We start from the raw sequence: 127008 nt of genomic DNA, 5'->3' as shown, positions 1-127008 counted from the left end.
CCCAAGAAGTGGGCTTTGTGTTACGGGCCGCTCTTCTATTGGGGGCATTTGCCAGATGTCAAAGGGGGCAGTGCAGGGGCTGGTGGGTGATTGGGACAGCCTTCCAGAAGTAGGGGTCTGGGCCTGTCAAAGAGTGGTAGACTGGGTAAATGCTTCTCGTATGGGGGTGAGGCCCTCAGTCCCCTGCACCCCAAGAATAGGGGTGAGCCAGAAGTAGGAAATAGGCTGAGGGGACTGCAGCTTGGCTTCCAACAATGTGAGGCCTTGAAATTAGATTAAGTCGATCCCAAAGTGGTAGTTTCCCAAACCCTTGGCATAAGCAAGTAAGAATGCTCTCTGGAGGAAAATACCGTCTTTAATTTCAACTTGTTTCTACAACAATTTTGCTAATACCATATTCTGAATGTGACAAAATGAAACCAGGCATATGAGACAGGATATTAAAACCAGTGAGGGCCCCCTGGGTGGCTCAGTGGCTGAGGGTTTGCCTCTGGCCAGGGCATGACCCTGGGGTCCTGGGATTGAGTCCCATGTCAGGTTCCCTGCATGGAGCCTGCTTCTCCCTCTGCCTGTGTCTCTGCCCCTCTCTGTATAAAGTCTTTAAAAAAAGAAAAGAAAAAAAAAAAAAAAAACAGTGAAACAAGAGGCCATGGAAAGAGGCCCGTAGAAGCCACAGATAGTGGAGCAATCAAACACAGACTATAAGATAACGCCTTACTCTGTTCAAGGAAATAAGCAAGTTTTGGGAATTTGAACAGATACCTGGACATGTGAAAAAAATACGAATGCTAGAGTTAAAAAAAAAATCCAATAACCAAAATTAAGAATTCAGTGGAAGTTTTTGACAGCAGATGATGCATAGCTGAAGAGAGAACTAGAGAACTGGGAGCTAGGAATGATTCTCACATATTTGCAAGACTAAAACACAAAACCTTATACATTCCTGAGAGCAATTCAAAGGAAACACATTTATAGGGCCAGAAAACTACAGCCCAGAGGCCAAATCCACTCAGGCTAGCATCTGATTTGTTGAGATTCAGGAGCCTGTGACCTAAGAATGGTTTCTACCTTTTGAAATGGTTACAGAAGTTCTTATGTAGTATCTCCCAATTTTACCTCTTAACCTGCAAAGACTAAAATATTGATTAACTGGTCCTTTAAGAAAAAAAAAGTTGCCAAATCCTAATTTTGTAAAGATGTCGACTTTTCTCCACAAACTGATGTATAAATTTAATAAAATCCTGGTGAGAAAAAACATTTCTTTTTTTTTTTTTTAATTTTTTTTTTATTTTATTTATGATAGTCACAGAGAGAGAGAGAGGCAGAGACACAGGCAGAGGGAGAAGCAGGCTCCATGCACCGGGAGCCTGACGTGGGATTCGATCCCGGGTCTCCAGGATCGCGCCCTGGGCCAAAGGCAGGCGCCAAACCGCTGCGCCACCCAGGGATCCCAGAAAAAACATTTCATGAAATTCATCAAACTGATTGTAGGAGTTCTATGGGAGTGCAGAGGACCAGGCTAGCCAGGACAGCCATGGAGGAACACAAGAGGCAGAGTTTCTCTGTTGGACAGACATTGTCACAAGAATGGACAAACAGACCCAGGCATGTCACACCTTGATTTATGACGAAAGCAGGGGTGATGATTTGGAGGGAGCACAGGAGGGTTCCTGCAATGCTGGAACTGCTGTTTTCTCATCTGGATAGTGGCTCTGTAACATTATTAAGCTGTACGTCTTTTGTGCACTTTTCTGAATATATGCTGTATTTTCATAACAAGAGTTTGAGAGAATGTAACTAATGATTCTACACAACGCCCACTTTCCTTTTTTAAGACTTTTTAGAGGCAGCCCCAGTGGTTCAGCGGTTTAGCGCTGCCTTCAGCCCAGGGTATGATCCTGGAGACCCGGGATTGAGTCCCATGTCGGGCTCCCTGCATGGAGCCTGCTTCTTCCTCTCTCTCTCTCTCTCTCTCTCTCTGTCTCTCATGAATAAATAAAATCTTAAAAAAAAAAAATACTTTTTATTTGGGGGGGGCACCTGGGTGGCTCAGTAGGTTAAGCGCCTGTCTTCAGTTCCCGTGATGATCCCAGGGTCCCTGCTCATTGAGGAGTCGACTTCTCCCTCTCCCTAGGCCCCTCACCACTCTTGTGCATTCTCCCTCTCTTGCTGTCTTGCTCTCTCTCCTTGTCTCAAATCAATTTTTTAGATCTTTTAAGATTTTATTCATGAGAGACAGGGAGAGAGGCAGAGACACAGGTGGAGGGAGAAACAGGCTCCCTGTGGGGATACCCATGTGGGACCCGATCCCAGGACCCCGGGGTCACTCCCTGAGCCAAAGGCAGATGCTCAACTGCTGAGCCACCCAGGTGTCTCTCAATCTTTTAAATCTTAAAAAAAAAAAAAAAAATTTAAGTAATCTCCACACCCAACATGGGGCTTGAACTTACAACCCCAAGATCAGGAGTTGACTCAATCAAAAAAAAAATTAAAAAAAAAAAAAAAAGGAGTTGACTCAATCAACTGAGCCAGCCAAGCGCCTCCACACCCACTTTCCTAAACATTAGTTCTTCCCTTCAGAATTGGACGGCACTTCTTTTCTATTACCTCCTACATCTATACACATTTAATAATTAAACCTTGTCTCTACTTCCCTCTAAGGAAGATCAATTCCATAAGGGTAGGGACCAAGAATATGTGTTATATGTTAATTAATCAAATTTAAATGAAATTTTCAAAAAGAAATTAGGTACTGCACTTTTTTTCCCCAATACTTCTTGATAAAGACAATGGAAGCAGATGTGGTACAAGATCGCACGGCACATCTGTGTGGTCATGACCCTGTCTAAGCCCATAGGGTAAGAAAATAAAGGTGTTAGCTTCAGTAGTGCCAACCTTTCAATTGTGACCAAGGTGTTCTTGTGTTTGAAGAATTAAATTCCCAGAATATGTCTAAATATGTCTAAATGTTAGAATTTAAGGTCAGGTGAGGGAAATGTCCACCAAATTCACTTCAAATCTATTGAAACTAAAAAAAAAAAAAAAAAAAAAATACATTGAAACTTTGAATTCATGTAACCTTGTATGGAAACAATGTTACGTATGATGTGTAATTTGTAGCCTGTGACACAAAACTGTGTGTACCCACAGCAAAGTATTACAATAATGGTTCTAATTTTGGATGTCAAGAACAAGTCCTGGGGCATCCCGGGGGCTCAGCGGGGGAGCGTCTGCCTTTGGCTCAGGGTATGACCCCGGGGTCCTGGGATCGAGTCCCGCGTCGGGCTCCCTGCATGGAGCCTGCTTCTCCCTCTGCCTGTGCCTCTGCCTCTCTCTCTGTGTCTCTCATGAATAAATAAATAAAATATTTTAAAATAAATCAGTCATTTGAAAAGCCGGTGGTCCCTCTCCAGTACTGGCACTGGCTCAAGAACGAGTAGCCCAGGCACGGCCCTGTGTCTCCCTGTCTCCCTTGACTTCACCGCTGGGTGAACAGGATATTCTTGTTCCCACGAAGTCTCCACCTTCCTTGCTCCTCCCTCCCCCAGTCGGAGTGCGGTTGTCCTATGGATTCCGGGTCATTAGGGAGAGAGTGCCCGTAGGGAAAGGATGCAGAAACCTAGAGGCGACCGTGGCCTTTGCCTCCGAACTTTGTAACGCCTTCAACTCCCGAAGAACCGCGGGAAACGGCATGTGTGCAGCGGCGCTGCGGCTGGGGTCGGTGGAGTGAGGCGGAGAAAAAGACGGGGGAGAGGAGAAAACGGATGTGGACGCCGCAGCCAGCTGGGTAGGCGGAATCCGAACACCTTGCGGCAGAACTGACACGTGTGCGCTGTGAAGAAGAAGGTTGGTGTGTGTGACTCCCACGGACGGCACTGAGGGTCACTGTCGCAAACACAGGTCTACTTGGGGAGGGCCAATAAAGCGACCGAAGGACATTCTTAGCTGCCAGACACCAGCAGCCGGTGGTGAAACGCCGGACAGGACCGGGCACGGAGGACAGGATGGTGTTGAGCGCACGGCCAGGTGGCTTCGTTTTAATCAGACTTGCCCACGTTCAGGAGGATGTAACATTCGGGACGTTCTGCTTGGGGCAGTGACAGACCGGGAACAACCAGGTCTCCGGTTGTTCTCGGTTTTCAAAGTACTTATTTGGATGTTCAAGCGCAAGCTCACCTCACCCCTTGCCTGGAGGGCACCGCTTCACCGCCGCAGCCTCCTAGAACACAAGGGTTGAGATCAAAGGACACTCTCGAGTCTGGAGTTAACCTTTGCACCCCGCATTCACACCACCAAGCCACCTAGACCATGACGCAGTCTGAAAAATATCCCAGGATTCTTTTGAACGACACGTCTAGAGTCTTGTGTAAAAGCAGGTGCAGGTGACACGAACTTTGAGTCTTCCTGGGTTGTGGCAACGGGAAGTCACTACGGCTGCAGATTTTCCTAAAGCAACGATTCAAATCTCCAGGCCAGGCTGGCATAATTAGGGTGCAGGCACCTTCCCAGCGGGAAGGGAGAGCAGGAGATGACAGATGCTTTGGGTTCCTCTGGAACGTGCTGAAGGAGTAAGGTCGTCACTGGGGTGTCCAGTCATTTGATAGAACCAAAGGCCAATTAACCCTCCCAAACCAGGAAACCGGCCCATTTGTTTCGCTTACGTATTTAGAGAAACTGTGGAGGAGGGACGGTGCGCGGCCCTTTAGCTCGGAAACGCACGAAACCACCGCCCGGAAAACCAACCAAGTAACATCTATGACCTGCCTGAAATACCGCTGATGGGTCACGCCTCTGTGGGTCACCCTCGAGGGCCCCACAGCCCGTGGGCTCCTGTGACTCTCCAGAATAACATCCATGTTCGCCCTCCAAGTCTTCTCCAGTGGGCTCCGGGCAGCCTGGGCCCGGCCTCAGCAATCACCTGATCTCACCTGACCTCACCTGTTGTCTCAGTCAAGGGAGGTCAACTCCAATTACTTGCCCAGGAGCGCCCTCCGCCACCCACACCTGCCCTCCCCCACACCCGCCCTCCCCCACACCTGCCGGCCCGCCCTCCCCCACACCCGCCCTCCCCCACACCCGCCCTCCCCCACACCTGCCGGCCCGTCCTCCCCCACACCTGCCGGCCCGCCCTCCCCCACACCCGCCCTCCCCCACACCTGCCGGCCCGCCCTCCCCCACACCCGCCCTCCCCCACACCTACCTGCCCGCTGACCCCGAGCCGAGCAGCAGCTTGTCCCGCCCAGAAGCTCCCGGTACCTGGTTCTCGCCGCGGCACCTCTTCCCCGTGCGACGGCTGCGGGGCTCCGGGCTGCGCCCCCGCCCGAGGTTTCTGCACTTTTCCAGCCACGTCCGCCACGTTACGCGGGGAAAGACCTGGGCACGGGACGCGGCGGCCTCCGCGGAGCTCCCACCCGGGCAGGAGCGCAGAGCGACCCCCGAGGACCGCAGCCCGAGCTTTTCCCTCCCTTCGGCTTTACAAACCGGCCAATCAGCGGCCGCGGCAGCGAAGCTGCCGAGCTCCCGGCCAATGGCAGGGAAGGGGGCGGGCCTCGGGGGAACGCGGCCCAATGGGGGCGCGCAGGGGGCGGGCCCCGAACGGCCGCCGCCCAATGGGAGCCCGGCTGGAGCCCGGCCGCGGCTGGGCGCGGACTTATAAGCGGCGCCCGGGGGCCGCGCGGGGCTTCGTGGTGTGGCTGGAGCCTCGGGGCGCGTCTGCGGTCGGCGACCCTCGGCGACCCTCGGCGACCCTCGGTAGACCTCGCCGGAGCCGCCATGGTGAGGGGGCGCCGGGGGCGGGCCCGGGAGTCCCCGCGGGGGCCGGCGCGGGAGATCGTCCGGGGGGCAGCGGGGGGGGAGGGGAGGGAAGGGGCGCCCGGGCGGGGGGCGCGGGGGAGCGCCCCGGGGGGCAGCGGGAGGGGGAGGGGCGGGAAGGGGGCCCCGGGGGGTAGAGGCGCGGGGAGGGGGCGGGAAGGGGGGGCTGCGGGAGCGCGCCCCGGGGGGCCGGGGACCAGGGGGCGGAAGGGGGCGCCCGGGGCGGGGGGCGGGGGGCGCGGGGCGGAGGGCGCGGGCCAGGCGGGCGGCCCCGACGGCGGCCCCGAGTAGCGCGCGGGGACCCGGCCCCGGCCCCGGCCCCGCGACGGCCCCGCCCGGGACAAAGGCGCCCGCTTAGTCCCCGCCCCCGGGAGCCCCGCTGGGCGCGGGCGGCGGGCTGGGCGGCCCCGGGTCCCCGGGTCCCCGCGTCCCCGCCCGGGCGGCCCCCGAACGCGTCTGTGCGGCCCACGGAGGACGCCCGAGCCCGGGAGAGGCGCCGCCGCCGCGCAGGTGACCCGCGACGTGCTAAGACCGCGTGGGGGGGTGACCCGGGGTCCCGGCCCCTCGCCCCTGGCCCCGCCTCCCTCTGGGTCTCCCGTGAGTGGGTCAGTAAGGGAAGGCGGCCTGCTCGGGGCGCTGCGGCCTTGGAGAGCCGCCACGTGGGCCGCGCCCACCCGGACAGCCCACCCGGGACAGCCCACCCCGGCACAGCCCACCCCGACAGCCCACCTGGGACAGTCCCCACCCAGACAGCCCACCCGGACAGCCCACCCGGGACAGCCCACCCGGGACAGTCCCCACCCGGACAGCCCACCCCGGACAGCCCACCCAGGCCATGCGGACCCGCGCCCTGACCACCGAGTGGCGCTTCCACCCTGCGCGGGGCAAGGGCGACCCCACGGGCCGGGGCCCTCCCGCCAGCGGGACCCTGTGCATGAGCCTTAGCACTGGCTCCAACTCGCAGCTGCGGCCTCCGTCTGTCCCCAGACCTGCCCCGGCCTTCTCCCCGGGGGTGTGGGGGACACAGCGCCCGCGTGGGCACCGCGCCCTGGCTGGCCTGTCCTGGGGCGCAGGGCTCGAGCCCCCCTTCCTCCCCGGCCAGCTCACAGGCACCAGGCGGCTCTGCTGCTAGACGGCGGCTTCCCCGTCCCTGCCCCTGAGCACCCAGGCTTTAGGCACCTTTGGTCCCAAGTCCTGGGTGAATGAAGACAGCGGGAACCACCCACTGGCCTAGAGCGCGGCCGGCCTGGAAGGGGAGCCCAGGCTTCTGGGTTTCAGACCCTGTAACTCACTGCTAGGCCTCAGGCCGGGGGAGGAAAGATGAAAGGATGCATCCGGGGCCTTTCCTGGCCCGAACTGGCTCCCTCCTGCATTCACACCACGTCGCGGCTCCGCTTCCCCCAACAGCGCGAGTGTATCTCCATCCACGTGGGCCAGGCGGGCGTGCAGATGGGCAACGCCTGCTGGGAGCTCTACTGCCTGGAGCACAGCATCCAGCCCAACGGCACCATGCCCAGTGACAAGGCGCTGGGCAGCGGCGACGACTCCTTCAACACCTTCTTCAGCGAGACGGGGGCCGGCAAGCACGTGCCCCGGGCCATCTTTGTGGACCTGGAGCCCGCAGTCATAGGTCGGTGGCCGGGAGGGTATTTGTTGCCACCCCAAAGTCCGCGGGGAGCCCTGCTCAGGGAGGAAGCTCTTGGGACACAGGCAAGGCCCTGCCAGGAGCAGCACTGAAGCCTGCCGCTCTGGTCTGGACTCTGACTCCCGGGGGTTCCCCGGGGCTTCCTGTGCGGAGAGGACAATCGGTCACGGAGGCCCAGACCCGCTGGACGTGGCAGTGAGGGGCCCGGCCCAGGACGAAGGCCACAGCAAAGAGTGGGCGTAAACGCAGACACTTTAAGCTGCCTCTTTCCTCCCCCAGCCCCTTGAGGATCACGCTGCCTACGGACCAGAGCGCAGAGACCTGGCTGTCGCTGGCTCCCAGGCGGTTCTCCGCTTCCTCCCTTCTGCATCTGGATCTCCTCAGTTTCCTGTTCCTGAAAACTTCACCCCTCTCTTCATCTATCTTTCTTTTCTTTCTTTTTAAGTTTTTACTCATTTGAGAGAAAGCGAACATGTGCACACAAGCAGGGGGAGCCCCAGAGGGAGACGGAGAAGCAGGCTCCCCATGGAGCAGGGAGCCCCACGAGGGGCTCAGCCCCCAGGACCCCGGGATTGTGACTTAAGCCAAAGTCAGACACTTAACCGACCGAGTCCCCCAGACGCCCCCCCGCTCCGTCCTCATCTTTCCAGAGACCGTTTTGTGGGCATTACACTGTGGGCTGGGCTTTCTGCATCAGTGTGTGTTCTTGTCCTGCTAAAAGTCAAGTGAGACTCCCCTGGACGTGCTCCAGTTCCTCCCCAGGTCCCTCCCCAGGTAGACCGGGCTGTGAGGGAAGGCACAGTTAAAGCCCCTGACCCGTCCCCTGACCCGGGTCCAGGAAGGACTAACTAGACTTTGGAAGTGGGCGTTGCAAGGCCGTCGCCCCCTGCTCCCTCCTGCAGGTGCACCAGGGCAGCTTGGCAGCGTGGGTCCTGGCGCCCGTGGCCTGTGGGGATGAGACTCCTCTGACCTTTGCCCTCTCTCTTCCCCCCAAGATGGGGTGAGAACTGGCACGTACAGGCAACTCTTCCACCCTGAGCAGCTGATCTCTGGCAAGGAAGATGCTGCCAACAACTACGCCCGAGGCCACTACACGGTGGGGAAGGAGATCATCGACCTTGTGCTGGAGCGAATCCGAAAACTGGTGAGCGGACCCAGTGCCCTTGACACCTGCAGGATCCCACGTGTGTGGTGGTCCCGCCTGGCCGGGAGGCCAGACACATGTGGAAGAAAGGGAAACCGCAGGCCTGGGCTGTGACCCACGCCCCCCGGGCCCTGGTGGCTCCACTGCTTTGCGGGGGGTGGGCGGGGGGCGCTGGGGCCTGGGTGCAGGGCCTGGCTGAGAAGCCTGAGGGACCTGTTTGCCCTGAGCGTGGACCCAGGCCCCCGCCCTGCTGGCTCCCAGCTTTGGCAGGTCCCTCTGTCCAATCCAAGCCTCCTCTGAGCCCCAGCAGGTAGGTGGGGGCAGCCTGTGCTTCGGCTCCCAGGCAGAGCCCCGGAGAGGCTCCTGCTTACTGGTTAGCGTAACCACTTCCCACTTGACCCCACCCCTCGCCGGAGGCACGGAGTGCGGGCGTGAGGCCAACTAGCAGCCAGTTCCTTGGCACTGGTCCCTAGAGAGATCGCCCGGACAGATGCTCTGCTGCTCACGCTCCAGCGGAGGCTGAGGACTTGCCATCCACTTGGGGACTGGGATTCGGTGCTTGAACAACGTACCCCCTGGCTTAGGGTTTTCTTAAAAGGTTTATCGAAGGGTTGGAGTGAGTTTGTTTGGGGGCAGGTTTTTGTTGTCACCAATTTGCGGAAAGTTTGCTTTTAAGTGATTTTTTTTTTAATTTTTATTTATTTATGATAGTCACACAGAGAGAGAGAGAGAGAGGCAGAGACACAGGCAGAGGGAGAAGCAGGCTCCATGCACCGGGAGCCCGATGTGGGATTCGATCCCGGGTCTCCAGGATCGCGCCCTGGGCCAAAGGCAGGCGCCAAACCGCTGCGCCACCCAGGGATCCCCTAAGTGATTTTTTTTTTTTAGATAGACTTGCCACAGCGCTAGTTTCAGGCGGACGGTGTAGGGATCCGATAAATGGATGTATCGCAAGTCAATGGAGAATTTTTATATCCTCCCTCCCGGGGCGTCCGGTGTAGACCGATGCCCTTGTAGCCCAAGGACCAGCTACGTCAGAAGTCAGCGAGGGCGCTTGTTAACCCCGCGGGTCCCTGTGTTCCAGTCCTGGGAATCTCTGCTCGACGAGATGCCACCCCTGACACCCCTGCCTCCCCCACCTCCCACTGTCCTGCAGCCAGGTGGCCAGGCTACCGAGTGGAGAGGGCCCAGCTCTGACGTCCAGTCATCCGCCCCGTCTGACCCTCCTCTGCCCTCCCCTCCCACAGCCCCTCATGCCCCTTCACACACCCAGCAGGGCCCCTGGAGGTCATGTGTCCCCTAGACCTCCAAACCCCTGCAGGTGTTCTCTTCTCACCTCTACCGAGGCGAAGCACAGGAGCATGAGAGAACTTCCTGGAATGGTGGGAGTTTCTGTATCTCAAGGAGTTAGGTAATATAGGTAACACCGTCCACACCGTCCGTCGTACGTGCGATAAGACGTATACTCCTAAGTACCAGTTGTGCTGCAAAGCGTTTTCCTAAGTGCAGAAGGGAATACCGTTAGCCTAGGGCCCCATAGTTTTGCAGACAGAAGAGGGCCGGGGCGGGGGTCGTCCCCTCCATCCTAACGGTGTCCCCTCCTACCCCAGACAGACCAGTGCACCGGGCTCCAGGGCTTCCTCATCTTCCACAGCTTCGGGGGTGGCACCGGTTCAGGCTTCACCTCCCTGCTGATGGAGCGGCTCTCCGTGGACTACGGCAAGAAGTCCAAGCTGGAGTTTGCCATCTACCCCGCTCCGCAAGTGTCCACCGCGGTCGTAGAGCCCTACAACTCCATCCTGACCACCCACACCACCCTGGAGCACTCGGACTGCGCCTTCATGGTGGACAACGAGGCCATCTACGACATCTGCCGCCGCAACCTGGACATCGAGCGCCCCACCTACACCAACCTCAACCGGCTCATCGGCCAGATCGTGTCCTCCATCACCGCCTCCCTGCGCTTCGACGGGGCCCTCAATGTGGACCTCACGGAGTTCCAGACCAACCTGGTGCCCTACCCCCGCATCCACTTCCCCCTGGTGACCTACTCCCCCATTGTGTCAGCCGAGAAGGCCTACCACGAGCAGCTGACGGTGGCAGAGATCACCAACGCCTGCTTTGAACCCTCCAACCAGATGGTCAAGTGCAACCCTCGCCACGGCAAATACATGGCCTGCTGCATGCTCTACCGGGGGGAGGTGGTGCCCAAGGACGTGAACGCCGCCATCGCCACTATCAAGACCAAGCGCTCCATCCAGTTTGTGGACTGGTGTCCCACGGGCTTCAAGGCAAGTTGGGAGTGAGGTGGGGGTGGGAGGCGCGGGCCTGTGTGCCCGCCCAGGGGAGCGTCCCAGGAGCTGCAGGCAGGGCAGGGGTGCTGGCGATGGGGAGAACCAGGCAGCCAGCAGCTTTGTTCTCAACCAGCTCGGCTCATACAAGGCAGAGCGGGTCTCCTTCGCCCGGCAGATAGGCGCTCCCCGGGGCGGCCGCTCCGGCGGGGGCCAGGTGGCAGCCTGTGCGGGGGGCGCAGCCGCCTAACCCGGCCCCTGCTCCCAGGGGAGGGCTTTTGGGGTCACGGAAGGGCCTACCGTTCAGTGACAGGGCAGGACACGGGTCGGAGGGTCTGTGACCGCGGCCCCTTCCTTGAAGACTCGTGGGGAAGGCTTGCTCGACGCCCCTCTCGCTTCTGTCCACATCCTCAAGGCTGCTGGGCACGTGACCTACTTGAAGTTTTATGGGTTGTTCCAGGGTGAGCTTAGAAAGATTAAAGGTGGCAGCTGTGACGTTTAGGAAAACGCGGCTTCCCTGCCCGGTGACGCTGGTGCAGCTGTGACCGCGATGGGAGGGGACACAGGGTCGAGAAGCAGCGAGCCGTCACCCGCCAAGGACTCGGGCTCAACCAGAGACAGGTGCCGGGAGGTCTGGAGGCGGATCCTCCAGCTCCGAATTAGGAAAGCGTGGCCCCTGCAGGCAGTAGGCCCCAGCCCTTGGGGTGGTGAGCGGAGGCGACCTTCTGGTTTTCAGTGCTGAGTGTGAGGGTCTCCCTGTGTCCGGGCAGGGCGGTGCTTAAGGAGACGGGGCTTGGATCCCGCCGGGGACCTTCACAAGGTTTCATAGTCCCTAGACTGTTTTCTAAACTACAGGAGAGGGGGGAGATTGAGCACGGCTGACACCCGCGTGCCTGCTGCCTGGACTCAGCACCTGGGTTTCCTTTACGTTTGCTTTGCTGACCCACTTAGACTGGCCTACGGCTTTTCATGACACACAAGTTCGTTTTTGTGCCTAACGAGATTCATAATAGTTCTCCAAATTAAAAATACCAGGGCAGCATCCAAACTTTCCCACTCTCCACAGATGCCTTTCACATCAGGTTTTCAAAGTCAGGATTTAATCCAAGCTTCGGCATTATACGTGCCTCTTAAGTCTTTTTTATTTTTTAAAGATTTTATGTATTCATGAGGGACACAGAGAGGCAGAGGCACAGGCAGAGGGAGGAGCAGGCTCCATGCAGGGAGCCTGACGTGGGACTCGATCCCAGGACCCCGGGTCACACCCTGAGCTGAAGGCAGACGCTCCACCGCTGAGCCTCCCAGGGGTCCCCATCTCTTAAATCTTTTAACATAAAACATCCGCCCTTTTTCTTGACGGTGACTCGAAGGCACTAGTCTAGTCGTCCTGAAAGTCCCACGTTCTGGACTTGTCTGTTCCTTGGGTGCTGCACCCTGTCTGTCACCCCTGCGCCTCTTACCGGCTGGCGGACGCCCCACCCGGGGCCCGGCCCCCGTGTCTGGGGTGTGGGACTCCTACAGACCCCTTCCCAGCAACGCGGAACCAGGGCCTTACGCCACCCGCTGTTTCCTCTCAGGTTGGCATCAACTACCAGCCGCCCACCGTGGTGCCCGGGGGCGACCTGGCCAAGGTGCAGCGGGCGGTCTGCATGCTGAGCAACACCACCGCCATCGCCGAGGCCTGGGCCCGCCTCGACCACAAGTTTGACCTGATGTACGCCAAGCGGGCGTTTGTGCACTGGTACGTGGGCGAGGGCATGGAGGAAGGAGAGTTCTTGGAGGCCCGGGAGGACCTGGCCGCCCTGGAGAAGGATTATGAAGAAGTGGGAACGGAGTCGGCGGACGGCGAGGACGAGAGCGAGGAGTTCTAGGGCCCCTGGCGCCTGCCCGTGATCGGGCTCCCTGTCCTGTTTCCCTAAGCCCCACAAATACAGTCGGTGTCTGGGTGACGCGGGGCTCTCGTGACGTGCGGCGCGGCCGGGCGCGGGCCTCGGAGCGGCGACTTCCGTGTCCCCCTAGTCACGGGGCAGGGCGGCTGCCGGCGGGGGTCGGCGGCGCTGTCCCCGCCATCAAGGCCCCTGACGGCCGGCAGGGGCTCGGGCCGCGTGGCGAGTCCCCCGGTCCCCCGGTCCCCAGGTCCCCAGCCGGCCGGGGAAGGCCAGGGAAGGGCCAGCCCTGGGAGGGGTCGTGCCGTTGGCTGCCCCTGGGCGGGCGGAGGTCTGTGCGCCAGGCGCATCGGGGTGGGGCCGCCCGCGGCCGCGTGGACGCCCGGCGCCCGGGACACGGGTCTTCGGCGGGGCCGCGAACGTCTGAAATAATGTTGAAAGTGCCTGTGAGCCTTTGAGGCAAAAGAAAAGTTTGTTTTTTCATTTTTAACGGGTCCCTGACGAGAAAGGCCCCGTGGCTCTGGGAGCCGCCTGCCTGTGGCCTCGGGGCAGCCGAGGAGCCCGCGGGACCCACGAGGAGAGGCAGGCGGCCCGGCGCGGGGGTGACAGGAGAAGCCCCTGGGCCCGAGGGAGGCCGCGCCTCGGGGACCCCCGACCCGGAGGGCAGCCTGTGCTCCGGGCCTCACTCCGCCTGCCTCGGTTGCTCGGTTCTACCGTAGCTCGGACGTGTGCCTGCTTCGTCCTCAGGCCCGGCGAGCCCTGGGGCCTCCTGGAGGCGTCGCCAGCGTGGCCTTGCTCTGGGTCCGGGGCCCGGGCTTCCGGGTGTTGACCTAGGAACCGGTTCCCAATCCGTGAGCCTTGCCGGTGGACCCGGGGGGCGTTTCCACCCGAGCGCCGCATCCACAGACCTCGGCCCCTTCGGGGAAGCTGCGGGCTGCGCCCCTGCACGAGTGGCCCGTCCCGGCTCCGAACGGGTGTCTCCCCGCGGGTCCTCCGGGACGTCGGGCTCGGGGCAGAGGTGGGCTGAAGGCACAGTAGGAAGGGGAAGGAGCCAGGAAAGCCCGGCGCCGTCTGGAGACCTGGGCCGCGTGCGTCCGGCCTGTGCGCTGCTTGTCTTCACGCCGACCGGAGCGACCCAGGAGTGGGCCTTCCCTTCCCTCCCCCTTCTCCCCCTGCCCTTGCCGCTGCAGCCATTCACGGGGTAGCAGGCTCTCGAGGTAGGGACCCTCCTGAGGTAGGGACCCTCCTTCCCAACCCGCGCACACCCAACTCCGAGCCTGTCCCCTGCTGGGGTACCCGAAGGCTGAGCCGGCCGGGGGGCGGGGCAGGCCAGGTGAGGCATCGGGGTGAACCTGCCGCTGCGTTCTCTCCTGGCCCCAACCGCAGCAGGGGTGAGGCACGTCCCCTTTTCTCACTTCCTGTCCCTTTTTTGTGCGCATTTTCGAAAGAATCTTTTTGTTAAGCCTGTGTCTGGACTCCGCCCCCCTCCCAACAGCCACCACCGAGCTCTAGTTGAGTTGCGTCCCTGGGTCCCCAGGGAGAGCCCGGCCTGGGTTCCTTCCAAACTGGGGTCCTCGGTGGGGAAATGATGGAGAAGCAGAGCGGTGGTTGCCTTGGGAGGTGAGGTCTGCAAGTAAAGCGTGTCCCCGAGCATGTCCCCGAGCACGGCCCCGAGCACGCTCCTGGACAGTAGACCCTAAGGAGGCATTACCTGCGGGCACCACCCCCTGCCGTTCCTAAGTGACCCGGGTGCCCGCTGGGAAGTGGGCTCTGCAGGGTCCCTGGGGAGGAGAGAGGTTATCCTGCTGGGGGCCCAGGACATTAAGGGGCAGGACCCAAGGACAGGGAGGGTTAGAGCGTCTCCGCGGCAGCGCCAGCCCATCTTAGAAATCCTCCCTGCCCCCAGGCTTTAGTGTGGAGGCCTCGCGCCCCCCCCCGCCCCCGGGCACATTTTGAGCAAGGCCTAGTTCACGCTGCTCCCTGTGTCTCCCAGAGCTGGGCTGAGCCTCCTGCTGCGGAGCCCGGGCCGTGACCTTGGTTTCCTTGGGACGCGGTTCCTGCGAGTTCAGAGGGAGAGGCAGGTCCTCTGACCCGACCCCTCCCTGCACCCGCAGCTCCCAGCCCCGCGGCATCCGGCGTACGGGTCCTTGGCCTCGGGGGACCCGCCTGCTGCCCGCCCGTCTTCCTTTTCTGAAGCTCACGGGTGACAAGTGTGCGTGGTGCCCCCGGGGGACACAGGCTCCCAGCTGCTCCGTCCCGGAGGCCTGGCGCCGGAGCCCGGGGGACGGGGGGCTGCGTGGGGAGAGGGCCAGGCTGCCCGGGCGCGACGGCGGGCCGAGGCCCCGGAGGCATGGGTGGGCCCGCCAGGTGGCCGAGGGCCCGCAGCCCAGGCCTGAGATGGAGGCGGCGGCGCCAGGAACGGCCCTGAGCTGCGAGCCCGGCTGCGCCCTCGGTTCGCGAGGAAGTCCCGCGGCCTGCCGTGTGCCACGGTCCGCGTCCACGGGAGGGAGCCCACAAGGGGGCCGCGGCCTCCCGTGTCAGGCCTTCGGTGGCCAGCAGCCGGGGAAGCCTGTGGAAGTGACGGTTCCCCACCTGGGGTCCTGTTGCAGGACGGTTCTGGGGTGTCCGCCGCGGGGGGTGCCCCGGCTGGTGGGAGCAGCCCGGACAGACCCCGTCCGCCCGCAACTGCGGCCCCAAGACGCGAGGGGCCGCTCAGATCCCAGCCGGTTCCCTAGAGGTCGCGGCAGCTGCGAGCAGGGCCCGGGCGGGGTGGGGGGGCCAGAGCCACTGCCCCCCGTGGCCCATCCACGGGCCGCGCCCGGACCGAGTGCCTGAGCCTGGAGTCGGCGGCGGGGAGGCTGGGATCCGGCTTCTGGGTTTTACTCTATTTTTTAGTTTCTTAAAAGATTATTATTTATTTGAGAGCCGCGCTGGCATTGGGAGGGAGAACCGGGGTCCCGGCCGCCAGCGCCCCTTCCTCTAAAGCAGCAGAACCCACTTCGCTCCCGCGGCCGGAGAGGGCGGGGCTTGGTGTTGGGGAGCAGCAGGTGTGCGGGGGTTCCCGGGGTCCCCCCCAAGCCCCAGGGGCCACCCAGGTCTGCGGGCAGGAGGGGGCCCCGGGGAAGGGGCGGGGGCGGGCCAAGCCGAGCACCTGTTGCCCCCGCCCCTTACTTGCCACGTTGGGGGGCTTGTTCCTGGGGTGGGGGAGACCTGGCCATGGAGCCCTGGGCCCCGCCTCCCGGGAGCAGCGGGGGGTGCGGGGACCCACTGCCGGCTGGGAAGAGGCGCCCCCCACACACCCCTCAGGTGCGACACCCCTCGTGGGTGAGCCGTCAGACCCAGCCACGTGCCTCCGTGGACAAGGCCACAGAAGGGAGGCAGAGAGGAGGGAACGTGGGGTGAGGTGTCCACAGGGTCACACACTCACACGCAGGGTGGGATGTCCGTGGGGTCACACGCGGTGTGGTGTCCACGGGTCCCCCACCCCCACACGTGCTTTCCCGTGACCTCAGTGGTCTCCCGCATGGAGTGTGAGCAGCCGCAGCCTCTGCCTCCAGGAGGCCTGAGGTGGGGACCACGGCGGAAGGTGGGCACCAGGTCCTCTCGGCCCCCGGCCCGTGGGGTGGCCTGTCCCGTGCTGGGCATCTGTCCCCTCGCCCACCAACCAGCCGGCAAAGGCTGACCTGCTCCCGGGGCCAGGCGAGGGCAGTGTCCACCGTGTGGACAGTGGGGCCATGGTCAGCGTCACCCCGTGGGTGGAGGGGGCCCCGCACCCTGCTCTGAGCGCCCCGTCGCGGTCCCCGGCTCCTCCTGCCATAACCCGCTGCGTCCTCCTCGATGCCCTCCCTTCCTCCCAACCAAGGCCTTCGGAGGACACTCCGTCCCCGCTGCTCAGTCCAGGCTTCCTGTCGCACTGGCACCGCCGCCCGGAGCACCCCTGGGCCCCGCTCCGCCCCTGCCCGCTCACAGCCGGGCTCCCAGAAGCTTCTAGGTGGGTCAGAGGGGCCGCTCCTGGGGGCCCGGCCCAGTGTGTCCTGCCTCCCAGCCGCCCAGGCAGACCCAAAACTAACGTGAGCGACAGGCGGCGGCTCTGCGAGGGCTTCTCCTGGGAGTGCAGCCCCCCCGCCCTCCCCTCCAGGCCCGGCGGGACACGGCGGTGGCTCACCCTTGCGTTGTGGGCATGGCCGGGGACCGAGCGCCCAGAGTGCACGACAGGCCCTCCAGCTGGACGGTGCCCCCCCCCCCCCGCGACCCTCCGCTGCAGTCCCGACCTTCAAATGTGGCCTTACCTGGGAGGGGCCCCCCCGCTACTCCAGTGTGACCTGCGTCCTCCTGCAAAGGAGAAACTCGGGAACACCCAGGGGCTCAGTGGTGGAACGTCTGCCTCGGGCCCAGGGCGTGACCCCGGGTCCCGGGATCGAGTCCCGCGTCGGGCTCCCCACGCCGTGGAGCCTGCTTCTCCCTCTGCCTGGGTCTCTGCCTCTCTCTCTGCATCTTTTTTTTTTTTTTAAGAAAAGGGGGGACATTTGGACACATCCACAGAGAGCCGTGTGCAGGACAGCGTGGCCAGATCCTGGAAGGAGCCCCGGAACAGCCGGCCCCAGTGCTCCCACCCGCAGGTTCGTGGCCGTGACCCCCCCATGACCGCGGCCTTCCAGCCTCCGGAGCCGGGAGACAACACGTTTCCCTGGTCTTAAGCACCCGGTCTGTGGAGCTTTGTTACAACGGCCCAGAGGCTCGCGGGAGGGACACGAAGTGCACCCCTGCCCCCCTCCCCGCCCCCCTGTGCATAGGTGCACCCCCAGGGGCCCGGGGGGCGTGCGTGGTCGCTGCTTTGCAGACTGTTGGAGCAAGACCGCTCAAGCGTGGACAGGACAACGGCCAGGCCAGGCCAGGGACGCCCAGGTTCTAGGCCTGCCTCTGCCCCCAACCTCCGGGCAGCCCTGGGAGGCCGACGGCCCTCCCGCCCTTCCCGGGTCCTGGGGTCAAGCTTGGGGAACATGGTCTCTTTGGCTGTTGCTGGCCTCCAGACCCCGGGCCGTTCTGCGCGCTCCTGACTGGACCAGGGTCCCCCGAGGGCTCAACCCCGGGGCCGGTCACCACCCCTACAACGTTCCTGCTTCAGTGGGCCCAGGTCGGGCCTGAGAACTTGCATTCCTGAGAAGCTCCCAGGGGATGCCGCTTTGAGCCGCCCTGTGAGGGGATGGGCCCAGAGCCGTGGGTCCCCGCCCGGTCTGCACCTCGGAGCACTGGGGGCCAGGGTCTGCCCTGGAGCTCCCGTCCGCCTGCCCTTAGACCCAAGCTCTGCTGTTTTTCTAAAAGTCTTCGGTGAAGCCAGTGTGTGGCCAGAGTTGAGGGCCGCCGCTCAAGGGCCCCAGACGTTGGCAGGTGCACAATAAAGCCACCGGTGCACACTCTGGAAAACTTGTTCGCCGGGCATCTGGGTGGCTCGGTCGGTTACGTGTCCGCCTTCAGCTCAGGCCGTGATCCTGGGGCCCTGGGGTCGGCTCCCAGCTCGGCGGAGAGCCTGGTTCTCCCCCTGCCCCTGCCTGTGCTCCCAATCTCTCTGTCTGTCTCTCAAATAAATCAATGAAATCTTAAAAAAAAAAAAAAAAAAAAAAGAAGAAAAATTGTTCATCAATCTGACATGCTCGGCCCAAACAAAATATAGCTGAAAACGAAAAAATAGCGTTCCCTCACTTCCTGCGGTTAAAGTTGACTTTTCAGTTCCTGTCATCCCTTGTGAGCCTGTAACTGCTCCTCGGCCCGCCAGGCCTCATTACTGACCTGGTTTAGCCCCTGGGGAGAGAGAAGGTTCTCCGCCCCTGCCTCGGACATCAGCACAGACCTTGTGCGAGTGGAGAGACTCCCCAGCGTGCACCTCAAGGTCAATGACTTGTTGAATTCGAGTCAAAATGCCCTGAGCCGGGGATCCCTGGGTGGCCCAGTGTTTTAGCTCCTGCCTTCGGCCCAGGGTGTGATCCTGGAGACCCGGGATCGAGTCCCACGTCGGGCTCCCTGCATGGAGCCTGCTTCTCCCTCTGTCTGGGTCTCTGCCTCTCTCTCTCTCTCTGCCTATCATGAATAAATGAATAAAAATCTTTAAGAAAACAAAATAAAATAAAATGCCCTAAACCTCTGGACACTCGCTGTGGCCCTGGCGTGACGGAGTGAGCATGCAGGCAAGGACAGGGCTCCCAGACCAGTGGTGGGAGCGTGCTGGCCGCTCAGCTTCTGTGCAACAGTGACCTCAGGCACGAGGGAGCGTCGCATGGCCTCGCTGCACCAGTGTGGACCCAGCGCGGTGACCCCCCACCCCCAGCCGTCTCGGGAGGTGGCCTCCCTGCTCTGTAGATGAGGAAACGTCCCGAGGCAGCTGGGACAGGGCTCGGCTGGGACTGGCCCCGCGCCCGCTCCTCGGCGGGGAGATACGGGAGCAGCCAGAAGGTTGGCTGACGGGGGAGCCTAGTGCCCCGCACAGCCCCGGACCTGGAGCCGAGGTGGCGGTGGACAGGCGAGTTCCCCTGGGGTCGGGAGGGGAGTGGGGCCGGGAGGCCCGAATCTCCAGTTCTGCAGGAAGGAGTGAGGAGGGAAAAGACAGACCCGCCTTCCCGCTGCTCCTTCCTGCCGGCCCACGGGGCTGCTGAGGGAGAGCCGGAGCGGCGCCAAGCTGCCCCCGGCCCCCGGATTCCGCCGCGTTCTCTTTCAGCAGGTAATAAAATGCCAAGTTCGTACTGTGAAGCCCTGGGAGAGAGGCCTGAACGGGCCTGCGGGGCCCTCCGGGGTGCGTCCTAGGGGCGGGACAGGGAGCAGCAGGACGCCTGGCCTCGCTCAGTGGGCACCGGAGGTCCTCGGGGACCCCTCGCTGCACGGGGGTCTGGGCAGGGAAACAGGCCTAGCGACGGCCCCGGGCCCAGCATGAGGTGGGGGAGGCTGCTGCAGGGAGGACAGTCCCGCCCCGCCCCACCCCTGCAAGGCCCAGGCCACCGGGGGCTCGCGTTACCGAGGCTAGAGGCTACCGTGTGCTTCGGAAATTAAGGCTGACGAGGGCTTCCCTCCGGGAGCTTCACGGAACTCGAGCGACTGAAAAGCAGAGGAATTGTCCAGTCGCTCAACAAACACCCCAGCATTTGGGCGCCGGATTTGGAGGGAAGCAGGAACCCACTGTGCAGACCAATCCGGGTGCATTTGCCCCGGGAGCTCTTTGAAAGGAGGGGAGCCTGCAGGGGTGGGGGGTAGCCACGTGGAAAAGGAGGGGGACTGGCTGCTGGGTGGCAGCAACACAGCGACGCGATCCTCTGTCCTGTAGTGACGCCGACCCTGAGCCGGTGCTTACTAAGCACCTGCGATGCTCTGGGGGCTCCATGTACTCGTCCCCCCACTCGGCGCTGGGCTGCGGTGACCTGACTTCCCAAGTGTGTCCTCGCTGCTGAGCTCCGCACCCCGTTGGGCCTCCCAGAGCCGCAGTGGTAACCACTCAGCGTAGACCCCCCCCCCTTTTTTTAAATTTTATTTATTCATGAGACATAGAAACACAGGCAGAGACACAGGCTCCCTGCGGGGATCCTGATGCTGGATCCCAGGGTCACGCCCTGGGCCGAAGGTGGTGCTTAACCACTGAGCCCCCCGGGTGTCCCAAGACCTCCTTTAAAGATTTTTTTTTTTAATTTATTTATGATAGACACAGAGAGAGGCAGAGACACAGGCAGAGGGAGAAGCAGGCTCCATGCAGGGAGCCCGACACAGGACTCAATCCCCAGACTCCATCCCGGGACTCCAGGATCAGGCCCTGGGCCAAAGGCAGGTGCGAAAGCACTGAGAACCCTCCCCCAGGCATCCCCAACCTCCTTAAAAAAAAAAAAGCCCTTACTTTTTCTTTTATTTATTTATGATAGTCACATAGTCACACACAGAGAGAGAGAGAGAGAGAGAGGCAGAGACACAGGCAGAGGGAGAAGCAGGCTCCATGCACCGGGAGCCCGATGTGGGATTCGATCCCGGGTCTCCAGGATCGCGCCCTGGGCCAAAGGCAGGCGCTAAACCGCTGCGCCACCCAGGGATCCCAAAAAAACCCTTACTTTTTCAACCCTCCAAAACATCCTCTTAAAGCAACATTTCCTGGGGATCCCTGGGTGGCGCAGCGGTTTGGTGCCTGCCTTTGGCCCGGGGCATAGTCCTGGGGTCCTGGGATCGGGTCCCGCGTCGGGCTCCCAGCATGGAGCCTGCTTCTCCCTCCTCCTGTGTCTCTGCCTCTCTATGTGTGTATCATAAACAAATAAATAAATAAATCTTTTTTTAAAAAAAAGCAACATTTCCTTTCCTTGAGGATGTCGCCCCTCAGGGTGCCTGGTGGCCCAGGGTAGAGCACGGGACGCCTGATCTTGCGGTTGTGAGTTCAAGCCCCACGATGAGTATAGAGATTACTTAAAATTTCTTTTTGATGTCACCCCTCATCTTCCTCTCAAGCAAAATCCGACTCCTTTAGCTTTCTTTTTTTTTTTTTTTTTTAAGATTTTATTCATTTATTCATGAGAGACACAGAAAGAGAGGCAGAGGGAGGAGAAGCAGGCTCCATGCTGGGAGCCCGATGTGGGACTCAATCCCAGGACTCCAGGATCACATCCTGAGCCAAAGGCAGGCGCTCAACCTCTGAGCCACCAGGCGTCCCATCCTTTAGCTTTTTGTAGGAGGCCTTTGGCTTGCGGGGCCCAGGGCAAGGCGGCAGGACGCCGGGGAGGACACGGATCTGCGCTGAAGCTCTGCGCTCACCGCCGCCCACCGCCGCCCACCCGGGTCCCTGTCTGCCCTCCCTGCAGTCCCAGGGCTGAGCGCGTCCCCAGGAGCCGGTGCCCTGGTAAGACCTTAGTCCCTCACTTGAACTGCTCACCTCCACCTCCGCCCGGGCCACCCTTCCCTCCACTTCCCGCCTGGGAGCTGCTCTGGGTCACTGCCCACCCCAGGCACCAGGCGCAGGCCCCGGAATTCTGTGTCACTTGTCCCCACGCTGGACCAGGCCAGAATGGACAGCCCGTCACCTCTCCCCGGTGCCCGGGACACAGCTGGCGCCTGGCTCCTGGAGGCCGCTCTGTGGGGAGCCTGCCCGGGCCGCGGTAGGTCTACCCTGAGCAGCTACGAAAAGAGAAAATCAGAGGTTGAAGCTCCATGCGTGGAGAATGGGCGAGATTCGGTAAAATAATTTTAAACCAGCAATTCCAGGGGCGTCTGGGTGGCTCAGTGAGTGACGCGCCTGCCTTCGGCTCAGGTCCTGGCCCCAGGGCCCTGGGATCGAGCCCCGCATCGGGCTCCCTGCTCCCGGGACTCAGCCTCTCTCTCCCTCTGCCCCTCCCCCTGCTCGTTCTCTCTCATAAATAAAATCTTTAAATAAAATAAACAAGCAATTGCAGGTGAATCTGATGCGGGTAGTTTGTAGACCACTTTTTGAAGACACCGTTGGGCAGCCCGGGTGGCTCAGCGGTTTAGCGCCGCCTTTGGCCCAGGGCATGACCCCAGGGTCCCGGGATCGAGTCCTGCGCCGGGCTCCCTGCGTGGAGCCTGCTGCTCCCTCTGCCTCTCTCTGTGTGTCTCTCATGAATAAATTAAATATTTTTTTTTAAAAAAGACACTGTTTTAAGATTGAGTCTCTGTATGTAAGGTAACCGTGGCCAGAAGTAGAAAGGTCTGGAAGGGCGGACTGGCTTTTGGAGCAAGCTGAAGAATTTGGTTTTAGACATGGTGACTGGAGGTGACAGTGGGAGAGCCAAGGGGAGGGCGCCTGTCATCAGCTGGAGAGAAGACACCGAGGCTCAGAGGGTGCTGTGGACTGGGAGCACCCCAGAGCTCCTTCGGGTGACTGAGCACAGTGTCACAGAAATTGAAGAAGGAAGGTATAGGTGACGAGGCGTCAAGGGCCCTGGAGCATTCCGTGTTTGGGGGGCAGAGGGAGCAGCGTCAGTGGCAGGCATCCGCAGCAAGAGGGGCGGGTGGAAATCCAGAGTGCAGGACCGCGAGCCGAGGTGGGGAGAGGGGGGTGGGAAGCGTCGTTACGAAGAGCCCATCGTGCGCCGGGGGCCGAGACAGACCCCTCCCTGTGTCCCCCGTGGACTTTTTTTTTTTTAAAGATTTTATTTATTCATGAGAGACAGGGGGAGAGAGGCGGAGACACAGGCAGAGGGAGAAGCAGGCTCTATGCAGGGAGCCCGACGGGGGACTCGATCCCGGGACTCCAGGATCAGGCCCTGGGCCGCAGGCGGCGCCAAACCGCTGAGCCACCCGGGATCCCTCCCCCGTGGACTTCTGCTGGGGTCCCGCGTCCTGACCCTCTTCAGCGCCATCTGCACAGGATATCCGTAGTGACCTTTCCGGAGCGCGGCGCGGGTCACGTTCGCTCTCCTGCTTAAAACTGTTGGGGCATTCCCGGCTGCCAGCAGGGTAGTCACAACCCCTTTATGTGCTTCTACAGGGTTTTTATTATTATTATTATTATTAAGATATATTCCTGTACCATAAAATTATTTTTTTTCTTTTTTAGAGCCATCACCAGCAGGCATTAGGACAAAGCTAAAGGGAGAGAGAGAGACTCTCAAGCAGGCTCCACGCTCAGCGTGCAGCCCGATGCAGGGCTCAAGCCCGCGACCCTGAGATCATGACTTGAGCCGAAATCAAGAGTTGGACGCTTAACCAGCTGAGCCACCCGGGGGCCCCTGGGGGTCATTCTGCGCCTCCCTTTTCCCGGGCCCTGGCCACTAACCCACTTCTATTTCTGTAGATTTGCTCAGCCTGGACATTTCCCGTAGACGGAATCCGACAGCACGTGGCCTCCAGCTCTCATGCCGCTGGCGGCTCGTCAGGCCTCCCTTCCTCTAACGGCCAACTCCTACTTCACGGTCCGGGCGTGCACTTCAGCGTGCGTACCCTTCCATCACGTGGACGTGTAGGTGGTTCTCACTTGTGGGTTATTACAATACTGCTGTGAACACGCGTGGATGCGGCTTCGTGTCCGGCATAGACTGGGGGAGGGATTGCTGGGTCACGTGGTGATCCGCTGGCCGTTCTGAGGAAGGTTCTAAACACCTTCCCAAAGTGACTGTCCCATTTTACAACCCCACCAGCAATGGATGCGGGGCCCGAGTTCTCTAAATCCTCACCAACACTTATTTTGCTTCCTTTTTAATTAGAGCGAAGTGGTATTTCACTGTGGTTTGGATTTGCGGTTCCCTAGTGACTAACGAGGAGCATCCTCTCACCTGCCCATTGGCCATTCGCGTGTCTTCTTTGGAGAAATCTCTATTCAAATCCCTTGCCCATCTTAATGGGTGACGATGAAGAAGCGAAAGACTTCTTGGTAATGCTCTGGACACCAGTCTCTCATCAGGCGTATGATTTACAAATATTTTCTTCCATTCTCTGTATCACTGCCTTGACGGCGTCCTGTGAAGCACGTAAGGTTTCGATTTTGATGAGTCCAATTCATCTATTCTTTGATCGCTGATACTTTTGGTGTCATATCTTAATATACTTATTGCCTAATCCAAGGTCACAATGATTTACACCCTATATTTTCCCCTAAGGGTGTTATAGTTTTTACCCTACATTTAGGTCTATGATCCATTTTGAGTCAATCTTTTATATGGTGTGAGGCAGGGGTCTAACCTCGTTCTTTTACATGTGGATATTCAGTTGTTTCAACACCATTTGTTGAAAAGACTATCCCTCCACCCACTGAGTTGTCCGTGGCCCTACATCAGCTGGTCTTCTCTCAGTCCTGGGCCTTCGGTTTCTGCCCCACCCTTCTCCAGTTTGCCCTCCATCTCCTGTCCCACTAAATGTGTCTTCCCAAATGAGCCATGTCCCTTCTCACCTCTGGCCTACTTCTCAGCACGCTGTTTCTTCTACTGGAAAATCTCCCTGACCTTCTCCCTACACTACCTGGGTATCTTCTCTAATTATCTATCAGGTCTAGGCTTACATAGCATAGTTTCCAAGAAGCCTTTCCTAAGCCCCCAAGAATGTTTTAGGAAGAGCGGGTCTGTGCTTCCAAAAGACCACGCACTCAACCTCAATAGCGGCGTTTTTGTGTGCCCGGCACAGAGTAGGCTCTCGACAAGTATCTGATGAATGGGTGGATCCCAGAAGCCAAGAAGGCTGTTTCAAGAAGGAACACTAGTTAGTACCGTGTATTATGCAGAGAGTTACGGGGAACGAGCTCTGAAAAAAATGCAACTGGGTTTTGACTATTTTTGTCATCACAATAGGGAAGAGTTTCAAGCACTGCAGATGTAGAAGCCAGAGTTAAGGAGGGAATGTTTTAGTTACAAACTATTTATGTCCAAGTTTGTTTGTGAGGAAAGGATGAAGCTAGACAGGGACGATGAAACAGCTTAAAAAGATAGAAAATGGAGTTAAGGGCTTAGTTTTATTGCTATCAGCCCATCTGCTACTTTCCTGAATTTCAGAGAATTTGCCTTCTAATGAGAGTCACTTTCTTGGCTCCCTATGATGTCAATTTTAGGGACATCCCATGATTTCCCCATTTACCCTCCTACTACCACTATGTACTCCCCCCGCCTCTGACTGTGGTCAACATGTAAGTGTGTGTTTGCACCCACACAAGCACCCTGACCTGATTTCAGCATCCCCCCAAATCTAAACATTCTAGAGGTGACCAAGGTCTTTCCCCCAAGTTAGGCTAAGCTGTATCTGCTCCCAGAAAAAAAAAAAAAACAACTATCCTATAAGAATCACTTGTTTGGGGAGAAAAAAGAATGAACAGGTCTACTAACATCATGGTGGCACCGAAAGAACCATAGAGGCTTCCCTCTCTGCGCTTCGTTCCCTGGCACCTCCCCTCTGTCACTCAGATAGGCTGGGATGGAACGGCTTCAAGACTTTAATTTTTTTACACCCCTACTGATTCACCTTCAGCTCTGAGCTGCTTCCGTATCGTTGGCATTTTCCTCCCAGAGGTAAATATGCCTGATTATAAGACCGCCGACCTGACTAGCCTTCACCACCAGCCTTACGCAGCTCACATTGTACCCTATACTTTTCAGAAATATCTCCTGATTCATCTGCCCTTCCAAGAGATGGCCCAGCAGGGTGAAGCTGGTACAGTACTGAGGCATCCCCTCGGGGTCATAGCCCAGTTCCACTTCGCCCTTCTCTAGGGTGTACTTTCCATCCACGATGGTGCCCGTCAACACCTGCACTCTGCTCAAGTTCGCTGGGTGGTTCAAAATGACTGTCAGGTGGTTCCCCGCACTGACATTGTGGGTCCAGAAGAATGACTCATCCAGAGTGTAGGCCTCCCAGGGGAAATGAACGTCAAAAACCTTCATATCGGTGAAAATGGCTCCGGGTGGGTTGTCAGGACCATCGAGGTTCTTTTTCTGAACGGGGGAGGCCTTCTGGGTGTCATTAGAGATGTAGGAGAACCTGTAGTAGAAAAGGAAAGGTCTGCAGATGATTGGGTTTTTCTGAGCTAGGAGGGTACGGAAGTGGGGGATCAGCCTGTCGAGGGGCTTTTCCTTGTAGAAGAGGAGGAGGAAATGGGCCAGGAGTGGGAGGTCCTTGCTGTGGAAGAGTTTGCCAAGGAAGCCCATATTAGAGAACTCCAGGAGCACCCACGGGTCGGACTTCATGGTGTCCACCTTCCAGTGGATGTGGGTGACAAAACTGGGGGCACAAAAGACATTGTCCTCCAGTAACAGGAAGTATTCGGAGAGCCTTGTGGCAAAGCTCACGAGGAAGGCGTGATCTACGTTCTGCCTGGAGTAGAATTCCCCGTGGTGGGCCTCCTTCCTCATGTCCTCCAGGGGCGGGTAGGCATCGGACGGAGCGTGGATCAGTAGCAACTGCCCTGCCAAGATCTGTGGGCTGAACAGGGTTGAAACACGGAGAACGGTTTCTCTGAGCCAGGTGAGGTCCGAGTGCGCCAGGTGGACCAGCACTGTGAGACGTTTCTGCTCAGTCTTAGAGGAGGCACGGAACAGAGAGACCAGGGTGTACAGGAGGTTTCTTTGATCTGGTCGTGTCGCTGAGGAGATGCCCACTGTGAGCCACGCTAAGGAGGGGCAAACAGGGGTAACCGTCAGTGCACCTCGGGCTGCGGGTAAAGGCAGCCAGAGGCTGGGGGCTGCGGTGCTGTTGGGACCGTCCCTGTGCCTTTCTTCCCTCTCCTAGTCCCCCTCTACGCTCTGTCGTGGTGGAGGGGACACTTCGACTCGTGCCACCCAGAACGTGGTCCTCAGTGCAGCAACATCAGTGTTGCAGTGTTGCATGTGGAAGGCGGTTGGGAGCGCAGAGTCTGAGTTCCTAGATAAGCGGAACCTGCCCTCTGACGGTATCGCCAAGTACCTCATGGGCAGAGGAGCACTGAGCTGGGTGATTCTGAGTCCCTGCGGGTCCCTTCGAGTTTTCGTGGAGCCAGGACTTTGTAGCACATGGTTTAAGCGCTCGGTCAGTATTAGCTAATGTTATAGTTATTATGGTTCTTGTTGTTTCGCCCAGTTCATCTTCCCAAAGCTCACCTTTGGGTGAAGGGAAAAGTACTTTCTGAGTCAGGAGCCCTAGGTTCTTGTCCCAGTTCTGCCACTGACTGTGTGACCTTGAGCGAGTCCCTTGACATCTGAGCTTAGATCCTGATCCACAAAACTGAGGGATTTGGACGATGCATCTAAAGCCCCTCCTATTCCAAATATTCTCTAAGCCGGTTCTGGAACAGGGACCTTTGCCCTCCTCCTTCCTCCTTCCTGATACGGGAACGTCACGGTGGGGGGGATCGTCTGCCGGGTTCAAACATTCCGGGCACAGGCCTGCTTTCCCTCCTGGCTCCCGTACTGCCCTTGACACCTCCACCCCCCAGGGTCCCCCAGGCTCCTCCTTGGAACTCACTCTTTCTTCTCCGCTGAATTGTTTGAATATATTTGAAGGTCAGGTCCTGCCAGTCTTCCAGCGACCTCGGCTCTTTCCTTTTGCCGTAAGTGTCCTCCTAGAGCATTGACAAAAGGCAAAGCGTGAACCTCCTTTCGTAGAAAGAACAGGGCTGAGCCCCTCGAGGCTTCTCATGAGCTCTTCCAGGGAAGGGGGGAGCGTGAGGCCCGCCCGGGCTCAAGGCCTTTGCTCTCCTCCGCACCCTGGCACGTCCTGGGGGCAGCAGCTTCCTTACGGACCCACGGGCCCGCGTTCATAGCTCAGCGCCCTCCGGAGCTTCCTGCTCTCGGGTGAGAAGGTGCAGGGCTCTGAGAACCGCCCTGCCCCACCAATCCCACCCCGAGAGCGGGGGCTGCTACCTGCCCTTTGATGGTCATCACGTCTTGATCCTCTTCAATTTCCTCGGGGACCCTCAAAGTGACAAAGAGCCACAGGAAGCCGATGGCCACCAGGGTTACCAGGCAGCGCCTGACGGAGCAGCGCATGGCATCGGGCGGGCCGTGGCTCCTGCAGCAGAGAGGCGACGTGCTCAGCAGCTGGGCCCGGTCTCCATCGCCCCCGCCCAGGGCTTCTCCCTCATCACCTGGAGGCCCCCTCGCTCCCCCAGATTCTATCCTTCCTCCTCTTCCTCGTTAACTTCTTTTCACCTGAGCTGGAACCCGAGGGAGCATGACGGCCTCGTTCCCTGACTAAAGAAGGGATGTCACCTGTCCTGTGACCTCCGCTGCCCTCTTACGGGTTTGCTGAGATCCCACTTTCCCAGAGGGCTCCCTTCTCGACACGGGGAGGGGCAGCTGGGGCTCCAGGGCCGAGGCCTGTCTCAGGAAGCAGATGCCACCACCTCCCCTCGCGGTTTTAAAACAAAAGTCCGTTTGCTACAGTCTCCGAACTTGAACTGCGGCCGAGTGCTCGGGGTGCGGCGCCTTCCTTGGTTTTTAACGAAGGGGCGTCCCCAGCGTGCTCGGCTCCAGTCCCGTTCACGGTCCTGATCGGAGCGCTCGTGGGGGGCAAGTCCGCCGCGATGTTGGGCTTCGGCCCTCAGGCTGATTCAGCCTCCGAGGCATCGAGGCATCGTCGCCGCTTTCCTCCTGCACTTGGCGTTTCTCTCCAGCGAGAGCGCGAGCGCGAGCCGGTTCCGATGGTTTCTGAAGGATCACGGAGGCGCCTTCGCACCGCGCCTGCTCTTGGTCCCCTCCACGCCCCAGCGGAGCCAGGCCACCGCTCCCCTCCCTCAGCCACGGAGCTTCGCTGTGACGGGCCCAAGGTACAACGTGACCACGGCAGGACGTCTCGGCAGAGCAGGCTCTTACCCGCTTCCCCGTGCCAGGGCCTCGCGCCACCAGGCGACCCGACCCAGCCACCTGACAGGGAGAGGCGGCCCGCGGGGCGGGGACAGCCGCTGGCCACCACGGCGGAGCCTCCTGGCCACTTATGGGTCCCAGCGGAGGGCCACCCCCGAGCCCCCGAGGCCTACAGACTTCTGGAAGAGGCGGGCAAGAGGGAGAAAGGGCTGAGGTGCAGAGGGGCCGGGCCCAGACGCAGTGGCGGAGGGGTGAGGCCACAGAGGGAGCCGAGGCCTCTGGCTCCCCGCCGCCCCCGCCCAGCTAAGCTCCTGTCCCCTCCCTCCCAGATGCTCTGGCGGGTCGCAGAGGGCGCCTTGGGCGCTTCAGGCCTCGCAGCTGTTGTTATTGTTCATCCAGAGAAGGCCCCGAGGCTCCCAGCGCCCTGCCCTGCCCCTCCCTGGAGCCCAGCGCCCTACTCCGGGACTCCCTCTCCCTTCCACCGCCTCAGGCACCTCACCCCTGCCACGACCCTTTCTCTCTCTTCTGCGTGGGGGACCCTCTCTCTCCCATTCCCATCATCTTGACAAGGGGCTCCCCTACATCCCGGTGGGACACAGACCAAAAAGCAAAATCCCTAAGTTCATGTCCTCTCTTGGGGCGCCCGGGTGGCTCTGGCTGAGCGCCTGCCTTCGGCTCGGGGCGTGACCCCGGGGTCCTGGGATCGAGTCCCACATCGGCTCCCTGCTCCCCGGGAAACCTGCTCCTCCCTCTGCCTGGGTCTCTGCCTCTCTCAGGAATAAAATAAGATCTTAAAAAAAAACCTTAAAAAATATAAATTCATGTTCTCTCCAAATCCTGCCCATTTCTCTGCGGCCCTAACAGCACAACTCCTTGGAAGCCTTGCCTCTAGCTGCCCCCACGTCGTGTCACATTTTCTCTCCTCTTACTCAACCTCCCCGCAGCTTTCGACACGGTTGACTACTGCCTCCTCCTCGAAACACTTTCTTCCCTGACGTCATTCTTGCTGCACTGATGGTTCTGTTTCTTTCCTGGCTCCTCCTCTTCCCAAACTGTCAATGTAGGAATGTCCTAGGGCTCTGTCCTTGGCTCGCTTCTTCCACACACTCTCCCTGGGTGATCCGACCCAGGCCCATGGCGTCCAGTTTATTTTACATGCGTGTGTGTGTAGGTAGGTACCTACATAGTGTACCTGCATGTGTATTTATACCCGTATACGTGGTTCCCCACCTATGAGCTTATACGTCGATAAGCCTGCGGGTCCGTACGTATATATACACAAGCATGCTGATGACCCAGGGCTGATCCTACCTGTAGCCCTGACCCCTGTCCCGAGCCCCAGATGATCTGACCATTGAGCATCTATCTCCATTTGGACGAGTAAGAGGGATCCGTTTGAACAGAGCCAGGACGGCACCACAGGTTCTGCACACCTCCCCCATGTCTTCCCCATCTCAGGAAACAGCACCACCATTTGCCCATGTACTCAGGGGAAGAGCCTACAAGTCATCCTTGACGCCTCTCTTCCGCTAGCCTCTGCCTTCTATTAGTCCTGTTCCCTTTTCCTTCCAAATGTATCCCCAGCCTGACCTTTTCTCACCCACCTCTACTACTACAGCAAAAGCCTGCCAGGGCTATCGCACCACCTTCTAATTGGTCTCTACCTCCACCCCTGTGCTCCTGCAATCTATTCTCCATGTGGCGGTCAGAGACACTATTTAAAATGTATTTATTTGAGGGGGTGCGGTAGGGAGCAGAAGCAGAGGGAGAGAGAATCCCAGATACCGTGCTGAGCAGGGAGCCAGATCTTCGGCTTGATCTCAGCACCCTGAGATCATGACCTGAGCCAAAATAAAAAGTTGGATACTTAACTAAGCCACCCAGGGGCCCCCAGAGAGACCTTTTAAAATTGTAAATCAAATGATATCCCTTCCGGACCTACAATTCTCCAGTGGCTTGCCGTTGAAAGGAAGACGAAATCCAAACTCCAGACCACGGCCTGCAAGATCCTGGCGGATCCAGCCCCTGCGGGCCTCTGACTCCATCCCTATACTCAAGGCCTTTTTTTTTTTTTTTTTTTTTTTGTGGGGACGGGCATCACCCCTTGGAGATCCTACGGTACTCCTCTTCTCGGAACTGTTCTCTGTGGATGTTCCAAGAGCCGTCTTCTTCCCAACATTCAGATTTGAGTCCGGATGTTCTTCTTCCTCGGGTCACTGTGCCTAAAGTGCCACTCCCCCGCCCTCCCACCCCGCTGGCCAGCCCATCCCTCGAGCCCGTATTCTGTTTTCCTTCACGTTGATTTCTACCAGAAACAGTCTTACCCGTATGTGCTGTGTCTCTATCCACTGGGCTGGAGCAGAAGCCCCTGAAGGGCAGGGACTTTGTTTTCTCCGATGCGACGTCTACAGTGCTTTGCCTAGTGGTTGGCCCAGAGGACATGCTCCACAAGTATTTATTAGCTCACTAATTATCAGGCATTATGCGATAATGGTGAAAGATCATGTATGTGTTCAACAAACACTGTGCTAGGTGCCAGGGCCACAGCAGTGCCAGGACCGGACAGCATGCCAGAGATGGGCAACGTGTGGGTGACCCTTAAAGGTGCTGATGCTGGACTCAGTCCGGACAGGATCTGGTTTTGCTAAACTTATTGGCTGTGTGATCTTGGCTAAATGACTCAGCCTCTCTGAACCCCAGTTCCTCACTTAGGAAATGGAGAGAGCGATGCCTATTCTCAAGAGTTCTTACGAGGATTTTAAGATCTCATTCACACTAAATTGCCTAGCATACAGCAGGCATCCAGTAAATGTTCGCTTGTTTATTATAAGGAACAACTGTTGTCAACCACGACAGCGTTGCTATCTATTTATAGAAGGGGGAGGGGCAGAGGGAAAGAGAGAGAGAGAGAGAGAGAGAATCCTAAGCAGGCTCCATGCCCGGTGCAGAGCCAATGCGGGGCTTGATCTCATGCCCCTGAGATCATGACCTGAGGCAAAATCAGGAGTCAGGTGCTTAATCGACTGAGCCACTCTGGTGCCCCGGCACTGTCTTCTTTTCCCTCACGTGTGTGAGGTCCGTCTCTAATTCCGAAAGCTTCACCTCAACTTTTATTTTTATTTTTATTTATTTATTTATTTATTTATTTATTTATTTATTTATTTATTTATTTTTCAACTTTTTAGATTCTTACTCTGATGCATAGCACTTTGAAGACCTTTCCATATCTTGCCATTCGGTTTCCACTTCTCAGAGAGCTTTAGAGACAGCAAAATAAAAAGAACTGGGGGATACGCATTGAAAAGCACTGACACGCCCGGGTCCCTCGTGAGCACTGCAGTGATAGGTAGGCCATCTATGGCACCGTGCCTGTTGCCACGGTATGTCCTGGGTGTGGGCTCTGGACTTTGCTGGAAGTCAGAGTTCTCCGAGGAGCGTGAGCCTGACCCACAGGGTAGGGACGGGGCAGGAGTCCACCTCCATTCCAGCATTTCTCTCTGGGTGCCTCGGCTGATGCTCCCTTGGCAACCATCGTTCTTTCTGGAGGTCTGAAGCTCATCTCATCGTCCCACTAGCCTCTCTGGGGCAGGTGGCTCCACACAGAACACGGTGATCACAAGCCCATTTGGCCCACACACTGGTTCTTAAAAATCTGTTTTAGACTGAATATTTAAAAATGAGGAGAGCTCATGTAAAAACTTAGACTTTTGGCTTCTCTTGAAAAAATGCACCTTGTTGCCACCCTGGCCTGACTGGTGATGGCCCCCCTAACTGAACATGCTCTCTCAGTTTCGGACTCCACCTGGTTGAGTTTCCTGTTACTTCTGCCCGCCGTGGGCATGGAAGTCTTTGGCCACTGCTCCAAGTCAGGTCCTGGGAGACTGGCAGGCTACGCTAGATCCCGGTCTCATCCTGGCCACCTAGTTCGGGATAAGGCACTACAAAGATGAGGCACGGAGTCACCCCTGAGGTTGAAGTGCCCTGGACAGGGGTAGGAAGAAAATGAATAGAAGACTGCAGACAAGTGAATCATGAACAATGAAAAAAAGACTGAAGAGATCAGAGATGATCAATTTTGAGTATGGTGCAGATAACGTTCTGGAGGACTTACAGAAGACGTGGAGGGGTGGGGAGGGGCCGGGGCCAAAATTCAAGATTAGATGGGCACGAGCAGAGCGAGCTCACTGCTCGATCTGTATCATCTTGCAAACCACCCAAACAGCGGGAAAAACTCACGGTGCCGGCCACGACCCATTAATGGGTCATAAGACCAGCGCACGGGCTTCAGTGAGCAGGGAGGCACTTCCCCGTGTGAGGGCAAGAGCTGTTCTGTGAAGCTTTTATCGTTCCGTGGAACTCGCGGGACATAGACAGAGGTATACGGGGGATCACAGCCAGCGTCTGGGGCCTCTGCGGCCCGGGGAGAGACTGGACGTGGCGGCCGGTGGGAGAGCGGCTCCTCCGCCTCCTCGGGGAAGAGAAGTCAGCTTGGTGTCTGGGGAAGATCAAAGGCGCTGGGATCACCGCGCCGGCCTCGCTCTGTTATCATCTGTGTGACTCTGGCTCCTCAACCTTTCTGAGCCTCAATTTCCCCATCTGAAAAGCAATGCCACCGATACCACCTACTTCCCAGCGCCGACCCCGAGACTGTGGGTTCCTGCGGGTTCCTGCGGCCACGGGTCACGCCGTCAGCACAGTATTTCTAGCTGTTCGCAGGTCCCCACTTCCTGCCGGGGGAGAGAAGCAGCGGAACCTGCATTTCGCATTCGGTGTGTCCCGCCCTGCGCTGGTCACTCAACCGCATTTGGCTGAACACCGTGAATTTCCAGTGAGCGTGGTGGATTCTGGAGTGTCCCCGAAGTTGTGACACAGTTCGCGTAGATGTCCTTTTCTTCCTGTTGGAAGACTTTCATCCCGGATACAGACAATTCCAAACATTCCAAGTCTCCAAGGCCAGACAGCGAGCCGAGAGGGCCGCCTCCACGCAGACCTCCGTCGGGCCGCGGCTCTGGGATGAGCAGGAGCGGGAGTCTCCCTCTCTGCCTCTCCGTTCCTCTCCGCTCAGGGCTGCGCCGCAGGAGCCGAGGGCCACTTGCAGGAGCCGAGGGCCTGCAAAGTGGCCCAACCAGAAAGGGAGGAACCGCCCCCCCCCAGCCCAAGCGGAAGCCAAAGCATGTGTGGGTAACTCTGCCCCTCCCCACGCCTGCGGGCAGGGCCGGCCTCACCAGCCGTGGGAACTGCCCCACCTGCCAGAGTCTGTTGGAGGCTCCCAGGGGACGGGGCCCAAGGGTGGTCCAGCCCTTTGGGCCCCACACCCCAGTCAAGCAAAGCCCCGCTCCCTGGATCCCCTCGGGCTGAGTCAGCAGAGAAGGGCGCCCAGGACCCCTGGGAGGAGGTGGGGAGGAGGAGGAAGGGGTATTTAGTTATCAGGTGTCTCCCCAGGATCCAGACCCAGCTTCCCAGAGCTGAGACCCTTTGTCATGGGGCGAGTAAATGTGAGAAGACGCCCCCGTAGCTAGGGTAGGGTGGAGTGGAGCAAAGCAGCCCCCTAGTAGAGACTAGTCCAGTAGAGGACGAGGGGCTGCTGGTTCCAGGGAAACGGGCAGCGCAGGGGATGGAGGAAGATGGGTTTACCTCAGCACTGGGCCCCCAGCCCCCACATGCTCATCCACTGTGAGGTCTTCTCGAGCTTCACCTGGGCAGCCAGGTCCTCCTTCTCTCCATCCTCAGCCAGTGGGAGCCACAGACCCTCCAGGCCACTTCCCCTTCCCTTCAGTAGAGATTCGTGGAGTCTCTACCACATGTCTGGTGCCAGGGCTGGAGACCGTCCTCCTCCCCTCCGGTGGCTTCCAGTCTGGAGGAGAGCCAGGTAGAGGCCAAGACCCAGCGGGAAAGACACATTCTACGTTAGGGGACAGCTGTCCCGGGTCGCGGTGGGGTACACGGGACACATGGCACAGGGTGGCCATAGGCCGCAGCTCCTCTCGAGGTGCCGGGTCTGTGGGGGTCCGCAGGGGACGCGCGACACCAGACATTCCGGGACACCCGGAGGGCTGGGAGAGGGAGGATGACCCTGAATTGGCAGAGGGCCTGAGGCAGACGTAGAAACGTTGAGGAAAGGCCCATCCGCCAGGGCAGTTGGGGGAAAAGAGCAAAGGAGAGGATCCGCGGGGCTGGGAAGGGAAGGGTGCTGTTGGCGGGGGCGCAGACGCCGGAGGTCGGGGCGGAGGGCGGACACCCCCGCCCCGGAAAGTGGTGGGAGGCGGCGGCCTGGAGGGTGGAGGGGTGGAGGGTTGAGGGGCAGGGGGTGGAGGGTGGAGGGTGGCGGAGGGCGGGGGAGGGGGGTGGAGGGGCGGATGGAGGGTGGAAAGTGGAGAGGCGGAGGGAGGGTGGAGGGGTGGAGGAGCGGGGAGCGGGGGGGGGGGCGGACGGGGGTGGATGGTGGAGGATGGAGCGGCGGGGGGTGGATGGTGGACGGTGAAGGGCGGGTGGAGGGGCGGAGGGGGGTGGATGGTGGACGGTGAAGGGCGGGGGCTGGAGAGGCGGAGGGGCGGGGGGTGGAGAGCTGCCCCTACACGTGCGCTACGTGCTGCGCGGGCCGCCGCCCCCTCCCGGGCTGCAGGGGAGCCGGGCGGGCCCCTCGTCGGCGGGCCGGGTCCCCAGCAGCCCGGCGGCGGGAGGCGGGGTGGGGCCGGGGCCGGCGGGAGGGGGGGCGCTCCCCGTTTGCCAGCCGGGAGCGCGGGCGTCCCACGGAGGCGACCGGAAGGGCCGCGGGAGCAGCGGGCGGCGGGCCTGGGGGGCTGGGGGGCTGGGGGCGGCCGCGCCGGAGGAGGACGGGGACCCCGATGCGGGGCTGCGCGGCGCGGGCGGGCTGGGGCCGGAGCCCGGGTGGGGCGGAGTGTCGTCCGGAGGCAGGAGGGGTTCCTGGAGACGTGGCACTCGGCGCCCGGCTCGGTTCCGCTCCGGCCGCGCGGGCTCCGAGCCCGTGTCCCGGGGAAGCCGGGCCGGACCGGTCGGGGCGCCGCCGCCCGGGCCTCCGGGAGCTCCGGCCCCGGGACCTCCGGGCGGGGGTTGCCCAGGTCCGGCCTCCGGGGCGCCGGGCCAGCCCCGGACGAGACAATGCGGCCCGGGCCCCGCCCCCCGCGGCTGACGCGCCCCGGCCGCGGCCAATCAGCGCCCGCGCCCAGGCTCTTTAAAAAAAGAAGATCCGGCCGCGGTGTGGCTGTCAGCTGGGAGGGATCCCTCCGCGCATGTAAACACACATCATAAAGGGCACGGGACGCGGCTCCCGCGGGGCGGGGGAGCGGCCGCCCCCGCGCCCCCGCGCCCCCCGCGCCCCCGCCGGCGCCCCCCGACGTCAGGCGGGCCCGCGGGGAGCGGGGCGGCGGCGGCCGGAGCCGGGCCCCGCGAGCTCGGCGGCGAGGGCACTACCGGAAGTGGAGGGAGCCCGCGGGCTGCGAGCGCGAGGGCTCCCGGGGCCCCGCAGCGGCTCGTCCTTCCCGGCGCGTCGGCGGAGCGCTGGGCGCCACGGCCCGGGGGCTGCGGCCTCCCCGGGGTCTCGCGGATCCGCGCCGGCGCCCGCGTTGGGTGCGGGGCCAGCCCGAGCGCTCCCCCAGGAAGGAGCACATGACAGGAAATCAAACTGCAGCAGGAGCCCTCGGAGCCGCACGCCCGCGGCCGCGCGCAGCGACTCTCCCCCCGGCGCTGCACCACGAAAAATGCTCCAGTGTCCAGCAAAGTTAAAAGAATTTGGCGGCAGATCCCTCCAGACCTCCCGCCCAGGTCTACCGTTGACGTTTCACCGTAGCTCACTGTGTCCCGACCGTCCGGGGACCCTGTGCGGGTGGGATGCCAGCTGCCCCTCGGCCCGTCCGCCCTGCAGGGGGGAGCCCAGCAGGCCCAGGGAGCTAAGAGGAGGAGGACCTTCTGCAAGGACCTCTTGAACTCCTCGGGGCCCAGGTGCCTGTGGGAGGGGCTTCCTGGAGAGCGGGCTTCTCCCCTCCCCCTCTTTTTAAATTGAATCCTTAAGGGTCAGAGAGACTTCCTTCCTCAAGGTGAACCGGAGGGCAGAGCTAGGACCCTGTTGACCCAAGCGGCACCTCCCTGGGGTGGGCTGGATAAGCGCGATCTTTCTGTGTGTTGAGGTCCTACTTGTTGAATGTCCTCTGCCCTCTTCTGGGCAGGACACCAGGCACTCAACCTGCCCCCCTCCCTGCCGCCTCCACAGTGCTCACATCTTAGTTACTTCTCTGTGCCTGCATTGCTTGCTCTGTAAAATGGAGAGGACGGTGTGGACGTTCAACACCAGCACGGGGAGCATTTGCTTTACCCACAGTGAGCACTCGATGGCTGTCACTCACAGGCTAAAGCATTCCAGATTCGCATCTCCACTTCTGATCTCCAGATTTGTGCCGTCCGGCCTGTTAGAGGTTTCCGACGGACCAGACTCCACGCATCCAGAGGGACCACGTTATCTCCCTTCTCTTGCTGATCTGTGTACATCTGGGGGATGCCGCAGCGACGCCGCGGGGCCGCAACCACTCCGGCGGCGGACCCTCCGCGCCCGAGTCCTCCTGGACACCTTACTGTCCCTCCCCAGTGTGTCGGGGTCCTAATTGATCTCCTACATTTGCATGCCCCTTCCTGATGGGCAGCACCGCTGTCCTGACTCCGGCACCCCCCTTCTCGTCGACATTACTTTGTCTTCAGCTCCTCTGGCGCCCACCTCGCCAGCGTGCGGCTCGAGGACCGCTCTTCCTGCGACCCCCGTCCCTCCCAGGGCCCGTCTCCAGCACTTGTTAGCGGTGCGAACTTGGGCGAACTGCTTCTGACCTGGGCCTCCCCGACTCCTTGTTTGTAAAGTGGGAAGGAGGGGACCTGCCCCGTGGGGAGGCCGCGCAGACTCGGGGGCGCATCCTGCGGAGCGCTTAGACGCGGTGCCCGGGACGGGCCGGCGCTCACGGGCCGGCGGGTTACCAACACCCTAACCATTGTTGTCTCGCCTCCATTTTGTTGGTATGTTCCAGGCGGTCCCCCCCACCTGGAGGACCCTTCCCCGCCCCCCCGGCCCCCCTCCGTGCCGAACGCCGCCCGCCCGTCCCCGGCGTTTCCCCAAGTGTGTGACCTCGGGTCGCGGCGCCTGCCCCGCGTGCGGGCGCGACTCCTCCTCCTCCGGCGCGCTAACTTCTGGGGGCAGCGGCCGCGGCCCCAGCGCACCGGCGAGAAGTGCGGGCGCGCGGCCCCGCAGCCCCGAGGCCCCGGCCCCGCCCGGTGCGGGGGCGGGGCCGGGCGCCGGGCGCGGGGGGGCGGGGGGCGGGGAGGGACTCTTTTTCCTCGCCGTGGCGGCGGAGGCGCACGGCGTGGGGAGCGGCGAGACGTCGTCGGAGGAGGCTGAAAAAGCCAAGGTGCTGCCGTTGCGAGTACAAGTGGGACCCGCCGCCGCCGGAGCCGCCCCGCGGCGATGGAGCCGGCCGCCGCGCTGTCCCCGGGCCCGCGCCCCGCGCTGCCCCTCGGCGGCCCGGGCCCGCTGGGCGAGTTCCTGCCGCCCCCCGAGTGCCCGGTCTTCGAGCCCAGCTGGGAGGAGTTCGCCGACCCCTTCGCCTTCATCCACAAGATCCGGCCCATCGCCGAGCAGACGGGGATCTGTAAGGTGCGGCCGCCGCCGGTGAGTCACGCCGGCGCCCCGGAGCCCGCTCGCGGCCCGGGCGGGGAGCGAGGACGCGCGGCCGGGGAGGCCCGGGGCGCGGGGGCGGGGGCCGCGGCAAGTTCGGGGCTGCCCCGGGGTCGGCGTCGAGGCCGCGGGCGGGGGCCGGGGCTCCTCCCGGGCGGGAGGGCGGGCGCTTCGGCGGGGCCGCCCCGCGGGCCCGGGCGGACGGGAGGGCGGCCCGGCCCGGGGGTGGGGGTTCGGGTTCGGTTCCGGGCGGCGCGGCGGCCGCGCTGGGCGCGGGGCGCTTCCTGCCGGGGGCGGCGGCGGGCGGCGGGCGGCGGGCGGCGCGGCTCGGCGGGCCGGGGCTCGCCTCCCCCGGGTGCGGGGGTGCGCGCCGGGTGGGGGTGGGGGACTCGCGAGTTGTCGTGCGCGGACGAAAGTTTTCAATATGGCGGCGGGAGCCCCTGGTCCTTTGTGTGGCGGCGGCGGCGGCCCGGAGCGGCCCTCACCTGGGCGCCCCACCCTGCAGGCGGGGGCGCCCCCTGCCCCCCGGGCCCCGGCCTCCTGGGTCCCCCGGGCCGGGCCGCCGCAGGGGGTGCCCCGCGCTGCCGGGGGCGGGGGGGCCGCGGGGTGGGCGCCGAGCGGCTGCTGCGGGGGCCGTAAGTGTGCGGGGGGCGCCGGGGGGGGGCGGGGGGCCGGCGCCGCGCGGGGGGCCCGGCTGGGGCGCGGCGGACGTGTCGGGCCCGAGGCCCGGGGGGCCGCCGGCGCCCGAGGCCGAGGTGCGGCCCGCCGGAGCCGCGAGCGGGGCGCGGGGCGCGGGGTCTGCGAGCGCCGAGTCCTCGCTAACGGCTCCAACGGGCGCCGGCCTCCCGCCCCGCCCCCACCCGGAACTGGGCGCGCGCCGACGCCCCCGCCCCCCGCCCACCTGGCGGCCCCGCCGGGCCTGAGCCTGCGGCCGGGCGGGGCGGGGGGCGCTGGGGCTGCGGTCGGAGACCCCCGCCCCCGCCCGGCTCGCCCTTTGTAGTGACGCTTCGGCGGCGGGGGTCCTGCTGTCTCCCGCTTCCTTTCTCCCCCAAATTAAACGCAGGCTCCCCTCGGTGGTTCTCGACAAGTTTGAAGACGGAGAGGAGGTCCGCGCCCCGGAAGACGCCTGCCCCGCTCGTCCGGGGGAAACGTTTGAAAATAGCCTCGTTTGCCTCCCGAGGCCGGTGAGGCGGCCGGGGCAGATCAGGCGGCTGAGGTGGCTGAGGTGGATGAGGTGGGGATGAGGTGGATCAGGCGGGCGAGGTGGCCGAGGTGGATGAGGTGGGGATGAGGTGGCCGAGGTAGCTGAGGTGCATGAGGTGGTCCAGGCGGCCGAGGCAGCGAGGTGGACGGGGTGGATCACGTGGATGAGGCGGATGAGGCGGCCGAAGCGACCCAGGCGGCCGAGGCAGCGAGGTGGGTGAGGCGGATGAGGCGCTGAGGTGGGTGAGGCGGACGAGGCGCTGAGGTAGCTGAGGCGGATGGGGCGGGTGAGGAGGCCGCGCCGAGCTGGCCTTTCAGTGTTGCCGCGTAGCTGAGCCTGTGCCCCGCCGGGAGGGCGCCCGGAGCGTGCCGAGCACCCGCAGTCCTGTGGGTTGACGGGGTTCCGGGCTGGTCCCCGCAGCGCGCGTGGCCGGGCTGTCCTCCGGGCTGGCCTCGCGGCGGGAGGAGCCCGGGGCGCCGTCCTCGGCCTGCCCCCTGCTGCCGCACGCCCGCCGGCCACCGTCTTGTGAGGCGGGCAGGGCGCCGAGGCCGCGGCCGAGGCCGGCGGGTGAGGGGGCGCCGGGAGGCCGCGCTGGAGACCCTCGTGCCCGCGCTCCCGTCGTCCTTTGCGAGGCGAGCTCGGTGCCGCCCGGGCAGCGCCCGCTGGGAGGAGCGCAGAAGGGACGGATCCTCCCAGGAGTGGGAGCCCGGGCAGCGCCTCCTCGGACGGGGGTCAGGGACGGGGTCAGGGACGGGAGGGTCTTTGTCCTTGGGGCCGCCCGGGTCCTGCCCCACGAGGCTGTGGGCAAGTGGCCGCAGACCCCAGGGCCCGGGAACTCCGCCGTCCGGCCTGCGGCGCCCGCGCTGCTCTGCGACTTGTGTGCGGAGGCGGCGGCGCCGGGGCGAGCGGGGTCGGGGCGGGGGCCGGGCCGGGGCCGGGGAGCAGCCCCACGGCGGGTGGCGCCTGCCCTCGTCTCCGAGTCTTTACTTAATGGCGTTTCCACACGTCGCGTCCGCGGCTGCTCTCCGTGAGGCTCCCGAACCCTCGTCCCTCTGAAAACTTGGGCTTCACGGAAATTTGAGGACCTAGTGAGGTAAATGCGGCGAAGGGAACACGCTCAAAAGACCGATCCTGAACGGGAAGTTCAAGAGGAGCGTAAATGTCTTTCGGATGCCATCGCGTACGTAGGACAACCAGGTGTATTTCCTGGGCTTTAGAAAAAAATTTTTTTTGACTTACAATTAGTCCGACTTCTGGTTTTGCTGCCTTTAAAACGTACGTTCTCATTTCCTCCTTGATGTGCTTAGATGTCTTTTTAAGGACAAATTTTCCATCTTGCTTTGTGGTATTTGGAAATGGTTAATATTAGGAGCGTAACCATTAGGCAAAAAATAGTTGGCTGCCCGGCGAATGCTTTTTTGGGTCTCTCAAGTGCGATTGGAATATACTTGATGGCTTTAGTAACTTTCTTTGTTGCCCTCAAACGTCTAACATTTGGCCATAGATCGGCAGATTCCACATATTTCTTCTTTGCCAGTGTCCAAATTAAGAGATTTAAATCAAACCCCAGATGGCACAGTAAACACATTTTTCAGCTTTAACTTCCTGTGGGTCATTATTTTGATCCCTTCATCTTTATAGCCAAAGCGAAAAACTTTCAAGTGTTTTAACACAGTCAGCGTCTTTGAGTGCGCCTGCGGGTTCTACCATTAGGAACAGGGAGGAGCTTGAATACGCGTCTTTGTCTGGTTAGAGGCGTTAATGACCTAGAGCTCCTTGACTCCCCTCCCAGCCTATCAATCTCCCTAATTTTAGGTTTGATTGACTTTGACCTAACCCTCTCTGTTGTTTTCCCAGTTCCTTTGGTGTCCTGGAGTTTTTCTCTTGATTGTGATTCTTTAGTCACCTTAGGCCTCTTAACATTTGGAGAAAAAGGCTTATCAGTAGAAACTTCTTTCAGCAAAAGAGAAACTTACAATTACTTTAAAAAGATAACAGCTTTAGGGACGCCTGGGTGGCTCCGTGGTTGAGCATCTGCCTTGGGCTCAGGTTGTGACCCAGGGTCCTGAGATGGAGTCCGGGGGGGGGGGGGGGGGGGCGGGGGGGCGGGGGCTCCCCCCCCGGCTCCCCCCGCAGGGAGCCTGCTTCTCCCTCTGCCTCTGTCTCTGCTCCTCTCTCTCCTCCCCACCCCCCGTGTCTCTCATGAATAAGTAAATAAAATATTACAAAAAATAAATAACAGCTTTATTAAAATGTAACTCATGTACCATATAACTCATGGATTTAAAATGTTATCAGTAGTAGTTTTAAGTAGTTTCAGGGTTGTAAAACCATCACCAATGTTAGAACCAATCACAAATGTTAGAACATTTTCATCACACTTAAAAGAAACCCTGTTGTGCTCACTTATAATTGCCTTTTTTTTTTTTCTTTTAAAGATTTTACTTATTCATTAGAGACACACACACACAGAGGGAGGCAGAGACACAGGCAGAAAGAAGCAGGCTCCATGCAGCGAGCTCAATGCGGGACTCGATCCCAGGACCCCAGGATCATGCCCTGGGCCGAAGGTGCTAAACCGCTGTGCCACCCAGGGATCCCCTATAACTGCCTTTTAAGACAAATTTAGAACCATACTACTCAGAAGAAAACCTTTTTTTTCTCACTTAGGAGGCTGAATTAAGTCCTATAGGTGTAGCTTGAAAGTGTCTGTCTTAAAGTGAAAACAAACTCCATTTGTTATTAGTCTTTGAATGGGTGTTTAGCTGAATTTGACTTTGCCGGTGGTAAATGGTAAATTGGTCACACTAGGAGCCATGAACCTCTCCACCTAGTTGTTAACTTTTACTGAACTAATCAACAAAATTAATAGACTTTTAGGATAGAATGTGAGTGATAGTGCAAAAAGGTGAGGCAGATCAGCTTAAGATTCATACCACCACCCCCCCCCCCCAAGAAAAATTTCCCTACCAGAGATTACAGGATTTGTTTTTAAACAGGCAACCTAAACCTCTTTAAAGAACAAAACAAATTGAGAATTGCCTTTGAAAAGTATTAGTGTTGTGTTAAAGTTGGGATTTATATTCTTTCATTATTGAGATACACTGATAAAAAAAATTAGGGGAAATTTATTAGCTCTCAACTTCAATCTTTGTCTCAAAGGTCCTTAATTTTCTTTCTGATGTGTTGGCCTAAATTTAAGAGTATTTCTGTTTGATCAGCAGAACTCGTTTATTTGCTTAATTTGGGGGACAACAAAGTTTAGGATGTTTAGGGTACTTTAGTAGGCAGCTAGAAATCTTCCAGTGAGGTAATTTTCCTTTAGAAAGAAAAAACAAGGGATCCCTGGGTGGCACAGCGGTTTAGCACCTGCCTTTGGCCCAGGGCGCGATCCTGGAGACCCGGGATCAAATCCCACGTTGGGCTCCCGGTGCATGGAGCCTGCTTCTCCCTTTGCCTGTGTCTCTGCCTCTCTCTCTCTCTCTCTCTCTCTCTCTCTCTCTCTCTCTGTGACTATCATAAATAAATAAAAATTAAAAAGAAAGAAAAAAAATTCATTGTAAACTATTGGATAAAAAAAATTGAATCTGGTTTATGTGCTATAAATGGGATCTTTTTCTAGACGTTTGTAACTTCTTGTCTTAATTGGACTACATTAAAGGTTGACTATAGAGAAGGATAAAGGGAGAACTCATACCCCCCTTCACTGCATGAAAGTGCTAATTAGGTTCATAGATTTAGGTTCTAGGAAACTTGTGCACCTCTTTCCAAAGGACGTGTATAGGTTTAAAAAACCAGGAACCTGGAAAATCCTTGCTTTCCTCCTTATACAGACCTTTCAGCTTGAGTTGTGTTGAGTTGGTGGTGTGATTTTTCCTTGCTAAGAGATTTAGATATTCTCTGGAGATTATGCTAATATACCTGTTTTAAATGCAGAACAATCTCAAAAAAAAAAAAAAAGTGGAATAAATGTTGGGAATTGAAGAGTTGTCTGTACTTTCCTTTCTGAAATTTTAAGTTTGGGTCATTGGAGGAGGAATCACCAGAGGCAAACTGATGAGTCCCTTTGGAGTAAGTGGGTGGGTAGAGTGGTTCTTTGGGATAGCCGTATCACTTGGGCTCCTCAAATTTTGCTTTATATTAAAGTTTGAGAAATTTCTAACTGGGATTTAAAATCTGATTTGTGATAAGCTTTTTTGAAACCCGATAATTGTATGCAGCATAGCAAGGACTTATTAACTGCTGTGTCTTAGCATGGGATTAAAGAGAAAAATTAAATGAGATGCTACCTTTGTACGCCTCCAAAAATTCTTCCAAAAATGCTGCTTTTTCTGTCATTAACTGTTAGATGATTTCTATGGTGAATGTGCTTTTTATAACCCCCAAGTTTATGAACCAGACTAATGAGGAAAAGCTGCCGCCAGGGCAGTGAGACATCTCTGTTCCATAATTGTGTGATGTTTGGAACAAAGATGTGGAATTTGACTAAATGCATTCTTATAAGTTCTCCCCCCACCCCTTTTTAAAACATTCAGATCTTTCATTGGAAATCACTTCTCAAAGTATCATTGCCTTACAACTTTAGGCTGGGCCTAGAGTCATCCCATTTGTACTTTTTTTTTTTTTTTCTTTTTTCATCATATGAACTTTCTTTCTGGATGTAAAGTTTAGTTACTTTTCCAGAGCTGTCACTTCCAGTGTGTAAAGTAAGATCTTTTTATTATGATAAAATAGCTTATTCAGTTGAGCATCTGCCTTTGGCTCAGGTGGTCCTGGGATCGAGCTGCACATCAGACTCCCTGCTTCGCAGGGGAGTCAGCTTCTCCCTCTCTCTCCGTTCCCTCTGTCGCCTCCACCCCGCTCATGTGTTCTCTCTCTCACACTCTCTCAAATAAATGAAATCTTAAAAAAAATTTTTTTATTATGAAAATACTCAGACACAAAAGCATAGGGAATGTAGTAGCCCCTTTAGCTATTTTCCTGGATATAGAAAAACAGCAGATTAGCAGCATTGGGATTGAGAATAAGCTAGTGACCTTCAGTTGTAAAGAAAATTTCGCTTAGCTTTCGTCCTATTCAGGGTGTGAGTGAGCTTTGAGCAGTTAGGAATGAGGTTTCTAGCCTTTCGTGAATGATGGTCACTTTGCTCAATTAGAATGGGGACTGTATTTCTCAAAAAAATCTTTTTTTAAGGATTTTATTTTTAAGTAATCTATCTATCCAACACAGGACTTGAACCTACAACCTGAAGATAAGACTTGCAGGTTCCACCGACTGAGCCAGCCAGGCACCCTTGTATTTCTCAATTTTAATCAGTGGCTTTGTTAATTTATTACACATTTCTTGGAACCTGTGCAGAAATTTGACCTTCAGGCCAACTCCTGGCATCCAGAAGTTTGGTGGTGGTGGTTGGGGAGGGCATTCTCTGCAAGCATCTTTCCATTGTCTCTGTCCATTTCTCTGTCTGCCAGGATATCTCTACTGTTTTCTCCCTTGGTGGTGGTATAGCTACTTCATTGTAACGTGGCTTGGGACAGGCATGCTAATATTTGCACCAATTACAATTACTATAGGGGAGAAGAATCTGAAATTTCATTTGGAAAAGGAGTTTTAAGGAAATGAGAAAAAAGGGTCTAATGAGTTGTTGGTTAGGTTGTTAGGTTCATTTTTGTGTGAAGAGTGGTAGTTTGGCCTTAGCCTTGATGGTGCAGTTTCTGCTTCAGGAGAATTGTTGTTAAACATTTCTGTGGTTTCAAAAGTTTAAAGGGAACAGTTTAAAAATCAGGTCATTTAAAAATATTTTGTGTCAATAACTCCTTAAAATTTAATTGCTTTCCCCACCAAAATAATAACTTAATTTCTTAGATAGGAAACTAGTTAAACAAGGCCAAGCAAATCACATATGAATGGTTTTTTTAGGACTTGATAATACCATTTAACTTGGTAATGTGTTATTTTACAATAGATGTAAAATTTAGAGAACATTGTACATAGGTAAAAATAAGTTTAATCAAGGGGAGTGGATGTAGATTATTTTTTAAAAGTCTGTTTATTCTTTTAAAGATTTTATTGGGGGGCGGGGAGAGAGAGAGGGAGAGATATCACTAGCGGCAGGAGGGGCAGAGGGGGAGAGAGAAGCAGACTCCTTCCTGAGCAGGGAGCCCGTTGTGGGGCTCGATCCTGGGACTCTGAGACCATGACCTGAACTGAAGGCAGACACTTAATGGACTAAGCCACTCAGGCGCCCCTAGAGTCTGTTTCTTTATTATGCAAAAGGAGGAGTAGGGTGTTTCTAGATTTTAGGAAATGAGTGGGTAGAGTCTTGAGTCTAATTCTGTCACGACCTTGGACAATGTCATTTTTCTCCAATGTATGCCTTCTCATCTGCTTTAAGGGGATCCGACACTGACCTAGGGCTGCTGTCCAGATTAATTAATTGATGGATTGTAAGGAGCTTAAATCCTAAAGCTTTATTTGTTCACTGCTAAGAAGAGTCTGGGGACAGATTTAGCGAGACAGGAGCTAGTGCCAAATATGTATCCCTCCTTTTCCCCTACAGTGAAGGGATTTTTAAAAAGTGAAACTTGAAGAGTCAAAAGTTCAGCATCAAAACTACAATGTACAGACTGTAATTCTTCTGTTGGCCTACATGAAGCTTGTTTATTCCTGGATATTTTTAAAAATAAGTGAGATTAAAAAAATTAGTGAGATTCAAATCTTTTTTCAAGTACAGCTATTACAAACTATTTCAGAAAATTTACAGGTGCATGTGTTATGTGTGTCTTGTGTAGTGTGCCTGTTCAGGCAGGAGTTTGTATTAGGTGAGCTTTGTGTTAAGAAATGTTTAAAATTATTTAAGTTTCTCTAGTATGTGATGGCTGTGATGCTGTTGAAGCCCTGCAAATGGAAGACCTTATATCTTACCTAACAATTTAAATCCCAATTCTTGCTAGGTAGGAAATTCAGTCAGTAGGTTGTGTCTTTAATATTCCACGACTATTTTTCTTCTAAAGTGGGGAGAAAGGTAAAAAGGTGGCAGGGAAAATGTTTATTTTGGTTCTCAGCACAGAACCTGAGCCTTTAGTAAACAGGCAGATTTAAGAAAAATAATAAAGCTAATGAGAACTCCCATACAGACCTGGATTTCCCAGGTTTTGTCTGAATATATCTTGTTATTGGACCTCATAACATTACCTCTTAAGTGGATCCATATATACTGTGTTTCTACTACTGGTTTTTTTTTTTTTTTTAAGGAGAGAGCGCACAAGCATAGGTGGGGCAGAAGGAGAGGGAGGGAGAATCTCAAGCAGACTCTGTGCTGAGCTTGGGGCCCACTGTGGGACTCAATCCTGCCAACCCTGAGATCATGACCTAAGCCAAAACCAAGAAGAGTTGGAGGCTTAACCCACTGTGCCAACCATGTGCCCCTGGTTTTCTTGTTTTTATCTTGAATCAAGCAGTTTATTCAGTATTACTTTCTAGATGTTTATATACATTGAAGAGTTTTTAATATAAATTTTAAGTCTTTAACTGTTGAGTATTTTAGTTGGGAGCATGCATGTAGCCTAAGATTTCTCTTTTGAGGTATACTCCTTATGTGGCCTTAGGCAGATTTTTGTGCATTCCTGTGCTAATTCTTGCCATCTCATTGGCTTGACCAGATTGTAATGTTCAGAGAATTGTGTTGAGCACTTGGTTGGAACTTTTATTAAGCACATATTCCTATGTGGCATACATATGCCAGACTACAGATACTGAAATGTTCCATTTTACTCTAATCTCATAACTCCCGAAACAAAGAACAAATCCCTATCAAACCCACATAATTACAAGGTCTTTAAGGCAAGATCCTCCCAATTTTCTTTGTGGTTGTACCAACTCATCATTTGGTGATATTTAAACCAGATGGTAACGTCTCATCTTTGCCAGTCTTTAACTTGGAGGAAAGAGATGGGTTAAGTGGGATCTCTTAGGATTTGTATTATGGTATCTTTATTTGTGAGACAGGGTGAGGGAGTGGAGATGAGAGACAGGTCTACAAGGAGTCTTTGGAGTGTAACTTCCATTTTGTAAAATTTCAAGTATTCCAGGCTTTTTCTTCTCCCAGAGAGGCTCTTCTCCGGTAGTAATGATGTATTTTGGATAAATTGAGAATAGCCACCAGATTTTCCAGTAGGAAGCTGGCTTCAGGATTTGTGTAGGGTGTGGGTTTAGGGTTTTTATTTTATTTATTTATTTATTTATTTATTTTTTATTTTTTATTTATTTTTTATTTATTTTTTTGGGGGGTTTAGGGTTTTTAAAAATTGTACTTGATGGCAGTCCATTCTTCTGGCTGCTTCTCTCTCTCCACGTTTTTTCCACTGCTAATCTTGTGGCTTTTGCATTTATAAAATGTATCTTTCACTTATATAATAATTGCTTATCAAGATTTTTTTGAGAGGAACAGAGTTTAGCATTTGACTTAGGATCCAAGGTAATTTGTTTTTGGAGGTTGGTACTAGCTAGCTAGGAGATGACAACTTGAAGAGAACAGATTTGATGGAAAGAATACTAGAGTAGGAATCAAACAAAACATTTGCTGTCTGATGTGTGTTCCACTGTTGATGTGTTACCCTCGAGCTGTTAGCTTTAAGAGGGTCATGACTATTTTCAGTTTTTTATTCCATTAAACTTGTCTATAAGATGGGGATAATGCTGGCCCTGTTTTATATAGTGAGGCTTAAAAGAGGTAAGTAAACATACTCTAGGTCACCTCACTATTAAGTGGTGGAGTCAGGATTTGAACCTAGAGTTACTGCACCTAACTACCATTTATGTTGCCTCGTAGATCCATAGTTAACGATACAGTTGCGATTACATGAGACAGTTGATGAAAAATTATGAATCTTTTATCATTTTATTATTTGTTATTTCATTATCTTTATATTATTCTTTTACTTAAACATTTTTTTCTTTTTCCTTTTTTTTTTTTTTTTTTTTTTTTTAGAGATTTTACCTGTTTATTTGAGAGAGCGAGTGCATGAGTGGGGTGAGGGGCAGAGGGAAAAGCAGACTCCTGGCTGAGCAGGGAGCCTGTCTCAGGTCTTGATGCAGAGACTCCAGGATCGTGACCTGAGCTGAAGGCAGTTGTTTAACTGACTGAGCCACCCAGGTGCTTCTAAGGTGACACAACTTTTAAAAGACAGTTTGGAGACTTTCAAACCATGGCTTTATTACTTCCAAGTCCACTGTTCTTCCTACTGATACACAGTGGCTCCCTTAATCCACTAAGTCGCCCAGGCGCCCTTATAGTGGCTCCCTTAATAGGTCCCAGGAATTAGGCAGCTCTTCTCATATCCCCTTACAGACCTTTCAGGAAGAAGAGTAGTTTTCCCTGGCTTCCTTCTCCCCATCTGAAGGGAAATCAATAAAATTAGTAATGATGTCAAATGATATTAGAATACCGTTTCCTGGACACCTGGGTGGCTCAGTCAATTATGTGTCTGCTTTTGGCTCAGGTCCTGGGTCCTGGGATTGAGTCCTACACTGGGCTCCCTGCTGAGTAGGGAGCCTGTTCCTCCCTCTTCCTCTATATGCTGCTCCCCCTGCTTGTGCTCTCTCTCTCTCTCTGTCAAGAAGAAACAAACAAACAAAAAAAAACAACAAAAAACAAAAAAACAAAACCATTTTTCATTTTGTCTATCTCTAAAATTTATGAAATTTTAAGTAAATCCTATGTCCTCATTTTTTTAGTTTATTAATATGTATGAGCTTTGCATTTCATGTATTATTGGTTGCTTGACTCATTTATATGGAAACTCCTAGGGACCACCTAGGTTCAACTGGAAGAGTATTTAGGACTTAGGCCCCCTGAATATAGCCCTCCCTGCCCATGAAAATCATCCTGGACTCCACCCCAGAATTGAATTAGAGTCATGTGATGCCCATATGTTTGAATTTTAAGAAGTTCCTCTGGTCATTTTAAAACCCAACTGGGTTTAAAAAACTACTGGTTTAGGGATCCCTGGGTGGCCCAGCGGTTTAGTGCCTGCTTTCGGCCCAGGGAATGATCCTGGAGTCCTGGGATCAAGTCCCGCATCAGGCTCCCTGCATGGAGCCTGCTTCTCCCTCTACCTGTGTCTCTGCCTGCCTCTGTGTATCTCATGAATAAATAAATAAAATCTTTAAAAAACAAAACAAAAAAACTACTGGTTTAGATAGATCCCTGATGCGGTTTATGCAGTTGTTAATATAAGGAATTCTCTGTCTGTTGACTTTGAATTAGTAGAATTTCTCAGTTCTACTACCAGAAACTAGGGAATTCTTTTTGTCAGCTTTGGTGAATGAAGAAACGAATTGGGTTCCTTGGGTTTGGTTGTGGGTTGAGTTCAATACATTTAAAGATTTTTATTTACTCGTTTTTAGAAAGAAGAGCATGAGTTGAGGGGTGGGGCAGGCAGGGAGGGAGAAGGACAAGCTGATTCCATACTGAGCTTGGAGCCCTACCCAGGGCTTGATCCCATGATCCTGAGATCATGACGAGCCTAAACCAAGAGCCGGACACTTCACCAACTGAGCCACCCAGGCACCCTAGTTCAGCACATTTATTGATGTATCAATAAGGGCTGGGCATTGTATTAAGAGTTTTAGAAATGAATTACATAGCTTTGACTTAAAGGAACTCACTGTCTATTGGTGAGAGAGATCTACAGCTAGATTACATGGTGTGATGCGTGTCGGTAATGGATATTGTGTTAAATTTTTTTTAAACAATTTTATTTATTCATGAGAGACAGAGAGAGAGGCAGAGACACAGGCAGAGGGAGAAGCAGGCTCCATGTAGGGAGCCCGACATGGGACTCGATCCCTGGTCTCCAGGATCAGACCCTGGACTGAAGGCGGTGTCAAACCACTGAGCCACCCGGGTTGCCCAAATAAAATCTTAAAAATAAATAAATAAATAAACCCCGGAAAAGTAGATAGTAGAAAAGTTTTTATAGTTTTAAAGTATAAAGTTTTTATGGCCTTTTGATACCAGGTAGCCATTCAAATGAGGACCACTTTTATTAGGTTGCAATTTCTGCATATTTTAGGCTAAAGTGGATTATCTTTTAAATCAAATTATTATTAAATGTGGCAATAAGTGTGAAATAAATAAGGCAGTTAATAGTGGTATCTCTACAGTAATAACATAGCATGGTTTGAGATCTATCCTAGGATAAATTTAAGACCTTTGGAGATAAGATCTATTTATGTACCATTGTAAGTTGAGAATGGCTGTTAGTGCACCCTTTTCTCTTTCAAGGAGGTCTATTAACCTTCAGACATGGTCAGAATTATAGTGGGTTGAGTAGAATTGCATGTTGCCCTTATGTGAATATTAAATGATCTAGCAGGGGGATGAATGGAGCAGCTTCCTAACAATTTCTGTTCAAGCCCAGGGTTCAGTCTTTTACTTCTTTTTTTTTTTAATTTTTATTTATTTATGATAGTTACAAAGAGAGAGAGAGAGAGGCAGAGACATAGGCAGAGGGAGAAGCAGGCTCCGTGCACCGGGAGCCCGATGTGGGATTCGATCCTGGTGTCCAGGATCGCGCCCTGGGCCAAAGGCAGGCGCCAAACCGCTGCGCCACCCAGGGATCCCCGTCTTCTACTTCAAATATGGCTGTTAGGAATTGTATAGGCTCTAAAATTATTTCCACTTTTAACGTTAGGCTTGCAGTTAATTGCAGCAAGGCTAAATAGCTGTTAAATGTTTGTATCCAGGAAATGAATGGCTTACTATTTATTTATTTATTTATTTATTTTTTTAATTTTTTTTTTTTTTTTTAAATTTTTTTTATTTATTTATGATAGTCACAGAGAGAGAGAGAGAGGCAGAGACACAGGCGGAGGGAGAAGCAGGCTCCATGCACCGGGAGCCCGATGTGGGATTCGATCCCGGGTCTCCAGGATCGCGCCCTGGGCCAAAGGCAGGCGCCAAACCGCTGCGCCACCCAGGGATCCCTATTTATTTATTTTTAAGACTTTATTTGGGGCAGCCCTCATGGCCCAGCGGTTTGGCACTGCCTTTAGCCCGGGGCATGACCCTGGAGGCCCAGGATCGAGCCCCACGTCGGGTCTCCCTGCATGGAGCCTGCTTCTCCCTCTGCCTGTGTCTCTGCCTCCCTCTCTCTCTCTCTCTCTCTCTCTCTCTGTGCCTCTCATGAATGAATAAATTAAAAAGAAATCTTAAAAAAGACTTTATTTGACAGCACGTGCGCACAAGCAGAGGGAGAGGGAGAAGCAGGCTCCCCTCAGCGCAGGTCGCCTGACGTGGGGCTCCAACCCTGGACCCTGGGATCATGATCTGAGCCAGAGGCAGATGCTTAATGGACTGAACCACCCAGGTGCCCTGCCCCCACCCCGCCCTTTTTTAGTACAATTGCCAGATGTGTCTTTAAATGGAACATCAAGCAAAACAAAGATTTTGTAGTCATTCAATATCTTCTCAGAGACTCAGGCTGATTTTAGTGTCACTACTGTCCCTTTCGTGACCGTGATTTTGAATCTTGGAGTGTCCAGTTTGTAAAGTATTAAAGCTGTAGAACATGTGTTGACGGATTCAGTGAGGCCTTAATGTTAGCGTGTGAGCTGTTTACCTTTCCCTGCCCTTGGTTCCCAGGTGGGTTTGGGTGTTGCTGAGGAGAAGGTTGTAGGGGTAGAGTCCAACTTTTTTCCTCAACCCCTTCCCCTGACCAATCATTTCTGGAACTTTTCTCTGAAGTATGCCAGTTATCTTTTCTTAACCTCGGTAGCCTCGATTCTGTCTTGGTAGCCTCAATTTTCTGTCTTTTCCACACTGGGATTGTGCTTATGAAAGAAAACAGTCAAAACTACTTATTAAATTTCCTTGGGGAAGAAACTGTGGTAGTGTAACCACTTGATGGTAACATGGCTTGGGATAGGCATATAGAAGTAATATTTGCCCCGAGTATAATTGCTGTGGGGAGAAGAATCTGAAATTCTGGTTCCGTTCAGTGACTTTTGTGTCATGAGATGTCTGTGAATGATCTGAAAGAACGCTTTTCTCTTAAATTTTCATGATGGACCTCTCAGCCCGTTTGAGTGGAAGATGATTTGTATTAGTAGGGATTTACCTTTCTTATTGTCTTTCTGGGTAATTGTTAAAAGGATGCTTCCATATAGAGGCATATAGGTAAGACTTTGGGGAATATTCATAAAAGTTTGTATGAATCACTTTAGTAGGTAACTTTATTAGACATCTATTAGGCACATTTTGAAAGAGTAAGGTCTTCATGTGATCTTGTTATTCCGTTACTCATATTGTTTATAAACAAAACGGTGCTTAGCTTGTTCCTATAAAGTGGCCTGGAAAGGAAAACACATCTTTTTGAAGTTTTGGGAGGACCATTTTCCATGGTGTCTTCACACGGTTTTGACAATAATAAATTTAAGTTATTTAGAGGTCCTGCAAATACAGGTTGTTATTGCCAAGTTTTTTTTTTTTTTAAGATTTTTTATTTATTCATTCATAGAGACACACACAGAGAGAGAGAGAGAGAGAGAGGGGCAGAGACACGGGCAGAGGGAGAAGCAGGCTCCATGCAGGGAGCCCGACCTGGGACTCGATCCAGGGTCTCCAGAATCACGCCCTGGGCTGCAGGAGGCGCTAAACCACTGTGCCACTGGGGCTGCCCGCCAAGTTTTATGAAAAGTGATGAAAGAGGACCTCACTGGGACTGATGCTTAAAACATGGCATGTTCCTCTTTTGCCAGTGTGTTTTCATTTACTAATAGATACTCCTCCATATTTTTAAAAATTTTTTTATTTATTTATGATAGTCACACAGAGAGAAGGAGAGAGGCAGAGACACAGGCAAAGGGAGAAGCAGGCTCCATGCACTGGGAGCCCGACGTGGGATTCGATCCCGAGTCTCCAGGATCGCGCCCTGGGCCAAAGGCAGGCGCCAAACCGCTGTGCCACCCAGGGATCCCGATACTCCTCCATATTAATATTCTTTTAAATAAGGTGTCTGTGTAACTGAAAACTAATGGCTTTTACCAGGCCCTGCCAATTTATAGGAGTTACAATTTTAACAAAGGTCCTTAATATCTTAGTATGACTGTTGTTGTTGTTTAAATTTATTCACTTGAGAGAGTGGGCAATAGAGAGCATGAGACCTGTGGGGGGAGGGAGAAGCAGATTTCCCTTCTGAGCAGGGAGCCCAATGCTGGGCTTGAACCGAGGACCCTGGGATCATGACCCAAGCTGAAGGCAGATGCGAAACTGGCTGTGCCACCTGGGTGCCCCTTTAGTACAACTGTTAAATGTCCCTGTATGTTTGCAAATGATTATGGTGGCATTTTCAGGATCTTTTTGGTGGTAGGGCTTTTAGGGAAGACTGGATTGACATTGATAATGTCTTTTCCAAAAATGTTGGCATTACACAAATAGGTTAAGAAATCCTTGCTAACAAATAGAGAAAACAGTGGAGGAGCTGCTTTTTAAAAAATTTTTAAAAAGATTTTATTTATTTATTTATTCATGAGAGAGAGAGAGAGAGAGAGAGGCAGAGGGAGAAGCAGGCTCCATGCAGGGAGGCCGATGTGGGACTTGATCTCAGGACCCAGGGTCATGCCCTGGGCTGGAAGCAGCGCTCAACCGCTGAGCCACCCAGGCGTCCCGAGGGACTGCTTTTAAAATCTGGATGGATAGAGTTTCTTGGGGGGACAGATTGGGAATTCTGTAGGAATTAGGATTATTAAGGCAGTTGTTTCCAGGGTTTGGGTTGAGGACTGACTCTTGAAGTGTTCAAGATCTTTTTAGCAGGTCTAAGGGAACTTGCTGTTTTCAATTAAGCATCTGTAACCAGATTTTCTTTATATATATATATTTAAGTTTGTTTGTTTGTTTATTTATTTATGAGAAAGAGAGAGAGAGAGGCAGAGCCACAGGCAGAGGGAGAAGCAGGCTCCATGCAGGGAGCCCAATGCGGGACTCGATCCTGGGTCTCCAGGATCAAGCCCTGGGCTGAAGGCAGGCACTAAACTGCTGAGCCACCCAGACTGCCCCTATTTTATCTTATTTTTAAGATTTTATTTATTCACGAGGGACAGAGAGGGGCAGAGACACAGGCAGAGGGAGATGCAGACCCTCCACCCCCACCCCCCCTGCAAGGAACCCGATGTGGGACTCAATCCTGGACTCCAGGATCACACCCTGAGCCGAAGGCAGACACTCAACCACTGAGCCTTCCAGGCGTCTCATGATATATTTTAACTAAAACCAGATGCTACAGGTGATTGACAGACTATAGAAGAAGATAGGAAAATCCAGTTTATTTCTATTTGGCCAAATCATTAAAGAGATTTGCAAAATATATGCAACATAAAACAATGTTACTTTATTATTTTTTTTGCTTACGTGAATTCATTTAAAGCATTTTATTTTTTAAGTTTTTATTTATTTAAGTAATCTCTACACCCAATGTTGGGCTTGAACTCTTGACCCCAAGATAGAGTTGCATGCTCTTCCAACTGAGCCAGCTAAGTGTCCCTAAAATATTTTAAATATCTGTTGTGATCAAAGTGAATAGATAAAAACCATATAGACTATAAAGCTCTTTTGAGGTCCTCAGTTTTTAAGAGTTTTTAGAGCGATCCTAAGGCCAAAAAATTGAAGTTGTAGTCAGTAAGAAGAGAAACTTAGTTTTGCGAAGGCCTAACCCATTTGAAATCAATCGGGGTGGGGGATGGGGGGCGGCGCCTGGGTGGCTCAGTAGATGAAGTGTCTGCCTTCAGCTCAGGTGGGCTCAGGTCATGATGATCCAGGGTCCTGGGATACAGCCCCGCAGCAGGCTCCCTTCTCAGTGGGGAGCTTGCTTCTCTCTCTTCTGCTCCCCCTGCTTGTACTTGTACTCACTTTCTCTGTCAAATAAAATCTTTAAAAAAAAAAAATCTAAGATCGATGCATGTGTAAGCGGTACAGTGATTACTGAGGCCATCACAAAACCAGTAGAGGGTTTAGTAAAAACTCCCAATTATCTGTTGCTTCTGGGGAGTGAAATGAAAATTTAAAAGTGTTTCCTAGGGATCCCTGGGTGGCACAGCGGTTTGGCGCCTGCCTTTGGCTCAGGGCGCGATCCTGGAGACCCGGGATCGAATCCCACGTCGGGCTCCCGGTGCATGGAGCCTGTTTCTCCCTCTGCCTATGTCTCTGCCTCTCTCTCTCTCTCTGTGTGACTATCATAAATAAATGAAAAATTAAAAAATATATTAAAAAAATAAATAAATAAAAAATAAAAGTGTTTCCTAAAGGGAAAACAACAGATTTTCCCATGTAACTAATAAGATCAACTAAAATGTACGAAGTAGGCCTTTTTGGTCTTATTTTGTCATTTTATTAGTTGTATAAAATTTATAATAAACAGATGATTGTGTTTTTGCTTTAACTTTTTTTGCAAGATTTTGAGAGAGAGAGTGTGTGCACACATGGGTGGAGGGGCAAAGGGAGAGGGAGAAGCAGACTAACTCTGAGCAGGGAGTCCCGTGACTCAGGGCTGGATCCCAGGGACTGTGGGATTAACACCTAAGCCGAAGGTAGATGCTTAACTGACGGAGCCACCCAGGTGTCCCTGTTTTTGCTGCTTTTCTTAAAGATTTTATTTTTTAAAGATTTATTTATTCCTGAGAGACACAGAGAGAGAGGCAGAGACACACAGGCAGAGGGAGAAGCAGGCTCACTGAGAGGAGCCCGATATGGGACTCGATCCCAGGATCACGCCCCAGGCCGAAGGCAGGCACTCAACAACCACTGAGCCACCCAGGCGTCCCTTAAAGATTTTATTTATTTATTAATTTTTAAAAAGATCTTATTTATTTATGAGAGACACAGGCAGAGAGAGAAGCAGCCCTGCAGGGAGCCTGATGTGGGAGTCGATCCTGGGTCTCCAGGATCCCACCCTGGGCTGAAGGCGGCGCTAAACCGCTGAGCCACCTGGGCTGAGCAAAGATTTTATTTTTAAGTAATCTCTACATCCAAAGTGGGTCTCGAACTTAAAACCCCTAGATTAAGAGTTTCATGGTTTACTGACTAAGCCAGCTAGGCACCCCCATGTGTTTTGATTCTTGAGAGCTGCCTTTGGGGTCAGAAGTTTGGAACATAAAACATAAAAATTGATCAAGTGATTTTTAAAAATCGATTTAATATTTTTAAGAACTGTTATTTTTACAGAAAAGTTGTGAAGAGTTCCCATATATTCCCTCAACCTAGTTTCACCTTTTATTAACAGCTTATATTATTATAACATATAATTAATGAACTGATACTGTTATTAATGAAAGTACATTTTATTCATATTTCTTTAGTTTTTAGCTAATATATCTCTTCTGTTGCAGGATCTCATCTAGGATACCACATTACATTTAGCTATCATGTCTCTTTAGGCTTTTTTTTTTTAGCTCTTGTACTTTCTCAGACTTTGTTTCTGATGACCTTGACAGTTTTGAGGAGTACTGACTGGGTATTTTATAGGATGTGCCATTATTGGGATTTATCTGTTGTTTTTCTCATGGTGAAACTGCGTATATGGGCAACTGATTTTTTAAAAACTTTTTATTTTTGAGTAATATCTACACCTAAGGTGGGCTTGAATGTACAACCCTGTTATCAAGAGTCACGTGCTCCACTGACTGAGCCAGCCAGGCGCCCCTGATTTTTTTTTTTTTTTTTTTTAAAGGAGCCAACAAGGGACGCCTGGGTGGCTCAGGGCCTTGATGCCAAGATCTGGGAACCAGTCCCAGTTGGGCTCCCCACAGGGAGCCTGCTTCTCCCTCTGCCTGTGTCTCTGCTTCTCTCTGTGTGTCTCTCATGAATAAATAAATAAAATATTAAAAAAAGAGTGGGGGGGACAACAAGAGGCTCACCTCACCTGATAGATATTTTACCCATATCTCATTCCAGTTAGAAGCATGACATATTTTTACTAAACTATTCTCTTTGTTTACAAAGTCTTAGCAAGTTCTTCATTGGTAAATTTTACCTGTCAGATCTTTTGACTTTTTATCTTTAGGTTTGTAGAGACATTTAAATTTCCTGACTAGAATTTTTACTTGTTCAGGAACATTTATGAACATCCTCAGTACTGTTCTGTGAAGGTAATTGTAATTTTAAATTCCTCCTTAAAAAGAATTTTTATACTTATATCTGGTTTCTATCTGTAGAGCCAGAATAAGCTTCTTCTTTTTTTTTTTTTTTTTTTAGATTTATATATTCTAGAGAGAGTTGGAGAGTTGGCACACACAGGGGAAGGGACAGAGAGAGGGAATCTTCAAGCAGACTCCCCAATGAGCCCTGGAGGTCACTTAACTGACTGCACCACTCAGGTGCCCCTAAGCTGTCATTCTTAAGAGTTTTAAGCTGCTGTGATCACTATTGTCAGGTTGATTTCTTTCTTCTGTAACTGCAGTATGTAAAATATGACCATTGAATGAGGCTAAGACAAACTCCCTAGAAGGTATGGGTCATTTTTTTAAAAAATTTTAAAAGATTTATGTATCTATTTGAGAGAGCAGGGCAGAGGGATAGAAAGAGGCTCTCAAGCAGACTCCCCACTGAGGGTGGAGCCCACCTTGGGGCTTGATCCCATGACTCTGAGATCATGACCTGAGCTGAAATCGAGTTGGAGACTTTAACCGACCGAGCTGCCCAGGCACCCCAAGGTATGGATGTTTTGTTGTTGTTCTAAGGAGGCTCCATGCCCAATGTGGAAACCATTGGGGGACTTGAAATCATGACCTGAGATCAAGACTTGAGCTGAGATCAAACCAGAAGCTTAACTAACTGAGCCACCCAGGTACCCCTGGATGTTTTATTTATGATGAGTATCATTGGAAAGTAAAGGAAATAACCTAAATGTCTGATAATAAATTTTAAAAAGTATCACTGCAATGAAATCTTAAGGGTTCACAGTATAAGTAAAAATAAGGTATGAGAAGTATAAGGAAATACATATATATATAAATTATTATTAAAATATTTGGAAAATTATGAAGATAGAATTTTAGAAAATACTGGAAATGTGTACCAAAATGTAGTGGGTTCTCTCTGAGATGGCTACATTTTTCTTCTTTATGTGTGTTCTCTGATAGTTTAGTAAGGAGCGTTCCTTTTGTATTAGGGAAAGTTATTTTAAACCTGTTGCTTAACTTTTGCCCTAATAAGAGAATATGCAGTTAGGATGTTCTATATAGTGGCCATATAGGAGATAGCTTGGTTAATATAAAATGCTAATACTGTGGAACCATACATAGGCTTGCCCACCACAGTGTTAATTTTTACAGTATAGAAATTGAATTCTACTGCCACTCTAGCAGCTCCTCTCAGCAGATTGTTAAGTACTTCTACCCTTGAATTACATACCTAAAACCATTTTAGAAAGAGCTCTGTAAGCATGGAAACCCGACAGTATAAGAAGCAAGTTTTTGTAGGGGCACCTGGGTGGCTCAGTCAGTGAAACGTCTGCCTTTGGTTTGGGTCCTGGGTTTGAGCCCCTTCTTGGGCCCTCTGCTCAGTTAGGAGTCTGCTGCTCCCTCTCCCTCTGCTCCTCCCCGCCCCCTGCTTCTGTGCTCACTCTCTCTCTCAAAGAAATGAAATCTTAAAAAAAAAAAAAAAAAAGCAGCAAGGTTGTATGTATATTAATAAATCTGAAAAAATACAGCAAAAAATAAGATTAATAGGCCTTGGATATTATATATCAATTTATGAATGCCATTTTATACAATTTTATAATGAAGATTAGAGAATTGAAACCATTGTATTAAACATAACCAATCATAAAACAAGGTTGCATTAGGCTTCCTGGGAACTAAAACTTTGCAACATAAACCTTTCCCGATAACTAATATTTTTGACCATTTACTTTGTAAATGCCAGGACCTGTCTGAAGACTTTAACATGTATTTTTTTTTTTCTTAAGGTTACAGACCCTTTACCCCTTTGAAATCCTGGTGAAACCTATGGACTGTTCCCCAAATATCCTCATACACCCACTTCTATACAGTTTAAGAACCTCTGATTTAAGGAATGAAAGTATGATTCTAAAGTCTAAGAAGAAAATCCTCTGTGGTTTTTTTTGTTTTTCTTAAACTAGTGGCTCATTAAGGATGGGAGATCTTAAATAGACTTTGGGCAAATGAGTGGCTAATCAAAGATACCCTAAGAGAGAAGTTAACATTATCTAACTTATTTTTGTTTGGAAGACACTGAAGTCCTTTGTATTCTGGAACTTCCCTGGTAGACATCCGTCAGTGAGTGGTCATTGGATTCCACTGAGAGACTCTGCTTGTCTTAATTTATAGAAGGGGAGTTATAATGATTATGGTGTGCCTAGTTCTGCCTCTTAGGTTTAGTAGGTGTCTTAAGGACGTCATACAGACATAAAAACCATTAACTTGATGAAAGAGTAGTCTTTATATTGTACTTCACGTGTGTATTAGTCAAATCTTTATTAAGGTTGAGGGGCGCTTGGGTGGCTCAGCTGGTTACACGTCTGACTCTGGATTTCTGCTTGGGTCATGGATCTCCGAGTCATTGGATTGAGTCTGGTGTGTGTCAGGCTCTGTGCTGCATGTGGAGCCTGCTTGGGATTCTCTGTCTCCCTCCTTCTGCCCTGCTTCCACCCCTCCCCCCCAATAAATAAGTCATTAAAAAAACTTTATTCAGGGCAGCCTTCTTCCCAGGGCCTGATCCTGGAGGCCTGGGATCGAGTCCCACCTCAGGCTCCTGGGGCCTCCTTCTCCCTCTGCCTGTGTCTCTGCCTCTCTGTCTCTCATGAATAAATAAATACAGTCTTAAAAAAAAACTTTATTCAGGTCAATAAGTCTTGGCATGCTCAACTGAAAATTTTTCTGACTTGCCTTAAAACACTAAGATAAATGCTTTGTTTAGTTCCTTAAAATTTTGCCACTATAGTTTTGTATTAACGTGTTGATAACCTAGAAACTGTTAAGACGCTGGATTAAAACAGAGTTTAGCTCTGCTGCATTGGATTAAAGGTCCTTTGAGTGCATTTATTCTATGATGATTGGCTTTAATAGATCATGCAATTAAAAAAATACATTGGTCCTTAGTTAATGTTATTCTTTATAGACTAACCAGAATGAGCTTTTGACATTGATTTTTAAAAATTAGTTTTGTCTGCTGGAGTCAGAGAATCCATTTTTGGAGTAGCCTTTATGAGAATGTACATTCTCATTTTCTGATTACTAGATCTCAAAATGGTGATAGCTTCCCTGTAATAGACTAAGACAATATTCTGATATGTGGATACTCATTGTGGATCATTTACAGAGTGAATTTTCATGGAGTTTTTGAAAAATCCTTAGCATCTTATGAAAGTTATTCTCCCACAGGTCAATTTTGTCACCCACTTCTCTCAGTTAAATGTGCTGTAAGTTGTTCAGTGCTGGGACTAACGAAAATGTTTGCTTGATGTTTCCGAGGTCTCTGAGGATTTTTGAAGCTTCAACTTCCTACTTAATTGCCTTCTCAAGGAATATATTTTTTAGTGCTTAGGAAAATAATTGAACTTTTAAATAATAGTTAAATAATAATAAATAATAAGCCTTTCAAAATGAAGGCTTAAAGTAAAAGCCATTTTAAAGTTTTAAAAGTGAGTGGATCAGGGGATCCCTGGGTGGCGCAGCGGTTTGGCGCCTGCCTTTGGCTCAGGGCACGATCCTGGAGACCTGGGATCGAATCCCACGTTGGGCTCCCGGTGCATGGAGCCTGCTTCTCCCTCTGCCTGTGTCTCCGCCTCTGTCTCTTTCTCTCTCTCTGTCTCTCTCTCTCTCTCTCTCTCTGTGTGTGACTATCGTAAATTAAAAAAAAAAAAAAAAAATTAAAATAAAAGTGAGTGGATCTTAGCGGGGAATTTATGCCTTGTAATCTATGAACTCTAACAACACCTATTTAGGATGGAAATGCTGTTTTATGTTAGAAAAATGATTTATGAACCGTTTTATTGTTAGAAGTTAAAAGTTTTGGTTAGATTATATGATATCCCCTTTAGATACTTAAGTGTCAAACCCGGAATTATCACACTGTTATTTAATAGTCTCTTCCCTTCTTTAATAGCTTCTCCACCTCCCCCCACCCTGCCCCCAGTGTAAAAGTTACATTGCATCAAGGCCAGACTCAGCCAAGGATATCTTAATCCTAATATTTCAGTGAGCATTGCAAATAATATGTAATTCTTTTATTAGAGTAAAGCTTTGCAGCTGATAATGAAAGTCTTGAAACTAAATGACATTTATCCCATTTTCCCTCATTCTTTGTAACCAGAAGAGGTGACAGTTTTCAGCAATCTGTATTCAACGAAGGAGTGGTTTCCTCTGCAAAATTTTTAGTTTTTAACATATTATGCCCACTGTGTGAACTTCCTTAGTGATAGATTTGTGCTGTTTTTCTCTTGGTGCTTTGTTTTTGGGATTAATTTTATTTGAAAAAGCTTCAGTATAAAATAAGCATATGTTCTATGATACGTATACACACATACATACAAAGACACACAGTTCACTGTAATATATAACTTTTAACGTATACATAAGGTGAAATTAATTCCTTGGGGGCTCAGTGGTTGAGCGTCTGCTTTGGCTCAGGGTGATCCCAGGGTCCCAGGATCGAGTCCTGCATCAGGCTCCCTGCGTGGAGCCTGCTTCTTCCTCCACCTGTGTCTCTGCCTCTGTGTGTGTCTCATGAATAAATAAATAAAATCTTAAAAAAAAAAGAAATTAATTTCTCTATCATTGTGTTTTGGGATTAGAAGGCCTATTTAGAAAAGAAAAAGGCCTATTTGATTAATCAGGGAATGCCAAAAATTAACCATAAGTCTTAGTTTATAAAATTCTCAGGCCATGTGGACAGTATGTTAATCATTTACTTGTATCTTCTTACGTAGTATCTTTGAGATGTATTTGGTCTAACCTTCAACCCAGATCAATTCATTTCAGAAAGCTTACAGCTTTTATAAACTATTAGAGAGCAAAGCTCTGAGCAATATAAAGTCTTCCTATTTAGCCTGTGATAGTGTTGAGCAATGTGATTTTCTTCTACTACATTGTGTTCTGTATAATTAAAACACATTGCTTTCCTTATCTTTATCAAACTAAACAAAAGCAAATTACTTTCATTTTTCTGATCGAGGGTGGAGTAGATAGTATTTTTAAGTTGATGAACTAAGTATAATATTTCTTTTTTCTTTTTTTATTGATTTATGATAGTCACACAGAGAGAGAGAGAGAGGCAGAGACATAGGCAGAGGGAGAAGCAGGCTCCATGCACCAGGAGCCCGATGTGGGATTCGATCCTGGGTCTCCAGGATCGCGCCCTGGGCCAAAGTCAGGCGCCAAACTGCTGCGCCACCCAGGGATCCCAGTATAATATTTCTTTAACTGACAACTGACATTGAAGCAGGAGCCATTGTCTTTGTGGAAGCAGCAATGTGACAGCATTAAAATACTTGAAGGCCTTATCTGTAATGGCCTTCTTAAACAGGTAGTGCTGCCATTTTTTTCTTTCTTTTTGGTATAATAGTAAATAGTTTCGTACCAATTTGTAATCTGCCTTTTTTTTCCTTTTAAAAATAAATTGTGGTAGATTGTAATCTTTTTAACATAATAGTTTATCAGGCATTGGTGGTGGGCATTTTTACTGAATTCTCCCAATCACTAAAACAAAACCTTGTTTTACTTTTTTTTTTTTTTTTTTTTTCTTCTCCAAGTAAGCTCTACACCCAACGTGAGGCCTGAACTAATGACCCCAAACCTCAAGAATTGCATGCTACATGGACTGAGCCAGCCAGGTGCCCCAGACCTTGTTTTACTTTTAAACTAAAGGCAATCAATAGTAATAAAAAGTCTAATAATACAGATTTGAAATAACAGTAACCTTTTCACCCTTCCTATTGAAAGTCTTTAAAATTTACATGTATGTAATATTGTTGGCGCCATTTTACATGTTTTGGGTTTTTTTACTCATAAAATGTTGGCTATCTTTCTGTGTTTAGAAACTGTAGATCTTTTTTTCTTTATTACAGCTGCAAAGTGTTTTATTTATTGATATGTCAACATTTATTTACCTTACTCTCCATTGATAGATAGTAAGAATTTTTTTTCTTTTTAAGATTTTATTTTTTTTAATTAATTTTTTTAAAAATTTATTTATGATAGTCACAGAGAGAGAGAGAGAGAGAGGCAGAGACATAGGCAGAGGGAGAAGCAGGCTCCATGCACCGGGAGCCTGACGTGGGATTCGATCCCGGCTCTCCAGGATCGCACCCTGGGCCAAAGGCAGGCGCCAAACCGCTGCACCACCCAGGGATCCCAAGATTTTATTTTTTTTAAAGTAACCTCTACATCCAGTGTGGGGCTCAAACTTAAATCCCGACATCAAGAGCTTCATGTTCCACCCCCCTGAGTCAGCCAGGTGCCCCAATATTAAGGTTTTAGGTTAAAACAACTCTGCAGTGAATTTTCTTTTGTGTCTCTGTATCTTGGTGTTGTGAGTGGTGACAAATATTTGTAAATTCTCACCCAGGGATCTCCAGAGTCAGTAGGCCTTTAAAAATGTGATGCTTTCTAACCCACCTCTGAAAACAGCCTACTAATCATCAGGGTCCTCACATACTCCTAATGCTAATGGTGTATATAGTTTAAATCTTTGCGAAACTGATAGGGAAAAACAAGGGGATCTTGTGTATTTCTTGAATTTTAAGTGAACTTGGACACCAGTCTTTTTACAGCTGGCCATTTTTTTCTTGCTAACTACTACACAATCTGCCCATTTTTCTGTGTTTTCTTATTGGTAGGAGTTCTTTGTAAATCTAGAAATTTAAAATGCTGTATAATATTGAGTGTTATAATACCAGTAATATCTTTCTAACATAATATTGCAATACTTTTTAAAAGTTATTCCTTTATTCTCCCATTGTGGACACTTAAGTTGTTTGCAGTTTTCTCTACTCACAGGTGGCATATATACTTTCCTTGTCTGATTATTTCCTCATGATAGTTTTAAGAATCTAGATATGTTTAGGATGATTCTTTAAAAAAATTTTTTTTTATTTATAATTTGTTATTTATTCATGACAGAGAGAGAGAGAGAGAGAGAGGCAGAGACACAGGCAGAGACACAGGCAGAGGGAGAAGCAGGCTCCATGCAGGAGCCCGATGTGGGACTTGATCCCAGGACCTCAGGGTCACGTCCTGGGCCAAAGGCAGACAGACACTCGACTGCTGAGCCACCCAGGCGTCCCTAAAAAAGTTTTTTTTTAAAGATTTTATTTAGTCATGAGAGAGAGAGAGAGAGAGAGAGAGAGAGAGGCAGAGACATAGGCAGAGGGATGTGGGACTTGATCCTGGAATCCCAGGATCATGACTTGGGCCAAAGGCAGATACTCAACCACTGAGCCACCCAGGTGCCCCAGGATGATTCTTTAAAATTAGGTTTGGTTTTTTTTTTTTTAAGACTTTATTTATTTATTTATTTATTTATTCATGAGAGACACAAGGAGAGAGAGACAGAGACACAGGCAGAGGGAGAAACAGGCTCCATGCAGGGAGCCCGATGCGGGACTCGATCTCGGGTCTCCAGGATCATGCCCTGGGCCAAAGGTGGCTCTAAACCGCTGAGCCACCCGGGCTGCCCTAAAATTAGTTTTTGAATGGCAGTCTCCACCACCCTGTTCCCCAACTTATCCTCAATTTTATAATAAAAGTTAAGGTAACTAGGAGGTTATATATATACATAAATATAGTTGCTGGATGATTTGACGTTTTAGCTATTTTGTAAAAAGATTACTTCTGTGTATAGAGGAATCAAAATCTCTTTCAAAGTTTGGTTTTTCGGGGCACCTGGGTGGCTCAGTCAGAAGAGTGTGTGACTCTTGATTTTGGGGTCATGGGTTTGAGTCCTACATTGGGTGTAGATACTACTAAAAATAAAAACTTCAAAGTCAGGTAATTTTCAACAGCTTGCAGTTCAGTAACATTCATTTGGGGATCCCTGGGTGGCGCAGCGGTTTGGCGCCTGCCTTTGGCCCAGGGCGCGATCCTGGAGACCCGGGATCGAATCCCACGTCGGGCTCCCGGTGCATGGAGCCTGCTTCTCCCTCTGCTTGTGTCTCTGCCTCTCTTTCTCTCTCTCTGTGACTATCATAAATAAATAAAAAAAAAACAAAAAAAAAAACATTCATTTGGAAGGGTTGAAGAGGGGTGTGCACAGGATGCATCATTTATATGGGGAAGGGTAATCGTACATATTCTGCTCTTCTGGTGGAAAAGAGTTTGAGAAATTACTACCCATCTTCTATTTTATATGACTGGTTAGAGATAATGTGTTTTACTAAGCTGGGGTTTTAACAGAATTTTTATAATTTCAGAATTATAAATTCGTCTAATCAAAGCCTTTGCTTCTCCCCTAGGATTGGCAGCCACCATTTGCATGTGATGTTGACAAACTTCATTTTACCCCTCGTATCCAGAGGCTGAATGAATTGGAGGTAATATCGTAACTGTTGTTCTGGTGGACTGTGTTCTAGAGGGACTTTCTTCAAAGAATCTCTGTCACAAATCTACTGGTTTTAGTGAAGCTAAAATACAGCCAATAATTGATAATCATGGTAAAACAAATTTGCTATGAAAATGACAAAAAGGCCTTTTTGTAGCAAGCCAGATTTCATTGAAAACACTTTTTGTCAATCACTTTTGGCCTCTTAATTCATTTAAATCCTTTTAAATTAGATGACAACCACAAGAATTTAGATTTAAGATTGATTGATTGATTGATTGATTGATTTATGAGAGAGAGACAGACAGACAGAGGTAGAAGCAGGCTCCATGCTGGGAGCCTGATGTGGTTTTGATCCTGGGTCTCCAGGATCATATCCTAGGCTGAAGGCGGCACTAAAGTGCTAAGCCACTGGGGCTGCCCAAGAATTTAGATTTTGAAGGGAATGTACTTTGAGACTATCTAATGGAAAGGAATTTCCAACTCTAATTTTTTTCCTAATACACATCTTCACTTAGATTTAATAACATAATTTCATTTCTTTTTTTAAAGAGTTTTTTTATTTATTAATGAGAGACACACACAGAGAGAGAAGCAGAGACACAGAGGAGAAGCAGGCTCCACTCAGGAAGCCTGATGTGGGACCCGATCCCGGGACCCCAGGATCTCGCCCTGAGCCGAAGGCAGGCACCAAACTGCTGAGCCACCCAGGGATCCCCTAAAATTTAATTTCTTAAGGAGGAGTGAGGAATACTTGGGTATTCTCTAGGGAAGAGATGTTTCTTCAATCTGTTTGCTCCTGAAATCCTAAAGTATGGAATGAAGAAGGCTTAAGTATTAATAATCTAGAAGTAGTGTTTACGTTAACATTTTGAAAACCTGATTTTCATATTGAATCACGCTTTTCTATAAAAAAAACATTTTTAACTTAAATGGAATATACGTTCACTGGCATTCTGTGAACACTGGTGGTAGTAGCATCTAGTATCTATATTTTCAACATGAGCTTAAAAGATAGGAAATGGGTACTAACTTTGAGGTCTTAGTACCTTTGTTCCTTTGTACTTAGTACCTTAGTTCCTTTGGGAACATTTGAACATTCATCTCAATTTTGCTCTTGAGCAAGATAAAACTACTAAAACTATCAGACTTTAATTTTCAAGGATAGGAAAGAAAAATGACAGAAAAATTTTCATAACTTACAGACAACAGTAATAATTTGTTAAATGAATACAATTAATTAAGAAAATTTCCCCTGGTTTTCTGTTATCTTGTCAGGACTCATTAAAATTGATATGGAATCTGTTGTAAATCTGATTTTGGATTTGTGTTTGAGAGGGTGCCCTGGTGGCTCAGTTGATTAATCATCTGCCTTCACCTTAGGTCATGATCCCAGGGTCCTGAGATCTAGCCCCACATCAGGTTCCCTGCTCAGCAGGGAGTCTGCTTCTCCCTCTCTCTCTGCCTTTCCCCCTGCTTGTGCTCTCTCTCTCTCTCTGTCAAAATCTTTAGAAAATAAAAAGAAAAGATTTGTGTTTGAGAAAATAAGAAAACTTGTACTTGAAAAGAATAGACCTTTAAAATTACCTCAATTGTAAAAAGACCATTATTTGCTATATAATTTTAATCAATAACAAAATATAGGAGTCCATAAGTGAAGTGCTTTTCAGAATGCTACTTAAGGGAAGGCTTATTAGGGATCCCTGGGTGGCGCAGCGGTTTGGCGCCTGCCTTTGGCCCAGGGCATGATCCTGGAGACCTGGGATCGAGTCCCACGTCGGGCTCCCGGTGCATGGAGCCTGCTTCTCCTTCTGCCTGTGTCTCTGCCTCTTTCTCTCTCTCTGTGACTATCATAAATGAATTTAAAAAAAAAAAAAGGGGGAAGGCTTATTAAGTGCTTAACTTTTTGCTTGAGACATAGTAGGGGCTGAATTAAATAATTATTTAACCAGCTTTATTTTGTATATATATTTTTTGGTAGTTTCTGTATTGAATTCGGAAGTGATATTTCATGGGGCGCCTGGGTGCCTCATTCCAGTTAAGCAACATCTGCCTTTGGTTCGGGTCATGGTCCCAGGGTCCTGGGATCCAGCCCCACATGGGGCTCCCTTTTTAGGAGCCTGCTTCTCCCTCTCCTGCTCCCCCTGCTTGTGCTCTTGCTCTCTCTGTCTCTCAGATAATAGATAAAATCTTTTCAAAAAATAAAGAAGTGCTATTTCACTTAGGTATTCTTTTTTTCTTTTTAAAGATTTATTTTAGAGAGAGAAACAGAGCATATGTGGGAGGGGCAGAGGGGGAGAGAATCTCAGACTTTGCACTGTGAACACAGAGCCTCATGTGGGGCTTGATCTTACGACCATGAGATTGTGACCTGAGCTGAAAGGAAGTCAGATGCTCAACTGACTGTTCCACCCAGGTGCACCTCACTTAACTATATTAAGAGTGAAAATACCACACACATAGGTAGTACACAGGAGTTTTAAAAGAAGCTAAGTGCTATTAAAATTAATTTCTTTGTCATTTAGGCCCAAACTCGAGTAAAACTGAATTTCTTGGACCAGATTGCAAAGTACTGGGAGTTACAGGGAAGTACTCTGAAAATTCCACATGTGGAGAGGAAGATCTTGGACTTGTTTCAGCTCAATAAGGTAAGAGGCTAATGGCCATCTCCCTCATTTAGTATCTTTCTGCCAGCCTGAATTTGATCTTCTTCACCTTACGTAGAAACGTATTGTTGTTCGGGCTCTACTTGTCCGGTCTGAAAGCCTTGCCTTGTGAAATATTTTGCTGCCACCTTTTGTGTGTGTCATTTTAAAACTTAACAATGTTTCTGTAGGATACTCCTTTCTGTTTTATTACAGTTCAAGCAAATGGGGCTCAAGAAGAAAGTTGACCAGTGCTAAAGGCTGAGTCATAATTCAGTACTTGAAATTCAGGTTTACTTCAGTGTAAAACCTACATTCTTTACCCCAAAATGGTGCCATCTCTCCCACTCCCTTGGCTTATTATGCAGTTTTTTTCTTTTTAAAGATTTTATTTATTCATGAGAGAGAGACACAGAGAGGGAGAAGCAGGCTCCCTGTGGGGAGACCGATGTGGGACTCGATCCCAGGACCCAGGATCACATCCTGAGCTGAAAGCAGACACTCAAAAAAAAAAAAAAAAAAAAAAGAAAGCATTCGCTCAACCACTCACTCAGTGAACCACCCAGGCATCCCAGCTTATGGAGATTTTTGAGGACCACTGAGTTGGACAAAGTACTAGGGCTCATTCATTATTAGAGATTTAGTTATTGATCTGTTCTTCCTCCCAGAAAATCTTGACTGCTCTGGGGAACTGAGAAGTAGCTTTTGGGGGTACAAAATGTTTATGGACTATATTGTTAAAAGCAATCTTTTAATTTTCTAGGTTGAAATTAGTAGTGCAAGTATATTTTCCTTTGACTTGGAAAATGTGTTTTTAAAAATAACCGTAGCCAAGAACATTTTGTTCTTGGAGTCATACCTAGGTAAGAAGGAGTTAGAAGTGATTTCTGTACAGGTGTTTCTGATTTCTTTTGCTATTAACAGTTAGTTGCAGAAGAAGGTGGATTTGCAGTTGTTTGCAAGGATAGAAAATGGACCAAAATTGCCACCAAGATGGGATTTGCTCCTGGCAAAGCTGTGGGCTCCCATATCAGAGGGCATTATGAACGCATCCTCAATCCCTACAACTTGTTCCTGTCAGGAGACAGTTTGAGGGTAAGTATTGATGCCAATTTTAACCTGTTTTATTGCACAGCTTATTGGTATATTGTCTTTCAGGGTGAATGAAGAGGCCTAATTCTGTGTGGAGAACATCGTTGAGAAGACTTCGTATTGTGAATTTGTCCTCCTATCTTTCTGTTTTGTTTTGAGAACAGCCATATTAATTAGAAGTGGGTTTTTGGAATGAATAAGATTGTGGAGGAAATAGCCTTTTGCTGTCAGAAGCCAAAGTCTGTATTTAACTTCACTAACGCTGTGTCTTCCTAATGACGAGTTGATTATTATCTTGTTATGGGTTGTACTTTTGCATTCACATACTTTGGAGAGCATATTCCTCGTTGTCACATGAAAGTACCACCTGTGAAATAACTTGGCTACCTTTTCTCTTGCCTGCTGAGATCTCTGAGATTTTCAGATAGAATGCTGATGTGGGTAAAAGGTAGGGGACTTAATAATGCTGTATAGCTAATGGATCCCTCTTCTAATAGTTCCTGTGTAGCTGTTTGTTTTTTTTACAAAGATGGTATTTGCCAATTTATTCAAATAACTTTCGTCGTAATTAAACTGTATTAATAAAATCTTATTTCAAGACCCTGCTGGAAAGAATAATGTCATAATTGGTTTACACCCTTTGAGTTATTCTAAGGCAAGAGCTCTGAGCCCTATAATTTTAAGAATTGTTACTGTGTTATGGAGAAGTAGAAAGATAATAACATAGTTTCGAGAGGGCAAACTACTAATCAGAAGTCTGTTTTCATATTATAGAGATACCATCTGTAATGCTCAAATCCTATAGATTTTTATAGCATTGCAATTTTCTTCCCTTTTCTCCCTTCTTGATTCCAGGGGAGCTTTCTTTTCAACCTAGAAGGGCATGACCAATCTAATATTCAGAAAGTTTTCATTTTTAAAATATACATGTGTGAATGTTTAATGAACCCAGGGATGAAATTATTTAGAACATTGTATGTGGAACCTTTATGCTTCCATAAAGTCACATCTATATAGAGTTGCCTACAGTAGATTTTCTCCTTATTAACTTTTCTGTTTCAGCGTGGAAGCCACAGTAAGAGGAAAGAGTCTACCTGCTTTATGGTTTGCAACATTGTAAAAAAAATACATATTCTTAGGTGTAGTGTAAGTTTCATAGTTGAAAAGCATATAAGCACTTACTCAATTATAGTCTGAAATGAATAGGTATTTAGAGAAGCCTTTAAAAAAAGATGCCTTTTATAAACATTACATTTACAAGACAGATAAATATTTATTGAGGGACCCACTCTGTACTAAGTATGTTCTAGGCATTGAAAGGTATTCATTGCAGGAACCTTAAAAACAAAGCGTGATGAAAGTAAAATCACTCGTAATCCTCTCAACCTGTTTTTTCTTTCAAGGCTGTTTTTATGCATATATACACACACTGGAATTGTATTCTTCATTTACAATATTCTATCCTGCCTTTCCCCTGCTTAATATATCATGAGTATTTGCCATGTCCTTGAATATCTTTGAAGTTCTATAGTTGAATGACTGGCATTCTGTGTTTATAGCCAGACTTTGACTTCTCCTGTTGTTGAATGTTATATTTATTATACTGTGATGGCCATTTTTTGTACTTAATTTTTAGCCCATTTTTGAAAATCATTCTTAGAGAAAGGATAAATGGAATAGATATATTTTAAAAGAGAGGAACACGTGATGCTGCCACAAACCTATTAAAATGGCCAAATTCAGAACACTGACAACATAAAGGCTGGTAAGGACAATAGAAGTTTTCATTCATTGCTGGCAGGAATGCAAAATGACACAGCTACTCTGAAGACACTTGGCCATTTCTTAGAAAACTAAACATACTGTGTTACCATACAGTTCAGTAGTCATGTTCCTTAGTATTTACCGAAAGGAGTTGAAAACTTATGTCCACTCAAAACCTGCACAAGGATGTTTTTAGACACTTTATTACTCTTAATTGCCAAGACATGAGTGCAACCAAGCTGTCCTTCATCAGGTAAATGGATAAATGAACTGTGGCATATCCAGACAGTGAAATATTATTCAGCATTAAAAAGAAAAGAGATCGGGGATCCCTGGGTGGCGCAGTGGTTTAGCGCCTGCCTTTGGCCCAGGGCGCGATCCTGGAGACCCAGGATCGAATCCCACGTCAGGCTCCCGGTGCATGGAGCCTGCTTCTCCCTTTGCCTGTGTCTCTGCCTCTCTCTCTCTCTCTCTCTCTCTCTCTGTGACTATCATAAATAAATTAAAAAAAATTGAAAAGAAATGTAAAAAATAGAGAGTGATTTCAAGTCATGATAAGACAAGGAGAGGAGTCTTAATGCATATCACTCAGTGAAAGAACTAACATGAGAAGGCTACATCTACTTTATGGTCCCAAACATTTAATATTCAAGAAAAAGCAAAACTATAGAAACAGTAAAAAGATCAGCAGGGGTTTGGGGGCAGGAGGGCAGGTGGGGGAAAATACGCAGAGCACAGACAATTGTTAGAGCAGTGAAAATATCCTCCGTCGCGTTACACATGTCCAAATCTACAGGATGTTCAGCACAACAGGTGACTCCTAATGTCACCTATGAACTTCAGCTAATAATGATGTGTCAGCGCAGGTTCATCAGCTATAACGAATGAGCCACTACTCTGGTGAAGGATACTGACAATGGAGGAGGCTGTGCATGGGGGGAGGGCAGGATGTATATAGTGTAAATCTCCACCTTCATTTTAACCTAAAACTTCTCTAAAAATAAAGCCTTAATATTAAGGGAAAAAAATGCCCAACAAAGGAATTGTTGCTAAAGGGTGACCCAAAGCCTAGAGTAAGTTTTGGGAAGCTTAAAGAAAGTTGAGTGGAGAGGCACTGGTGCTGTGGGACAGAGGCTCCAGTCCTGTAGGTCCCGTGTTTTCTTTTAGGGTTTATTTATTATTTTAGAGAAAGGGAAGTGGGGCAGAGAAGAGGGAGGGAAAAACTCTTAAGACTCTGCACTGAGCATGGAGCCAATGTGGGGGCTTGATCTCTCAACCCCGAGATCTGAGCCAAAACCAAGAGTCAAATGCTCAACCGACTGTGCCATTCAGGTGGCCCTCTTGTATTCCCATGTTTTCTAAATACTTCAGTGGATTGCTCTGTCTCTGTAGGATGGTGTCCTCATGCTGTGGTTATTAGTCACCTCTCAATCTCAGGTTCTCAGAGGTTAAATTAGTCTACATGTACTAGCATTAGATACAAGGCAAACACCTCAGTTTTGTGTCCAGCATTGTGGTTTGAAACAACATAATAAAACTCTTCATTGTTGGTGGGACTGCAAGCTGGTACAGCTACTCTAGAAGACATTGTGGAGGGTCCTTAAGTTAAAATTTTAAAAATTAAAATAAAATAAAAAAGAAGTTAAAAATAGAGCTACACTATGACCCAGCAATTGGACTGCTGGGTATTTACCCCAAAGATAAAGATGTGAAATGAAGGGACACCTGCACCACCCCAGTGTTCATAGCATCAGTGTCCACAGTAGCCAAACTGTGGGAGGATCCTCGATTCTTTCAACAGATGAATGGATAAAGATGTGGTCTATATACATGATGGATTATTACTTAGCCATCAGAGAGCATGACTACTCACCATTTACATTGATGTGGATAGAACTGGAGGGTATTATGCTGAGTGAAATAAGTCCATTGAGAAAGATGATCATCATATGGTCTCACTCATACGGGGAATATAATAAATAGTGAAAAGGGATTATAAGGGAAAAGGGGGGAAAAATTAGGAAGAGAAATCACAAGAGACTCCTAACTCTGGGAAACAAACAAAGGGTTGCAGAAGGGAGGTGGGTGGGGGGATGGGGTGGCTGGCTGAGAGGCACTGAGGAGGGCCTGTGATGGGATGAGCACTGGGTGTTATACTATATGTTGGCAAATTGAATTTAAATTTTTAAAAAGAGAAGCTCTTCATCTTCTGAAAGTTTCTGAGCTTGATTTTACCTTAGATCTCTAAAGTCCTTCTAGAATGAAGCAGACCATAGTTAATGGAAGTAAGAGATAGGGACCACATAATCTCTGAATTTCCTTAAAAAAAAAAAAAAAACTATTTTAGAGAGTGCTCATGTGGGCATGAGTGGGGAAGGGGCAGAGTCTCATGACCCTGAGATTGAGCTGAAATCAAATCAGATACTTAACTGACTGAGCCCCTCAGGTGCCCCTAATCTCTGAATATCTGACCATCCACTTGATAAAATTTCTTGATTCAATTCAGTTTCTACCTACATACTTTTAGGTCTCAAATAGAAAGCTTATATAATACATAAAAGAGGTTAATTAAATGATAGGCAGATTTTATTCCCATCTGCATGCTTTCATTAAATATATTCTAAACGTTCAACTTGAGGACTTTTTTTTTTTTTTAAAGATTTTATTTATTTATTCATGAGAGACACAGTGAAAGATAGAGAAGTGGAGAAGCAGGTTCCATGCAGGAAGCCTGATGTAGGACTCGATCCCGGGACTCCAGGATCACACCCTGGGCCAAAGGCAGACGCTTGACCCCTGAGTCCCCCAGGTGTCCCAACTTGACGTCTTGTTACAGAATGGTGATAATCCACATTAGTTAACATTTCCAGATCAAATTAATGTAAGAGTTTAATTAGAATTAGCAGAATATTTAATATATAGGTTGTTGTACCAGTGGTAGGTTTATTTATTTGTTTAGAGTATTATGTAATCTGTATCAGTATTTTTGTGGTATATTTCTTAGATGTTAGAAATGGGTTCTGACAGGTGATTACTCTGCTTTTGTTATTCATGTCCCCCCCCCACCCCCAATTTTCTGAATTCTTTTTACACATGTTACGAAGGAGCCAGTAGTGAGACTATATGGTAGTAATGGTACCCATAGAGCCAGGAGTTCTAAAAGGATAACTGTGTCTTATTCTAGCATAGATCATATATCCTAAGTGGTTACAATTTGGAACCTGCTTTTAAAAATACTTCCTGTGGTACTCGTGGGTCCTATTATGAAGGAGTGTTAACTTACTTGAAATTCATAGTAGATTCGGTGGTTATATTTTGATGTTACCACGTTTTATTGTGTGGGCATTAAATATTCTTTATCAGCAAGCTTAGAGTCAAACTAAAAAATAAAGCAAGAAGGAACTTCTTTTCTGATCAGAACCAGTTATTGCTGTGGGTTACCTATTAACCCTTGTCTTGTGAGTTAGACCTTGTAAGAATATGTTGAAGTAAGTGAAAGCACTATTATAAGGGAAAACACATCAGTCAAATTACATGTTTTCTCAATTCAGATAATATCTTTGATCATAGAGCATTGCTAGTTATATTTGAAACTGTAGAATTCTAAAATGTAGAAAACCTATTGGATTCCATATTTTTTTCCTCTAAACATTATAAAAAATCAAATATTCTCAATATGGAAAGTTACTTTGGGAACTTATAAGGAGCCTTTCTAACAGTTTGAGCCTTCAGTTAATTGACAGTTGCAAGCAAGGATAATTGCAGGTGGCCCATTGGGAGTGCCTTAAGCCTGCTGTGGCCTGGTGTAACCTGATGTCATGAATAGTTAAATGAATTGAAGCAACACCATTCACCTGCAAAAAAGTTTTTAAACTCTAATATGTGTGTGGGTATATGATTGGTAATTGCAGACTTGTGTTTTATTTAGATTTTAAAAATTGTAGACCTTTTTTGTATCAATACATAACTATAAAATATACTGCAAAATACATTGAAATTCTTAAGATTAAAAAAGAGAGGAAATTCATTAATAAATTGTGTTTTATCTCTAGTGTCTGCAGAAGCCAAACCTGAACACAGACACAAAGGACAAGGAGTACAAACCTCATGATATTCCCCAGAGGCAGTCTGTGCAGCCCTCAGAGACATGTCCCCCAGCCCGACGAGCAAAACGCATGAGAGCAGAGGTGAGGGCCTCATGAGGTTCATTAGACGGAATTCGTGAGCCCTCGTACCAATGTCTGTCTAACTGGATTTCTCTCCTGCATGTGCTCTTCATAGTTTTGAACCTTGTTAACTGTAGACTCTTGTCTTATTAACTCTTGTTAACTGTTTGTACTCTAGCTTTTATACTTGGGGGGGCTGTACTGTCAAAGGGATAAGGGATCGAAGGACTCTCTCTAGGTTTATGCTGCCTGGACAGACAGCTGCTTTATTTGCAGAATTAAGAAGAGGAGGGGTTCATTATGATGATGTTTGGTTTGCCTGTTACCCTCATGAAGTTGGGCAGTGTTTATTGAGAGATTAAGGCTAAGGAATAGAGAACTAAGACAAAATAATTAGGCAGCATGGGGGTTGAGGCATTTAATACATAAGATAAAAGAACAGAATAGAAGACCAGGAGGCGTGAACTGATGAGAAAGATGGTTTACTTCAAGATTTTTCTGCTCTGAGAGGTTTCCCTTGGGAAAGGAAGAAGAGTATTTTCCCACTTGTTTCCATACAGAGATAGGAATTTTGGGGTTCTTGCCTAGCTTGATGGACATGTAAGTGTTAGGAATCAGTGATAATGTATGAGAGCATCTTGGAAATGGGAAGCTTCGTGGCGGTAATCGGGTGTCTAAATCAGTCTCTGATTATTAGTAATTATTGGTCAAGATGAAAAAGAAAACAGCTACTGAGCACATCTTGATCTTTCAATGTATAAGAGATGCCCGGGTGCTATGGATGCCTAGGTTTGCCTTGATGAGAGACACATAGGGTGATGATAGCACCCTGAGAGAAATTTTATCATCAGTGGACATCTGAATACATATGAATGAACACAGGCAAAAACGATCATATATATATAGTTCTACGAACACATCACAAAGGTTGTTTTATTGATAAGTATTACCTCTTTAAGAAACATTGGAAATTGAGACCAGTTTAAGGATAGGGGAATCCTTAATAATTTAGTGATGTTAGAAGAGTAGCTTGTAATAACAATTTAATTTGTTCCTGATCCTTTGATTCTTCCCTATTTTTTTGACCTGTCAAAGTGGAGATACTCTTGTAACTTCTAAGATCTTTGTTATTTCCATAAATAATAGTAATTTTAAGGGTAGATCTCCATGGGGAGAGAGAAGAATGTTTTGAATGTCTACTAATAGAGACAGTTTATAAGATTGTAGTCACCTTGAGATTTCAGTTGGATTTTAAAAGATACCTTTTTTGAAAGGAAATATTTATGTATATGACAATTTTTTTAAAGGCCATGAATATTAAAATAGAACCAGAAGAGACCACAGAAGCCAGAACTCATAACCTGAGACGACGAATGGGCTGTCCAACTCCCAAATGTGAAAATGGTAAGAAGGTTTATCCATGAGTAGGAAAGAAGTATAAACTAAATTAGTAAAAATCATTAATTTGTTAATTAAGGAAACATTTATAACAACTATTAAATACTAGTCAGTGGGGTTGAGCCCCGAAATAAAATCTTAATATGTTAATGTCTCTAGACTCATAGTAACCATAACCAGTAAAAGTAAACAGATGATGATATGCATATTAGAAATATGATTGAGTTTCTTAGCTGTCACCAATTGCTACTTTGAAATTTGGTTAAATGGCATTCATTGAAAAGAAGTGATTTCTGAGCACCATAGGTGCTTTTGACAAGATATGTGATATCCCCTCCCCACCAAAGCAAAAAACAAACAAACATTATTTCAGGCATGGCAGGTAGACATGGTTTCTAAATCTGAGTTTTAGTTGGTAATTGCTTGGCTGGCCATTGTTTGATGTCCGTCACTGAGAGATAAGGTCAGGACTATTAAAAAAAACTTTTTTTTTTTTTTAAAGATTCTGTTTATTCATGAGAGACACACACAGAGAGAGAGGCAGAGACACAGGCAGAGTGAGAAGCAAGCTCCATGCAGGGAGCTCGATGTGGGAATCGATCCTGGGACTCCAGAATCAGGCTCTGGGCTGAAGGCAGGCGCTCAACCGCTGAGCCACCCAGGGATCCCTATTAAAAAAAATCTTAAATCCTATATAGATAGGCACATAGAAATGAAGACGTTATTAAAATTAGTTTGTCTTAGTGGCTGGTGAGTTTAGTGGAAAGGCAGCACAATGTAGTGAAAAGTAGATGGATTTTTAAAAATATAGATCTGAATCTGATTCCTGGCTTAAGCACTAATAGGTTTATGACCATAGGTATTTCTTGACTTCTTTTACTATCCATTTTCTTATCTTTGAAATGGATTTGTTGCAAAAGGTTAAATCTATGGAAAGCATTTAGCACAGCACCCACCATAGGATAGGTCATTAATTCATAGCCAAAATTCTCAGTCTTTGGAACTGAAAAGTTGGGGGTAGTAAGTGGTCATAGGTTATAGAGGGATAATCTCTAATGTGGAGGAGGTGCAGTTGGTATATTATTAGTCTCTTACAGTTAATATTAGCAGAAACCTCCTTTCATCAATGTGTGTCTTGTCTCGGTAACATGTCATTAAGGAGACTGTATCTCTTAAAAGCCTACAAACCTTAGCAACAACTCCAGAAATACCCATATCCAGAATTGCCTACATTTAAATGGTGTGAGAGTTTGCATTTTATCATAAAGTAATCAGCACCAGCCCTTGAATGTGGTAATACTGGGTGTTGCTGCTCTTGCATTGAAAAGAACAAGGAAGTTGTATGTGTCCTGTGTGTGGTTTGGGGAGGGAGAGGTGAGAGGTGCGGGAGCAAGGAGAGCAAAGTGTAGTACAGGAAGCACTAACTCGGATTGCCTCTTACAGAAAAGGAAACGAAAGGCATCCTCAAGCAAGAACCCACTGAGAAGAAAGAACACATTATAGAAAGCGAGAAGGAAAAACCCAAGAGCCGATCTAAAAAAACCACCAATGCTGTGAGTTGACATTTCAAAACACTTTTACCCCTCATTTTGTCCTTCTGTGCCTCACTTAAGACTACTAGCTTAGAGTGTCACAATTTAAAAGTCCTTTTCATGTCCATTTATAGTATCAGTTTTTAATTGAGGAAATACACAAATGCATTATGAGGCTAATAGTAGCATATAGGGAGCATCCACAGCCATTTTTCTGGAGTACATGCAGTTTAGAGAGAAATAATGGTGAGCTGGATCATATATGGAATGTTCATAAATCACTAGGTCACCTCCAAATGAGCTGAGAGCTAGATCAAAAATCAAGTTGATGTTTTTCAACTTTACGATAGGTAAGGAAAAGGAAAGGAGTTGGGATAGGAACGGAGGCCTCAGCAAAACTTGGAGGACTAGGCAGCCATTTACTGAAATGGAAACTGAAAAGTAAGGCTTGAGGACATTACAGAACATCTGGTTGCTTTTCTTCTCTGTCCTCTTCTCAGAGCTCAGTGAGTAGCTTGACCACAATGCTTTTTATCTTGGAATTTGGAATTATTCCAATTAGGCGTCGTTCTATTCATAAATATCATTTCCTCCCCCCCTCCCCACCAAAGCAAAAAACAAACAAAAAAACACAATCAGAAAATGATCAGAAACCAGGTTTTTATTTGCTACAACAAAAAGACTGAAAAAGTAAGATTCCCAGATTAGTTGAGTTCTTAGCTTTCCATTTTATTGGGTAATGGTATTAGTTTGCAAGGTATTAGTCTGCCATAACAAAGTACCACAGACTGTGTGGCTTAAACAACAGAATTTCTTTTCTCAGCGTTCTGGAGGCTGCAGGTCTAAGACCAAGGTGTCTGTAGGGTTGGTTTTTTTCGTGAGCCCTCTCTCCTTTGCTTATAGGTCGTCTTCTCCCTGTCTTCACATGGCTTTCCTCTGTACCTGTCTATGTCCTTATCTCTTCTTGAATACTAATCATACTGCATTAGGGTCCACTCAGTATGATCTTATTTTACATTAACCTCTTTAAAGACCCTGGTTCCAAATATAGTCACATTCTGAGATAACTGGAGGTTAAGACAGTAAGATATGAATTTGGGGAGACCACAGTTCTGTCCATAGTAGGTAATATGTGTGTGTGTGTATTTATTTATTTGTATTTCTTTGTATTACTGTGTATTTGAGGAACTTGTTAACCATGCACCCTTAATTAAAATATAAAGGAATTTATTTATTATTATTTTTTTAAATATAAAGGAATTTAATATGGTTAATTAAGCATTTTTCTTTCCCTTTAAATGTGGCAAAATTGAATTTTTTTCCTTATAAATTCTAGTTTTGGTTAAGCTGATAAATTTACTGCCCAACATGTTCTTTTTCTAGATTATCGTTCTCCAAGCTACTAGAAGCTTGATATCTTAGTAACAAATCTTAAAACACACAGCTGAGGGGCACCTGGATAGCACAGTTGGTTTAGCATCCAACTTTTGATTTTGGTTCAGGTTGTGATCTCATAGGTCGTAGGATGGAGCCCCACTTCTGGCTCTGTACTTAGCCAGAGTCTGCTTGAGATTCTCTCTCCTCTTCCTCTGCCCCTCCCATGCATGTGCATTCTCTCTCTCTCTCTCTCTAATTTTTTTTTTTTTTTAAAGAGAGAGAGGGTCAGTGGGGCATGAGATCTCAGATTATGACCTGAGCCAAAATCAAGAGTTGGATGCTTAACTAACTGAGCCACCCAGGCGCCCCTAAATTAAAAAAAAAAAATCTTTAAAAAAACCACACAGCTGAAAATGTTTTGAGATTACACTTTAGTGTTGGGAATGCCTTAAGCATTGTAAAGTATCTCTAATAAAAGAAGAAGCATTTTTATTTAGAATACCTCTTCTGGGGGTGACACATTTTCATTTGAAAGATAGAAAAACTAGATTATGCCTTTCTCCGTTGCATCCTTAGAATTTGACAAAATCAAATGTAGCTCATGCTCCTTGGTTCTGTACCTATTTTATTGCTGCAGGTGGATCTGTATGTCTGCCTCTTATGTGGCAGTGGCAACGATGAAGACCGGCTTCTCTTGTGTGATGGGTGTGACGACAGTTACCACACCTTTTGCTTGATCCCACCTCTCCATGATGTTCCCAAGGGAGACTGGAGGTGTCCTAAGTGTTTGGCTCAGGTAAGAACTAATGGCTGAGATAGCATTAGAAAATTTCCTTTTGGGGGGCAGCCTGGGTGGCTCAGTGGTTTAGCCCCACCTTCAGCCCAGGGTGTGATCCTGGAGACCCAGGATGGAGCCCCACATCGGGCTCCCTGCAGGGAGCCTGCTTCTCCCTCTGCCTGTGTCTCTGCCTCTCTCTCTGTCTCTCATGAATAAATAAATAAAATCTTAAAAAAAAAGTAATAAAAGAAAATTTCCTTCGGGGCACACCCGGGGGCTCAGTGGTTTAGCGCCGCCTTCAGCCCGGGTTGTGATCCTGGAGACCCGGGATCAAGTCCCATGTCGGCCTCCCTGCGTGGAGCCTGCTTCTCCCTCTGCCTGTGTCTCTGCCTCTTTCTCTCTCTCTCTGTGTCTCTCATGAATAAATAAATAACAAAATCTTTAAAAAACGAAAAACAAAAAAAATTTCCTTTAGGATGCTTTTTGTTTGCTTTTGGGTTTTAGATTTAGCAATTGATAACAGTGAGGCTCATGAAAAAAAGTGGCCTGACTAGGAAGGAGGTCTTGGCAGTGAGTCCCACGAGCTATGCAAGGAGCTAAGAGGCAGGAAAAAAATTTTAACTATTCTTAGAAAAAAAAGGGGGGGGGGCGGACCCCAGGTGGCTCAGAGGTTGAGCGTCTGCCTTTGGCCCAGGGTGTGATCCTGGGGTCCTGGGATCAAGTCCCACATTGGGCTCCTTGCGGGAGCCTGCTTCTCCCTCTGTCTTGTCTCTGCCTCTCTCTCTATGTCTCGTGAATAAATAAAATCTTTACCAAAAATTTTTTTTCATTTCAAAAAGCATTGCATGGTGTTTGCAAAAATTCTTAGACTGAATGACTTAAAAATAGTATGATTTCACAATTGATAGACAACAGTTCTTCTGATCTTTATCAATCCAGACTTTTCTATTTTAAACATATACTACATAAGTAATTCTACTAATCTGTTTTTTAAAAAATACATAAAAATATTACTATATGTAAGTAAAAATATTCTTTTTACCTTTTTTTTTCTTTTTGGCAGGAATGTAGTAAGCCACAAGAAGCATTTGGCTTTGAACAAGCAGCCAGAGATTATACCCTCCGTACTTTTGGGGAGATGGCGGATGCATTCAAATCTGATTATTTCAACATGCCAGTCCATGTATGTACATACATACTGCTTTGATTTGGGATTTTAATAACTTTTAGAAAAAAGGTGTATGAAGACGATTTCCCTTGGTACTTAGTTTTGATAATCGTTATCATAAACAGTGAAACCTTTAATTTGTTTAGTGGTATTAAAAGTCCACGTTACATTAAAATGCATTCTGGTTTTTCACTTGATTTCTCTAAAGATGGTCTTTGCCACACAAATCATACAGCAGGAATAACAATGTTTTAATAAAGGAAATCATCAGGAATCTTTTTAGTTCAACAAATTTAATTTAAAGAAAACTTCACAATTTATTGAATGATTCCTCTGTGCCAGTCAGCATGCTGTGCATTGGGAACCTATTATATATTGTTATGTTCACATAAGTTGGTATCTTAAAACTTTAAGATGACTATATTTTAAATTCTCTTTTACGCTCTTAGAAGCATGAACATTTTTCATTCAGCATTTAACATTGCATCAAGTGAATACACCAGAATTGAATGGTTTTCTGCCATAATACTGGACACTTAAGCTGTTTTTTTTTTTTTCTCCCCAACAAAGTACTATAGCTGACCCTTCACACATGTAGGTCTCTTTTTAGTTGGATTGCTTTCTTGGGATGCTTACTGAGGTCAGTATTTATCCACTTTTTCCCCACTTTAATGGCTGTATCATTTATGGGAACCCATAATGTATGTGTGAACCTGTTTTTCCTGATAGTACTGACAAAAGCTGTTAAGTTATTTAAAACGTTACTTAATGAGCTTATAAATTCAAGTTATACTTTATTTGACTTTCAGTTATTTTGACCCCCCTTACATTGTATGATTTCCCCGTATGTTTGCTTAACTAGTCGTGGTGGTACGTATATGACCTCTCTTTTTCTATCCTTGGTTGGCTTTTTATTTTACTTAGAAGATGAGGACTTTGAGGATATTGAGGCATTTAAGTTCCCTTTCTCTAAACTTGCCTCAGATTAATAATAGATCCTAGACACTCAGTCTCGTGGCTCTTTATATTACTACATGCTACTGCAAAGTAGTTGCTCCTTTTGTTCAATTTTGCACTCTTTTTCATCATGGTTGCCTGCATTACTCTCAGCTACGTCATTAATGAAAGGATGGACTCAGGTAATGTGTTATAGCACATCTCGAAGGACGAAGTATGATTCAAACACAGCTATTATTACTGTATAATAGTCAACCAAGTTATATTTCTCACCCACAAAAACCTCTAGTTTTTGAATGTCAGAATTTAGCTTTCCTTGACTCCCTTTTAGTATAGTGGTCAGGTTGGTGATTTAGGAGCATATATTCTTAATCAGTACTTAACTCTTTTAGTTATAAAATTGCTTTTAGAAATTGTTTCCCATGTCTGAACTGCCTGGGATCAATTGTGGAACATTTTATAATTTTCCTTAGGGTGCTGTCCTGTGATTTCTGTCCTTTAGCTTATCTTTTCAGATTGGTCATGGGTAGTTTGTGAGTGTCTGTGAAAAAATTCAGTTTCTTGTCTTCCTCCTTGTTTTGTTTCCAGATGGTTCCCACAGAACTAGTTGAGAAAGAATTTTGGCGACTGGTAAGCACTATTGAAGAGGATGTCACAGTAGAATATGGAGCTGATATTGCCTCAAAAGAATTTGGCAGTGGCTTCCCTGTCCGAGATGGGAAAATTAAACTTTCACCTGAAGAGGAGGTAGGCTCTAGCTGTGAGGCACTTCTCTTTCAAGCAGAGGCCTGTATTTAAAGCTAATAGTTGAGGATATCTTTATCTAAAAGGCACAGTACAGGACTTACTGTACTTACTGCCTACTGCATACATGTATGTAGTTGGAACTTGAATTATTAATTAAAATTCTATTTGGTTGGCTCGAAATAATTTATGACTACTTTCAGCACATTCTTGATTACCGGATTTTTTTTTTAAGATTTAATTTATTTATTGATGAGAAACACACAGAGAGGCAGAGACACAGGCAGAGGGAGAAACAGTGTCCATGCAGGGAGCCCAACATGGGACTTGATACCGGGTCTCCAGGATCAGGCCTTGGGCCGAAGGCAGGCGCTAAACCACTGAGTGACCTGGGCTGCCCGATTACCAGATTTTAAAAAATCTTTATGTATTGATATGAGACAGAGACAAGCAAGGGAGAGGGATAAGCAGACTCCTTGCTGAGTGGAGAGCCTGACAGGGGGCTTGATCCCAGCACTCCTGAGATCATGACCTGAGCCAAAACCAAGAGTAGGATGTTTAACCGACTAAGCCACCCAGGTGCCCCTGATTACCAGATATTGAATGACTTTGAGAAAAACAGAAGGAGCCCACAGAGGAATTCAGGTCCCAGCTGTTCAACTATATTGTGATGATATGGGGAGATTACTTAACCTCCCTTTGTCTTTAGTCTGTAACTTGGTATCGCCTTCCAATGAAAATTTGAGGGATTGAGGCCAGACCTAAATTTATCTTTGAATTTTAATGTTTATAAATCTATCATTTGCCACAACAACAAACTTCTAGGAAGTTTTCTATTCCTATCCTAGTAGGAAGTCAGGTTTTTTTAAAACACTTTGTAATCTAACAGATACATAGAAAAGTACATAATCATGTACACAGCTTGATGAATTTTCACAAACTGAATACACCCATGTAACCAGCACTAGAACAAGAATTAGGACTTTACCAAACCTTACCCCAGAAGTTCCCCTTTTGTCTTCCCCTCTTTTACTACCTTCCCTGTCGCAGGACTACCACTATCCTGTCTTACAACACCACAGATTAGTTTGCCTGTTTTTGAACTTGGTATAAATGGACTCATACTGTGTATTTCCTCTGTAGCCAACACAAGGGCATGAGCAAATGCAAAAGTATATGCTACATGAATCTATTTATATTAAAGCTCAAAACTGAGCATCTAATCTATGGGCATCTAAGAAGTTAGCATAGTGGTCTCCCCTCCTTTTCTCTGACCCCAACCTTTTTATTTTGAAGACTTTTCAGCCAGCTTTTTGAAGCATTCAGAATCTAAAATGTTAGCATGATATGGCTAAACCTTTATACCTTTTTGGTGTCCTTTTTAGGAATATCTTGATAGTGGCTGGAATTTGAACAATATGCCAGTGATGGAGCAGTCTGTCCTTGCTCACATTACTGCTGATATATGCGGCATGAAACTTCCTTGGTTGTATGTGGGAATGTGCTTTTCTTCATTCTGTTGGCATATTGAAGACCACTGGAGTTACTCCATTAACTACCTGCACTGGTAAGAAGTTCTTCGTAACCTACGCATAGGATGTAAGCTGGGCTAGAAGCTTTTTAAGTGTGTCTGAAGTGGAACAAACTATTTTTTCCTTAAGTTTTCACTATTCTTGAAATAAGCATCTTAATAAGTAAAGGCAGTGGTTCTGAAAGATTCCTAGGAAATCCGTAAATCCCATGAAATTGCACACAGTTTTTCAAGTATAACATGTTTTTGGGGAGGGGATATATATACAGCTTTTAGTGAAAGAAGCTTTCACTCATGGCAAGATTAAAAAGCACTGAGCATTGCTTTTACTATCGAGAAATCCCATCACGTGGCATTGGCAGCCCAGATACCCCTGGGTAAACTGGTGGATAATAGGACCCACCGTCCTCCAGGTCCCCGGGACTGCCAGCTTGTTTTGTGCTGAATTCTGACAGTCATTACCGTAGAAAGGGCTTCTTCAGTGCACGCGTGTGTGGTGGTAGAGTACAGATAGACTTTTCAATTAAACTTTTTAAACTCTTTAGCCAAAACCATTTCTTCTTTCACATCTGTTTTTACCCCCTCCATATCCTTTGCTTTTCTAAGTACGGAAGTATTTGAAGATCTGTAACTCACTTAAAAGCCCCTACAAGGAATTTGAGGATGTACCACAAGAAAGAGCGAGTTGGGAAATATATGTGGAGCATCAGTTCTGTCTCCCTAGGCAATTGCTCCCAGCTGTAAAATGAAGATTATATTTACCATATCTCATAGGGATGTTACAGAATAATTGGTCGACAGTTTAAAGTGCTTTGAAGAATAAGAGCTCTTTAGAAATGCTAATGCCTTATTAGTGTTTGATTTAACCTCGCCTGTCAGAATGGACAAGGGAAAAGGAAGATGGAGAGTTGCCATCCCTTGTCAGTTGCTATACGAAATTGTGGTAACCACATACCCTGTAGCTAGCATGATACCTTATATTCTTAGAAATTCTAGATACTTATATTTTCTAAAGAGTCATATAAAAATGGGAGGGAGAAGAGTGACCTCAGATATTAAGTCTCATATTTAAACTCTATACTTGAAGGGGGAAAATGCATCACATATGTTTAGATCACATTTCTAATGACACTCAGTTTGAACATTCCTTTGTAGCATAATATTACAAAGCAGGGCCTGAAAAATACAGCTTGTTAACTATTTTGTTGGTGTTAGAGTTGCAGACTGATTTTCTTCTAATGAAATTTCATGTTTTTGTATTTCTTAAGATTGATTTATTTTTACGATCTGTTTCCAGGGGTGAGCCAAAAACCTGGTATGGAGTCCCAGGGTATGCTGCCGAGCAGCTAGAAAATGTAATGAAGAAACTAGCTCCAGAGCTCTTTGTGTCCCAGCCAGATCTTCTCCATCAGCTTGTGACCATCATGAACCCCAATACCCTGATGACTCATGAAGTGCCTGTATGTTCTGGGTCAATCTTCCTGCACTCAGGCTTAATCCACCACTTCTCTTTCTTGTTACTCAGTTTTTTATGAAGTTGGTTTAGTTACCTGTGTCCCATACCATAACTAGATAGCAGAAGCAGCTGTTTGGTGGAATATGATACTTTATTGCAGCAAGCCAATAAGACTGGATCCTTGGACACCATAAAAACCAATTTGTTGTGGTTAATAACTAGGTTGCTAAGCAGCCGTATTTTGCAAATATTAAATGTGATGCTTCCTTTTCTTTTTCAGTGTCTAATTCAGGCTTTTTAAATTATAATCTTTCTTATAACTTCAGTCTTTCAGTGCAACAAAACAAAAACCTTGGTGTTATTTGTATGATTTACTGTGAAAATGTCTAGGTTCTGTTACAATTAGATCTAAACTCTAAAAAAAAAAAAAGAAAAAAAAAGATCTAAACTCTAGTGTCAGAATCCTTCATACCCTGTCCGTACTTAAAAAAATAATTTATGGAATCTATATGAACTAAATTTTGAATGATAAACTGAAATGATTTGCATGCTTAGTAAATAATAGTTATATTATATCTCCACCCCTAATTAAGCTTGTTTATTTATTTATTTTAAAGATTTTTATTTATTTGAGAGAGAAAAAGAGTGCGAGTGTCCTTGAGTAGGGAGGGGCGGGGCAGAGGGAGAGGGAGAAGCAGGCTTCTCACTTAGCAGGGCGCTGGGACCTGGGGCAGGGGCTGGGGGCTGTGGCAGGGGGGCGGGGTGCTCTATCCCAGGATCCAGAGATCATGACCTGAGCTGAAGGCATGTGCCCCTAATGAGAAAATTAATTTCAAGTCCTTGAGCTTGGATTCTAGACTGAAAGGTGCTGTTGCTGATATTGCCTCTGATGCTCCTCTACAAAGTGACACTTACTTGTATATAGGCTTCCTGTTGGAGAATGCTCTGAAGATATTTTATGAGACCAGATGTGAATGATAACATTTTCTGTGCTAAAGTGAATTCCTGATGATGTGACCTAAACTTCATGCCTTGGGGTTCATAGGCTAGTAAATGAGGGCAGATGCAAAGGTTTTTTCTTTGAGGGATTAAAATTATCCTAAAATTATCCTTAAAATTAAGCTGGACAATAGCTTAAAAAATAATGATCAATAACTCCCAAAATGCCATCATCTCCTCGTTGTTGGTATTTTCCACATTGAAGTTTTCCCATTCATATTGATTGATCTTTCTGATTTGTTATAAGTAACTTGTCCCTAAATGAGACCTTTTGCCATGGTTTTCCATTATTAAGTTGAGGAACCCTTGAGGCTTGATTCTGGGCCATAGAGATAACATGAGTGAATCTGTGCATTTGAGGGCTCTCAATTTAAGGGAAAAGACAGATAATGTTTACACAGATTATGGCATGGTGGTGTGGTTTGACAGTAGTGTCAACAAGGTAGCTGACCTTTTAACTCTGGAGAATTAGAAAGAACCTATAGTGACCATTTGAACTCATAAGACTTGGAGCTCTAATAAGGAATACTTTTGGCAGATTTGGGGTGGAAGGGAGGAGGTACTCCCAGTAGAAGGGATTGTACTTGTGTGGTGGGTAGTGGTTTTCAAACTTCTGACTATATCTGAATCCTGAATGGCAGGTGACAATACACTTGGCTGAACCTCATCCCCAGAGTTTCTTGGGTGTTGTTGTTGTTTTGTTTTGTTTTTTTCTTAAGATTTTATTTGTTCATGAGAGACACAGAGAGAAGCAGAGACACAGGCAGAGGGAGAAGCAGGCTCCTCCGGGAGCCCAGTGTGGGACTTGATCCCTCAACTGTGGGATTATGCCCTGAGCCGAAGGCAGACGCTCAGCCTTTGAGCTAACCAGGCGTCCCCAGAGTTTCTTGTTCTGTTGGTCTGGGTGATGCTTGAGAATTGGCATTCCAACAAGTTCCCAATTGGTGATGATACTGTTAGTCTGGGAACTACATTTTGAACAACTGTTGATGTAGAAAGATATATTGAAATGATATTTAATTATTTCATAAATTCAATCTGAGGATTTGTGTGCCTAGATTAATAAGGATTTTTTTAATTAAAAAGACTATTGAAGTATAGTTGACATCATTAGTTTCAGTTGTACATCATAGTGACTTGACAGTTTTATATATTGCAAAATGCTCACTACAGTAAGTGTAGTTATCATCTGTCACCAGGTCGTTGTTGACTATATTCCCTATGCTCTACTTTCATCCTTGTGACTTACTTTTATTACTTTTTTTTTATAACTGGAAGTTTGTACCTCTTAATCTCTTTCTGCCCATGCCAACCAATCCCCTCCCCTCTGGCAACCACCAGTTGGTTCTCTATATTTGAGTCTGTTCCTGGTTTTGTTTTTTAGATCACGTAAAAATGAAATCATGATATTTTCTTTCTCTGACTTATTTCATTTAGCATAATACTCTCTGGGTCCATCCATGTTGTGAACAGCAAGATTTTTTTTTTTATGGCGGAGTATTAATAATATACAAACATTCCTTTGTATATTTATACTATGTCTTTACTCCCATCTATCAATGGACACTTAGATTGTTTCCATATCTTGGTCATTGTAAATAATGTTGCATTGAACACAGGGGTACACATATTTCCACAGTGGCTGCACCAATTTACTTCCCACCAACAGTATACGAAGGTCCCCTTTTCTCCACATCCTTGCCAACACTTGTCTTTTTGTTATTAGCCATTCTAATAGATGAGCGAAGACCTCTCACTGTGGTTTTGATTTGCATTTTTTTGATGATTAGGGACATTGAGCATCTTTTCATGTACCTGTTGGCCATCTGTATATCTTTTTTGGCAAAATGTCTATTCAGGTCTATTTTTCAATTAGATGATGATTATTGGTGTTGATTTAAATGAGTTCTTTATATATTCTGGATATTAATCCCTATTGGATATATCATTTGCAAATGTCTTCTCCCATTCAGTAGCTTGCCTTTTCATTTTTATTGATGGTTTGTTTCCTTTGCTGTGCAAAAGCTTTTTAGCTTGCTGTAGTCCCAAGAGTTTATTTTTGCTTGTTTCCCTTACCTAAGGAGACCTATCCAGAAAAATATTGCTAAGGTTGACATCGAAGAGATTGCTGCCTTAATACAGGTGTTTTTTTGAATTGGGGTAGGAAAAGGAATTGTTGGAGGGAGGTAAGCTTGAGGGCTATAATAAGATCTCTTTATGGGATGACATACTTGAAAAACAGTGGAATTTCATTAATTGGTGGTAAAAGATGCTAATTTGGTATAATAATATTAGAATACTCGTAATTGTAGTTATATTTAGATGTGTCCTAATCCTGGATGTAGCCAATTTTTGTAGTAAAATCCATGTTTTCTATTTAGATCCTAATCAACCCTCATAGTCTGGAATACTACTCCATCTTGTGGCCGAATAGAGTATCTCTATGATCATTCTACCATAATTCTTTTTGTTGGCTCACTTGTAATTAGAAGAAAGCTTCTCTTTCTGGAATATCATCTGATAGTCTGTGTCCAGATTGTCTTTCACGAATGTCACTAAAAATCCCCAATTTCTGTCTCTCTAGGTTTACCGAACTAATCAGTGTGCTGGGGAGTTTGTGATTACATTTCCAAGAGCCTACCACAGTGGTTTTAATCAAGGTTTTAATTTTGCTGAGGCTGTTAACTTCTGCACTGTCGATTGGGTATGTAATTATGACTTAGCCTTTTTGAATATATTGTTTTCCTACAGAAGTGTAGTATATGACACTTGAGAAGCTTTCGTGTGTGGTTGCTTAAACCTGGTGCTCCTCAAATGGCCGGTCTACAAATTGATTACCACCCACAGTGGGGTAAAGCACTTGGCACCACATATCAAGCCTGTACTGACTAAGCACACTGCTCAGTTCAGCTGATAAGTTTTTCTTCTGTAAAAGTGAGACTTGATGAATAAATGAGTCTGTTGATTTACATTTTGGGAAAATTCAGTATCTCATTGCAAACTTGTAACAAAAAGTTCATTCAGTCTTAAGCCTGTGTAACACTAGTTTAAATTTAATGTATAATATAGCAATTTTTAATGATGCATTTGGTTTTAGTTGTAAGGTGGAATTTTTATATTGGTATTAATACTTTTCTTTTACATAAAAAGATCTAGTTCAAGTGTGTGATGTTAAATCTAATGAATTATAACCTTGTTTCAGTGCTTTACTGAGTAATAGTACTACCTGTACCTGAAATTATTTTCCGTTATATAGTTTAGAGCATCGTTAATTCCCTGAAGCAGGTTTAAGTCAGCATAGTTATTTCAGGAAATGTGTAAATTCTCATGTCCAGTTAGATTGTACACTGAACATTGACACATTGTTAATACATTGGGTTTTTAAAAAATGTCTTTATTTATTAATCTCTACACCCAAAGTGGGGCTGGAACTCATGACCCTGAGATTGAGTTGCATGCTCTTTTGACTGAGCCAGCCAGGCACCACCATACATTGGGTTTTTTAAACTACTTTTTTTTTTTTTAATTAATTTTTATTGGTGTTCAATTTACCAACATACAGAAAAAAAAATATGGAACGCTTCACGAATTTGCGTGTCATCCTTGCGCAGGGGCCATGCTAATCTTCTCTGTATCGTTCCAATTTTAGTATATGTGCTGCCGAAGCGAGCACTAAACTACTTTTTAATTAGATACCTGACATGCCAGAGCTTTGAGATGCAAAGGCTAGAAAAGAAAAGGGCCAAGGCCTCTTAGAGTCTGGCTATAGGGTTGATAAATATTATGACCCAGAATATGCTCTTTGGTAATGTGATAATGATCAGAAGTCTTTGGAAATAAAAAGGAGAAAGAAAGATGAATGTCATGTATTATCCTCTGTCTTTTGAAACAGCTGCCATTAGGCCGACAGTGTGTGGAGCATTATCGCTTGCTTCACCGCTATTGTGTATTTTCCCATGATGAGATGATTTGCAAGATGGCTTCCAAGGCTGATGTACTAGATGTCGTAGTGGCTTCAACTGTTCAGAAAGATATGGCCATTATGATTGAGGATGAGAAAGCTTTAAGAGAAACTGTTCGTAAATTGGTAAGATTTCTGGAATCCCAATTGGTGTGTCTCTGGATATTACTTAGTAAAATTCTTACATTAATCTCATTTTAAGAAGTCTTTTCTTAGGCTAATTTCCTTTAAGACCCATTCTGGAGATGCCTGGTGTCTCAGCGGTTGAGCGTCTGCCTTCGGCTCAAGGTGTGACCCCAGGGTCTGGGGATGGAGTCCCACATTGGGCTCCTTGCGAGGAGCCTGCTGCTTCTCCCTCTGCCTGTGTCTCTGCCTCTCTCTGTGTCTCTCTTGAATAAATATATAATATATTTGAAAAAGAAAAAGATCCATTCTGATAGATGTGTATTAATATCTCATTTTGGTTTTCATTTTCTCTAATGGCCACTGATTTACTGAACATCCTATCATGTATGTACTTATTTACTACTTGTGTATGTATCTCTTCAGTGAAGCGTCTGTTCATATATTTTGTTGCCCACCCCCTTTTTTTATTGGATTGTTGTGAGATTTCCATTCATTCTGTATACCAGTCCTTTATCAAATGAGTGTTCTGCAAGTATTTTCTTTCAGTCAGTTGCTTATCTTTTTTTTTCTCAGAGCAGTGTCTTTCTAATTGATGAAGTTCAATTAAGCAGTTGTTTCTTTTATGCATCTTTTTTTTTTTTTAAGATTTTATTTATTCATGAGAAAGAGAGAGAGAGAGAGAGAGAGGCAGAGACACAGGCAGAGGGAGGAGAAGCAGGCTCCATGCAAGGAGCCCTATGTGGGACTGGATCCTGGGACTCCAGGATCACGCCCTGGGCTAAAGGCAGGTTCAACCACTGAGCCCCCCAGGCGTCCCATCTTTTATGCATCTTTTTAGAGATTTATTTATTTTAGAGAGGAGAGAGATTGGGGGAGGGACAGAGGAGGAGAGGATATCAGGCAGACTGTCTGCTGATGTGTGGCTCAATCTTCTGATCCTAGGATCATGACAGGAGCCAAACCTGAGCCAAAACCAAGAGTTGGATGCTGTTAAGCCACCCAGGTGCCCCTGCATCTTTTTTATGTACCTAAGAAATCTTACCTAACCCAAAGTCACAAAGACCTTTTGTTTATTCATCTTGAATTTTTTAGTTTTAGGTTTTACATGTAAATCTTTAATCCATCTCAAGTAATTTTTATTTATGGTGCAAGGTGTGGGTTGAGATTATTCTTTTTTTGCATAAGGATGTCTCATTGTGGGACGGACCCCTGGGTGGCTCGGTGGCGGAACATCTGCCTTCATCTCAGGGCGTGACCCCGGGGTCCTGGGATCGAGTCCCGCATCAGGCCCCTTGCATGGAACTTGCTTCTCCCCCTGCCTATGTCTCTGAAAAAATAAATAAAATATTAAAAAAAAAAAAGATGTCTCATTGTTTTAGCACCATTTCTTGAGAAGACCATTCTTTTTCCTTTAAAATGCCTTGGCACTTTGGTGTTGAAAATCAATTCACCGCATATAAATGGGTCTATTGCTAGACTCTGTTTTATTCTCTTAACCTATACATTTATTCTCTTGCTGTTGCTATATGATCTTGATTACTATACCTTTGTAATAAGGCTTGAAATGAGATAGTGTGTGTTCTCCAATTCATTTACTTTAAAAATTGGTTTGGCTATTTTAGTTCCTTTGCTTTCCATATAAATTTGAGAATTGGCTTACTGATTTCTACCAAAAACCCTGTTAGGATTTCACAGGGACTCCATTAAATCCATGAATATAGTTGGGAGAATTGGTATCTTAACAATGTTGACTCTTCCAATTCGTGGACATCATATATCTACCATTTATTTAAGTCTTCTTGAGTTCTTTTATTTTTTTTGTGGATTGCAGCATATGGATCTTAACACATATTTTCTTGGGTTTATAGTTAAATATTTTGTTTTTTGGTACTATTATAAATGATACCTTAAAATTTTTTATTTCAAATGGTTATTGCTAGTATTTATAAATATAATTGACTTCTGAATATTGACTTTTTATGTCCTGCAACCTTGCTAAACTCAGTATTCTGTTAGCTTTTTTGTAGATTGTTTTGGGACAGTGGTATCTGCAAAAAGAGTCACATTGGATTTTTTTTTTTTTTTTTTTTTAGTGTGACTTTTTTAGATATAACTCTTGAATGTTGGCTCTCTGAAGCCTTTTATGGACCAACAGCAAGCTTATTCACTTTCTTCTTATATTTTATAGTTAGGGAAAACAATGCCCAGAAGGTACGGTTTAGGTGTCTTAACATGGCCTTATATCAATAATGGTAACTCATTTGTGGAACTTTGAGAAAATTTTTTCCCAAATGTGGAAATTGACAAAGTTGAGTGAGATGTATATGATTCATTCTTAACTAAGAACCATAAAATTGGTCTTTAATCTTAGTTTAAAGTAAAGTTACAACCATTTTTATCTCGAAGTCCTTTTTAATGATCAGTTCCAGTTTAAAAGGAAAATTCATTGATTAGCGGTTTCCTTACTCTCCTCTGTCTTTGTTGGTTCATGTCATCAGCAGGAAGTAAAATGGTCAAAAGGTTAAAATACAGAATAAAACAGTAAAACAAAGGAGCTTGGTGGTTCATAAAGTGACTTGATCAGATTCTGGCATTCTCACAGTTAGATTTGGATCTAGTTTTAGATAAGGAGAAAAGGTGGTCAAAGCTTGATCTTTCAGTGACAAAACGTATATCCTAGGGAACGTTCTCTAGCTGTTGCAAACTACAGTTTGAAATTTACTGGTTTAAGATCTCATTTTTCTTGATATTGTTTCAATTAGGAAATGCTTTATTATGACTTTAGTGTCTTGTACATATTTCTAACATTTTCAGATAAATAATACCCTTTAGGTAACTTTATGTGTGAAAGCTAATTGACTACTCAGCATCTACCCCTCAATAATCCCTTCATGATAATCTTCTCATCTTTCTTTTTTTATTTTTGTTCTTTTCATGGATTCTCTAGGGGTATAACTCTGAAGTCCTATTTAATATTTCCTCTGAAGTAGAAAGTATATGCAGTTCTTTTGCTCTTATCATCTATACCCAAAGTGTGGATAGGGCCAATTTGGAGTAGCACAAAGAGCAAATAAATCTTAGTAGTTTACAGTCCTATTAATAACTATTTTCATACTGACCAAAACGGCCAAACATAAGGATCTACCTTGTCCGAAAAGAGGTTCTCCCCAAACAAGTGAGGTAGTTTACCTGCCCATGTTTGCTGCTAGATCATTGTTAGTTTGTATTCCACACATGCACTCTTATTTTGGTGGGGCTCCCCCCTACTCCCCCACCCGTTTTTTTTTTTTCCTAAACTCAACTATTATGTGTTTGGGGGACTGATGGATTATATTATCCTTTGGAGGTCTCTAAAATATACTTTATTCTAGGGAGTAATTGATTCGGAAAGAATGGATTTTGAGCTGTTACCGGATGATGAGCGTCAGTGTATAAAATGTAAAACCACATGCTTCATGTCTGCCATCTCCTGTTCTTGTAAACCTGGCCTGCTTGTTTGCCTGCATCATGTAAAAGAATTGTGTTCCTGTCCTCCTTATAAATATAAACTGAGGTGAGTAGAAAGAATAACCTTTATTATGGAAAACCCTGAATCTTTAATAAAGTGATATTTCTATTCTAGGGTTGAAATACTGAGCATAAAATGTATGATTTTCTCCAAACCCAAATATCTCAAAACTAAGTCTGCTATCCTGTTTCCAGGTACAGATACACTCTGGATGATCTCTACCCCATGATGAATGCACTGAAGCTTCGCGCAGAATCTTATAATGAATGGGCCCTGAATGTGAATGAAGCTTTGGAGGCAAAGATTAACAAAAAGAAAAGTATGTGGTATATAGTGTGGCTTGGTGATTGGCAAATTGGGACTGATCATAATGTAGCTAACATAGTTATCAACAAACAGATTACTTGAAACAATCTGACTTTGTCCTTGTTTAGTTCCCCCGTTTTCAGCCAGGCTTTTGGAGAGTTAGCAGAGAAAGTTTTAAAGCCATGAGTGGGTTAGGCAGATACCCTATATCAGAGGAAAATCTTGATGAATTGTACAGGATCGTGTTTTTTGTAACAAAGATCATCTTGTTAGAAAATGGAATGACCTTTACACCTCTGGTCTCAGAAACAATATTTTACGTTTTATATAGAATGTTAGCAAAACCTTTTATAAAACCTAAATCTTAAGATAAAGGTAGCATGTTACTAAATTAGGGGTCTCTGGTTTAATCACTTTTTTGTTTGATTACTTTTTAGTGCTAATCAATGTCACAGTTTCTGTCTTTTGTTATTACCTCGAAAGTTACAACTCCTTTCCCATAATTTACAAAGTGCAAGAGAAAGGAGTGGTATGTGCAACAATGAGGATCCGCATTTGCCTTGTTTTGACAAGTCCATTGTTTTCCATCTCTGAAACATTTCCACGTTGAAGAGCAACTCTAGGCACTTGTTTATAACACTCTAAAGGGGTGCCTGGCTGGTTCAGTTGGAAGAGCATGCGCCTCTTCATCTTAGGGTCATGAGTTTGATCCCCACATTTGGGCATGGAAATTACATAAAAATAAATAAAACTTAAAAAGTAAATAAATAAAAGTAAAACCCTCTACCCTTGCCCAAAAAAGACCAATCAAGGGAACAAATTTATTAATAATCATACTTTAGATAAGGTATAAAAGCAAACTCTCCTTCTATATTTTATACCACTCATAATAAACATAATGATAACAGAAAAGATGACCTTTTCTTTATTCCTAGGCCTTGTCAGCTTTAAGGCTTTAATTGAAGAATCCGAAATGAAGAAATTCCCAGACAATGATCTTTTGCGTCACCTTCGCTTAGTCACACAGGATGCAGAGAAGTGTGCCTCTGTTGCACAACAGCTGCTTAATGGCAAAAGGCAAACTAGGTATATACTTCTGTTTGAGTTTGGACTCTTTGGTGGCAAAACTTTGAAACCTTTTGTAACTGGTTTTTCCTTCTGTCCTGTATTCCTGTGACATTGAATCTGGGAACGGTGAATATATCATGTTCTCATGGCTTCCTTGGGCCTTTGTTTTTATAGATACCGATCTGGTGGAGGAAAATCCCAAAATCAGTTGACAGTGAATGAGCTCCGACAGTTTGTGACACAGCTGTATGCTCTTCCATGTGTCCTCAGTCAAACACCTTTGCTAAAGGTAACACTTACAGAGGGATGTGTGGGAAAGTACTTTGGTAATCCTATATTTTGTAAATAAATTCAATTGACATGTTAAGTCATCTTCTTGGGTGGTTAATTTATACAAACATTTGCAGATGTTTTTAATACCCATGGAGTGTTTTTTTTTTTGGTGTATATGTATAAAGAGACTGTAATAGGCCTACAAAGGAGAGATAAAGTTGGAAGTTTTTACCTTGAAAGTAACCACTTGCTACTCCTTGCAGTTGGTAAAAGGTCTGTTATAGTCACTTCGTTTAGCTGTCAGTTGGCTTATATATTATCTCATTTACCCATACTATTGCTAAAATCCTATGAGAGGGAAGAGGGTCACATTGAATATGTATTGAAGATTCTGAGTATGAAAGAATCCAAATTACTAAAATAAGTATTTTGATACAACAACCTGTGTTTTTTTAGGATCTTTTGAACCGTGTAGAAGATTTCCAACAGCATAGCCAGAAATTGCTCTCTGAGGAACTGCCCAGTGCTGCTGAGCTGCAAGACTTGCTAGATGTCAGCTTTGAATTTGATGTTGAACTTCCACAGCTTGCTGAGATGCGTACCCGTCTGGAGCAGGCCCGTTGGCTAGAAGAGGTGCAACAAGCTTGCCTAGACCCCAGCTCCCTTACATTAGATGATATGAGACGTCTCATAGACCTAGGGGTGGGTCTGGCCCCATATTCAGCCGTGGAAAAAGCGATGGCCCGACTTCAGGAACTGCTCACAGTGTCAGAGCATTGGGATGACAAAGCCAAGAGTCTTCTCAAGGCCAGGTAAAAAACCAAATCTACCTTTCTCTTGGGGAAGGTTGAGTGATATGTCCATCTAAGAGCATTAGAGCACAGTGATTGGTATGTGACCAATGTCCAGAAGCTGCAGCAGAAAGTGTAGAACACATGTAGAAGTAGCTGAGATGTTTGGAATTGCTTTGGAACTTAGGTAAAAGAATATTAATTTTTTTGTACTTTACTGATTGTGAAATGAATGATTCAAGTAGAATTGCCTTTTCTGGAGTTGTTTTAATGAAATTTCTTTGGACCCCAATGATACCATCTTTGAGAGAAGAAAAAAGTTTTACAAACAAGTGGAAAACCATTTCAACTCACAGTTAAATAAGTTCCCAAGGAGTCTTGAAAATGTCTGAAAGTTAATATGCACCGTTCTATAAAATGAAGATAGCCAGTAATTACCATCAGAAATAGGAATGTACATTTTTGTTTCTTTGTGATTCAGGACATCTTACTTGTGTTGGAGAGATTTGACTGGACTCAGGCAAACTGAGGGGAGAAAGATCAGTCGCTCCCTTAATTTTGCTTTCATCTGACAGCTCTTCATTAGTCTGATGGACAACATAAAGTACAAAAAAAAAAAATACATGGTTAACAGACATACTTTTGTAATCCTAAAATAGTGGTCATTGAGCAATTTTTGATACTATGCTTTTGGAATGTTGCTATCGTAGAGAACTTAAGTTTTCTTGGTGAAACTATATGAATTTTGACAGTATATGTAATTCAATACAGTAAATAATCATTAAGTTACCTTCTGCAAATGAAAAGTCTGTGGTTATAGCAGCATAAAATCAGGAATAAGCAGAACTTAAATACTGAGTCATTTCCTTTATTTTAGAAGCTTTTAAATTGTACGCATGTATTTGAAACTCGTTAACTTGATATCTAATAGTTACTGACTTTTGAAAAAATTATTTATACAGAATTTCCTTTGAAATGGTTTTTCTGGTTTCTTTAGTAAACCTTAAGAAAAATGAACCACCATGTAAAATGTTAAGTAGTTCTTATATTTCATTTTTTTAGACCTCGGCATTCATTGAACAGCCTTGCTACGGCAGTTAAGGAGATTGAGGAGATCCCCGCATATCTGCCAAATGGTGTAGCTCTGAAAGACTCAGTGCAGAGAGCCAGGGACTGGCTTCAGGATGTAGAGGCCCTGCAGGTTGGTTTAAGAAAAAAGTGTCTTGAGTGTATAAGTGCATCAATGAAAAGCAATAATTAAAAAATTATAAAGGAGGGTACTGTGTTGGATCTCACCACACAGATTCGGTGTTTTCGGTTGGCCAAATCAAAAATTTTGTTCAACCTTATGTAGATATACTCACCCATCTATTATCCTGACCAGTTGGCTCAAATATTTAGAGTTTAGATAAGTCAACCAACTTTCTCTGGGAGTTTGGGATCCTCTCTGAACAAACTTGAGTTACTTGGTTAAGGATCAAAGAAAAAGCTAAAGATGGAAGTTGTGGGAGAAAGGTAGTTTCTAAATCTTTGAGTACAGTTTTCTCTTGTTGGCTTAACAACTTAGAGAACAGATAATCAAGAGTAGCACATTGAGTGAATCTGGTTACATGATTACAATGAGAATGTAGGCCCAAAGGCCCAGAATCTTTCACCATGTAGTGACTTTAAAAAAAAAAATGCCTCCCCACCCCTACAAAAGAAATGAAACTTAAGTTCCAAAGTAATTAGCACTAAGTATATATGATCCTATGTTAGATGTCCTACCTGATGACTTGCCCATACATTAAAAAAGGAGTTAAAGTTGCTTGTAGCATTATTAAGGTACAGACCAAATTCATTCTGTGATTTACCCAGTTGTAGCTAGATAATGTCATTTGAAAAGTTGGTGGGGAGTGTCTTTATCTTTGTACTCATTGTAAATCAGTAGGTGTTATGGACCTCTTGAGAAAAAAGATCTTTGAATTATTTAATGGGCTAGGTTTTTAAAAATTTAGTTGATCTCATTCTTGAGTCTCAAGTTCTGTTTTGTTGAAGCCATTGGATTTTTTAAAGATTTTATTTATTTATTTGAGAGCAAGAAAGTGCAGGGACATGTGAAAGAACATGAGCATGGGGGAGAGGGAGGCTCCCCCCTGCCCCGCCCCTGCCGCCCAGAGCAGGGAGCCCAGTGTGGGACTCAGTCCTGGAACCCTGGGATCATGACCTGAGGCGAAGGCAGATGCTTAACTGACTGAGCCACCTGGGTGTCCAAAGCCATTGGATTCTAAGAATAAAAAATATTATCTGGTTTTCTAAATATTTGTCTAAGTAGTGCTAATTGATTAATTTTACTAACAAGAAATGGCAGATCGGACAGTTTTAGCCAGTTGTTTACAACAAAACATCTGGTTGTCTATTCTAGTTAAAAGAGAAGAGAAGGGCAGCCACCGCTGGGTGGCTCAGCGGTTTAGCGCTGCCCATCAGCCCAGGGCGTCATCCTGGAGACCCAAGATCGAGTCCCACATCAGCCTCCCTGTATGGAACCTGCTTTTCCCTCTGCCTGTGGCTCTGCCTCTCTCTGGGTCTCTCACGAATAAATGAATAAAATCTTTAAAGAAAGGGGGCGGGGAGAAGATATTATTGTTTGATAAATAATATTACATAAGTAAGGAGTAAACTCCAGTTAGCCTTGTTAGAACAAACCAAGGGAAGTATTTACTGTGTCCATAAACTTTTTTTTTTTTTTTTTTTTTTTTAATTCATGAGAGACCCAGAGAGAGAGGCAGAGACACAGGCAGAGGGAGAAGCAGGCTCCCTGCAGGGAGCCCAATGTGGGACTTGATCCCAGGACCCTGGGGTCATGCCCTGAGCCAAAGGCAGATGCTCAACTGCTGAGCCACCCAGGCATCCTGATAAACTTTTTTTTTTTTCCCCTGTAAACTTTCTTAATAAGAGTTTTAGATACAGGCTCTTGTTAATGGTAGTTGGAACTATAGTGATTAGTTTTGATCATGTCCTAGGCCCCCTTTTCACTTATGATTGCTAGCAGCCAGAAAGGTGAGGTGAGGTCTTTGCAATAAGGAGAGATAGGCATGTGAAATCAGAAAGAGCACATATTTCTGGATAGGCTTATTCTGTTCATATTTTGTAAGGTATTTACTACTTAGGTAATGTGTTTTCAGTAGTGCCCATAGGGACGAAAAGCAAGTTTTTGTCCATTCCTGAAATAATAGCCTGGTGTTTACTTGCATCATATACTAAAGGACTAATGGAGAAATATAACTGACAACATGGAGCCTCTTCATATTTAGTGGATTATGTATTTTGCAATGTTATTCAGTATTCTGCTTTACACATAGGGAGTATCCATTTATTTCTAAATTAAATATTAAAGATCGCATGTAGATCACATGTATTTTATGAGTCATCTTTTTTTTAAGTGTCTAGTAGAAACGCCCTTATAGATCTGATTCTGTAAGAATAAATATCAAAAGCAGTAAAATATCAGGTTCCCAGTCTATATTCAGTTTTCCCCAATTTTCCCAAAAATGTCCCTTCTGGTTGTTTATCTAGTCCATGACCACGTGTTGCCCCTAACTGACATACGTCTTTAAGTTTCTTTGAATCTTGTGGTGTTTTCTTCCCTACCTCCTTTCTTTCATGTCACTGTCTAGAAGTTACCCTGTGGTAAGCTCTGTCTTCTGGATTTGTCTGGTTATTTCTTTGTGGCGTATTCTATCTTCTGTATTTCTTCTAAATTAGAAGTTAATTTCAAAGAGTTGATGGGTTGAAGTTAAATATTTTTTGCTTGGAATAATACCAAAATATCAGGTAATACTGTATACTTTGTATTGCATCACATCAGGAGATATGTTTGGATGACCTACTTAATGAAGCTAAGATTTACCATCGTATTAGAGTATCACCAGTGCTCCCCACTCCCATTCTACGCTATTATTTCTTCTTCCAGTTTGGGTGTCTCATTCTTAAATTGTCCCAGGGGCACCTGGATGGCGCAGTCAGTTAAGCATCTGCTTTCAGCTCAGGTCATGATCCCAGGGTCCTGGGATTGAGTCCTACAATGGCTCCCTGCTCAGGGGGGAGTCTGCTTTTTCTCTACCCCTCTGAACTCTGCATCTCCTCGTTCATTCTTTCTCTCTCTCTCTCCAATAAATAATAAAATCTTTAAAAAACAAAAACATGGTCCCAGTACCAAGAGCATCAGCATCACCTGGAAACTTGTTAAGAAATGCAAATTCATGGACTCTTCCTTGGTGACCCGAATCCGAGTATCTGGGGAAGGAGCCCAGGAAATGGTTTAAAAAAGCTTTCCAGATAATTCTTAATTCATATGAAAGTTTGAAAACCAGTGGGACTTTTCATCTCATTTTAGTTTTCTGAATAATTTACCCAGAGTTACTTTATCATTGGGTGGATTGGAGTAAAATATTGTTCCTTTTATTGACGTAAGTCAGTGTGAAAATGTTTTGAGTTATTGCAAATTACATTTTTCTTGAAATTTTTTCAACCTATCTATAGGGATCAAGATGACAAGTGAATTTAGAATTAGAAGGTAAATAAATAAATCTCTTAAAAAAGGGGGGGGGGATCCCTGGGTGGCTCAGCAGTTTGGCGCCTGCCTTTGGCCCAGGGCGTGATCCTGGAGCCCCGGGATCGAGTCCCACGTTGGGCTCCTGGCATGGAGCCTGCTTCTCCCTCCCTCTGCCTCTCTCTCTCTCTCTCTCTCTCTCTATGTCTATCATAAATAAATAAATCTTAAAAAAAAAAATTAGAAGGGCATTAAAAGTCAAGGAGATCACAGTGTATGTCATGTTCATAGCTGTACACTTGGGGGCTAGCACAAACTAGGTTCTTTTAAAGTGTGTGTTAAGTAAAGGAACACATGTTAACCCCACCGCAGTTGGTCAACTGGCAAGTTTTGTCCATCTCTGTGAAATTAACATGTTGAAATCATGGAGTAGGCCTATTCTGAATTGTGCTGTTCTCACTTTGTAGATAAATATTCTTTTTTCTAAGTTGGTACAATTTTTATTGACTCATTAGGTTGGAGGACGTGTGCCAGTGTTAGACACACTCATAGAACTTGTTACACGAGGTCGATCTATCCCGGTACATCTGAATTCTTTACCAAGACTGGAATTGCTAGTAGCTGAGGTTCAGGCTTGGAAAGAATGTGCTGCTAATACATTCTTGACTGAGAATTCTCCATATTCTCTCTTAGAGGTAAGTTTGCAACCAGCCCATCTACAAGACCTTAGATCTGTTAGCTTATAGAACATGCATTCCCTTCTCTCTCAAAGCTGGTGGTTTCACTGATTGGTCTACATTCTGTGAGTTATTTTTTTCAGTAGAGCCAGGGAGATTCTTCTAAACTTCCAGTGAAGTGTAACCTTTAAATGTTATCTGGATACATTTAGGGATAGCATTCAGTGTCTAAAGAAGAACATTTTTCTCATTGACGTTCCTTAATCTGTGTTGAAATTGGACTTTTAACCTTGGCCATAATTCACCATTTGCATTTAATAAGCCTGGTAAATAGTCTCATCCACCTCTCATAAAGTGCTATAGTTGTACTTTTTGTATTTTTTTAAAGCTGATACTGGTAGTGCACTATGACTGGAATTGGTATATATCACATTTCATCCAGTCTAGAATCAAAGTCATTCTTTTGTGAAAATTCATTCCCTCCCTCCCTCCTCCTCTGTAGAGGAGAGTTTTCTGGCTTCAGGGCAGCATGTTACAGAGAAAATGTTAGATGCTAAGAAGTTACATCCTTTCCACAGGTAGGCTTTTAATGTGAGGCTTCATAAGGCTTTATCTGAAATCTGTCTAATTGGTTGGTTGTGCTTTCCCCCACATTAGGTGTTGTGTCCTCGATGTGACATTGGCCTTTGGGGATTGAAGAGGAAACAGAGAAAGTTCAAGGAGCCCTTGCCAAGTGGAAAGAAGAAAAGCACCAAATTAGAGAGTCTGAGTGACCTGGAGAGAGCTTTAAGTGAAAGCAAGGAGACTGCTTCAGCTGTATGTAGTAGGGCTTTTTTTTCTTCTTTGTTGCTTTGGGAGGATGATTTTAACCCTTTCTTGTTTGCAGGGCTGTTGCTGAGGCATCTAGAAGAATAACCCTGAGTGTACTCAGGTTTTCCAAAAAGACTTTCTGAAAATTGTCAAATGTAAAAGTTCCTAGTAGAAGATGCATAAAGGTGCAGCAGGTACAGGGAAGCCTCCCAGTCTGAGTTTTGCAGGTTCAATTGTCAGGCCTGTGGGTTGACCCCAGGATGGATGCTGACAGCAGAAATCAAGGTTAACAGATGAGTGAAACTGCACTGCCAGCTTAGTAATTTACAACAGGAAATACACATATGGGGTGCCTGGCTGGCTCAGTTGGTGGAGCATGTGACTTTTTTTTTTTTTTTTAAGATTTTATTTATTTATTTATTCATGAGAGACACTGAGAGAGAGAGAGGCAGAGACACAGGCAGAGGGAGAAGCAGGCTCCCTGCAGGGAGCCCAACGTGGGACTGGATCCTGGATCTCTAGGATCATGCCCTGGGCTGAAGGCGGCACTAAACTGCTGAGCTACCCAGGCTGCCCTGTGACTCTTGATCTCATGGTTGTGAGGTAAAGCCCCACATTGGGCATAGAGCTTAGTAAGTAAGTAAAACACACATACACACACGCTTAAAAAATACATTTAAAAGAATATTGGATACCTTTGAATCTGACTGCATTTAGTAAGCACTGTTGATTCAAAGATGGTATCATCCTAAGCTGAAGCAGAGTCTAGTTCATGTGAGCCACAGTGTTAGGACAAAAGATGATGGTAGGTGATTTGGATGTTTAAAATTTTTTTCTTTTATTGAGCTGTAATTGGCATATAACATTATGTTAGTTTTAGGCATACACCATAATGATTTGATTGATCACACTGAGTCTAGTTAATATCCATCACTGCTCATAGTTACAGACTTTTTTGTGATAAGAATATTAGCCATAGGGGATCCCTGGGTGGCGCAGCGGTTTGGTGCCTGCCTTTGGCCCAGGGCACGATCCTGGAGACCCGGGATCGAATCCCACGTCGGGCTCTCGGTGCATGGAGCCTGCTTCTCCCTCTGCCTGTGTCTCTGCCTCTCTCTCTCTGTGTGACTATCATAAATAAATAAAAATTAAAAAAAAAAAGAATATTAGCCATAGTCAACATGCTGTACCCTTACATCCTCAAGATTAATTTTATAACTGGAAATTTATACCTTTTGACTGCCATTACCCAGTTGGTCTACTCCCCACCCCCTGCCTCTGGCAGCCACCTGTTTGTTCTCTGTATCTGTGGGTTGGGTTTTTTGTTGTTTGTTTTGTTTTGTGGGGGATGACTTACTTCATTTGGCCTAATGCAATTATAGTCCATCCATGTTGTTGTGGGTAGCAAGATTTCCTTTATTTTTCTGGCGAATAATACTCCGTTGTATATACATACACCACATTTTCTTTGTCCGCTGATCCACTGATGGACACTTAGGTCACTTCCATGTATTGGGTCCTGTAAATAATGCTGCAGTGAACATGGGGGTGCAGATAGCTTTTTTAGGGTAGTGCTTTTCTTTCCTTCAAATAAATACCCAGAAGTGAAATGGCTGGATCACTTGGTAATTCTATTTTTAATTTTTTGAAGAACCTCCATACTGTTCTACAGAGTGGTTGCACTAATTTACATTCCCACCAGCAGTGCCCAAGGGTTCCCTTTTTTTCCACATCCTCACCAACATGTGTTACTTCTTGGCATTTTTGATAAAAAATGCCATTCTGATAGGTGTGAGGTGATCTTGCATTGTGATTTTGATATGCAGTTTCATGGTTGACCACCTCTTCATGTACCTGTCTTTGTATGTCTTTTCTGGAAAAATACTCCAGTCCTCTGCCTAGGTTTGTTTTTTTTCTTTTAAGTTGTTTGTGTTCTTTATCTATTTTGGATATTAACCCTTTATCAGATATGTGTCTTGCCAGTATTTTCTTCTATTCTGTAAGTCGCCTTTTTACTTTGTTTGTTTCCTTCTTTGTGCAGAAGCTTTTCAGTTGGATGTAGTCCCATCGGGGTGCTTTAAGTGGCACTAAGCGTTGCCCATTGTAGAGTTGGACTACACTGGTTCCAAGGACTGGACCAGATGGGTTCAGTCTCTGCTCAGGGCACCTTCCTCCCAGTCTGTTCCTTTGGAGCTGCCTGACTTCTCTGGTGATTGACATGGGATTGCTTTGATTTGTGTATTTTGGCACAGACATCCTTAGGGGGGTATTTGTATATTAAGTCAGGTTCTTTTATTTTTTTTAAAGATTTTATTCATTCATTCATGATAGAGGAGACACATAGAGAGAAGCAGAGACACAGGCAGAGGGAGAAGCAGGCTCCATGCAGGGAGCCTGACGTGGGACCCGGGGACCCTGGGGTCACGCCCTGGGCTTGAAGGCGGCACTAAACCGCTGAGCCATCTCGGCTGCTCATGAGTCAGGTTCTGATCAGATTTTGCTGCTTGAGCGTCATTCTGTTTTGTTTTGTTTTTTTTTTTAAGGTGCTGCTTCCCACTATTATTTCTGTGGTTTGTTTATTTATTTATTCATTCATTCATTCATTCATTCATTCATTCATGAGAGAGAGAGAGAGAGGGGCTGGGACACAGAGGGAGAAGCAGGCTCCATGCAGGGAGCCTGATGTGGGACTTGATCCCAGAACTCCAGGATCATGCCCTGCCCCAAAGGCAGGCCCTAAACCGCTGAGCCACCCGGGGATCCCCTAGAGGGAGAAGCAGGCTCCATGCAGGGAGCCTGACGTGGGACTTGATCCCGGGTCTCCAGGATCACGCCCTGGGCTGAAGGCAGCGATAAACCGCTGAGCCACTCAGGCTGCCCTCTGTGGTTTATTTTTGTAAAGGCATTGTCCATTTTGAACTTTGCATGCTGTATCTTTCAGAGTCTAGTCTATGCCCATCTAGTCTGTGAATCTCTGGCTTAAGAGCTCCTATAGTACCTGTTGATTTCATAGTAAAGCTCTGAAAGATAAACTGTTCTCCATTTCTAAGTTCTAAGGGGGTGCCTTGTTATCACGTAACCCACATACACTGCCTGTACATTGTTTTTGTCTACAGAAATAAGTGGATTTTTAAAAAATATACCAAAGGTTTGTAACCTGATTTACTTCTAGATCTGTTTGTTTCTTAATCATTCATAAATTTTCTTCCTATTCCAAAATGAGATAACGAAGAGTTCATTCTGGCCGTATGACTCCGGCACCTCATCTGGTGAATCATAATGGGTCTGATGGTTAATGGGTATGATAACTGTGAATGGTTTTATCTGTGACAGATGAAAATTTTAAGGATTTGGGAATAGAATTGGGGAAAAGAATAGTTCCTGCAGCCTTTGGCTTCTCTTTCTAGAGGGGAAAGCTCAGTTTTAAAAATCTGCGCTTTGGGCAGGCCCTTGGTGGCCTAGCGGTTTAGCACCACCTTCGGCCCAGGGCCTGATCCTGGAGTCCCGGGATCGAGTCCCATGTCTGGATCCCTGCATGGAGCCTCCTTCTCCCTCTGTCTGTGTCTCTGCCTCTCTCTTTCTCTGTGTGTGTCTCTCATGAATAAATAAATAAAATCTTTTTAAAAATAAAAATATAAATAAATAAAATAAAAATCTGTGCTTTACCTCTATCTATATTTCTGTATCAGTGAAGTGCTGGAGGAGGGCTTTGGTGGTCAAGCCTTTTGTTGGGAAAACTGGATATTAAGTTCAAGGTGGTAGTGGCTAACTCTTGACATAGCCAGTGATTTTATTTTATTTTTTTTAAGATTTTATTTATTTATTCATGAGATACACACACAGAGAGAGAGAGAGAGAGGCAGAGACAAAGGCAGAGGGAGAAGCAGGCCCCATGCAGGGTGCAGGGAGCCCGACATGGGTCTCGATCCCGGGACTCCAGGATCACACCCCGGGCCAAAGGCAGGTGCTAAACTGCTGAGCCACCCGGGCTAGTGATTTTAGTTTATTTTATTTTTTTAAAGATTTTTTTTATTTTTTCATGAGACACACACACACACACACACACACACACAGAGAGAGAGAAAGAGAGGCAGAGAGTAGGCAGAGGGAGAATCAGGCCTCATTCAGGGAGCTGGACGTGGGACTCAATCCCAGGACTCCAGGATCACACCCTGAGCCGAAGGCAAGCGCTAAACCCCTGAGCCACCCAGAGGATCCCCTAGTTTATCATATTTAAAAGGCTTTTTACTTGATGGTGCATAATGAATAAATCCATAATGCCTGGACTTGTTTCAGTATTGGATACCTTGTGTAGTAAGTAGGTGCTTTAGTCTGTTCATATGAAGTTCCACTTACAGGCATCTTGTAAATACTGTTCGGGAATATGTTCAGTATCACTTTAGCTTTTTACTGTGTAGTTGGTTCTGTTTATATGTTATTTTCAAGTCATTTATACAGGTTAAATGAACTCACTACTTTCCTGGAACCTGACTCTCATCTTAATAGAGAGGAGACTTTACCATTTGAATATACCTCCCACTCTGCAGAAAAGCAGCTTGTCTTTGTGCTCCAATGAGATTATTTTATAGCATGTACATGTGTGCATACATGGAAGAAAAGTCTGGAAAAGTGGTTTGGTTATTTCATGAGGTATCCGGTTTCATTACCTGCAGTGGCTGTGTCCAGCACACATGTAAGGCTTTAATCTTAAAGGTAGTAGGAGGTTTAAACTACTGTTGGTAGTGGCTGCTCTAGAGACTTTTCCATCCAAATACATCTGTAAAAGAACACAAAAGCTGTTGAACTTTGAAAACACTGATATCCTCAGGAATTAATTTACATAGAATGTGAAAAGCCTGTATCTTTCAAGAGAGGTAAATGTGCAAGGAAGTTGGACCTCAAGAAGTAACGTGTGCTGAGTAATTGCTCACATTGTTTACTGTGTGCTGGGCAGAGAGTGCTCTGCTCTATTGCATGTCCCTCATTTAATCGTCACTGCAGCCCTGGAAGTGGAACTTACTATTAACTCCATATTATAACATGTGAAAATTTAGCCACAGTGGGACATGCCATCCAGGGTCCTTCACACAACTCAGTGGGACAGGATTCAAATGTAGATCATCTACCCTGGGACCCTTGAGTTTTAGGAGAGGGCTAAATTCTCTCTGACATGGTCCTTGACTTAACTCTTTTCTAGATGGCAACACTTGGGGAAGCTCGCCTAAGAGAAATGGAAGCCTTGCAGTCTCTCAGACTAGCCAACGAAGGGAAGTTACTGTCACCTGTCCAAGATGTGGAGCTGAAAGTCTGCCTATGTCAGAAGGCCCCAGCTGCCCCTATGATCCAGTGTGAACTCTGCAGGGATGCCTTCCACACTAGCTGTGTGGTGGTACCCAGTATTTCACAAGGCCCCCGAATCTGGCTTTGTCCCCATTGTCGGAGGTCAGAGAAACCTCCTTTAGAGAAAATTCTGCCCCTGCTGGCCTCCCTGCAGCGTATCCGAGTTCGCCTTCCTGAGGGAGATGCACTTCGATACATGATTGAGAGAACCGTGAACTGGCAACATAGAGCCCAGCAGCTGCTTTCATCAGGGAATCTCAGATCTGTGCAAGATCGAGTGGGCTCAGGACTGTGGTATAGCAGATGGCAAGCTTCAGCAGGACAGGTGTCTGAGACCAACAAGGTGAGTCTGGACTTTGCCGGTTACTGGAATCTGCCAAGCTCTGTCCCTTTCCGTAGACCCTTTCGCTCTGGTACTGCTGCTGTTCCTGGTGATGCTTGACCTACCAGCACGCACTTTTCAGCTCCTATCACTTCGAGGGGTGTGTGTTACTGTGTTGTTTTACTTTCCTGTGCTCCTAGCAATCAGAAGTTGTCTCTCTGGCAGTCTGCTTCTGTAGAGCAGATTTCACCTTTTCGTAGAGATGTACAATTTTCCCATTTATGTGTATGAATCCAGATACATATATAAAATATGTATCCAGATACATAAAATACATATCCAAATTCATATACATGAATTTCTATAAATTTTGCTTGACTTTTTTCCTCCCATGTAAGTCACTGACCAGAAGGGAAAGTGCTTTCTGCCTTGTGTCTCTTACCACCCCTTTGAGGAAAGAATAGGTTTTGAAGTGTCCGAGTACTGTGCTGCTTCGGAGGAAAGGCAGAGGGTTTCATACCACCCATGCTCTTTCTGCTAAAAAGCTAGCTTCTTTTGACCATCACTGGGATGGGCAGAGGTTTTTGTCTTCCTCCATAGGAGGTGACTGCAGGAAAAGAATGTGAAAATATCAGGAAAGTTACAATCAGGAAGGCATTATTCAGTCTTCATACAAGTTTGACTTGATGACTTTTAGATCTCATACAGATTTCTCTAGCAGAGATCTCACAGCTCCCATGTGCTATACTAACACAGTGAATTATGAGTTAAATCAAAGATAAAGACAAAAAATTGGTTTCTGTCATATTTGTTTCCTTGTTTTCTTTTACATTTCTTTCCAGGCTTGTAAAATACAGTCAATGCCTGGCACTTAGCAAATGATGAATTAAATTTTTGTTGCATAGGATGAGTTGTGATTATTTGGGCAGCCTACAGGGGAGACATTTATATTCTGGTTTACACAAAATGCACTAGAACTTTACCTTTATTTACTAGTTCATAGTTAAAGGAGTGTTCTCCTAGTGGTTTTTTTTTTAAGATTTATTTTTTTATTCATGATAGAGAGAGAGGAAGAGAGAAGCAGAGATACAGGAGGAAGGAGAAGCAGGCTCCATGCCAGGAGTCCGACGCGGGACTCGATCCCAGGTCTCCAGGATCGCACCCTGGGCCAAAGGCAGGCGTTAAACTGCTGAGCCACCCAGGGATTCCCCTCTCCTAGTGCTTTTTTTCTTTTTTTTTTAAGATTTTATTTATTCATTTATGAGAGACACAGAGAGAGAGAGGCAGAGACACAGGCAGAAGGAGAAGTGGGCTCCCTGCAAGGAGCCCGATGTGGGACTCGATCCCAGGACCCCAGGATCACGCCCTGACCCAAAGGAAGATGCTCAACCGCTAAGCCACCCAGGTGCCCCTTCTAGTGCTTTTTAATAAACATTGAAGACGGAAGGAAGATAGATGTGCCTTATTTCCCAGTAGTGCTCTTGACCTCCCTGGAATCATTCTAGGTAAAACCAGGAAGACTAAAGGCTTGGTCCATAGGAGCTGATTTGGCTAAATCTAAAGTACCTCGAGACTTACTTTCAGGAAAGAAGTTCTTTCCTGCTTGCCTGCTTGATAACCCAAACTCCTTTCCTTGCACTGGTAGAAGAATTTTTAATTCTGAAAAAGCCTTTCTATAAAATGTTTTCTTTCCATTAGGTGTCTCAGCCTACGGGCACAACATCCTTTTCCTTGCCTGATGACTGGGACAGCAGAGCCTCTTATGTACACTCTCCCTTCTCCTCTGGCCGGAGCTGTATCCCCCTCCATGGTTTGTATTTATTATTATTATTATTATTATTATTATTATTATTATTATTATTGTTGTTGTTGTTGTTATTGGGATTGGGTAGTAACAAGTGATTTTGCACTAGGTTTTTGTTGTTCGGATATATAAAAAGACTATCCTCAAGTGTTGGTTATGGGCTACTGTGTATTTGTAAGGTAGGAGAAGAATCATGCTTTTGAAGGTTTATAATGCAAAGCAAATAGAAGAAGCCTTTAATACATTGCTTTCAGGGGTTGAAAGGGTTAATCCCAGGCCAACTGACTTTTCCACATCAGTCATTTCAGTCAGATGCTAAGTCATGGGCTCCCTAGGGATCTTAGAGATAATCTATACTTGAAACCTAACCTCTTTTTTTTTCTTATATAGTCGACTCGAACAACACAGGTTTGAACTACACAGGTCCACCTATGCACAGATTTTTTCAAAAGTATAGTACAGTACTGTAAATGTATTTATTTCGTAGGGTTTTCTTTTTTTTGTCATAGGGTTTTCTTAACATTCTCTTCTCTCTAGCTTGCTCTATTCTAAGAATACAGTATATAATACATAAACATACAAAATATGTTAATTAGCTGTTCATGTTTACTGGTAAGGCTTCTTGTCAACAGTAGGCTACTAGTAGTTAAGTTTTTGGGGAGTCGACAGTAACACATGGATTTTCGACTCTGCAGGGATTCAGCACCCCCAATGCCTTCCACACTGTTCAAGGGTCAGCTGTGCTTACGCATACATGACTGCCCTGTGAGTTCTGGGGCAGCCGTGGCTAGAGCCCTGATCCTTAGTGTGTTTGGTAACTGAGCTGGAGCTACTTAATCCACTTAGATTGCTCACAGCCTGACCTATTCTGTGCTTGATAACAAAAGCTGTCAAGGCATATGTATGGCCTCTTTGCATTCACAATAATTAAGTGAAGAGAGGACTCACTGTAAAGTTAGTACTTCCCTAGTAATCAGAAGACTGAGAAGGTGTAGCTTGAGCTCTTATATTGTGGCTTTAGATACATTAAGTGAACCTAACTTCAGGGGGGCAGTGGTATGAGGGGTAGTCCTGCTTTTCTTGCAGGTCTAAATGTCCATATGAAACATTCCTTATTGTCCTCACTTTAACAGGTGTTAGTCCAGAAGTGAATGAACTGTTGATGGAAGCCCAGTTGCTCCAGGTATCCCTTCCTGAAATTCAGGAACTTTACCAGACTTTACTTGCAAAGCCAACCCCTGCTCAGCAAACTGACCGAAGCTCACCAGCTAGACCCAGCAGTGAGAAGGTGAGTGTCAGACAGGCAGCCAGGGGAATCCATCTATGGTGGGAGAGTTTGATACTTAGTGTCATTCTGTCTAAATAGTTTGGTCGATGAGATACTGTCTTGATCCAGAAAAGGGTTCAGACTATCTACCTCACAACCCCATTCCTAAGGCTGTGGACTCACATCTTGGAGTTTGGTGCTGTTTTTCAAATGAACTGTAAGACTTTCTTTTCTTTTTAGCGTGGTGCTTCTCATCATTTTCATGTGATAATAGCTAGAAGCAGAATTATTTTTCTTCTGTAAGAGAAATACTGTAGAGATGAAAATGTAATTATAGCTGGGAAGGCCTTTTGGTATAAAGCTTTCAGAATGCAGAGAATATTGGAGCTAACATTTAAAGAATGCTTTAACAGCTTTAACCCTAACAGTACAGCTGGTGTGAGGACTGGGTCCTCAGACTGGGGTGCCTGTTTGGAGTGCTGACTTACTTGGGATAGATACCATGTATGTCCTGTTTCTTAGCATAAAGATGCCACTACTACCGTAGTGAGCTAGCTGACCTATAACATTCAGAACTCCTGAGAATATAGTCAGGATAAAGAAGAATCTCACTTCAAAAACATACTCCCCACTGAGTGTGGAGCCTTATGCTGAGCCAATGTGGAGCTCCATCCCACGACCCTGAGATCATGACTAAAGAGGAAGGGATTAGCACAGCTCCTTAGAATTCTGTAGGTCAGAGGACAAGCATATGCGCCTAGCTAGAACCTACTTGGTAGTCTCTTCCTCATGGAGTTGGCAAAGAGAGGAATGTAGGAGTTTCCCCCATCTCCTAGTGCTATAATTTGAAAGCTAATCATGCCTTTAACATTTCCTGCTTCCACTGTTTCTTTTGATAGCTCTAACAGTTAAGTTAGCTACACTCAAACAGGTTGTCCTATAGGACATGAGGGGACGTGGTGGCAGTGGTGTCAGGGTACAGTGTTATTTTTCATTTTATGTAAGTCTTCTTTACACCTGATGTGGGGCTCAAACTCCTGACAAGGTCAAGAGTCGTGTGCTCTTCCAACTGAGCCAGCTGGGCACCTGAGATTGCAGGATTTTTCAAATGAGACCATCTGGTTTCTTTTTTTTTCTTCTCTTTCTTTCTTTTTTAAACAAACACCTGATGAAGTTCATATACTTTTTTAAAAAAATATTTATTCATGAGAGACAGAGAGAGAAAGGGAGAGAGGCAGAGACACACGCAGAGGGAGAAGCAGGCTCCATGCAGGGAGCCCAATGGTGGGACTTGATTCCGAGTCTCCAGGATCACGCCCTGGGCCAAAGGCAGGAGCTAAACCACTGAACCACCCAGGGATCCCCCCATCTGGTTTCTCATACAGCTAATACTTCACTGGTTTGAATAACACGCACACTGTGGGCTAAAATTGAACCTATCTTCCCTCCAGAATGAGTGCTGCCGCGGGAAGCGAGATGGAATCAACAATCTTGAGAGAAAACTTAAGAGACGCCTGGAAAGAGAAGGCCTCTCCAGTGATCGATGGGATCGAGTGAAAAAAATGCGGACCCCCAAAAAGAAGAAAATCAAACTGAGCCACTCCAAGGACATGAACAGTTTCAAGTTAGAGAGGGAGCGTAGCTATGAATTAGTCCGTTCTGCCGAAACCCATTCCCTGCCCTCAGACACATCCTATTCCGAACAGGAGGACTCTGAGGATGAAGATGCCATCTGCCCAGCTGTGAGCTGCCTGCAGCCAGAAGGAGATGAGGTCAGTGAGGTTTGGGCCATAGAGGACGTGCTTTCCCTTAACTCAGAAACCCTGTAAGCTACACCTCATCTCGCTGGGTCTTTCTCTTCTGCTTATCTGCTTTGAGCTGATCTGAATGGATTGCTCAGCCCTCCCCCACTGATATCTCTGCTCTTACCATCGTTCCTGGGTCTTCTCCCTTTTCTTGAAGAAACTCTTATTCTTCCCTTTTTCCTTTTCCTGCTCTTCCAGCTTTCACCGTCCCGGCGCTAAGAAGGTGGGAGGGATGCTGATGTAATGCCCTTTTGCTTACTTATCACAGGGCGGCGCTGTCTTAACCCCAAAGCAGTCACGACTTGAAGAATGGCTTTGACTTGGTTGCTTTGGCTGGTGGGCCAGCTACACTCATGTGGCGTAGCTGTTGTGCCAGAGGTCCCAGTGGTGGGACAGTGGCCGTTAGTGGCAAACGGCCTGACTATCTTGAGGCTGGCCTGCCCAATTTTGAATCACATCTTTTCCTCTGAAAACCCCGTCTCCCTGCTCTTTGTAACCAGGTGGACTGGGTCCAGTGTGATGGCAGCTGCAATCAGTGGTTTCACCAGGTCTGTGTTGGTGTTTCTCCAGAGATGGCAGAGAAAGAAGACTACATCTGTGTGCGCTGTACTGTGAAGGACGCACCAAGCCGAAAATAAAAAATACAAACACAAACACCCCCCTCGCCCCCACCCACTTAATGTAATTCAGGACTCCAACCGAGAAGATTTCTTCAATTTCTCAGCAAAGCTACAGGACTGGTATTCAAACCAGCCTGTAAACGGTGCTATTTCTATTCCTTACGGGATCATTTTTCCAGAACTCTTTGAAAAAAAGAAAAAACAACTAAAAAATTTTTTGACACTTTTTGTATTTTTTTCCTTAAGAGCTGTTTGTGGTTGTTGAGGTTTGAAATGCCGACTGCTTTTTTTGCAGGGGTTTCCACCAATTTGGAAGGCATTGGAGCTTGCACCTTTCATGTACAGCATTAAAACCTTACCTCTGTCTGGGATTTACCGGCTTAAGAGTCCAACTCAGTTTCAGTGCCCAGAAGGGCACCAGAAATTCCAGTAAATCCTCATTTGAGGAAATTCTCTCTTGTTTACTCTGTTACCATATCGGGGAACTTAAGTTTTTCACTTTTGGGGTTTTTGTTTCTTTATCCGCTTTTCTTTTTCTTGGTAGACTAGGTTTATTTATCTAAGCAATAACTTCTATGTTGGTTTCAGTGGCTGGAATTAAAACAAAACAAAACAAACTTCCAAACAGTGTGTTGGTGCTTTAGCATTTGGTTGATGTACAGAACACAAATGTCTAGTTTCTAGTGTCACTGATGAACTAGTGATGTAGAAAAGAGACTGCTCTGTAAGTAATTGCCACAGCTGTATTTTGGCTTTTCCCCTGCCCCTTCCTTCCTCTCCTATTTTTTTGGTAGCTTGTATCAAATGTTGCAGTTTTTATTGTGGAATAAATCCTTGGTCCTAATTTAACACTAAATGCTGGTTATTTAGAGCCATTAGACTACATACAGCTTCTCATGCCCCTCTACCTTGTGGGCGTTGAAGAGCGAGAGAGGGGGTTGCTTGCTTTTGCCTCTGCCCAGCCAGGCTGTAGTAGCAGTGTCTGGCGGGCCATATGCCTCCAGTCTCTGCTAATAAAGAACCCCCGTCCAGTCTTCACCGAATAGAATTTGTCTTTAAAGCCATGCTTTTTTAAATAAGATTTTCAGAATGGTGGCAAGTTATTCCAATCCTCAAGTCAGCCCTCCTTGTGGAAATGATGTCTTTATTATATTTGAATTGACAGGGACACTTGGTGTTTAGGGTTAAGATGTCCAAAGGAAATCTAAGGAAGATGATCCTTGTGGAGGGCTAGGAAATTATGGGTCAAGGGACAGCTTGTGAACACACAGGCTCTGCCTCCGTGATTTCGTTTCCTGTCTTTTTCTAACTCTAGCTCTTGTTACTGGTTGTTGATAGTCCACAGCCTTTCCCGTCTTTTCTTTTTCAAAGGGCTCTGTTCTGCAGTGGAGAAGACCTTCTGGTGAACAGAACAGACTCTTGCTTGGTTTTTCCTCTTCTGTTGGTAATACTTATTTTCCCCTGTTCTATAGCCATAAACCTGGAGATGGGTAGAACTAGTAGGTCTTTAATAAAACAAAAACAGCAGTTTGTAATGTAGCAGAGATTTAAATGTACTATATCCCCTTTGATGCAATTCAAATAATTAAATCTCTTTAAGAATGACTTGTAATTGTCTGCAGTTTTCCCACAGTCGTTGCAATGTCTCTCCTTGTCTGATGGGGGTTCTGGGGCCAACAGAGAAGAAGAGTCTCCAGAGTACAATCTGGAAGAGTAGTGGTTTGGACTTTTTTAAGTATCCAAATCCTTAGAACCCCCTGACATTGGGACAAAATGCTTGCTCTCCCAGTTCCTTTGGGAATATAAGCTAAAAGGGGACACTGCAGCTAAAATGGAGCCTTTGCCTGTAGAGAGCTTTTGCCCATCTGGTATGCACCTCCTGTGGCCCTACTCGGTTTCTTCCTCACCTGTGGGTTCACAATCCCTGACGACAGCATCCTGGTGATGTAGATGATCTGCCTCTATTAGTTAGAGGAGGAAAGGCAAGGATGTGTGTATTTGCCACCCCCTCCCCCATGTGAGAGTGTCCGCTGCCCAGGTGATACTGCTGGTGAATGACAAAGGCTGGGCAGCGTCTTCCAGGTCTCCTGTACTTTGCCTCCTACCTTGTGCACTGACACAGCAAGGGAACAGAGGTACAGCTACCTTCTAATCGGTACCTTCTGTTAAGTACCCAGCTCGACCACAAAACGATGTCACCTGAGAACCTTGTGTACTGTGTGTTAGCCATGAAGCCGGCCTGTGTCCTGGAGAAACTTTTGCACCTGGAGAAAGAAGAGAAGACACAGAAAACACACAGAGAAACTGATGCTCCAAGTCAGTGGTCCTGCAGCTGCATGAGGTGTGAGAAGGAAAGACTGGTGGCCAGAGCCTGAGCCCGGGGGGTGAAGGAGCCAGTGCGCTTGGCACCGAAGGGTGAACCGGTGCCCCTGCCCCCATGCCAGTGGCTGTTGTGTTTTTGTTCTTCCTTCCAAATCAGACTCTAGGGGGTTTCTTAGGCAGAACCCAGAAAGGGCTTGCTGCTTCTGCAGGCTTCAGCCTGGAGAAAGATGGTGTGATTTGGACTAGCCGTAAAGGAGGTGGATGTCTTTACACCTTCATTTCAGCGTCCTGGGAGGTGGAACTCCCTTTTGTATCTCAAGGTTAGCCTAAAGCCAGGGATGCCATCTGTGGTGGTAGAGGTGGGTAAAAAACCCGAGTTTCCCCGCTTCATTCTGCCAGACAGAGCTTTAAAAAATGATTTCATGTTTTGGCAGAAGTATCTGAGATTGAGTCAATTTGCTATTAAAATTAACATGACCTTTTGGGTGTTTGTGCAGGAAACCCTGAGAGTGGATCCAACAGAGTGGACGCCTACCTCGAAGGGGGTAAAACTTGGTTTTGCCTCATCCCTTTTTGTTGGGCTCTGAAGGCCCTTTGTATTGGGTTTCGGCCTCTTCTGCTTTTTCATTTATAATCCTGCTGGGTATTTGGCACTTGTGGCTTGGATCAGGCATTGATGGATGTTTAGTGCCCGTGGTTGTGGGCTCAGCCCTGCCTAGGTTTGCTGCCGTAGGACACAGACTGGAATGGATTATAGATGGTCTGCCTGTAACAGGAGGTAGAATTGAACAACAAGTAATTTCAAGAGTCCTCACCCATGACCATTCAGTACCTGACTGTGCTAGTCCGCGCTAGGCATCAGCTCGCATTTGGAGGTCTGTTTTTGCCGTATTGATGCAGAGAACACAGCCCTCTTCTGGTGAAAGGTTGCCTGTTGGGAAGAAGAGCTGAGGAAAACTGTGAAGATCCAGTGCCTTGATTTAGCTCCATGAGAGTCAGAGTCCTTTCTCAGCTCCCAGTTGAGCACCAGAGATGATGGCCTCACACCTTTTGCCCCTGTCATCAGTCCCTAGCATGTGGCTCCTCACGCCTCCCAAATTCATGAGAGGTTCCATGTGTAACTTGTAATAAAAATGTTATTGAAAAGCTGCCTAAACAAAACATTGTATAAAGTTAGGAACTTGTGTAAAGTAAAAACTGTTGTAAATCCATTTTGAAAGTATAAAGAATCAATTTGTAAAGTGTGTATTTCAAGTCTTCCAAATTTATGTAAACGAGTTTTCATGTTTCATGGTTGCTTGAATAGGAATACCTCTTTACATTTTTGTCGGTATGAATGGGATGGCTAAAAGCAGCCAACAACAGGTCATCCAGCTCCCTGTTTCGGGTCTGGGTTAATTGTATAAGGATGAAGGGCTGGGACATGGTGAGTCTGGATGTATCTTTTATTTTCAGGATAACCTGCTGCATTGCCATCGAGGGATGGAATTGTGATGTCATTTGATGTATTCCAGGTGAGTGGAGGCCAAAGGACTATTCTTTCTGTTTCCCCTTAAATGGAAAGAGAAATTAAAAAGTTGCCTTTCTAAGGAAATAAGTCATTTTTTCTAAAATAAGTACCCAAGAAACCTCCCCACCGCCCAGTCTAGTCCTGGCACACTTACCTAGCTAGAGGTTGGAGAGGAGGAGTGCGGTTTCAGGCCCTGACTCCTCAGCCCATGCCAGTGGTTTCCCACGGACCATAATTTTAGCGGGAACTTCAAAGAAAGCCCCTTTTACATAGGATTGGGGCAGGTTGACAGTTAATTGAAAAGTCAGTTAAGTATGAAAAAGTTGTACATAGAAGTTAGCCTGTCGTGCACAGTTAATACAACCTAAAATTTGAGGAGAATCACAGAAGGCAAGGAAGGACCTTCATTCACCACAACCGTAATGTAGGATCTGTGCTTTTCAGCTGGGACTCTTTTCCTTTAAACCGTACCCCTGAAGTGGGGCTTGAACTCCCCATCTCAAGATTTTTTTTTTTTTTAAGGTTTATTCAGGAGAGAGGCTGAGACAGGCAGAGGGAGAAGCAGGCTCCCTTTGGGGAGTCTGACGTGGGACTCGATCCCAGGACCCTGGGGTCACGCCCTGGGCTGCAGGCAGATGCTAAGCCACTGAGCCATCCAGGGATCCCCTCCCCACCCCAAGATTTAAGGGTCACACGCTCTACTGACAGCCAACCAGGTGCCCTAGCTTGGACATTTAAAATGGGTAAGGAATTTGGAAGGAATTGGACTAAAGAATTCTAGAAAATTTACTCCTTTTTCCAGTCTACAGGGTTTCATCTATATCTAATTCAGTATCAAGTTTTACAAGCAACTCAATCTAATGTTTTTTTTCAAGTCACGTCTACACCCGAGGTGAGAATCCTGGGATCGAGTCACGCGCCAGCCAGTCACCTGCTGTGACACCCCCCCCCCCCCGAATCTAGTTTTTATACTTTCCCTTTTCCCTCAATCCATTGGTTCATGTAATAATTAAACCGAGTACTCCCGGACGGACTAGAGTGTGCTGGGGAGGGCTGCGGCCCCGCGGTCGGGCTCCCCGGGCTCCCCGGGCTCCCCTGCCGCCGGCGCTGCGCGGTGCCCCGAGGGGGCCGCCCCGGCCCCGCCTGCCCCGCGGGGGCCCCTGCGCGCCCAGCAGCCGGCCCCGGCCTTGACCTGCCCCGCGATGCCGCGATGCCCCCCCCGGGTGCCGAGGCGGGTTTGCTGGGCTCCAGGCCGAGCGGGCCGGGCCGGGCCGGGGGCTCCGAGCCTCCTGCTCACGCTCCAGCCTCCCCGGCTTTGGTTCAGTGGGTTCACGGGGAAGCTCGGGGGAAAGCGGGGGGCGGGGCTGGAGGGTCCCCGGGGGGCGGGGCTGGCGGGGGCTGGACGAAGGGGCGGTGGGGGCGGGGCTGGAGGGGGCAGGCGCCGCCCCGCGCCCCTGCGGCGGCCGAGCTGGGCCCTCCCCGCGCCCTCGGCTGCGGGGCGTGGTTCCCGGGACTCCGCGCCGCGTGTCCCGCCGCTCGCCGGGGCCGTGGCCTCTGCCGTGGGCGGCCGCGCTGGACACGGGGCGCGGCGGCCGTTCTCGCTCGTCGCGGGCGCGGCCTCCCGAGGGGGGGCGCTCGGCACCCAGGGCGGGGGGCGGGGGACGGGGGACGGCGGTCTCTGTCTCCGTCTCTGTCTCTCTGTCTCCGTCTCTGTCTCTCTCTGTCTCTGTCTCCGTCTCTGTCTCCGTCTCCTCCGTCTCCGTCTCTGTCTCTCTGTCTCCGTCTCTGTCTCTCTCTGTCTCTGTCTCCGTCTCTGTCTCCGTCTCCGTCTCTGTCTCTCTGTCTCCGTCTCTGTCTCTGTCTCTGTCTCCGTCTCTGTCTCTCTGTCTCCGCCTCTGTCTCCGTCTCCGTCTCTGTCTCTCCGTCTCCGTCTCCGTCTCCGTCTCTCTGTCTCTCTGTCTCTCCGTCTCTGTCTCCGTCTCCGTCTCTGTCTCTCTGTCTCCGTCTCTGTCTCTCTGTCTCCGTCTCTGTCTCTCTCTGTCTCTGTCTCCGTCTCTGTCTCCGTCTCCTCCGTCTCCGTCTCTGTCTCTCTGTCTCCGTCTCTGTCTCTCTCTGTCTCTGTCTCCGTCTCTGTCTCCGTCTCCGTCTCTGTCTCTCTGTCTCCGTCTCTGTCTCTGTCTCTGTCTCCGTCTCTGTCTCTCTGTCTCCGCCTCTGTCTCCGTCTCCGTCTCTGTCTCTCCGTCTCCGTCTCCGTCTCCGTCTCTCTGTCTCTCTGTCTCTCCGTCTCTGTCTCCGTCTCCGTCTCTGTCTCTCTGTCTCCGTCTCTGTCTCTGTCTCTGTCTCTGTCTCCGTCTCTGTCTCTCTGTCTCCGCCTCTGTCTCCGTCTCCGTCTCCGTCTCTGTCTCTCCGTCTCCGTCTCCGTCTCCCCGAGCGGGCAGCGGGCGGACCTCCCGCCGGAGCCTCCCCGCGGCAGCACCAGGGGGCAGCCGAGGCCGGGCCGGGCGGCTCTGCCCGATCCCCGCCGGGGCCCGCGGGCGCGGACCGGTCCCGCACCTGCCGGCTGCTCCGTGCGGCGCCTCGGGATGTCGGCGGGGCGGGGCCAGCGCCTGCGGCCCGAGGCCCGAGCCCCAGGCACAGCCAGTCCCTGGGCTGCTGCGGGTGCGGAGGGCGGAAGCCCCGGGGCCGCGGGCTGGCGGGAGGACCTGGCGGCCGACGAGGGCGACGCCGCGACCCGCCCCGCGACCCGCCCCGCGACCCGCCGCGTGGTGCCGCTGAGCCGGTCGCCGCCGACCACGGGCCCGGGAGGTGGACGCCGGCCTCGGGGGTCCCGGGACAGAACGGGGCAAGGAGGGAGAAGCGGGAGGGGGAATCGGAACCAGCGCGGCCCGTAGCGTGAGCCGAGCGCCCTGCGGAGCGCCCTGCGCCCACCAAGTCTCGTCTTCACAACACCCCGCGGCCTCGGCGCTGAGCCCACTTTACAGATGAGAAGCGAATTTAGAGGTTAAGGCTGAGGCCCGTCCCGCTGCACAGGGAGGAGCCAGGATTCAAACCCAGACAGTCGGGCCCAGCGCCGGGGCCCATAAGGACAGGCCGGGAGGCCGCCGAGTACCCTTGGGCCTCGGGCTCCCCCGCGCCCCTGCCGAGGCCCTAAGTGCTGTGGGCTTCACCCCCCACCCCGGCGGCAGGCTGAGGCTTGCAGGAGCCTGTTTTTAAGAGAAGTGAGTGAACGTTGTGTCCCGAAGTGGTTTGGGTGTCGAGCTGCGCCGTCACCATCCCGTATCTGCTCCTGGGGCACCGCACAGACACCTACATCGAGCTGGACAAGGCTGCTGCCCCGGCAGGTGACCCTGCGGCTGGCCCGCCCTGCCCTTGCACAGGCAGCGCTGCGAGCCTTGCGGACACCGCCTCGGGCTCCTGGCCCGCCCGCTGTGTCCACTTGACTCCCATTAGGAACACGATGCACTTTCCTCCCTTCTGCACTCCCCACCAGGCTTTCCGGCCGGTGTGGATGGTAGGCCTACTCCAGAGCAGCGTATTGTCATTAAACTGGTTTCTGTTGGGGGGGGGGGGGGGGGGGAATCCCAGGGGCCTCCCCCGCGTTGGCCACCTCCCCTCTGTGGGGCAGAGGCCACGTGTCCTGGCAGGGAGGCCCGGGAGAGCTGTGGTCAGTGCCTCCCGACCCCCACCGAAGCCCATGGCCTGCGTGGCGTGCCCACCGAGCCTGCCCTAGCCGTGCCCTAGCTGTGCCCTAGGCCCCGTGTGCGGCAGGCAGGTAGCCCGGGCCTCTACAGTCGCCAGCTCCCCTGGGCGAGTCCCGGGGCTCCTGCTGCCTCCCGGAGCCCCGGGTGGTCCTCAGCACCTGTCTGCCACAGCCCCGTGCTAAGGCCCCGTGGGGGCAGCTGGGCTTGGAGGCCACCCGGTGGAGGAGCCAGCAGGGGAAGGGACCTCACAGGGCCCTGCACCCCCCACCCCCATGACTGGTTTTTCTGAAACATAAAACTGATCCAGTTCTTCTTGTGTTCCCCACGGTTTCTGTTGCCCCCTAAGGAAAATCCAAGCGGCCGATCCGAGGACCCATCATGAAGCGTTTCCCCTGGTGTCCCACAACTGCCCCGTGGGCCCCAGCGATCTTCACCTCCCTTAGCAGAGCGCTCCCCCGGCTTCTGTTAAGGCCCCGCGCAGCGCTTCCAGACCTGTGTCTCCACGGCAATGCCTTCAGGTGGGCCCAAGGGCTTCAGCACCTCAGGTCAGGTGCCCAAGGTCCCGGCTGTCTGACCCTGACCTTGAAGATCTCGGGGGTGTCGGCCTCTGTGACCTACGGCTTCTCTGCCTTCTCTGCCAGGAGAGCCTGTCCCTTCATCCCCCCCCCCCCAAACCGGTCCAGTCCCTGAAGGCAGCTGACGGTGACCCCGCTGGGAAGCCTGCCCTAATTTCCTGCCTTCAACCACGTGGTCCCTGGCTCTTTCCAGCCCCGCCCCCCGCCCCCACCCCTGCACCCCTGCCCCAGCACCATACACTCCTCTGCTGGCACATGTGGCTCCCTGCGTGTGGCTGCCCCTTTCCCCACAGGCCTTCCCTAACTTCCCTAACGGCTCTGACCTCCAGGCCCTAGCAGCGCACCTGGCAGAGAAGATCCTTGCTGGTGGTAAAATCTTGTGGACAGGATCGATGGTGAACACGTGGAGGAGTCAATGAGTCTGCAGATTTGCACCCAAGGCTGAGAGGGAGGGTGGCAGGTGGTCCTGGGGACACCCCGGCAAGCAGTACGGTCCTGGAGCTGCTTCCCCAGATGTCCCCTGCTCCGGCTCCGTGCTTCCCTCCCACAGGTAGGGCGCAGCCAGGGGCAGAGCTGTGCTACAGCCTCAATTCACGGACTGGCGACATTTAAGGGCCGGGGTTAGTGATTCAGGAAGCGTTACGACTTACTTACTTACTGTTTTCCATCTCCTTGATGATGGGTAGCTTTATTTTTTATTTAAAAGTTGTTTTTTTCTTCAAAGTAAAGTCTATCCTCAACGTGGGGCTCGAACTCGTGACCCCAAGAGCAAGTCCCAGCTCTACCAGCCGAGCCAGCCAGGAGCCCAGGGATGGGTAGCTTTAAAGCCCGTGTTTGCCCTCCGGGGGGAGAAGACATCCTACCCCTGGATGATTCCTAGTGCCGAGCTGCTTGTTCTTCACATTCCAGAAAGCAAGCGCGTCTCTGCATATACCACCTCCTGCTGCTTTTTGAAGTGGCTAGACGAGGAGGCACTAATTACTGGGCAGACTAATCCAGAAAAACCATCTTCTCTATTAGAGGACTGAAAAAATGCTCAGAGATTTTTACCTGGGAAGTGAAGCCATGTCACTGGTGCTTCACCGAGGAAGGAGGACTCGTCTATTCTGGTGTTTAAAATATTACTTTTTTTAAAAAGTCTTAAATAATCTCTACACCCGACATGGGGCTTGAACTCACAACCCCAAGATTGAGTCTCCCACTCTTCTAATTGAGCCAGCCAGGCACCTGTAAGATTATTACTCCCTTGGAATGTGAGATGGAAAATAAAAAACACTTTTAGACAAATTAGGGGATAGAAGAATATGAAAAAAATGAAGTCCCCATGGTACTTATTAGTTCCTGGAATATGATAAAACTCTGAGGTTATTATTTGTGACTTTGTGAATTTCTTTTATATGCCAGATATGGTCCTGAAAACATTAAAATGCTTCCCCCCTCGGAGTGTAAAATTATAAATTATAGATAGAAGTCCTTCTCCACCCTCCTCCTCCTCATCATCCTGTTGTATTTGAGTTTATTTGACTCCGTTTTATTTATTGTTTTGTTCCTTGCACAGGGAATAATTACGGTTCACTTACTCAGCTTCCTGGAGGAGGTGGCCTTCACTGGCCTTTTGGAAACCAGGGATTTTTTTATTTTTAACTTAAACCTAAGGATTGTGGATTGTATAATTATTTTCTTTCCAAATAAGAAATGATTATTATTGCATTTTAAAAATCACAGAACTCCAGGGGCACCTGGGTGACTCAGTCAGTTAAGCATCTGCCTTCAGCTCAGGTCATGATCTCAGGGTCCTGGGATGGAGCCCCCCATCCGGCTCCCTGCTCAGCGTGGAGTCTGCATCTCCCTCTCCCTCTTCCCCTCCCCCTGGTTGTGCTCTGTCTCTGTCTCTCTCTGTTTCAAATAAATAAAATATTTTTTAAAAAATAAAAATCACAGAACTCCAGTCTGAATATTATTACACACACACACACACACACACACACACACAAAATCACTAATTTCGGTAATCACTTCCTATAACCCCCTCTCAAAATTTGGCTGAGTTAGGCTTCAGGGAAGATTCCAGTTCAACCCCACACACCAGCTTGGGATAAATAGAAACACTGAAGTCTTTAGGTTTCAAAGGCCCACAGTTGCAGGTAGGGTATTTGTTGGAGATCATTCATGGTGGGATAGAGTCATGCTGGGGTCACCACTGCTTTGGATTATATGATATGTGATTTTGTTCATGGTTTTTTGTTTTTTTCCGCCCATCTGATGAGTTAATGTCTTCTGTATTAAGAACATCTCTATGTGATATCTAAAGGTTAAGTGGATTTTAGTATGAAATATGGTAATTAAGTAAGATTTTAAATACACTTGAGGTTGGTACGTCCAAACTCAGATTAGCAGGTGAAAACCAAGGCCTTTAGTGACAGGAATTGCACATAAGTAAATAAATTTATACAACTGTTTGCTCAATGCCCGTCAGTAAAGCAGGTGTGCTTCAGTGGAGAGTATAATCCTTGTTTGCTTAGTTGTCGGGAACAATAGGAACTGCTCCAGAAGAGTCCTAGGGACCCGTGGAGGGGAGGGAGGATGGGAACCGCAGCTTTAGGGCCTGTGAGTGTTCGGCTGTGTGGGAACAGAAAGCAGGAAACAGGGAGCTGGCCTGGCCTGCGCCTGCGGTGAGGTTGTCTAGCCTGTCTCCGGCTCTTTTCTATTTGCTCTGACAACAAGCAGAGCTTTGAAAAGCTTTGGGAAGACAAAGGCTCCCCCAGAACCCAGGAGAAAAGTATCCGTGTGCTAGGAAGTGCAAGTGCTACTGGCCCCTGGGTGAGGGGGGGCCTAGAGTGGGATTATTTACGCTGAAGACAGGCCACTGACTGGGGAGGTGCAGGGAAGCTGGGTCCGTCCTGGGGAGAGGTGTGATGGGGGAAGAGGCTGCACTTCCCTGCTCTGTGCTCTCCTACTACGGAAAACCAGAGAAGTGAAACCCCCGGGCAGCTCTGTTCAGTGGCAGGTGCTGAGACCGTGTGGCCGTGGAGTTACAGGCTCTTTCTCCCCAGAGAACTCCTGGAATTGGGCAACCTTCCCGCCGTCATGGGTGCAAAGTGCGGTGGCTGGTATGGGGGGGGGGGGGCAGTCCTCTTGATGGCCCTGCAGGAGAGCATGCAGGTGGGGGCGGGCGTCTAAGGCTGCCCAGTGCTCATCCTTTTTCCCAGGACCAACCTTTGAGAAACAAAGGGTCAGATAATTGGCTGGGGGTGGAGGGTGGGTGTCTTCCATCCTTTCCTGCTCCAGTTGAAGCCCAGGGGAATAAGCGGGAGGGAGGCTGAGCTCCTGATTAGGTTTGTAGCCCAGACACTCCTGGTCCTGGGGAATTAAAAGAACATTAAGGCCATAGGCAGAGACACTGCATTTTTCATTTAACCAAATTGATTGTAGCATCGACTCTCTAAATATTCTGGAAAGGCCTGCGGGCTGCTTCCACCCCGCGGCAGGGTCCCAGGTGGACTCAGAGCTGGGGGGCAGGCAGCAGTGGGGCCAGCTGGCGCGGCTGGCTCGGAGCGATGAGGCTGCACTCCGCGCCTGCTCCTGCGGGAAGCTCCTGCAGATGCTCCTGCAGATGCGCGCTCGGCATGGGCATGGGGTGAGCCCCTCCGGTG

The 127008-nt window shown here is 47.8% G+C and overlaps 3 protein-coding genes and 1 non-coding gene across 9 annotated transcripts; 2 read left to right on the top strand and 2 right to left on the bottom strand.

Annotated features, from left to right (window-relative positions):
* Nucleotides 1-5652: 5652 nt before the first annotated feature.
* On the top strand, nt 5653-12840 carry LOC112934546 (tubulin alpha-1C chain). Its single transcript, XM_072733513.1, has 5 exons — nt 5653-5775; nt 7219-7441; nt 8452-8600; nt 10211-10891; nt 12469-12840. The coding sequence occupies exons 1-5, from the start codon at nt 5773-5775 to the stop codon at nt 12760-12762; spliced, it is 1350 nt and encodes a 449-aa protein (XP_072589614.1). The 5' UTR covers nt 5653-5772; the 3' UTR covers nt 12763-12840.
* A 12854-nt stretch (nt 12841-25694) lies between these two features.
* Nucleotides 25695-28190, bottom strand: LOC112934569 (alpha-1,3-mannosyl-glycoprotein 4-beta-N-acetylglucosaminyltransferase-like protein MGAT4E). The gene is made up of 3 exons (XM_026018020.2): nt 28065-28190; nt 27667-27763; nt 25695-26836 (listed from the first exon to the last, which is right to left on the bottom strand). Exons 1-3 carry the CDS (start codon nt 28188-28190, stop codon nt 25695-25697), a joined length of 1365 nt encoding a protein of 454 aa, XP_025873805.2.
* A 10175-nt stretch (nt 28191-38365) lies between these two features.
* KDM5B (lysine demethylase 5B) lies at nt 38366-125290 on the top strand. 6 transcript variants are annotated; one of them, XM_072733633.1, is made up of 28 exons: nt 38371-38670; nt 66346-66423; nt 68957-69079; nt 70001-70171; nt 75985-76119; nt 77406-77502; nt 78940-79049; nt 81043-81201; nt 82247-82366; nt 83897-84055; nt 85438-85619; nt 86881-87043; nt 90623-90742; nt 91931-92125; nt 95497-95678; nt 95828-95952; nt 96875-97025; nt 97182-97296; nt 97737-98092; nt 99134-99272; nt 103118-103297; nt 103937-104095; nt 109287-109772; nt 111450-111561; nt 112689-112843; nt 114274-114594; nt 119025-119083; nt 123127-125290. In XM_072733633.1, exons 1-27 carry the CDS (start codon nt 38467-38469, stop codon nt 119061-119063), a joined length of 4536 nt encoding a protein of 1511 aa, XP_072589734.1. In that variant the 5' UTR covers nt 38371-38466; the 3' UTR covers nt 119064-119083; nt 123127-125290. The 6 variants fall into 6 exon arrangements, with proteins under 6 accessions (XP_025873804.2, XP_072589734.1, XP_072589733.1 ...); XM_072733632.1 differs by lacking the exon at nt 123127-125290 and adding an exon at nt 119955-120109; XM_026018019.2 differs by lacking the exons at nt 119025-119083; nt 123127-125290 and adding an exon at nt 115128-118817 and having other exon boundaries at nt 38366-38670.
* On the bottom strand, nt 91605-91711 carry LOC112934583 (U6 spliceosomal RNA). Its single transcript, XR_003237984.1, has one exon. It is a non-coding gene; the product is annotated as a U6 spliceosomal RNA (small nuclear RNA).
* Nucleotides 125291-127008: the final 1718 nt, after the last annotated feature.

The sequence above is a fragment of the Vulpes vulpes genome, chromosome 13 (genome assembly GCF_048418805.1).
Source record: "Vulpes vulpes isolate BD-2025 chromosome 13, VulVul3, whole genome shotgun sequence".
Classification (NCBI taxonomy): domain Eukaryota; kingdom Metazoa; phylum Chordata; class Mammalia; order Carnivora; family Canidae; genus Vulpes; species Vulpes vulpes.
The sequence above is the reverse complement of the archived record's forward strand: the minus strand, read 5'-3'. Positions and strand labels throughout refer to the sequence as shown.

Excerpts from the sequence above, each read along its gene's own strand:
- LOC112934569 (XM_026018020.2), bottom strand. The coding sequence starts at position 28,190 with ATGCGCTGCTCCGTCAGGCGCTGCCTGGTAACCCTGGTGGCCATCGGC. Across the intron at positions 27,764-28,064 it reads TGATGACCATCAAAGGGCAG|GAGGACACTTACGGCAAAAG; the intron begins GTAGCAGCCCCC and ends TCAATGCTCTAG. Across the intron at positions 26,837-27,666 it reads AATTCAGCGGAGAAGAAAGA|CGTGGCTCACAGTGGGCATC; the intron begins GTGAGTTCCAAG and ends GCCCCTCCTTAG.
- KDM5B (XM_026018019.2), top strand. The coding sequence starts at position 38,467 with ATGGAGCCGGCCGCCGCGCTGTCCCCGGGCCCGCGCCCCGCGCTGCCC. Across the intron at positions 70,172-75,984 it reads TGTCAGGAGACAGTTTGAGG|TGTCTGCAGAAGCCAAACCT; the intron begins GTAAGTATTGAT and ends TTTTATCTCTAG. Across the intron at positions 114,595-115,127 it reads TGCAGCCAGAAGGAGATGAG|GTGGACTGGGTCCAGTGTGA; the intron begins GTCAGTGAGGTT and ends CTTTGTAACCAG.
- LOC112934546 (XM_072733513.1), top strand. Across the intron at positions 7,442-8,451 it reads CCTGGAGCCCGCAGTCATAG|ATGGGGTGAGAACTGGCACG; the intron begins GTCGGTGGCCGG and ends CTTCCCCCCAAG. Across the intron at positions 10,892-12,468 it reads GGTGTCCCACGGGCTTCAAG|GTTGGCATCAACTACCAGCC; the intron begins GCAAGTTGGGAG and ends GTTTCCTCTCAG.